The sequence below is a fragment of the Bufo bufo genome, chromosome 3 (assembly GCF_905171765.1).
Source record: "Bufo bufo chromosome 3, aBufBuf1.1, whole genome shotgun sequence".
Taxonomy (NCBI): Eukaryota; Metazoa; Chordata; class Amphibia; order Anura; family Bufonidae; genus Bufo; species Bufo bufo.
The window spans coordinates 618523761-618648502 of NC_053391.1; the positions used below are offsets into that span (position 1 = coordinate 618523761).

The window sequence follows — 124742 nt, forward strand, 5'->3', positions numbered from 1 at the left end:
ACAGTTGGTTTCAATACATTTGATGCAGGCAATATATAGCAAGGTGACTTCAGAGTGTTAAACACAGGACTTGCAGTACAGGCGGCTTGCACTCTATTCCTGACTGATCCTGGAACTTAGAAACTCTTCTCCAAGGGCCGATGCCCTAGCTCTGGCTTATATCCTTGGTTTTGTAATGATCAAGTACCTCCTCTGTTATCTTTAGTACCTCTTGCTTTTCTGGGCTTGCCTCTGTCTCTCTCAGTTTCCTCAGGCTGGTTAACTGTGGTGTTCCTGCTTCTGCATATATGAACTCAGGAGGGGAACCTTCTCCTTGGATCTGGAACCCGATTACAGGGACTGCAATACCCTCTCCTGGTCTGCAAGCTCCAGGCCTGGACTTAACTCAGACATGGTCTAATCTCTCTCCTTCAACGACAACTTCTTCCCTTCCCTGACTGGGCCTTATATAACCTAGGGCTCCCTAGCTCCCTCTAGTGACTCAGAGCTGGAATGACACCCCTAGCAGGCCTGTACATGCACATTTTACAGTAACAGGAAAGTACATAGCATTACATTACATTATATTTTATGAAGATGACTTATACCAACCTCCCCATAAATAAGGGGAAACGACAGCACACAAGTGACCCTTCTGTAGTGACGGGCATTACAGCTCCCATACACTACATACCCCGCTGCTTTAAGCTGAGTACGACCTCGTACTCCATCAGGACCCGCCCAACTGGAATTTTCACCTGAAATAGAAAAAGACACATGCAGGCATACATATACGTAATTCATCTGCATTTACGTTCATATCAGGTCCAATTGGCAAAGGTGAAGGGTAGTGACAAGGGGCGTCGTTCTCTTCTCTCAGGATAGTGAATGGAACTGGGGCGCTGACCTGGCACAGCGTAACATTATGACCAGGATAGTCCATAGGTGCAAATTGTCCTTAATAGAACAGCAGAAAAGATAAAACAGTATAAAAGTTCTTGGAGGCTCAAGGAACAAATATGAGTCCGTACCCAGGTTCCTTTCTTATAAATCACAGAGGCTCGCAGGCAGTGGAGTCCATCTCTGGGCACATTGACTTAAAAACAAAGATCTCAGAGGCTCAGGTACTTTACCTTGGGAGACGTTCACCAGGCACTTGGCAGCTCTCACATAAGGGTAGTTCTCCATCTGGATTGGTTCCACCAGGGCTGGATAATCTCAGCCTTGGACTCCCAGGACAGCACGACACCATAAGAGAGTTTGAGAATTAGGAGGCAAAGTCACAGGCTTAATATCACGAATCTTGGCAGTACAAATTTCTCCTTTCCCATTAGCAAACCTCTGCTGGGCACTTAACACAGTAATAGTTTTCTGAATCACCCTCTTGGTTGCAGAGGAAGCAGTGGGCAAAGTCTGGTGTAATACGGCCAGTATTTCCGAATAACAGTTTTTGAAGACATTGGTGCCTAGAATGACAGGAGGACACCCTGTCATTCTAGGCACCAATGTCTTCAAAAACTGTCGCCGGCCTGTACTACTATCACCCCCTGTTGCGGTAAGGTTACTTCTCCCACCTGCAGGGTGGGTTCCCAGTATCCATGAATCTTTACTGGTTTGCCATTGCTGGCGATAATCTCCACCCAGGATTCAGGCGGCTGGGTTAGTTGGTCGGTGTCCCAGAATCTTTCAAAGGCGGGCAGCTGAATAGTAGTGACCTGAGACCCAGTATCTAATAGGGCTTCAAAGGGGACCCCATTGATCTCTATATTGATTTTAGGATGGGATCCTACATACCGGGGCATCCAATTTGGATCCTTTGGACCTATTGTTCTACCTCCCGAGGGGTGGTCCTCAGCCTCGAGGGTAGCCCGTTTAACTGCCAGCAAGTGGATTCTGTGTGTCCCACCTTTTTACAGTATTTACACACGGGCCGCTTGCGATCTCTATTACGCCTCCCAGGATCCCTGGGGTGAGTCTCTTTGTATGGAGGTGGGAACGGCCTAGGAGGTGACAAGAACTCTTCCTCTGACATTATGGGTTTTTCCCATTCCTCTATTTTTCTGCACACTCTCTCTAGACTTTTAGTGAGGTGATTTACTTGCTCTGTCAGCATGGCGATAGTATCGGTAGCTGAAGCTTGAACAGCTTGACCGGCCTCAGCTTGGTTAGTGATAAGCGGTTTTGGCCTGCAGGCTGATGACTCAGGTGGGGTGCTCAACTCCGTAGATACTGCTGACCCCAGAATTTTTATTGCCAGTTCTTTAAAGTCCAGAAAGGTACTGTTAGGGTGCTGGGCGGACAGCATCTTTAATTGGGTCCTTATTTGCTCACTAGACACCCCGGTGATAAATTGTTCCCTCAGGGTCTGGTCCTGATTATCAGCCTCCTTGGGATCTATCTGGATTACAGCCCCTAAAGCCTCCTGAAGTGATAGGGCATAGTCACGGAGGGACTCACCGGACTTCTGTTTCTTGCCAAAGAAGTGCATCTTTATCTCTGAGGCAGTCCTTGTTTCAAAAGTGGCCCTGAGGCGGGTGAATATCTGCTCTAGAGTACTCCGCTCAGCAGCAGGCCAGGATAATACCTCTCTGCGGGCCGCTCCCTCCAGTTGTGCTAGCAGGATCTCCATTTGCTGGTCGGCATTTATGGGGTACAGTTTGAATAATGCCAGCAACTTTTCTTTAAAGTCTCTTAGGGTATGGGTCTCTCCTTTATAGCGGGGAAACCATGGGGCCCCAAAATAGTAAGGCATGGTAAAGGGCATCATGCTGGGGGCTATAGGATGATTAGGAGCCGCAAGCTCTCCCGGGGCCGGCTGCTCGGGAACTCCCGGTTCTGACATGTTAGCTTATTACGATGTGGCCGCTGGCGACTAAAGGGGCCGGAACAATCCCCTTCCCTCCGGTTACAAGTTCTTACCGGTATCGCCGGGTTTGCGCAGGCCAAATCTCGAGAGACTCCGGACGTCCTGAGTACGCGGTGACGTAGAAGAAGCAGGGCCGCGGCGGTGCGATGATGAAGAGGGGCGGGATCCTCTGTGTCTTTGAAGGGATCCGCCCACGAAGGTCCTCAGCAGCGCGGGAAACTTTACTCCAGGCGGCCGGTGGCCATCTTGGTCACCATTCCCTGACAGCAAGCAGGGTTGTTGATAAGTGAATAAATTGTAATCCACAACACGATTTTCTTTTCCTGGGGGTAGCGCAACACAGCACAGCGCCTCCGATTCCTCCCAGGCACACTTATAATCCACCGACTTGGGAATAAAGGGTACAGTCCTTGCAATACGGCGGTGGAATAGTTAAAGCACACAGTTCACACTTCTCTGCACTCCAGAAGCATGCGGATCCTGTTCGTGACGCCAAAAAGAGACGTGCAGCGTACTCAAGTTAGGGTTAATAGTGTTCCTGGGTGTTGTAGTGCAATTGTGACCACTAACCTGAGACAGCTGACTCTCTGCAAGGCAGGTAATGATAAGTAATGTTCGTGACGCCAGTGCCAATTAAACGGTGGCACGCCGTTTGCTGATAGCAGGAATAACTGAGGAATCACGTGATGTTAAAACAGAACTCAAACTTTAGTAGTCATCATACATGGACACAGATGGAAGCGCAGTTCCTTTGAAGACAGTTGGTTTCAATACATTTGATGCAGGCAATATATAGCAAGGTGACTTCAGAGTGTTAAACACAGGACTTGCAGTACAGGCGGCTTGCACTCTATTCCTGACTGATCCTGGAACTTAGAAACTCTTCTCCAAGGCCCGATGCCCTAGCTCTGGCTTATATCCTTGGTTTTATAATGATCAAGTACCTCCTCTGTTATCTTTAGTACCTCTTGCTTTTCTGGGCTTGCCTCTGTCTCTCTCAGTTTCCTCAGGCTGGTTAACTGTGGTGTTCCTGCTTCTGCATATATGAACTCAGGAGGGGAACCTTCTCCTTGGATCTGGAACCCGATTACAGGGACTGCAATACCCTCTCCTGGTCTGCAAGCTCCAGGCCTGGACTTAACTCAGACATGGTCTAATCTCTCTCCTTCAACGACAACTTCTTCCCTTCCCTGACTGGGCCTTATATAACCTAGGGCTCCCTAGCTCCCTCTAGTGACTCAGAGCTGGAATGACACCCCTAGCAGGCCTGTACATGCACATTTTACAGTAACAGGAAAGTACATAGCATTACATTACATTATATTTTATGAAGATGACTTATACCAACCTCCCCATAAATAAGGGGAAACGACAGCACACAAGTGACCCTTCAGTAGTGACGGGCATTACAGCTCCCGTACACTACAGATAGAGAAGACCATAATAGGATAATCATAAACATTGGCTTATTAACCACCTCCGGACCGCTGTACGCAGATTCGCGTTCCGGAGGTGGCAGCGCTGCGCACAATCATGCATATACGCGTCATCTCGCGAGACGCGAGATTTCGCTCAAAGCCGGCCCGCGCATGCGCATCGCGGGCCGGCAAAATTCAAAGAAGAAGTTCGTCACCAGCCTGCCAGCAACGATCATTGGCTGGCAGGCTGGCGATTTTCAAAAAATCCAATCAAAAGTCATATAACAGATCATATTAGTAAATATGATCTGTTATATGGCTTCTCTGCTTCTCTGCTGGTCCTTTTCGTCGGTTGGATCCAGTAGAGAAGCAGACTGAACTGTGAGTACACCAAACACTTCACTGTAGCCCCTGATCACCCCCCTGCACCCCAATTAACCCTTTGATCACCCCTTTGATCGCCCCTGTCAATCACTAGTGAAAGGAAAAAAAGTGATCAGTGTAAACTGTCACTTTTTTTTCCACTGGTATTGGCTGTTAGGTTTTAGGGATAGTTTAGGCCCCTTGGTTAGGTAGTTAGCGTCAGTTAGCGCCCAGCCCACCGCACCGCAGTCACTTATTCGCTGTTTAGCGTATCGCTAATCAGCATTTGTACTTTTATAGTATCTGTAAGTGATCAAAACAGTAATAGTAATAGTATTAGTGTCACTTTAGTTCGCCCTCCACCCAAAACGCAGTGTTTGCCCGATCAGGCCTGATCGGTCGCCCACACGTGCGTTCACCCACGCCCGCCCCACCGCAGTGACAAAAAAAAAAATTTTTTTGATCACTGCACATTCATTTTACACGCACTGCGGCGATAAAAAAATCAGTTTTGATATTTTTTATCAACCGCAGCGGCCTCCGGTACTTCGCTAGCCTCCTCTTTGTAAGACAGGCTTGCTTTTTTTCTTGGGTAGTCTCAGGGAATACCCCTAAATTTAGTAGTCCAAAATGTCAAACAGGGGGTATTCTTCTGAAGAGGCCTACAGGATTCTGACCCAGTCGGATGAGGAGTGGGAACCCTCATCTGATGAATCTAGCGGGTCAGAATATGAACCTGTGGAAAGCAGTGGCTCTCTGACCCAAAGTTCGGACGAGGAGGTGGAGGTCCCTGGCAGCACCAGGCGTACCCGGCCCCGTGTCGCTAGACCACAGGTTATGCAGGATCCGCTTCAAGAGCAGCAGAGTGGGGCTGTCGCTGCCGGATCACGTGGTGAGGCATACACCAGCAGCGCAGCCCTCCCTGGACCTAGTACCAGCACTGCCGTACAACATGGTGACGTGGCGAGCACCAGAAGGGCAGTTGAAGCTGGTACGGTGGCACGTGCACTAGTTACCCCGTCGCAGCCACCGCACAGACAGGCCCGTAGAGCCCCTAGAATCCCTGAGGTGCTGGCAAATCCTGATTGGCAGTCACCAACTTCAGCCGCACCTGTAGTTCCCCCTTTCACCGCCCAGTCTGGAGTTCGGGTTGAGACGGCTCAAATCGGTTCGGCCCTGGGATTTTTTGAGCTGTTCTTGACTGCGGAGCTCTTGGACTTAGTCGTGGCAGAGACCAACCAGTATGCCACACAATTTATATCCGCCAACCCGGGAAGCTTTTATGCCCAGCCTTTCCGGTGGAAACCAGTCCAAGTTTCCGAACTTAAAATTTTTTTGGGCCTTCTCCTCAACATGGGCCTGACAAAAAAGCATGAATTGCGGTCATATTGGTCAACGCACCCGATTCATCACATGCCCATGTTCTCTGCTGCTATGTCCAGGGCACGATTTGAGGCCATCCTCCGTTTCCTGCATTTTAGCGACAACACCACCTCCCGTCCCAGAGGCCACCCAGCTTTTGACCGGCTCCACAAAATTCGGCCCCTCATAGACCATTTCAACCAGAAATTTGCAGATTTGTATACCCCCGAGCAAAACATCTGCGTAGACGAGTCCCTAATACATTTTACCGGGCGCCTTGGCTTCAAACAGTACATCCCAAGCAAGCGTGCCCGGTATGGGGTCAAATTGTATAAGCTCTGTGAAAGGGCCACAGGCTATACCCACAAATTTCGGATCTATGAGGGAAAAGATCAGACCCTGGAGCCAGTCGGTTGCCCTGACTACCTGGGGAGCAGTGGGAAGACAGTCTGGGACTTGGTGTCACCCTTATTCGGCAAGGGGTACCATCTTTATGTGGACAATTTTTACACAAGTGTGGCCCTCTTTAGGCATTTGTTTCTAGAACTGATTTGCGCCTGTGGCACCGCGCGAACTAGTCGCGTGGGCTTCCCCCAACGGCTTGTAACCACCCGTCTTGCAAGGGGGGAGAGGGCTGCCTTGTGTAACGAAGAACTGCTCGCGGTGAAATGGAGAGACAAGCGTGACGTTTACATGCTCTCCTCCATTCACGCAGACACGACAATCCAAATTGAGCGAGCAACCCGTGTCATTGAAAAGCCCCTCTGTGTCCACGACTATAATGCGCTCATGGGAGGGGTGGACTTCAATGACCAGATGTTGTCTCCGTATTTAGTTTCCCGCAGAACCAGACGCTGGTATAAGAAGGTGTCTGTATATTTAATTCAATTGGCGCTGTACAATAGTTTTGTTCTCTACAGTAAGGCTGGGAGAACACGATCTTTCCTCAAATTCCAGGAAGAGATCATCGAGAACCTCCTTTACCCAGGAGGTTCCGTGGCCCCATCCACCAGTGTAGTTAGCCGTCTACACGAGCGACATTTCCCCAGTGTCGTTCCTGGTACCTCAACCCAACCGTCACCCCGAAAAAGATGTCGTGTCTGTAGCAGGAGTGGAATAAGGCGTGACACCCGCTATTTCTGTCCTGACTGTCCTGACCACCCTGCCCTATGCTTTGGTGAGTGTTTCCGGAAGTACCACACACAGGTACACCTAGCATAGGGATTGCATCTCACAGGACAGGCACACAGGGCTATTAGGGCCCTTTTACTCTCAGCTGCTGCAAACCTCTCCTTTCACCTGGGATAAAGTGCATAACGTACTTTGCCACATCTTTGGGCGATTTGCGCTTTGCACATTGTCCCATGGGGAAGGAGAGGTTTGTTCTATAAAGGTAAAAAAAACGAAACAAAAAAAAAATTACCGGTAAGTAAAAAAGTTAAAAAAGTTTAAAAAAGTTAATATGTTCTGTTCTAAAGTTAATAAAGTTATTGCTTTGCGGCCTGGTTTTTTCTTTTTTGTTTTGTTTTTTTTACCTTCCAGGTGGACCAACCGATCGACCAGCTGCAGCACTGATGTGCATTCGGACAGAAGCATTGCGCTGCTGTCAGATTACACGCAAGTCGGTGTATGCGGCGCTGCAAGACGAGATTTCTCCTCTGCAGTAAAAGATATGTTTGCCGAGGCATATGAGCTGAGGAGGTGGCGGTGTTCATATACTTTGGCAAACACTTTGTATATATATATAAAAAAAAAATATCGGCAATGATTTATTCATCCACATCGATTGATGTGAATGGAGAAATCTGGTTTGCCAGGGCATACGAGCTGAAGTGGGTATGGATGTTGGGCGGAGCTCCTATGTCCTGGCAGACGCCTTTCCCCTCCTTTTTCTTTTTTTGGCAGAGATTTTTTTATCCACATTGATCGATGCGAATGAAGAAATCTGTGCCGTTCATTTTTTTCTTTCAGCCCAGAGGCTGAACGGAAAAAAAAATCTCATTACCCGTATGCTCAATATAAGGAGAATAGCAGAAACTCCTAATGCTGGGCATACATGTAATGATTGCGGAGACCCTCAAATGCCAGGGCAGTACAAACACCCCACAAATAACACCATTTTGGAAAGAAGACACCCCAAGGTATTCGCTGAGGGGCATATTGAGTCCATGAAAGATTGAAATTTTTGTCCCAAGTTAGCGGAAAGGGAGACTTTGTGAGAACAAAATCAAAAAAATCAATTTCCGCTAACTTGTGCCAAAAATTTTTTTTTCCAATGAACTCGCCATGCCCCTCATTGAATACCTTGGGGTGTCTTCTTTCCAAAATGGGGTCACATGTGGGGTATTTATACTGCCCTGGCATTTTAGGGGCCCCAAAGCGTGAGAAGAAGTCTGGTATCCAAATGTCTAAAAATGCCCTCCTAAAAGGAATTTGGGCCTCTTTGCCCACCTAGGCTGCAAAAAAGTGTCACACATCTGGTATCTCTGTATTCAGGAGAAGTTGAGGAATGTGTTTTGGGGTGTCTTTTTACATATACCCATGCTGGGTGAGATAAATATCTTGGTCAAATGCCAACTTTGTATAAAAAAATGGGAAAAGTTGTCTTTTGCCAAGATATTTCTCTCACCCAGCATGGGTATATGTAAAATGACACCACAAAACACATTCCCCACCTTCTCCTGAGTACGGAGATACCAGATGTGTGACACTTTTTTGCAGCCTAGGTGGGCAAAGGGGCCCACATTCCAAAGAGCACCTTTCGGATTTCACAGGTCATTTACCTACTTACCACACATTAGGGCCCCTGGAAAATGCCAGGGCAGTATAACTACCCCACAAGTGACCCCATTTTGGAAAGAAGACACCCCAACGTATTCCGTGAGGGGCATGGCGAGTTCCTAGAATTTTTTATTTTTTGTCACAAGTTAGTGGAAAATGATGATTTTTTTTTTTTTTTTCATACAAAGTCTCATATTCCACTAACTTGTGACAAAAAATAAAAACTTCCATGAACTCACTATGCCCATCAGCGAATACCTTGGGGTCTCTTCTTTCCAAAATGGGGTCACTTGTGGGGTAGTTATACTGCCCTGGCATTCTAGGGGCCCAAATGTGTGGTAAGGAGTTTGAAATCAAATTCTGTAAAAAATGACCTGTGAAATCCGAAAGGTGCTCTTTGGAATATGGGCCCCTTTGCCCACCTAGGCTGCAAAAAAGTGTCACACATCTGGTATCTCCGTACTCAGGAGAAGGTGGGGAATGTGTTTTGGGGTGTCATTTTACATATACCCATGCTGGGTGAGAGAAATATCTTGGCAAAAGACAACTTTTCCCATTTTTTTATACAAAGTTGGCATTTGACCAAGATATTTATCTCACCCAGCATGGGTATATGTAAAAAGACACCCCAAAACACATTCCTCAACTTCTCCGGAATACGGAGATACCAGATGTGTAACACTTTTTTGCAGCCTAGGTGGGCAAAGGGGCCCATATTCCAAAGAGCACCTTTCGGATTTCACAGGTCATTTTTTACTGAATTTGATTTCAAACTCCTTACCACACATTTGGGCCCCTAGAATGCCAGGGCAGTATAACTACCCCACAAGTGACCCCATTTTGGAAAGAAGAGACCCCAAGGTATTCGCTGATGGGCATAGTGAGTTCATGGAAGTTTTTATTTTTTGTCACAAGTTAGTGGAATATGAGACTTTGTATGAAAAAAAAAAAAAAAAAATCATCATTTTCCACTAACTTGTGACAAAAAAATAAAAAATTCTAGGAACTCGCCATGCCCCTCACGGAATACCTTGGGGTGTCTTCTTTCCAAAATGGGGTCACTTGTGGGGTAGTTATACTGCCCTGGCATTCTAGGGGCCCAAATGTGTGGTAAGGAGTTTGAAATCAAATTCTGTAAAAAATGACCTGTGAAATCCGAAAGGTGCTCTTTGGAATATGGGCCCCTTTGCCCACCTAGGCTGCAAAAAAGTGTCACACATCTGGTATCTCTGTATTCAGGAGATGTTGAGGAATGTGTTTTGGGGTGTCTTTTTACATATACCCATGCTGGGTGAGATAAATATCTTGGTCAAATGCCAACTTTGTATAAAAAAATGGGAAAAGTTGTCTTTTGCCAAGATATTTCTCTCACCCAGCATGGGTATATATAAAATGACACCCCAAAACACATTCCCCACCTTCTCCTGAGTACGGAGATACCAGATGTGTGACACTTTTTTGCAGCCTAGGTGGGCAAAGGGGCCCATATTCCAAAGAGCACCTTTCGGATTTCACAGGTCATTTTTTACAGAATTTGATTTCAAACTCCTTACCACACATTTGGGCCCCTAGAATGCCAGGGCAGTATAACTACCCCACAAGTGACCCCATTTTGGAAAGAAGAGACCCCAAGGTATTCGCTGATGGGCATAGTGAGTTCATAGAACTTTTTATTTTTTGTCACAAGTTAGTGGAATATGAGACTTTGTAAGAAAAAAAAAAAAAATCATCATTTTCCGCTAACTTGTGACAAAAAATAAAAAGTTCTATGAACTCACTATGCCCATCAGCGAATACCTTAGGGTGTGTACTTTCCGAAATGGGGTCATTTGTGGGGTGTTTGTACTGTCTGGGCATTGTAGAACCTCAGGAAACATGACAGGTGCTCAGAAAGTCAGAGCTGCTTCAAAAAGCGGAAATTCACATTTTTGTACCATAGTTTGTAAACGCTATAACTTTTACCCAAACCATTTTTTTTTTACCCAAACATTTTTTTTTTATCAAAGACATGTAGAACAATAAATTTAGAGCAAAATTTATATATGGATGTCGTTTTTTTTGCAAAATTTTACAACTGAAAGTGAAAAATGTCCTTTTTTTGCAAAAAAATCGTTAAATTTCGATTAATAACAAAAAAAGTAAAAATGTCAGCAGCAATGAAATACCACCAAATGAAAGCTCTATTAGTGAGAAGAAAAGGAGGTAAAATTCATTTGGGTGGTAAGTTGCATGACCGAGCAATAAACGGTGAAAGTAGTGTAGGTCAGAAGTGTAAAAAGTGGCCTGGTCTTTCAGGGTGTTTAAGCACTGGGGGCTGAGGTGGTTAATATGTGGGTGATAGGTCAATTGGAAAATATATGTAAGGGGAATTTGAGGCTCAGAAGGGATAACTGCTAAAAATATATATACCTAACATACTAAAATTCTCCTCGACCTAATTAAATATATATTAAATGGAAAGTAGATCATAGAGAATCAAATAAATCCATTAGGACCACAAGATAAATATGTTAGTAACACACAAAGGATATATATTGAAACGCCATACCAACGTATAGATAATCACAAGAAGCACGTATACGATATAGATTCATTAAGACCCAAGGGACTCAAAGATTTAAGTCTGAAAATCCATGCAGATTCTTTCTGTAAGGCTCCATTCACACGTCTGCAAAATGGGTCCGCATCCGTTCCGCAATTTTGCGGAACGGGTGCGGACCCATTCATTCTCTATGGGGATGGAATGGATGCGGACAGCACACAGTGTGCTGTCCGCATCCGCATTTGCGGAGCGTGGCCACGATCTTTGAGTCCGCAGCTCCGCAAAAAGATAGAGCATGTCCTATTCTTGTCCGCAGCTGCGGACAAGAATAGGCATTTCTATAGTGGTGCCGGGCAAGTGTGTTGCGGATCCGCAATTTGCGGGTCCGCAACACACCACGGACGTGTGAATGGAGCCTAAAATGATTTTATCTAGGTTGCCCCCTCTTGGTGACGGGCGCACCTTCTTGATCATGCAGAATTTCAGATATACGGGATTGCCATTGTGTACCTCATGTACGTGTCGTGAAATGGGGGTGTCTTTCTTATGTCTGATGTCACTAAGGTGTTCCCCCACTCTCCTTCCTAATTCGCGTGAAGTTTTACCTACATATTGACGTGGACAAGTGCAGGTATACAGATAAACAACACCTGAGGTCTTACAATTGGCAAAGTCCCGGATATCAAAAATCTTCTGCGTGACCACACACATGAAATTCTTGGTCTTCTCAATGTATGGACAAGCGACGCAACCACTACATCTGAACATACCGCAGATCTTAGTGGCCAGCCAAGTACCCTGCTGTTTAGGAGGAGCATAGTGGCTGTGTATAAGGTGATCTCTTACAGATCTACCTTTTCTGTAGGATACTGCTGGATGATCTGGTAGAATATCACTCAGATCTGGATCCAGTTTAATAATGTCCCAGTACCTGTTCAGAATCTCACGTACCTTTCTACTCTTATTATCGAAGGTTCCTATAATTCTCAAAACTGGATCAGGACCTTCATTTTTCTGGGTAGAGCGTGGAACCAGTAGTTCAGACCTGTCCCTATAAGCAGCATGTTTGTAGGCCTCTGATAGGACCTGTTGAGGATATCCCCTTTCTGTAAACCTGTCACATAAGTCTCTAGCTTGATGGTGAAATTCATTCATAGTAGAGCAATTATGCCTTAGGCGAAGATATTGTCCCTTCGGTATGCCCCGTTTTAGGCTATTTGGATGGTGGCTCTCCCACCGAAGGAGACTGTTGGTGGCAGTGGGCTTTCTATAGGTTCGTGTAAGAATGATACCATCTTGGATCCTAATATCAAGATCGAGAAAGGATATATGGTCATCATGTAGTTCAAAAGTAAAATGGTTTATTGAAGCGTAACAGGTGTTTTCTGATAAAGACCTGGACCAGGGTTCTTCACATGCTAATAACCTTAAAACACTCTTCCAGGAACTATATATAGGTTATAAAAATAATTTTAAGTCCTGGTGGGAAATACAGTCACTTGAGAACTACATCAAAGCCAAGATTGCACCCAGGGGTTTGAGAATTCCACTTGTTCCAGCAGCTCGCTCCCAGACTCCAGAGTTACTTGATAGATGGCAACAAATCCTGACTGAAAGCTCGATCAACCTAATGACACTGCTTCTATCTGAAGAAAAAGTGACTTTTTTTTAAAACTTCTAAGTCATTGAATGAGTTGATTGAAACTACCTTGAATCATAAATCTGATCCTGAATTCTTTGGGCGTGAATTGCGCCTACAGATGTCAGTTGAAAGATTTCAGTCATCTATCAAGGAACGCAAACATAAACAATTTAGGATAGATTTTCTGGAGTTTAAAGAGCAAAGGGCTTATCCACGACTCATAGAAAATAAAAAATCAACTTCAGATACTGAGATTTCTTCCTCTGAACCCGATATCTCGGATACTGAATTTCCAGTGTCGAATAAATATCAGAGTAAATGGGGTCGAGGTAGACGCCCGAGAGGTCGAGCTGGAAGATGGAATCCTCCAAATGCACCTGGGTCAAGGGACCACTATTCATCACAATCTTGTCAAGCATCTGGCTCCTCAGGGTTTTTTTTGGAAACAGGGGGGGCGGTCACCTACCATCTAAGGGATCGCTCCCAAGCGAAATAATTCACACTTCACTAGATCATGGGCAGATTATTAATCTCACTGATAGATCTCTTAATATTAATGAAGTTAGCATGCTACGGAAGGGCATCTTCTTTGTTCCCACCACCAGATACAATTCTTTTGTATGGGTCAAAGATTTGAACCTATTTTGCCGAAGACTTAGATGGCAATTTTTTTTTGGCAATAGCAATCTGAAGGAAAGTCTGGAATTGGGATAATCAGTTGAAGATCTTCCAGGAGCCAGAATTCTAGCAGATCTGCTAAAAGAGGGTGAACAAAGACAGGGACTGGGTCCATTTACCAGTCTGAGACCCGTAAGTACCAAGAATCCCCCTCCTTATGACACTAACAACATTGATCTATTTCTTAAATTAGTTAATAGAGAGTTTGAGAAAATTGAGTCTACCCATTACGAAGTGGAACCCAACTTAACTAAATTTGAAATTCAGGCCCTGAGGACCCTTGAATGTGATGATAGTATTATTATTAAGCCATCAGATAAAGGGGGTAACCTTGTTATCCTCAACCACCTACAATACCATGAGATATGTAACAATATACTCAAAGATCTATCTTCTTACACCAAACTTGAACGGGATCCAACCCCAGCTTTCCAACTAAAACTGGAAAGGATCTTGGTCACAGCCCTTGATGCCCAACTTATATCTCATGAAGAAATGAAATTTATGTTCAACACTAAACCTAAGATACCCACCTTTTATATATTACCAAAGATTCATAAGGGGGTTACCCCATTAAAGGGGCACCCTATCGTGGCTGGTATTGACTCCTTGTCTCATAAAGTGGAAATCTATATTGACAATGTGTTAAGAGAATTTGTTGTGGCGCTCCCATCCTACATCAGGGATACAATGGACCTGCTGAATAGGTTGGAAGGTCTGGTGGTTGAAAAGGATGTCCTCTTGGCGTCTATTGACGTCTAAGCTTTATATAGTAATATCCCCCATGACAAAGGGGTGAAAGCGGTGCAACATTTTTTTAAATCACGTGACCTACATTGTATACCGCATAATGCATTTGTGGTAGACCTCCTTAACTTTGTTTTAAGGCACAATTATTTTTTGTTTGGCACCAAGTTCTTCCACCAGCTCAGGGGCACTGCAATGGGTAGTGCCTGTACGCCTACCTATGCAAATTTGTTCCTGGGTGGGTGGGAGGACACCATTATCTTTGAGGACGATCAGTGGTGGTCCCCTTACATCATCTTCTGGGGTCGCTTCAAAGATGACATTTTTGTCCTATTGAGTGGCCCCAGAGAGGCTTTTGTTGAGTTCATGTTGGTCATTAACAATAATGACATCGGTATGCATTTTACTTTTGAACTACATGATGACCATATATCCTTTCTCGATCTGATATTAGGATCCAAGATAGTATCATTCTTACACGAACCTATAGAAAGCCCACTGCCACCAACAGTCTCCTTCGGTGGGAGAGCCACCATCCAAATAGCCTAAAATGGGGCATACCGAAGGGACAATATCTTCGCCTAAGGCATAATTGCTCTACTATGAATGAATTTCACCATCAAGCTAGAGACTTATGTGACAGGTTTACAGAAAGGGGATATTCTCAACAGGTCCTATCAGAGGCCTACAAACATGCTGCTTATAGGGACAGGTCTGAACTACTGGTTCCACGCTCTACCCAGAAAAATGAAGGTCCTGATCCAGTTTTGAGAATTATAGGAACCTTCGATAATAAGAGTAGAAAGGTACGTGAGATTCTGAACAGGTACTGGGACATTATTAAACTGGATCCAGATCTGAGTGATATTCTACCAGATCATCCGGCAGTGTCCTACAGAAAAGGTGGATCTGTAAGAGATCACCTTATACACAGCCACTATGCTCCTCCTAAACAGCAGGGTACTTGGCTGGCCACTAAGATCTGCGGTATGTTCAGATGTAGTGGTTGCGTCTCTTTTCCATACATTGAGAAGACCAAGAATTTCATGAGTGTGGTCAAGCAGAAGATTTTTGATATCCGGGACTTTGCCAATTGTAAGACCTCAGGTGTTGTTTATCTGTGTACCTGCACTTGTCCACGTCAATATGTAGGTAAAACTTCACGCGAATTACGAAGGAGAGTGGGGGAACACCATAGTGACATCAGACATAAGAAAGACACCCCCATTTCACGACACGTACATGAGGTACACAATGGCAATCCCGTATATCTGAAATTCTGCGTGATCGAGAAGGTGCGCCCATCACCAAGAGGGGGCGACCTAGATAAAATCATTTTACAGAAAGAATCTGCATGGATTTTCAGACTTAAATCTTTGAGTCCCTTGGGTCTTAATGAATATATATCGTATACATGCTTCTTGTGATTATCTATACATTGGTATGGCGGTTCAATATATATCCTTTGTGTGTTACTAACATATTTATCTTGTGGTCCTAATGGATTTATTTGATTCTCTACTAATCCTGTTCCAAATTATCCCACCTGAGATATATGGTATCGTGTGTGGTTAGTCCATTTCTTATCAACGGTACCGTGAGTAACCGCATAGCGGTAACTGTGACAACCACCCGCCAATCCCGTCGTCCTATGCCACAGTTGCCATACAGGTCTCCACTAGAGACTTCTGGAGGCGAATCCACTGTGAGCACAGAAGACGTTTAAGATTGGTTGGTGGGCCCATACATGATACAATCACGATTGTATGTACAATCGGTAAAAATTAAATTACTGATTTCACGCTGGAAATAAAATTAATTTGCTGCCACCACTCTTCGTATTGAATCAGGGCGAAGAGACCCCGGCTAGCTAATCCTAAAGGGACGAAACGGTTATTTGCAACCTAGCTAGTAAATTAACAATTTATAAAAATAAAACAATTTGGTAGTATGTCTTCTGAGGACAGAGTTCTTAGCATAGATCAGTTCATCAAGTAACAAGGGCAAAACTGGAATGATGAAATTATTAGTTTTTTATTCTAAAACTATACACAAAAATATATATATTAAAGCTGACAGATAAATATACCGGCCAGTTGAACAGATTGGTTTGGATAGAAATAGGTAAGAGGTGGAAGGGAATAGAATGTCTGTAAGTTCAGAATTACCGTGGTAGTGTCCCGTAAAAGGCAAAGTCTTTGTATAATAATCCAAGATGGTGGGGTGTGCCCGTGTCCAGCGGGCGGTCGTGATGTTAGTCGACGTCAGATGGTAGAAGAAAGACGCAGGGCCTGAGTGTGTCACTGTTTTTACCCACTCTGAAGCGGGGAGTGGTTATGACACGTTCAGGTCCAGCCTTGTGTAATTGGAACAGGGGCAGTCCTTTGCCCCATAGGGAGAAAATCTGGCAGAATCTTTGCTTTGCCCATTTCTCCATATCCCGTAAGTCCAATCAAGAAATATAGTTGATATTGATAATCAGTACAATTTTACGCATCATCTGATAACAAATACGACTAGAAGATAATACAGGGTGCCTTAGAACCTTTATATCTCAGAGCGGGAATCTCTGATTTGCCCGCGGGTTTCCTAGAAGGTGGGTTAGAAGAACCAAAACCATCTCTGAAAAGATGGTTCCTTTCACATTTCCATAACCCATGAAATATTAGGAAAATATGGGAAAAATATGAAGCTTATGGATTGAAGGGGACTTTCAGGTCATCTTCCTTCCTGTACCAACCAGCTGTGTGATAAGGATCTGTCCTTTTCTTCTGAAGCTCGCTGCCCAGGCTAAAGGTGTGAGACCCCTGCTGGTATTGGAGACACTATGGCTGCAGAAAGACCAGGTTTATGAGGTTCTGTCATAAGAGAACTAGATTGATGGCTACTCAACTTGGCCTGGGCAGGAAAGGTTTGTCACAAGGTGGTGATAATGGCACCTCTGCTCTGTGAATTACTCCTTTAGTGAAAAGAGAAGATTTTTAGTAAAGGCTCTGGTGTCTCTGTGATTGCGAAATATGGCGCATTTGCGATTTCCTAGTATCGCTGTGGATCGCAAAGCGTCACACCTCCCCCCTTTGGAAGATTGGGGAAGGAGTGGTCAGCAAGACTGGGACTGAAGCAATCCCAACTCCCTATTTGAGCTCGTTACAGCGGGAAAGTCCGTCAGCATTCTGATGGCGACTTCCCGGTTTGTGCTGAATCGTGAAATCGTACTGTTGGAGCGCTAAGCTCCAGCGGAGAAGTTTTCCGTTGGTACCAGAAGTACGTTTCAGCCAGCTGAGAGGGTTGTGATCTGTGATGACCATGAAGGATCGTCCATATAGGTACGATTGTAGTTTCTGTAGGGCCCATACGATCGCTAGGCACTCTTTCTCAGTGGTGCAGTATGCGGTTTCCCGCGGAAGTAGTTTTCGGCTCAGGTAGAGGACAGGGTGCTCATTCCCGGTTGCGTCCACCTGACTAAGGACGGCTCCCAGACCGTGGTCTGAGGCGTCAGTTTGTACTAGGAACTGACGGGAGAAGTCGGGAGCTTGAAGGACAGGAGCGCTAGCTAGCGCTTCCTTCAGGGCCCGAAATGCCTGTTCTAGTTCCGAGTTCCATGTGACCGTGTTGGGTTGTTTTTTGCCCGTGGCATCGGTCAGTGGTTTAGCCAGAGTACTATAGGATGGAACAAACTTCCTATAGTACCCTGCCGTTCCCAAAAATGCCTGTATTTGTTTTTTGGTGTTAGGCCGTGGCCATGCTACAATGGCATCGACCTTCCCTATCTGAGGTTTCAGGGTCTGGCTGCCTACTCTGTGTCCAAGGTACTGAACCTCTGTCATGGCAATCTGACATTTGTTGGGCTTAACGGTCAGATTGGCAGCGGACAGTCTTCCCAATACCTGTGACAGATGGTCAAGGTGATCTTCCCAGGTTGGACTATATATGGCTATATCGTCCAGATATGCTAGGGCATAACCTTGCATTCCTTCCAACAGTTCATTCATGGCCCGCTGAAATGTGGCGGGCGCATTCTTCATCCCAAAGGGCATACGAGTAAACTCATAGAGGCCAAAAGGGGTGATGAATGCGGATTTCGCTCTCGCCTCTGGCTCAAGCGGAATCTGCCAGTATCCACGACTCAAGTCCATGATTGTTAGATAGCTGGCGGACGCCAGCTGATCCAGCAATTCATCAATTCGAGGCATGGGATACGCATCGGTTATGGTGATGTCATTCAGTCTCCGATAGTCGACACAGAACCGGGTTGTCTTGTCCTTTTTGGGGACTAAAACAACCGGGGCGGCCCATGGACTAGAGGATTTCTGGATGACCATTAACTGTAGCATCTCATCAATCTCTCGTTTGATCTCAGCCTGCACTTCGGGTGAGGTGCGATAGGGGCCCTGCCGTAAGGGCTGGTGGGTCCCTGTGTCAACTCGGTGAGCTGCTAGGTTGGTTTGGCCAGGGATGCCTGAGAATGGGGCGCTGTGCGCACTCAGGAGAGTGGTGAGCTGAAGCTTCTGTGGGTACGAGAGGTGGGGGTTGATGTTCCAATCATCTGCCACGTCTCGTAGCTCTGCTAGCAAGTCTATCAGTGGATCTGGCTCTTCGGGTTCTAGCTGGCTACACACTGCTAATACATACTGCTCTCTTTCCTCGTGTGCTTTTAACATGTTCACGTGGAACAGTTTCTGTCGCTTACCCCCGAGACTCACTAGGTAAGTGACTGGGTTCACCTGTTTCAGAATAGCGTATGGCCTGTCCCAGGCAGCCTGCAATTTGTTCTGCCTGACAGGGAGTAGGACGTATACCTTCTGACCTGCTTGGTATGACCGCTCTCTGGCATGCTGATCATACCAAGCCTTCTGTTTGGCCTGTGCCTTTGCAAGGTTTTCCGTCATTATGGTCATGAGGGACTCCATCTTGTCCCGAAATTTTAGGACATATTCAACCACAGAGACTTCTGAGGGGTCACCTTTTCCCTCCCAGGTCTCCCGAATCAGTTTTAAGGGCCCTCGGACGTCTCGTCCATATAGGAGTTCAAAGGGTGAGAACCCAGTGGACTCCTGTGGCACTTCTCTGTAAGCGAACAGCAAATGAGGCAGGTGCCGCTCCCAGTCCTTCCCCTGCGATTCCACGAACGTGGCCAGCATTTGCTTTAACGTTCCGTTGAAACGTTCGCAAAGGCCGCTGGTTTGCGGGTGATACGCACTGGAAGTGGTGTGCTTGATTTGCATCCTCTCACAGAGGGCTTCCATTAACTCCGACATGAAGCAAGAGCCCTGATCAGAGATCATCTCGGCGGGGAAACCTACACGCGAGAAAATCCCGATCAAGGCGTCCGCCACCGTGGCCGACCTAAGGGAAGACAGTGCTACCGCCTCTGGATAACGGGTGGCATAGTCCACGACCGTTAAGATGTAGCGCTTGCCAGAACTGCTAGGAATGGGAAGGGGACCAATTATATCCACTGCCACTCTCTGGAAGGGCTCTGTGACCACGGGCAGTGGCTGCAAAGGAGCTTTAAGGGGTCCTCCAGCCTTCTTAACCCTCTGGCAAGTGGTACACGATCGGCAGTACTTAGTTATGTCCGTTCCCATCGTGGGCCAGTAAAAATGGTTCTGAACACGTTTGTGGGTCTTTCTGATTCCCAAATGTCCTGCAAGTGGAATGTCGTGGGCTGCTTTGAGCACCTGTGCCCGAAATGCCCTAGGGACTACCAGCTGTCTCGTGTTCTCACCTGCGCCACCTTTTGTAGGCTGCACAGCTTCACAGTACAGTCGGTTGTTCTCCCAATAGATTTTATATGGAGTGCCCTCACCTGGAGGCTGGCCGGCTCGGGCCCTAAGGGCCTCCAGACTAGGGTCACCCTTCAAGGCCTGCACGAATGCAGCGCCACCGGTCTCCTCCAGCTGACCAGTGACATATGAAGTCAGCTGTGGAGAGTTACCTTCAATGCTGGGGTCAGAGGTGGGTGGAGGGACGGCTGGTTCTGTCCCCGCAGCCCCATCTGAGCCCAGGTTACTGGCGACACTGGAAGCGTCTACCAGCGCAGTGACACAATCATCATCATCACATGAAATGGTCATTCTCGCATTGTCATCCGCCTGAGGGTCAGAATCGCCCGAGGGGGTCCCTTCGGTCGGTTCTGAGTTCAGGCGGCTGGCCATGGAACGTGTAATGGCCAGAACAGGTACAGCATCATTTATATCACCATTGCTACCACTAACACACGCATTCGGATCAACAATGACAGGTGCAGAAGTAGGCAAATGACATTCGGTTGCTTGTACATTTAAATCTGATACCTCTCTAGGTGCGTTAGGGACAGTAAAAATAGCAGGCAAAGTGTCCCCGTCTCCCTGTTTCCCCAAAGGGCGGTACAGTACCTGGTTTTGGTCAGGGAGTCCTGCTTGGGCCTCCTGCGCGCTTGCAGGGTATTCGTAATGGGAAACAAGGGTGCCCAAATCAGTGCCAAGCACTGTGGCAACGGGAATATCATCCAGGACCCCAACAACCCGCTTTTTCCGTCCCATTCCCCAATCAATGGTGACTTGGGCTTGGGCCACATGAGTGCGAGTGCCCCCAACTCCGGTCAGAGCGAGGTACTTTCCTGGAAGGATATCCTTCTCCGTAACAAGATGTGAACGGACCAAGGTGACATCTGCACCGGTATCACGGAATCCGATGACAGTCTGGCCGTTCACAGTGACAGGCTGGTGATTCTGGGATCTGCTGTGCACCTCGGGTCCTCCGACCAGCAATACAGCAGACGAGGTAGGTGTGGAAGCGTTGGCCCCTTTAGGGCTTGGCGTCGTCGTGGTGCTAGGAGGTTGGGCCGGCTTCCCTGCGTAACAGGTTTGCTTGGTGTGACCGGGCCTGCGACACAGCTCACACCAGGGCCTGGTTGTCTCACGGTTCACAGGGCCAGCGGGCCTGCCTTCTCTACAGTTCTGGGACATGGCTCTGTCCTGGTTGGGTACTGGAGTTTTGCGGCTGTCAGGTACCAGGGGTTTGCGGATGTCTGATACCACCGGCCTGCGGATGTCCGTCATCACAGGTTTGCGAATGTCCGGTACCCGGGTTGCGACAAACATGTCTGCCAGCTCAGCAGCTTCTTTCACAGACTGGGGCTTGCGCTCCAGCACAAACTGTCTCACATCTGTAGAGCATATCGCAAGGAGTTGGTCATGGATCATCAAATCCTCAAGGTGAGCATAAGTCTTTTCTTTAAGAATTCTAGTCCATTGGCGGAATGTGGTGCATAAGCGGCTAGCCACATCCGCGTAAGAGTCTGTGGATCCTTTCTGGATGGCACGGAACTTTCTCCGGTAAACCTCAGGGGTTAACTGGAACTTAGCAATTATGGCATCCTTGATAGTCTGATAATCGCAATCTTGGTCTGTGGGTAGTTCCGCAAAAGCATCCAGCGCTTTACCAGTCAGCTGAGGCGTCAGGTGTAGAGCCCACTGATCCTCAGGGATGCAGAACTGGCGGCACGCTCTCTCAAACGAGCGTAAATATAAATCAATGTCCCCATTTTTCTCCATAACTGGAAACCTTGCTTTGGGGACCACGGGTAGAGGAATGCCTCCTGCAGCAGGAGTGTTAGGAGAGGAAGACCGCTCGGCCTGTCTCACTTGGGACAGTTCTAGTCCACGCTGGTGTTGCAGCGCTTCCCTCTGAAGCTGGAACTGCTGATGTCGCTCCTCTCTTTCGAGCTGCATCTCCAGGTATAAACGCAAATCCGCGCCAGTCAGGCCCGGTAACAACTGCTGGCTCATAGGGCCCAAGGCAGTGAAGTTTAGTCCAGAGCTGCTTGTTCCTTGCTGAGGGTTAGCAGGAGCTGTGGACATGCTGTTCTCCAGGGTACCTGCATCACCCGGAGCTGAAGTAGCAACCTCAGCACTCCCATAGCTGGTGATGCTGGGTGACGTTGAACGAAGGGGCAGCGAAGCCTCCCGCGTGGGATTGGAATCCTCCATCGCTTGGCCGTCTCTCTCCGTCAAAGCTTTGATCAGCTGTGATCGATTTTTGTGTAGAATGGCAATGCCTTGCGACTCACACACGGCTTGTAAGTCGGCGACAGACCAACTTAGGTCATTTGGAACTGAATCAGACATTCAGAAAAGAACAGAAAAAGAATAGGATATAGCAAAGAAAAGGTGGGGAAATGTAAACCAATCTATTCCTATCAATGTGTACCGTTTTGCGCCCGGAACTCAAGTTCCGCAGGACAGGATACTAAGTAACCGCTGTCCTATTGTTATGATTGCTCAAAAAGCTGCACTTGTCAGTTCTTTGTGCTCTGATCTCCCAAAAGCTGACTTCTGCCTGGTTTTGGGTTCTGCTATCCCACTAGCTGCCAACAATGTGACAACCACCCGCCAATCCCGTCGTCCTATGCCACAGTTGCCATACAGGTCTCCACTAGAGACTTCTGGAGGCGAATCCACTGTGAGCACAGAAGACGTTTAAGATTGGTTGGTGGGCCCATACATGATACAATCACGATTGTATGTACAATCGGTAAAAATGAAATTACTGATTTCACGCTGGAAATAAAATTAATTTGCTGCCACCACTCTTCGTATTGAATCAGGGCGAAGAGACCCCGGCTAGCTAATCCTAAAGGGACGAAACGGTTATTTGCAACCTAGCTAGTAAATTAACAATTTATAAAAATAAAACAATTTGGTAGTATGTCTTCTGAGGACAGAGTTCTTAGCATAGATCAGTTCATCAAGTAACAAGGGCAAAACTGGAATGATGAAATCATTAGTTTTTTATTCTAAAACTGTACACAAAAATATATATATTAAAGCTGACAGATAAATATACCGGCCAGTTGAACAGATTGGTTTGGATAGAAATAGGTAAGAGGTGGAAGGGAATAGAATGTCTGTAAGTTCAGAATTACCGTGGTAGTGTCCCGTAAAAGGCAAAGTCTTTGTATAATAATCCAAGATGGTGGGGTGTGCCCGTGTCCAGCGGGCGGTCGTGATGTTAGTCGACGTCAGATGGTAGAAGGACGCAGGGCCTGAGTGTGTCACTGTTTTTACCCACTCTGAAGCGGGGAGTGGTTATGACACGTTCAGGTCCAGCCTTGTGTAATTGGAACAGGGGCAGTCCTTTGCCCCATAGGGAGAAAATCTGGCAGAATCTTTGCTTTGCCCATTTCTCCATATCCCGTAAGTCCAATCAAGAAATATAGTTGATATTGATAATCAGTACAATTTTACGCATCATCTGATAACAAATACGACTAGAAGATAATACAGGGTGCCTTAGAACCTTTATATCTCAGAGCGGGACTCTCTGATTTGCCCGCGGGTTTCCTAGAAGGTGGGTTAGAAGAACCAAAACCATCTCTAAAAAGATGGTTCCTTTCACATTTCCATAACCCATGAAATATTAGGAAAATATGGGAAAAATATGAAGCTTATGGATTGAAGGGGACTTTCAGGTCATCTTCCTTCCTGTACCAACCAGCTGTGTGATAAGGATCTGTCCTTTTCTTCTGAAGCTCGCTGCCCAGGCTAAAGGTGTGAGACCCCTGCTGGTATTGGAGACACTATGGCTGCAGAAAGACCAGGTTTATGAGGTTCTGTCATAAGAGAACTAGATTGATGGCTACTCAACTTGGCCTGGGCAGGAAAGGTTTGTCACAAGGTGGTGATAATGGCACCTCTGCTCTGTGAATTACTCCTTTAGTGAAAAGAGAAGATTTTTAGTAAAGGCTCTGGTGTCTCTGTGATTGCGAAATATGGCGCATTTGCGATTTCCTAGTATCGCTGTGGATCGCAAAGCGTCACAGTAACCCTTCCTGTATCTGCCTCAAACTATTGTGTTTAGTCCTATTGGGCCATTTGTCCCAGTGATCTTATCATCTATTATTATTTAAACGAAGAATACAAATGTGATCGCACTCTATATCCAGCATTCTGCCCTGCCTCCATGCTGGATGAGACATTGGTGTACATGCTTGGCGTGCACGCTGACCTGCATTCCCTGGATTTTGTGTGGCTGTCATGGCCCATGAACAGGTAGGAACTAGTGATAGGGACCACTCAAATGGAGGCAACCTTGACGCGGTGAGTGGCTTATTACGCTTTGGCCAAAATGTACACGAATGTCTCATCCAGCATGGAGGCAGGGCAGAATGCTGGATATAGAGTGCGATCACATTTGTATTCTTCGTTTGTATATGTATTTCGCCATAGTGATCTGCACCTATATACAGGTTGTGCTGACTCAATTCCCAAAATTTTATCTATTATTATTTGTTTGTCTACATTTTTGTGGGTTCTATTTTATCTATATTTAATTAAAAGTGACGTTTTAAAGGGTACATTTACTAGCTTCAGTGATATTATATTTATATTTATTTGTGGCAGGACACGCAATGTTACTGTCACGGCGGACGGGGAACTCAGACACACAGATAAACCAACAACCGGGCTCTAGGCGAGAAGCAGGGGAAGGGTCACCTCCTAGCTAAACCCTGACCTCTCTCCCTGCACTGCACAGCCCACATTCAGACCTTGAATGTAGGAATGATGTGTCCTTGTGCCTGGGCTAAAACACCCTAGATTCCCTGAGATGGTGAAAAGGGGAAAAGGAGCAGCTTGCTCGCACAGAACCTGGATGGGAAAGATGACACAAACACAACCTAGACAGCAATCAACAAAAACTGAAACCACACTTATCTTTTCTGAGCTGGAACAGACAACCTTCCTTCCTTGCTTCCAAGGCCAGACTGATTTCTATAACCCGCTCAGAACACTGGACTAGAGTGATATTTAAACCAATGACCCCACCCAGTGCACCTGGGAGGCGGATCCAGCACGACTCCAAAACAAAACAAAAACTAAACACGTGCTGCTATTCTGGCCGACCTCCGCACATAGTCAGAGCAGGGCATGACAGTACCCCCCCTTCTACGGGTGACCTCCGGACTCCCAGGACCAACCTTATCCAGATGGGATCTATGAAAAGCCCTTACTAGTCGGCTGGCACTGACATCCAGCGCCGGAACCCACGTCCTCTCCTCAGGGCCGTATCCCCTCCAGTGTACCAGGTACTGAAGGGAACCCCAAAGAACTCTAGAGTCAAGAAAATGTCACGGATGGTGTACAGGAAACAAGACAATACCATATAAACAATGTCTCTCTGGATCCACAACTAAGGAACAAAGGGAGACCCCTGCAAAAGAGCTGCCGCTCTCCCTCACTGCTCAGCCTATGCGAACCCCCCAAAGGTGGATGGCCGCATATCCACGTTCCTCGGCTATCTATTACCTGAAGACCCTACAATAGTGAAGGGACATGACCACCGGCTCCCTACACTGACACGGAGGGAGTCAGGGTCACCTGGATCCAGAAAAGACAAAAACATAAATACATAAACAGCACTTATCTGCAGACGACTGACGACTGAGGACTGAGGACTGGGAACTGGGAACTGTCTGTCTGGCTGTGACAGTACCCCTCCCTCTAGGAGTGGACTCCGGACACTCAGGGCCCACCTTCTCAGGATGGGACCTATGGAAAGCCCTGATGAGACGAGAGGCCTTAATGTCCATCACTGGGACCCACATCCTCTCCTCAGGACCATAACCCTCCCAATGAACGAGGTACTGGAGGGAACCGCGGACAAGACGAGAATCCACAATCCTAGAGACCTGAAATTCAAGATTTCCATCAACCATAATGGGAGGAGGAGGCAAAGGCGAGGGTACAATAGGTTGAACATAAGGTTTCAATAAGGACTTATGAAAAACATTATGGATCTTCCAAGTCTGAGTAAGATCAAGACGGTAGGCAACAGGATTGATGACAGACAGGATCTTGTAAGGCCCAATAAACCTAGGACCCAACTTCCAGGAGGGAACCTTCAATTTGATATTCTTGGTAGACAACCACACCAGATCACCAACATTCAGGTCCGGACCAGGCACACGTCTCTTATCCGCCACACGCTTATATCTCTCACTCATGCTCTTTAGATTATCCTGAATCTTTTGCCAAATAGATGACAAAGACGAGGAGAATCTGTCCTCATCAGGCAAACCAGAAGAGCCCTCTCCCGAGAAAGTCCCAAACTGCGGATGGAACCCATATGCACCAAAAAATGGTGACTTATCAGAGGACTCCTGACGACGGTTATTTAAAGCAAACTCAGCAAGGGACAAAAAAGAACACCAATCCTCCTGATTCTCCGCCACAAAACAGCGCAGATATGTCTCCAGATTCTGATTGACGCGCTCTGTCTGGCCATTCGACTGCGGATGGAAAGCAGAAGAGAATGACAACCGAACCCCCAAGCGAGAACAGAAAGCCTTCCAGAATCTGGAAACAAACTGCATGCCCCTATCAGAGACTATGTCTGAAGGAATCCCATGCAATTTGACAATGTGGTCAATAAATGCCTGCGCCAGCGTCTTAGCATTGGGCAAACCAGGGAAAGGGATAAAATGCACCATTTTGCTAAAACGGTCCACCACCACCAGAATCACAGACTTCCCCGAGGAACGAGGCAAGTCCGTTATGAAGTCCATGGACAGATGTGTCCAAGGACGGGAAGGAATGGGCAAAGGAAAAGGAGAGGACCTGATGGCCGTGAATGAGGGACCTTGGCACGAGCGCAAGTCTCGCAAGCTGCCACAAAACCCTCAACCGACTTACGAAGCGCAGGCCACCAGAATCTCCGAGCGATGAGATCCAGTGTGGCTCTTGCCCCCGGGTGCCCAGCAAGGACCGTGTCGTGGTGTTCTTCAAAAATCTTGTGTCTCAAAGCGAGAGGCACAAACAACCTCCCAGGAGGACAAAGATCAGGAGCTTCTGACTGGGCTGCCTGCACCTCTGCCTCCAATTCAGGAAAAAGAGCAGAGACCACCACACCTTCAGCCAAAATGGGACCCGGGTCTTCAAAATTCCCACCTCCTGGAAAACAACGTGACAGGGCATCTGCCTTCACATTCTTAACCCCAGGGTGGAACGTAACAACAAAATTAAACCTTGAAAAGAACAAAGACCATCTGGCCTGTTTCGGGTTTAGACGCTTGGCTGACTCCAAATAGGCCAGATTTTTATGGTCAGTAAACACGGTAATAGGGTGTCTGGCTCCCTCTAGCCAATGGCGCCATTCCTCAAAAGCCAACTTGATGGCCAACAATTCCCTATCTCCCACATCATAATTTCTCTCTGCGGAGGAGAGTTTCTTTGAGAAAAAGGCACACGGTTGCCATTTGGCAGGAGAGGAACCCTGAGACAAGACCGCACCCACCCCTACCTCAGAAGCATCAACCTCAACTATGAAGGGTAACGAAATATCAGGTTGTACTAGGATGGGAGCGGAAGCAAAACTCTCCTTGATATTAGAAAAGGCCTTACGCGCCTCTACCGACCAGGAAGAAAAATCTACCCCCTTTCTGGTCATATCAGTGAGTGGTTTAACAACAGAGGAATAATTCAAAATAAATTTCCTGTAATAATTGGCAAAGCCCAAAAAACGCATCAGCGCCTTCTGGTTCTCAGGAAGCTCCCACTCAAGCACAGCGCGGACCTTCTCGGGGTCCATGCGAAAACCAGAAGCGGAGACAAGAAACCCCAGAAATTGGATTTCTGGAACCGCAAACACACATTTTTCCAGTTTCGCATATAATTTATTCTCCCGCAGAATGAGCAAGACCTGACGTAAGTGTTCCTTATGAGTCTTGAAATCAGGAGAAAAAATCAAAATGTCATCCAAATACACTAATACAAATTTTCCCATTAAATGATAAAGGGGTATTGAAAGCCGTCTTCCATTCGTCTCCTTCTCTGACCCAGGTTGTATGCCCCTCTTAGGTCTAATTTGGAAAAGACTTTAGCCCCAACAACCTGGTTAAACAGGTCCGGGATCAGAGGAAGCGGATAAGGATCACGAATAGTGATACTGTTCAGCTCCCTGAAATCCAGACAAGGTCTTAAAGAACCATCTTTTTTCTTAACAAAGAAAAAACCAGCGGCAACAGGTGACTTCGAGGGTCGTATGTGTCCTTTTCTCAAACTCTCAGAGATATAAGCCCGCATAGCGACCCTCTCAGGTTGGGAGAGATTGTATAAACGAGATTTAGGCAGCTTGGCGCCTGGGATGAGATTAATAGGGCAATCATACTCCCTGTGCGGAGGCAAACCCTGAACTCCACTCTCAGAGAAGACATCCAAAAATTCAGAGAGGAAAGGTGGTACAGTCTTAGTAGAAACCTCAGAAACAGATGTTATGAGGCAATTCTCTCTGCAAAAGTTACTCCAACCATTTATTTGCCTCGCTTGCCAATCAATGGTAGGGTTATGTTTAGTGAGCCAGGGTAGCCCCAACACTAGAGGAGTAGGCAAACCGCTAAGGACGAAACATGACACATCCTCAACATGAGCATCACTCACAATTAAACGGATATTGTGAACTATGCCCTTTAATGATTTCTGAGAAAGTGGAGCTGAATCAATAGCAAAAACAGGAATATCCCTTCCCAAAGTGCATACCTGGAAACCATGAGTTATTGCAAATTGATTATCAATGAGGTTGACAGCTGCTCCACTATCCACAAAAATCTCACAAAAAATGCTCTTGCTCTCTAGCGCCACCCTAGTATGCAGGACAAAATGGGAACTACAAGCAAACGGAAAACCTTCAATTTCCGTCTCAACCCTGCCAATAGTAACAGACGGAACATTTTTAAAAGATTTTTTCCTTTTTGTCTCTTTATTACTCCCAGAAAACTGCCTGAATCTCCTTGAGGGACAAACATTTGCCAAATGATTTATACCTCCACAACAAAAACAAACCCTCCCATGCGGGCTGAATCTTCTATTGTCAGAGGCAATCAACCCCAGCTGCATGGGCTCCTGCTCAGAAGGGGCTGACAGCGACTGAGACTCCTGCGCACAGAATGAGACCGCTGCACTGTTCCGAGACTGATTAGGACAGGAAGGAGAGATCTCTCGTCTCTCTCTAAGACGCCTGTCAATACGAACGGCCTGAGACATAGCAGAGTCCAAGGAGATAGGCCTCTCATGAAAGGAAAATGCATCTTTCAATCCCTCTGAAAGACCATGGCAAAATTGACTTCGGAGTGCAGCATCATTCCAACCAGTATCAGCTGCCCATCTCCGAAATTCGGAGCAGTATATCTCTGCGGATTGTTTACCCTGGCATAACAGACGTAGTCTAGACTCAGCCAGAGCAATACGATCCGGATCATCATATATCTGACCCAGGGCTAAAAAGAATTCATCCACTGAGCGGAGGGGCCGTGCCCCCTCCGGTAGCGAAAAGGCCCAAGACTGAGCGTTACCCCTGAGCAGCGATACAATGATCCCCACCCTCCGTTCTTCATCACCAGAAGAATGGGGAAGAAGGCGAAAATGGAGTTTGCAAGCCTCTTTAAAACGCACAAAATTCTCACTACCCCCAGAGAACGTATCCGGGAGCGAGATCTTGGGCTCAGCACAAACTCCATGAACGCAAGCTGAACCGGTCACTTGAAACTGAGAAAAAATCCTACGGAGATCAGCTACCTCCAATGAAAGACCCTGGAGGCGTTCAGCCAAAAGTGAAACCGGATCAATGCTTGAGACGGTTTTGGCGGCTGATAATGTCACGGATGATGTACAGGAAACAAGACAATACCATATAAACAATGTCTCTCTGGATCCACAACTAAGGAACAAAGGGAGACCCCTGCAATAGAGCTGCCGCTCTCCCTCACTGCTCAGCCTATGCGAACACCCCAAAGGTGGATGGCCGCATATCCACGTTCCTCGGCTATCTATTACCTGAAGACCCTACAATAGTGAAGGGACACGACCACCGGCTCCCTACACTGACACGGAGGGAGTCAGGGTCACCTGGATCCAGAAAAGACAAAAACATAAATACATAAACAGCACTTATCTGCAGACGACTGACGACTGAGGACTGGGAACTGGGAACTGGGAACTGGGAACAGCATGCACACACACTCCAGGAAGTTGTATCAGCCGCACACTGCTGCATTATGGGGAGGAACTTAAAGGGTAGCGATCAGTCTGACTGCATGACAGCTGAGATAGACTAACGAGATGAGAAATTAAACCAAAACAAAGAAATTCAAGGAGGAGGATCTGAGAAGCTCCTGTGAGCGCTTCTCAGCTGTCTGGCTGTGACAGAACCCTGGAGATCTCGAACTCCAAATTTCCATCGACCAGTACGGGAGGAGGAGGCAATGGCGATGGTTCCAACGATTTCACGTATTTTTTTAGTACAGACCTGTGGAACACATCATGGATCCTCCAAGTCTGCGGAAGATCCAGCCAAAACGCTACTGGATTGATCACCGCAGATATTTTATACGGACCGATAAATCTTGGACCCAGTTTCCAAGATGGCACTCTCAATTTAATATTTTTAGTGGACAACCACACCAGATCACCCATACACAGGTCCGGACCAGTCACACGTCTCTTGTCAGCCATTCACTTATACCTCTCACCCATCTTCTCCAAATTCCCTTGGATCCTCCACCAGATAGAGGACAAGGCAGAAGAAAATCTCTCCTCCTCTGGCATCCCAGAGGAACCAGTTCCAGAAAAGGTACCAAACTGAGGATGAAAACCGTATGCACCAAAAAATGGCGACTTACCCGTGGACTCCTGCCTACGGTTATTCAAAGCAAATTCTGCTAGGGACAAGAATGAGGACCAGTCCTCCTGATTCTCAGACACAAAGCACCTAAAGTAGGTCTCCAGGTTTTGATTAGTACGCTCTGTCTGTCCATTCGACTGCGGATGAAAAGCCGAAGAGAACGAAAGTTGAATGCCCAGTCGAGAACAGAATGCCCTCCAAAACCTGGAGACAAACTGCGTGCCCCTATCAGAGACCACATCCGAAGGAATACCATGCAATTTCACAATATTATCCACAAAAATCTGCGCAAGAGTCTTGGCGTTAGGCAGACTAGTTAATGATATAAAGTGAGCCATTTTACTCAAATGGTCAACTACCGCCAAAATTACTGTTCTCCCGGAGGAACTCGGCAGATCCGTAATAAAGTCTATAGACAAGTGCGTCCAAGGACGAGACGGAATTGACAATGGAAGAAGTGAACCAGCCTGTCGAGTATGAGCAACCTTTGACCGAGCACTGGTCTCACAAGCTGCCACGTAATCTTCAATGCTCTTACGTAACCCTGGCCACCAGAACCTCCGAGACACCAGATCACAGGTGGACTTACCACCAGGATGTCCAGCAAGGACAGTATCGTGATGTTCCTTGAATACCTTGTATCGCAGGCCTTCAGGAACAAACAACCTCCCTGGGGGACAAGAACCAGGAGCCCCCTCCTGAGCTCCCAACACCTCCATCTCCAATTCGGGGTACAGAGCGGAGACCACCACCCCATCAGCCAAAATCGGAGCAGGATCCTCTGAATCACCTCCCCCAGGAAAGCTGCGAGACAAGGCATCCGCCTTGATGATGTTCTTAACCCCTGGGCGAAAGGTAATCACAAAATTGAACCTGGTAAAAAACAGTGACCATCTGGCCTGTCTAGGGTTCAGACGCTTGGCAGATTGCAAGTAAGCCAAATTCTTATGGTCTGTATATACCGTAACGGGGTGAGACGCCCCCTCCAACCAGTGACGCCATTCCTCAAAGGCCAACTTGATAGCCAGCAACTCTATCTCCAACATCATAATTCCTCTAGGCGACCAAGAGCTTCTTGGAGAAAAAAGCACACGGGACCCATTTGCCAGGAGATGGACCCTGCGACAGCACCGCTCCAACCCCCACTTCAGATGCATCAACCTCCACTACTACGAATGGCTGAGACACATCGGGCTGCACCAGAATGGGAGCAGACGCAAAACGTTCCTTAATAGCCGAAAATGCCTGCAATGCCTCATCCGACCAGTCAGAGACGTCGGCGCCCTTCTTAGTCATATCAGTGAGAGGTCTTACAATGGTAGAATAGTTTGAAATAAATTTTCTATAATAATTAGTAAACCCCAGGAACCTCATCAAAGCTTTCTGATTCTTTGGTCGGTCCCACTCCAGAACCGCCCGGACCTTTTCGGGGTCCATACGAAAACCAGATTCAGAAAGCAGATTTCCCAAGAACGGAAGCTCCTGCACCGAAAACAAACATTTCTCCAATTTAGCATATAATTTATTCTCCCGAAGGATCGTCAAGACCTGTCTCACATGATCCTGATGGGTCTTCAGATCAGGAGAGTAAATTAAAATGTCATCCAAATAAACCACCACGAATCTCCCCACCAAATGATGAAAAATGTCATTGACGAATCGCTGAAATACCGCTGGCGCGTTCGTCAACCCAAAAGGCATAACCAGATTCTCAAAATGACCCTCGTGCGTATTGAAGGCCGTTTTCCACTCATCCCCCTCCTTGATTCTGATAAGATTGTAGGCCCCTCTCAAATCCAACTTGGAGAACACCTTGGCTCCAACAATCTGATCAAAAAGGTCAGAGATCAAAGGCAGGGGATATGGATCCCGGACTGTAATACGGTTCAATTCCCGGAAATCCAAACACGATCTCAGCGATCCATCCTTTTTTTTTTTACAAAGAACAAGCCTACTGCCACCGGAGACTTAGATGGCCTAATATTACCTTTTGCCAAACTCTCGGCGATATACCTTCGCATGACCTCTCTTTCGGGTTGAGAAAGGTTGTAAAGCCGAGACTTTGGCAACTTAGCCCCTGGGATAAGGTTAACTGGACAATCATATTCACTATGAGGGGGCAATTCCTGAGCCCCACCCTCAGAAAAGACATCCGCAAAATCTGAGAGATACTGAGGTAAAGCCGTAGTGGACACACCAGCGAGTGCCAAGACAATTATCCGAACAAAACTCACTCCAACCAATGATTTGTCTCGCTTGCCAATCTATAATTGGGTTATGTTTAGTCAACCATGGTAACCCCAAAACTATAGGAGCTGGCAAATCCTTCATGACAAAACAAGACATAATCTCAACATGTGAATCACCCAACCTTAAGTGAATACCATGAACAATGTGAGTAAGACTCCTTTGAGAAAGAGGGGAAGAATCAATTGCAAAAACCCAAATCTCTTTTTCTAAAGTGCAAGTACTTAGACCCAGATTTTGAAGAAAAAGAGAGTCAATTAGGTTTACCCCAGCACCACAGTCAAGGAATACTTCAACAAAAATCTTTCTTGACTCTAGCGCCACCACAGCTGGAAGGAGAAAACGGGAACTGCAGGGAGCTTGCATACCTGCCTGCTCCACCACACCATTCACGCCACCAAGAGTCAGGAAAGTTTTTTTTTTATTTTTCTCTTCCACCTGCGGTTTAACAAAAGGACAAGCAAAAATAAAATTACCACTTTTCCCACAGTAGTAACACAGTTTGTGCAATTTCCTAAAGTCTCTACTATCAGAACGGCAAGAAACCTGACCCAGCTGCATGGGTTCCTCCGCTACCCCAGAGCTACCTGTAACATCACCCTGGGAAGCAGTAGAGACGAAACCACTCACAGAAGGGATCCCTTGCGCGGAGGGAGCCCTACACCTTTCTCTTATACGTCTATCTAACCGTACTGCTAAAGACATTGCATTCTCCAAAGAATCTGGGTACTCATGAAAAGCAAGGGCATCTTTCAATCTCTCAGATAACCCCTGACAAAACTGACTACATAACGCGGGATCATTCCACTCTGATTCGGTAGCCCATCTCCTAAACTCAACACAGTAAGCCTCTGCAGTATGTTCACCCTGAAATAAATTACGTAATCTCGATTCCGCCATCGAGACCCAATCTGGGTAATCGTAGATTAATCCCTGGGCCTTAAAAAATTCTTCCACCGACCGGAGGGCCCGAGAACCGGGCGGCAGAGAAAAGGCCCAGGATTGCGCGTCCCCTTTAAGCAGAGAAATGATTATACCTATCCTCTGACTCTCATCACCTGACGACGATGGACGCAGCCGAAAATACAATTTGCAAGACTCTCTAAAACGGATAAAGTCATCCGTACCCCCTGCAAATCTATCAGGAAGAGCCACTTTTGGCTCCACACAAATTTGACCTGCACCTGATGCCAGAGCATTCTGACACCGTGTGACCGAACTACGCAGATCCGTAACCTCTATGGATAATCCCTGCATGCGGTCAACCAGTGCATCAATTGACGCCATCACAAAACCGCTGAGTAATGGCAGTCACAGTATGGCGGGTTATAATGTCACAGCGGTCGGGGAACTCAGACACACAGATAAACCAACAACCAGGCTCTAGGCGAGAAGCAGGGGAAGGGTCACCTCCTAGCTAAACCCTGACCTCTCTCCCTGCACTGCTCAGCCCACATTCAGACCTTGAAGGTAGGAATGATGTGTCCTCGTGCCTGGGCTAAAACACCCTAGATTCCCTGAGATGGTGAAAAGGGGAAAAGGAGCAGCCTGCTCACACAGAACCTGGATGGGAAAGATGACACAAACACAACCTAGACAGCAATCAACAAAAACTGAAACCACACTTATCTTTTCTGAGCTGGAACAGACAACCTTCCTTCCTTCCTTGCTTCCAAGGCCAGACTGATTTCTATAACCCGCTCAGAACACTGGACTAGAGTGACATTTAAACCAATGACCCCACCCATTGCACCTGATGGGAGGCGGATCCAGCACGACTCCAAAACAAAACAAAAGCTAAACACGTGCTGCTATTCTGGCCGACCACCCCACATAGTCAGAGCAGGGCATGACAGTTACGTGATCAGACAAAGCAATACATTAAATAGTTAAGTCCGAACAGAGCAAACAGCAGACCTCAGATAAAGTTCTTACTTATCAGTTAGTCTACTTTCACACTAGCGTTTTGGCTTTCCATTTGTGAGATCCGTCAGGGCTCTCACAAGCGGTCCAAAACGGATCAGTTTTGCCCTAATGCATTTTGAATGGAAAAAGATCTGCTCAGAATGCATCAGTTTGCCTCCGTTCAGTCACCATTCCACTCTGGAGGCGGACACCAATACTTTGCCTGCCGCATTTTTCTGTACGCCTGACAAAGCGGAGCCAAGTGGTCCTGTCACACAATGTAAGTCAATGGGGACAGATCAGTTTTCTCCGACACAATCTGGCACAATAGAAAACAGATCATTCCCCCATTGACTTTCAATGGTGTCCAAGACGGATCCGTCATGGCTATAGAAGACATAATACAACCGGATCCGTTAATGACGGATGCATGCGTTTGTATTATTGTAACGGAAGCGTTTTTGCAGATCCATGACGGATCAGCAAAAAACGCTAGTGTGACAGTAGCCTAACACATCACCAGTAGTTATGAGCGGCAGGGGTCATATTCGAATTCGCGATATTTCGCGAATATTTTGTAGAATATTCTGTGAATATTCGCAAATTCGAATATTCGTTATATTCTACGATACGTAATATGCGAATTTTCGTAATGCAAATTTTCATCGCAAATTTTTCAATTGCCATGCAAAAACATGCTTGTGGGCCAATGAGTCATAGCACTATATTGAATATTTTAGTTTTTTCAAATATTCGTAATATTCTAAAACAAGAATATATTGCGAATATAAAAAAAAACTAAAACTAATATAGAGCAATTTAGCTAATAAAGTGCTATTTTTTCAATAGTTAAATTTTTTTTCTAATCTGAGCTTCAGATGAGAAAAAAATTCCAACTATTAGACAAAGAAGATTGTAGCACTATATTAGCTAAATTGCTCTATATTGTTTTTTTCTGAATATTCGCTATATTGCTATATATGATTGTTTTAGAATATTATGAATATTCGAGAAAACTAATATAATAGTTTTTTTGAATATTCGTAATATTCTAAAACAAGAATATATAGCAATATAGCGAATATTCGGAAAAAAAACTAATATAGAGCAATTTAGCTATTTTAGTGCTATAATCTTTTTTTTCAATAGTTGAAATGGCTAAATTGCTCTATATTATTATTTTTTTGAATATTCGCTATATTGCTATATATTCTTGTTTTAGAATATTACGAATATTCGAAAAACTAATATATTCGATATAGTGCTATATATTCGTTTTTTAGAATATTCATCATTTTTCCCATTTAAAGTCATGATTCCTTCCTGCTTCTTGCTTTTGGGCCAATGAGTCATTGGCCCACAAGCATGAAGCAGGGAGGAATCATGTTTTTACTCGGCAATTGAAAAATTTGCGATAAAAATTTGCAATAAAAAAAATCGCGAATATTCAAAATTACGAATATATATCACTATATTCTAAATATTCACGAATTTTCGAAGTACCTATATTCGCAATAACAATTCGCAATTCGAATATTCGTGATCAACACTAATCACCAGGAGCTGCCTAATCTAATTCTGTATTGGTAAACTTCTTCATGCCATGGAGTCCTGTGAAAACTATCTTAACCGTATCTACCCTGGGCCAGTTTTTGCCCTTCTGCACAGGTCATTTTTTGCAAATCTGACATGTGTCACTTTATGTGGTAATAGCTTTAGAACACTTTTATTTATCCAAGCCATTCTGAGATTTTCTCATGACACATGATAGACTTCATGATAGTCATTAATTTGAGTCAATATACTTCACCTTTATTTATGAAAAAATCCCAAATTTACCCAAAATTTAAAAAATTTGCAATTTTCAAAATTTTAATTTCTCTGCTTTTAAAACAGAGAGTGATAACTCATAAAATATTTATTACTTAACATTCCCCATATGTCTACTTTATGTTGGCATCATTTTGTAAATGTAATTTTATTTTTTTAGGACGTTAGAAGGCTTAGAATTTTAGAAGCAATTCTTAAAATTTTTAAGAAAATTTCCAAAACCCACTTTTTAAGGACCAGTTCAGTTCGGAAGTCACTTTGTGGGGCTCACATAGTGTAGAAACTACACCGCTTAAGTTACTCAAAACTGATTTTACAAACTTTGTTAACCCTTTAGGTGTTCCACAATAATTAAAGGAAAATGGAGATGAAATTTAAAAATTTCACTTTTTTGGCAGATTTTCCATTTAAATCCATTTTCTTTCTTTAACACATCAAGGGTTAACAGCCAAACAAAACTCAATATTTATTACCCTGATTCTGCGGTTTACAGAAACACCCCACAAGTGGTCGTAAACTGATGTAAGGGTACACGGCAGGGCACAGAAGAAAATGAGTGCCATATGGTTTTTGGAAGGCAGATTCTGCTGGACTGGTTTTTAGATGCCTTGTCCCATTTGAAGCCACCCAGATGCACCTTACAGTAGAAACTCCCAAAAAGTGACCCCATTTTGGAAACTAGGGGATAAGGTGCCAGTTTTATTGGTACTATTTTGGGGTACATATGATTTTTAATTGCCGTATATATTAAGTTTTTTGTGAGGCAAGGTAACACAAAAATGGCTGTTTTGACACTGTTTTTATTTTTTACAACATTCATCTGACAGGGTAGATCATGTGCTATTTTTATAAAGCAGTTTGTTGCGGACGCAATGATATCAAATATGTCTACTTTCTTTGTTTGTTTATTTCAGTTTTACATAATAAAGCATTTTTAACCACCTCAGCCCCCAGTGCTTAAACACCCTGAAAGACCAGGCCACTTTTTACACTTCTGACCTACACTACTTTCACCGTTTATTGCTCGGTCATGCAACTTACCACCCAAATGAATTTTACCTCCTTTTCTTCTCACTAATAGAGCTTTCATTTGGTGGTATTTCATTGCTGCTGACATTTTTACTTTTTTTGTTATTAATCGAAATTTAACGATTTTTTTGCAAAAAAATGACATTTTTCACTTTCAGTTGTAAAATTTTGCAAAAAAAACGAGATCCATATAGAAATTTTGCTCTAAATTTATAGTTCTACATGTCTTTGATAAAAAAAAAATGTTTGGGTAAAAAAAAAATGGTTTGGGTAAAAGTTATAGCGTTTACAAACTATGGTACAAAAATGTGAATTTCCGCTTTTTGAAGCAGCTCTGACTTTCTGAGCACCTGTCATGTTTCCTGAGGTTCTACAATGGCCAGACAGTACAAACACCCCACAAATGACCCCATTTCGGAAAGTACACACCCTAAGGTATTCGCTGATGGGCATAGTGAGTTCATAGAAGTTTTTATTTTTTGTCACAAGTTAGCGGAAAATGATGATTTTTTTTTTCTTTTTTTTTTTCTTACAAAGTCTCATATTCCACTAACTTGTGACAAAAAATAAAAACTTCTATGAACTCACTATGCCCATCACGAAATACCTTGGGGTCTCTTCTTTCCAAAATGGGGTCACTTGTGGGGTAGTTATACTGCCCTGGCATTTTAGGGGCCCAAATGTGTGGTAAGGAGTTTGAAATCAAATTCTGTAAAAAATGACCTGTGAAATCCGAAAGGTGCTCTTTGGAATATGGGCCCCTTTGCCCACCTAGGCTGCAAAAAAGTGTCACACATCTGGTATCTCCGTACTCAGGAGAAGGTGGGGAATGTGTTTTGGGGTGTCTTTTTACATATACCCATGCTGGGTGAGATAAATATCTTGGTCAAATGCCAACTTTGTATAAAAAAATGGGAAAAGTTGCCTTTTGCCAAGATATTTCTCTCACCCAGCATGGGTATATGTAAAATGACACCCCAAAACACATTCCCCACCTTCTCCTGAGTACGGCAATACCAGATGTGTGACACTTTTTTGCAGCCTAGGTGGGCAAAGGGGCCCATATCCCAATGCATTGTGGCAAGTTTACACATACTCAGTTAAGAAACCGCTCTAAAAAGTACCCGAGATGTGAAATAAGCCAAGAGATGGCTACATTTAAAGAGAGTGTCGCTAATGACATACGCAAAATAAAAGACACCAATAAATATAGGCGGAAAAATTTAACGAAAAAAGAAATTGAAGTTTTAAAACAATTACAAAAAGATAACAATATTATCATTCGCCCTGCGGACAAAGGGGGATCCATAGTTGTACAAGATATAGATAAATACAATTCAGAATGTTACAGACAACTAACAGATACCGACACATATCAGAAATTAAATAAAGACCCCACAGGTGAATTTTTCACAGAATTAACTAATCTAGTGGAAGAGGGCAGAGACAAAGGGATCTTAACAAACGAAGAATATAACTTTATATTGAATAGATACCCAAGATTGCCGGTATTCTATTGTATACCTAAAATACATAAAAATATTAATAATCCACCCGGTCGCCCCATTGTGTCTGGCATCCAGTCGCTAACATGTAATCTGTCGAAATACATTGATGTCTTATTACAACCGACTGTCAAAAAAACTCCATCATATACCAAAGACTCGACACAAATTATTAATATTATTGAAAATCTGAAATTTGAGGAGGAATGGTGGATGGGCACGCTGGACGTGCAATCATTATATACTATTATAAGACATGAACAAGGTAAACAGGCAGTGGATACACAACTGAGGAAGGAAGGAAGATTACAAGAAGGGCAAATAGAGTTTTTAATACAGAGTGTAGATTTTATATTAACTCACAACTATTTTAATTTTGAATCTGATTTTTATTTACAGACACGAGGTACGGCGATGGGTACCAGGTTCGCCCCTAGTTATGCCAACTTGTTTATGGCAGAGTGGGAGGAACGCAATATTGCCCCCCGACTGGGGGTGGACTTGGTACTATGGCAAAGGTACATCGACGACGTGTTTTTTATTTGGAAGTCAGGTAGGGATGCATTGGATAAATTTTTATTGGAGATTAATCTTAACAATTTTAACTTAAATTTTACCCAAAATATTAATAAAGAAATAGTTGAATTTTTAGATTTAAAGATTTTTGTAAAAGATCAAGTTCTACAAAGTTGTACTTACATAAAACCCACAACTAGGAACAGTTATATTTTATATAGTAGCTGTCATTTACCAAACTGGCTAATAAATATACCGCAGGGCCAATTCCGGAGAATAAAGCGTAATTGCACAACAGAAGTTCATTTTGAGGAAGAAGCTAAAGGAATGAAAAAGGCATTTTTAGAGAAGGATTATCCTGAGGAACTAATTAATAGGTCCTTGAACAAAGTTAGGAACATGAAAAGAGAAGAATTTTTCTCAGAAAATAAAAAGGATAAAGAAGGAGAAAAAGAAGAGTTGAGGATTATTTTGCCCTTTAATGAGGAATATAGAAGGATACAAAAAATAATAGGCAAATATTGGCATTTACTCCAAAAAGATAAAATTATAGGTACTTTAATTCCAAGAAAACCACAAATCTCCTTCACTAAAGCGCCTAGTTTAGGCACTTTGGTAGCACCGACGATAAAAAGAAAGGATATAAATAATGCAAATATGCAAAAATGGTTAAAAATGGAAGGTTTCCATAGATGCGGTAAATGTGGAAATTGCAGGGAAACTTCATTTCCCCGCAAAACTAAAGAAATCACATCTAGGACAAACAACCATAAACACGTAATAAAAGAATTTCTTACTTGTAACTCGGAGAATGTTATATATATTATTGAATGCCCGTGCGGTCGCCAGTATGTAGGAAGAACCAAAAGAACTTTAAAAAAACGCATTTCAGAACACATTGCGAACATTAAGAAAGGCCTGGACACACATACCCTGTCTAAACATTTTAAATTGAAGCACGATAAGAACCCAAAAGGATTGACATTCGCAGCCATAGATAAAGTGGAGAAAGAATGGAGGGGAGGGGACCATATATGCAAGATGTCAAGACTAGAAACACAAAGAATTTATGAACTTAACACATTAATGCCGGGTGGACTGAATGCAGAGTTCGAGTTGTTCGGGTTTCTGTAAATTGTGGAGGATGTCCCCCGCGGACGGCAGAACCCTTCCCAGTGTATATAATCTGGGGGGTTGGGCCCTTCGCGAGGCACATCCTCCTTCACTCCACACCGTCTAAGCTCAAGACTAATGAGTCCCCTAACATTTTTGTCGGCAAGAAGGTATAGAAACTATTTGAGTTGAGTTATTAATAACCATTATAAATTATTAAAAATTATTAAAAATTATTATTATCATAAATATTGGAAATGATCAAAATTATTAAATAGTTTTAGAACAATTGATTATATATGACGAAAAGAAATGAAAGGACCATAATTTTAAAGGTAATTTTGTGAGTTTTTATCCATATTCAAAAAGTCCGTTACCTATATTTATATTGATATTTATATATTGTTTTTATATAACATGAAGTATTATTATGGTTGATGGGAACAAATCTTGTTCCAAATTTTTTCAAAATTTTTTCAACATTTATTTTTAATATTATATATTTTTCTGGTTTTCTCTGTGCCTTTTTTATCTTTTTTATCTTTTCTATCTTATTATAAAAAATTATATTTTTTAATATAGTCATATCCCATAACATTATTAGGAAGAAAAGGGTTTCATCCATATGACCAGTAATAACTCATTTTAGAGACACTTATCTAGCACTGGACAAATTATCGTTATACCATAATTGACTAGTTCATATAGAAATGGAAGACGCAAAGTTTTATTCATATTTATTTGTTTATTCTAAATTATATGTTTATATCCAATGTACATTCGTATAGAGACAGTGACTAGTATTATTTGTGGTTGTCGATATGTTGATATGTCCTTTGTCTGTGTATTTACACACTCCTTGACATAAATAGAATAGCGACTTATATAAAGTCGGAATGGGAAATTTAACAAGTTGATCAAAGAGAGAAAAAAAGAGGTGTTTCTCTATAGAATGACAAAGACTTCGAAATCTGCATTACACTGATTGGTATCAGAATGTGAATAATAGGAGGAGTAACACCTAATTGGATAATTGGAATCAGCATAACTTTTTAGATAAAAAGGTCTTTTGTAAGGGGGATTGTTTATCACTGAGGAAGGGGCAATGTGAAGCCCCGAAACGCGTTTGATCCAAGACCCCCAGCCTATCTCCAATCGAACCCGTGTCATACCAAGTGTGGAATTTCATCCAGGCTGACGCCACAGAACCGGAAAACTGTCTAAGAGAACCTGGCACGCTAAGTCATCAGGAGCTCGAATCTCTTAAACAAACTGAGAACGAGCACACTCCTTTTTTACGACTGCCAACTTAATCCAGCGTGGAAGCAGGCAGACACAGGCTTGAAAGTCATCGGCTCTTGAATTGTACGGAGCGGTGCCCGGAGCCGTACTAAACCGGAGGCGGAAGACAACCTGGGAAACAGCTACTGGATGACACAGAGAACCGGAGCTTCAGTAGTGTTTATTACACACTAATAATTATCGAACAGTGAGTACTAGCGGGACGCCGCATATTACACCCACTGCAACATTAACATTGCTCTTTTACCGTTCTATTGAATTGGATCATCCATACAATTTGCTCCAACAGTAGTATCATTTCTTTGGGCCAGGAACCCGATTGTCCTACAAATTATCTGATACCAGTCGTGCTTTATTATTCGTTATTTTATTCTTATTTATTGTTTAATAATCACTATTTCTAATTTCTTTTAGGTTCTAATGCATTATTATATTCTATTGTTATTTTATTGACTTCCAGACAGTCGAGTTTATTACAGTGTATTTTATTGTATTTTAGTGATCCATTAAGCCATCAGCTATATTAATAAATACTAATAAATTTTGAATTTAGTAATCAGTATCGATTTTATTCGTGGTTCTACCTACAGTGTGAGTGCCCAGTATACCTTTTTATATTGTTTTACTTGTAAAGGAGGGGCGAATCCTTTTTTACTGTGAGCACCTCCACCTGTGGCCTCACCCACTCATGTGCGTCTCATAAACTTCTATCCCATATTCCAAAGAGCACCTTTCGGATTTCACAGGTCATTTTTTACAGAATTTGATTTCAAACTCCTTACCACACATTTGGGCCCCTAGAATGCCAGGGCAGTATAACTACCCCACAAGTGACCCCATTTTGGAAAGAAGACACCCCAAGGTATTCCGTGAGGGGCATGGCAAGTTCCTAGAATTTTTTATTTTTTGTCACAAGTTAGTGGAAAATGATGATTTTTTATTTTTATTTTTTTTCATACAAAGTCTCATATTCCACTAACTTGTGACAAAAAATAAAAACTTCCATGAACTCACTATGCCCATCAGCGAATACCTTGGGGTCTCTTCTTTCCAAAATGGGGTCACTTGTGGGGTAGTTATACTGCCCTGGCATTCTAGGGGCCCAAATGTGTGGTAAGGAGTTTGAAATCAAATTCTGTAAAAAATGACCTGTGAAATCCGAAAGGTGCTCTTTGGAATATGGGCCCCTTTGCCCACCTAGGCTGCAAAAAAGTGTCACACATCTGGTATCTCCGTACTCAGGAGAAGGTGGGGAATGTGTTTTGGGGTGTCATTTTACATATACCCATGCTGGGTGAGATAAATATCTTGGTCAAATGCCAACTTTGTATAAAAAAATGGGAAAAGTTGTCTTTTGCCAAGATATTTCTCTCACCCAGCATGGGTATATGTAAAATGACACCCCAAAACACATTCCCCACCTTCTCCTGAGTACGGAGATACCAGATGTGTGACACTTTTTTGCAGCCTAGGTGGGCAAAGGGGCCCATATTCCAAAGAGCACCTTTCGGATTTCACAGGTCATTTTTTACAGAATTTGATTTCAAACTCCTTACCACACATTTGGGCCCCTAGAATGCCAGGGCAGTATAACTACCCCACAAGTGACCCCATTTTGGAAAGAAGAGACCCCAAGGTATTCGCTGATGGGCATAGTGAGTTCATGGAAGTTTTTATTTTTTGTCACAAGTTAGTGGAATATGAGACTTTGTATGAAAAAAATAAAAAATAAAAAATCAGCATTTTCCACTAACTTGTGACAAAAAATAAAAAATTCTAGGAACTCGCCATGCCCCTCACGGAATACCTTGGGGTGTCTTATTTCCAAAATGGGGTCACTTGTGGGGTAGTTATACTGCCCTGGCATTTTCCAGGGGCCCTAATGTGTGGTAAGTAGGTAAATGACCTGTGAAATCCTAAAGGTGCTCTTTGGAATGTGGGCCCCTTTGCCCACCTAGGCTGCAAAAAAGTGTCACACATGTGGTATCGCCGTATTCAGGAGAAGTTGGGGAATGTGTTTTGGGGTGTCATTTTACATATACCCTTGCTGGGTGAGAGAAATATCTTGGCAAAAGACAACTTTTCCCATTTTTTTTATACAAAGTTGGCATTTGACCAAGATATTTCTCTCACCCAGCATGGGTATATGTAAAATGACACCCAAAAACACATTCCCCACCTTCTCCTGAGTACGGCGATACCAGATGTGTGACACTTTTTTGCAGCCTAGATGCGCAAAGGGGCCCAAATTCCTTTTAGGAGGGCATTTTTAGACATTTGGAGACCAGACTTCTTCTCACGCTTTGGGGCCCCTAGAATGCCAGGGCAGTATAAATACCCCACATGTGACCCCATTTTGGAAAGAAGACACCCCAAGGTATTCAATGAGGGGCATAGCGAGTTCATAGAAATTTATTTTTTTTGGCACAAGTTAGCGGAAATTGATATTTTTAATTTTTTTCTCACAAAGTCTCCCGTTCCGCTAACTTGGGACAAAAATTTCAATCTTTCATGGACTCAATATGCCCCTCACGGAATACCTGGGGGTGTCTTCTTTCCGAAATGGGGTCACATGTGGGGTATTTATACTGCCCTGGCATTCTAGGGGCCCTAAAGCGTGAGAAGAAGTCTGGAATATAAATGTCTAAAAAATTTTACGCATTTGGTTTCCGTGAGGGGTATGGTGAGTTCATGTGAGATTTTATTTTTTGACACAAGTTAGTGGAATATGAGACTTTGTAAGAAAAAAATAAAAAAATTCCGCTAACTTGGGCCAAAAAAATGTCTGAATGGAGCCTTACAGAGGGGTGATCAATGACAGGGGGGTGATCAATGACAGGGGGGTGATCAGGGAGTCTATATGGGGTGATAACCACAGTCATTGATCACACCCGTGTAAGGCTTCATTCAGACGTCCGTATGCGTTTTGCGGATCCGATCCATCTATCAGTGGATCCGTAAAAATCATGCGGACGTCTGAATGGAGCTTTACAGGGAGGTAATCAATGACAGGGGGGTAATCAATGACAGGGGGGTGATCAGGGAGTCTATATGGGGTGATCACCACAGTCATTGATCACGCCCCTGTAAGGCTTCATTCAGACGTCCGTATGCGTTTTGCGGATCCGATCCATCTATCAGTGCATCCGTAAAAATCATGCGGACATCTGAATGGAGCTTTACAGGGGGGTAATCAATGACAGGGGGGTGATCAGGGAGTCTATATGGGGTGATCACCACAGTCATTGATCACGCCCCTGTAAGGCTTCATTCAGACGTCCGTATGCGTTTTGCGGATCCGATCCATCTATCAGTGGATCCGTAAAAATCATGCGGACGTCTGAATGGAGCTTTACAGGGGGGTAATCAATGACAGGGGGGTAATCAATGACAGGGGGGTGATCAGGGAGTCTATATGGGGTGATCACCACAGTCATTGATCACGCCCCTGTAAGGCTTCATTCAGACGTCCGGATGCGTTTTGCGGATCCGATCCATCTATCAGTGCATCCGTAAAAATCATGCGGACATCTGAATGGAGCTTTACAGGGGGTTGATCAATGACAGGGGGGTGATCACCACAGTCATTGATCATGCCCCTGTAAGGCTTCATTCAGACGTCCGGATGCGTTTTGCGGATTGGATCCATCTATCAGTGCATCCGTAAAAATCATGCGGACATCTGAATGGCGCTTTACAGGGGGGTGATCAGGGAGTCTATATGGGGTGATCACCACAGTCATTGATCATGCCCCTGTAAGGCTTCATTCAGACGTCCGGATGCGTTTTGCGGATCCGATCCATCTATCAGTGCATCCGTAAAAATCATGCGGACATCTGAATGGAGCTTTACAGGGGGGTAATCAATGACAGGGGGGTGATCACCACAGTCATTGATCATGCCCCTGTAAGGCTTCATTCAGACGTCCGGATGCGTTTTGCGGATCGGATCCATCTATCAGTGCATCCGTAAAAATCATGCGGACATCTGAATGGAGCTTTACAGGGGGGTGATCAATGACAGGGGGGTAATCAATGACAGGGGGGTGATCAGGGAGTCTATATGGGGTGATCACCACAGTCATTGATCATGCCCCTGTAAGGCTTCATTCAGACGTCCGGATGCGTTTTGCGGATCGGATCCATCTATCAGTGCATCCGTAAAAATCATGCGGACGTCTGAATGGAGCTTTACAGGGGGGTGATCAGGGAGTCTATATGGGGTGATCACCACAGTCATTGATCATGCCCCTGTAAGGCTTCATTCAGACGTCCGGATGCGTTTTGCGGATCCGATCCATCTATCAGTGGATCCGTAAAAATCATGCGGACGTCTGAATGGAGCTTTACAGGGGGGTAATCAATGACAGGGGGGTAATCAATGACAGGGGGTGATCAGGGAGTCTATATGGGGTGATCACCACAGTCATTGATCATGCCCCTGTAAGGCTTCATTCAGACGTCCGGATGCGTTTTGCGGATCCGATCCATCTATCAGTGGATCCGTAAAAATCATGCGGACATCTGAATGGAGCTTTACAGGGGGGTGATCAATGACAGGGGGGTAATCAATGACAGGGGGGGTGATCAGGGAGTCTATATGGGGTGATCAGGGGTGATCAGGGGCTAATAAGGGGTTAATAAGTGACGGGGGGGGGGTGTAGTGTAGTGTAGTGGTGCTTGGTGCTACTTTACTGAGCTACCTGTGTCCTCTGGTGGTCGATCCAAACAAAGGGGACCACCAGAGGACCAGGTAGCAGGTATATTAGACGCTGTTATCAAAACAGCGTCTAATATACCTGTTAGGGGTTAAAAAAAACACATCTCCAGCCTGCCAGCGAACGATCGCCGCTGGCAGGCTGGAGATCAACTCTCTTACCTTCCGTTCCTGTGAGCGCGCGCGCCTGTGTGCGCGCGTTCACAGGAAATCTCGGCCATCGCGAGATGACGCGTATATGCGTGACTGTGCGCAGCGCTGCCACCTCCGGAACGCGATCCTGCGTTAGGCGGTCCGGAGGTGGTTAAAAAAATATTATGTTTTTGTGTCTCCATATTCTGAACGCCTTATTAATTTTTTTTTTCTGCCGATCGTCTTATGCACGAGCTCGTTTTTAGCAGGAAGAGTTGACATTTTTATTGGTACCATTTTTGGGTACATATTTTTTGATCATTCAATATTACCCTTTATGGGGCGAGGTGACAAAAAAAATTTGGTAATTTTGGCACAGTTTTTATTTATTTATTTTTACAGCGTTCACCTGAGGGGTTAGATCATGTGACACTTTTATAGAGCAGATTGTTACAGACGTGGCAATACCTAATATGTATACTTTTTCTTATTTACTTAAGTTTTACACAATAATATCATTTTTGAAACCCAAAAATTTAGTTTTAGTGTCTCCAAGTTATTTCTTGACCAATTGTCGTAGGTAGGGTCTAATTTGTTGCAGGATGAGGTGACAGTTTGATTGGTACTATTTTGGGGGGCATACGCCTTTTTGATCGCTTGGTGTTGCAATTTTTGTGATGTAAGGTGACAAAAAAATGGCTTTAAGGTGTTCACCTGAGGGATTAGTTCATGTGATATTTTTATAAAGCAGGTTGTTATGGATGCGGCAATACCTAATATGTATACTTTTTTATTTTTATTTTACCTTAACACAATAATAGCATATTTAAAACAAAAAATTACGTTTTAGTGTCTCCATGTTCTGAGAGCTATATTTTTAAATTTTTTATTTTCTTATATAGGGTCTCATTTTTTGCGGGATGAGGTGATGGTTTTATTGGTACTATTTTGTGGGACATACGCTTTTTTGATTGCTTGGTGTTGCACTGTTTGTGATGTAAGGTGACAAAAATTGATTTTTTTTTTACACAGTATTTATTTTTTATGGTGTTTATCGGACGGGGTGGATCATGTGATATATTTATAGAGCTGGTCATTACGGACACGGCGATACCTAATATGTGTTTTTTTTATTTAGTTTTCTATTTTTTATTATAAAATTTTTACTTGAAACTTAATTTTTTTAAATTAAAAACACCCTTTCTACTTTTAAAAAAAAAACTATTTCTGTCCCACTCTGGGACTTCAACTTTTGGGTTTCTGATCCCCTCTGCAATTCATTACAATACATCTGAGTAATACACTAACAGGTTGCCTAGGAGACCGGGCCTGGGGCTGGATCTCCTCGGCCCCCATAGAAGGCAGGTCCCGATGCCATGCAAAGCATTGGGCAGCCTCTGCACAGCATCGGGCTGCCTTGTCAACCATCGGGTTCCCACCACAGCAGCGCGGGGACCCGATGGGCTCCCTCACCCGCAGCAAACCCCTTCTATGTCGCGGTTAGCGCTGACCACGGCATAGAAGGGGTTAATCCACCGGCATCAGATTTTATAGCGATGCCAGCAGATAGAGCAGGGGCCTGGCTATCAGGGACTGCCGGACCCTTGTAGTGATTGGGCATGCACCGCTCCGGTGCCCGGCCGATCACCATGACATACTATTACGTCAAAATGCGGGAAGTCACTGACTTCCATGAAGTAATAGTCCGTCATATGTCAGGAAGGTGTTAAAGGAAATGTGTCACCAAAAATCTTATCTGCCAGTTAAAACCAGATAGCAACATGTATCCTTTTTTTCTAATCTGTTTTTATTTTCTGATTGCAGATTTATTTATTTTATTTTCTGAACATGATTATGGGGGTGGCCATCTTGCCGGAGCTGTTCTTAACAGCATTTAGAAAGCACTGGGGTTGGCCCATCTTGTACATTGGGGACATATCACTAGAATGCCCCGAATGTCTAATAGGTGCAGGACCCACCTCTTGGATTGACTCCTATTTTTAGAATTAAACCTGCACAGTCAAGGAGGGTGCACCACGCATGTGCATCCACTCTCCATTCATTTCTATTGGAGTGCTATTTTTGGCACTCCCATAGAAATGAATAGAGGGTGGCTACACATGCATGGTGCACCCTCCTTGACTTTGTGGGCTCTGTTCTAAAGATAGGTTTGAGTCCTAACAATATGCTCCAAATGTACAAGTTGGGCCAACCCCTTTAAGAAAAATAGTTTTACGGCAGCCACATAAGCCATAGACACAATGGTCAGAAGGGGACCTCATTCACTTCTATGGGGGAGTCTTCTAGGCATCCTCTGTGACCTGTGCAGAGGTCATTGTACAAGGAAAGAATAGATAAGCTCTGACAATCACCTATTGTGAATGGTGGATCCTGTACACATAGGTGATATCAATACAGGCAGGATTAGAATGACAGAAAAGCAGGTAACTGCAGTAAAGTAATCTGTACAGACCGAAAAGTGGTGCCTATTATTAGGCTTAATGGCCAGTGTGAAAACTGCAGGATTTTGTGATTTGAACAATATGTCATTTTCTGATGACACATTCCCATTTGGGTGCTCATACACCTTCAATGTCTGTTGACTTCCACATACACGCTTTGTTTGGCCAAGCAAAGGAGCTGAGTGACTCAATTAGAGCGTCACTGTCACGGTAGGGAGAGGGGGGAAACTCTACACCAAACACCGTGGGTAAACGGTGCAGCTACTAGGCCTGGAAGCTGGGATAAGGGAGCAGATCACCTCCTAAGGCCACCCTAATCCTGGCCCTGACTCCTAACCGTATGAGCGGACCCAGATGGTGGGTGGCTCATACACAGGAACCTCAGACCCTGAGTCATCCTGATGATCCCTGTAATAAAGGTCAGGAACTAGAGACCTGTTCCTCCACAACACGAATGAACAGGTGTCTCCAGAGGCCTAGTAGCAAGGAAAAGGGAAGACAGTGAACAGCAACTGAATCGGCAGGTGAGAACCCAGTGATACAACAACACACCGGAACAACAAGCACTTACCTGCCGGAGCCACAGGATGAAACACCAGCACCAAAAACTACCTGGACCCGCATGCGGATAGGATGCATGGTGGCCCCAGGCAGAGCTGCTCACTGACTTGTTGTTCCCCCTCTGGGAAACCCTAGAGCCCTTTTCCGAAGGCGCAAACAGACAGGGAAAATGTCTAGCAACCATGCTGGACTACAAACACCAAACGGACCAGACATTGAACACAAGACTAGACATAACAACACTCCATTGGAAAGACATTGAGATGACATTGATGTCTCACTAGGTGACCCTCAAGGACTGGGCAGATGGAACACCTAGGACAGGAGCATAGTTCCAGCACTAACAGAGGCTCGATGACAACTGACCTCAAGCTCTCAGCACCAGAATAAGTAGATCCATGAGACCACACCTAGATCCACACCTTAACCCCACACACACCAGACAAGGAAGGTACCAGGAAATAAGGGGCAGAGTACACCGGCAACCAGCATGCATGTCTAACATGTCACTGCGAACAACACAGAGGCCGTGACAGTCACACATTACGCTTATAAGTGCAACGCACTTCTGTGGGCATCTTTATCTAGGTCTTTCAAAAGAACAATGCAACTGCCATACTGTTATCCAAATTCCACTGATGTACTATTATACTAACAGATCTTCCCATCACAGTAGCAATAAAATAACAGTGGGATCCTTATCTTCATTGGAGTGCTAGCTCTCTGTTCTGCCTGCTACAAAAAGGACAATATGATAGTATTTGTAAAATAAAAAAAAACAGCCAAAGAATCTCTAAAATATAGTTTTCTATGAATATTGAGTTTAAAAAAAAATCCTTTTCTAATGAAAGTGTCCCTTTAATACAAGGTACTATGATCACTCAGACACAGCATTTTTTGACAGCTATCACTGTTGATGGCCAGAGAAACCTCTGATCTCAGCCATTTCATATTTGAGGTGCCACAATCACTGCTGCCGATTTTATGCCTCATGCACGTTGTTCGGAAGCGGACCCATTCACTTCAATTGGGCTACAAAAGATGTAGACATCTATCCGTGTGCTGTCCGCATCCGTTTCTCCGTTCCGTGGCTCCAAAAAAAAAAAAAGAGCATGTCCTATTCTTGTCCGTTTTGCGGACAAGAATATACATATCTATTTTGGATGACCCGTTCGGTTGTGCAAATTGCACACGGGTGGCATCCGTGTTTTGCGAAACCACAATTTGGGGTCCGCAAAACACGTCACGGTCGTGTGCATGAGGCCTTATAGTGACAAGCCTTACATGGACCCACAGGGCTGCTTCTGTGGCAGAGGTCCCCAACCGTCTTGTAGGTAACAGGCATCCTTTGTCCTAGTGTTAACTGTCAGTGAATGAGCTGAGCTGCATTACATCCACCCTCCCAATATCAGCCACATACCATAACAAGTTGTCTGTATGGTGAAATGAGAAACCTGCATTTCTAGTTTCTGCTCCCGGCTGCATGTGTGGCCTTTAACCCCTTCGTCACTACCAATACGCCTTTTTACTGACGTAAACAAAGGGGGTTTAAGACAGATAGCTGATAATCAATGATTATATGTACCTAAAATGGTGCATTAAAAACTATAACTTGTCCTGCAAAAAATAAGGCCTCATAAAGGTATATTAATGAAAAACAAAAAAGTTATAGCTCTTGGAATGTAATTTTGAAAAAATGTGCGTGGTCACTGCCATTGATCTCATTGTTGTCACTGTGATTCTGTAACACCTGACACTATTCCTGTGAGGTTAGTGTATGAGTCTATGTTGACTGCGGTCTCTATAGAAATGAATTCCCCTTTCTCAGTGGCGCTCTAAAACAAAATGAATTATATCTGTGTTGGTGAAAACACACTCCTGTGTAAGAGGCGTGTACACATCATGGAAAAGAGGTTGAAGCAAGCAAAGGGCAGTCACACCTTCACAGCCCGAGGACTTCAAGCAGCTGCTGCCTGTGAGTACATACAACTCAAAGTATAGCAAAGTCTGACATATTTGCTTTTGTATATTTCGAGCTAGCGTTAAAAGTTTTGCATGAAAGTTACCGGGGATAAGCTGACGTATTGGCCAGAGATGAGCCAATCGCTCCAAGTCTACCCGAATCAAAAGTGCTCCAATTGGCCTGAAAATTGGTGTATGATGCTCTGAGGTCTCCGAGGAGTCATAGTTTTTTTTCTCTAGTTGCTCACTTTTAAAAATGTTATTATACATTTTTTCCCCTCTCTCTACTCAAAATGTGTCTAAATCAAATTCCCCAAAATTCGTATATTCAAAAATTTTACTTGAGCTTAATTTGTTTAGAATTGATTCATCTCTAGTCCTGGCACAATCACTTTAAGCCTCGTAGTGACAGTGTACTGCAGCTCCGTACAAGCTCCAAGTTGTACTCCTAGAAGGATTTACAGTAACCATATTTGCAGTCTGAGTGTTTCAGTTATCTTTTGTCCTTTTTTTTTTTATATCACTGACCAGGTGAGCATTTCTACTGTGTGGAATTAAAGATTTAGCAGTCATTGTAGAAACAGTTGTTACCATAGTGTGATCTATGTGTGAGGTTTGGTTGCAATTTTTGTCCTTTTGACTTCAATCATTGAAAAAAATTCGAACCCCTGCAAAAAACAAGTTCATAATAGAACTCTTGAAGAATGTTTCCTTTCCTGAGGAACCCCTACTCTCATTGCAACTTTAGTGTAGATGGGGTTGGGTGTTATAGAAAATGGACCGGGTCTGTGCATCTCCAAAACTGCAGGTCTTATGGTGTGTTCCAGGTATACAGAGATACAGTGGTCAGTACTTACCAAAAATGGCCCAATTAAGGCCTCTTTCACACTTGCGTTGTCCGGATCCGGCGTGTACTCCACTTGCCGGAATTACACTCCGGATCCGGAAAAACGCAAGTGTACTGAAAGCATTTGAAGACGGAACCGTCTTCCAAATGCTTTCAGTGTTACTATGGCACCCAGGACGCTATTAAAGTCCTGGTTGCCATAGTAGGAGCGGGGAGCGGGGGAGCGGTATACTTACAGTCCGTGCGGCTCCCCGGGCGCTCCAGAATGACGTCAGAGCGCCCCATGCGCATGGATGACGTGATCCATGCGATCACGTGATCCATGCGCTTGGGGCGCCCTGACGTCACTCTGGAGCGCCCGGGGAGCCGCACGGACGGTAAGTACACTGCTCCCCCGCTCCCCGCTACACTTACCATGGCTGTCAGGACTTTAGCGTCCCGGCAGCCATGGTAACCACTCTGAAAAAGCTAAATGTCGGCTCCGGCAATGCGCCGAAACGACGTTTAGCTTAAGGCCGGATCCGGATCAATGCCTTCCAATGGGCATTAATTCCGGATCCGGCCTTGCGGCAAGTGTTCCGGATTTTTGGCCGGAGCAAAAAGCGCAGCATGCTGCGGTATTTTCTCCGGCCAACAAACGTTCCGTACCGGAACTGAAGACATCCTGATGCATCCTGAACGGATTACTCTCCATTCAGAATGCATTAGGATAATCCTGATCAGGATTCTTCCGGCATAGAGCCCCGACGACGGAACTCTATGCCGGAAGACAATAACGCAGGTGTGAAAGAGCCCTTAGGGCAACCAGTGCACCGGAGACAGGATGATGGCTCCAAAATCTCACTAGTGTGTGCGGGGAGCGAAGGCTAGCCTGTGTGGTCTGATGCTTAGGAAGATCTTCTGGAGCACAAATTGCTGAAACATACTTGGACTTATTGGACTCCCTAGGAGGATAGAATGAGAAATGTTTCCCCGAGGTGTAGAGAGGTTTTGGGTATCACTGGGTGTAGGAAGTCTATGCCTGTCTGGGATAATGTCTGCTTATGGGAGTTTAGTGGACTGGTGGGCTTTCATCGTTGGATTTCAGTGGTTGTTAAATGTGTATATCAGCTGTATGACAATGAGACATGTAAGGCTGGGTCCATATCACGTTTTTTCCCATCCGTTTAACGTATACAAAAAAGGTATATGTTAAAAGGCGGCCTCCGACTGATGCCATACAGTGCCATCTGTTCACCACAGAGTTCCAAAACATATACATTTTTTTATCGTACTCTGCAGGATACAAGAACGAGGTGTGCTGTGTTTTTGTATCCTTTTTTTTCTAACATAAATGTCAAACGGAGGCATAAAACGTGGTGTGAACCCAGCCTAAGACATTCCAGGTACAGTAAGAATTTAAAGGGAGTCTTTCTCCTATACTGACCATTATAGAACACTAACAGCATTATCAGCATTATAGTCCCCATATGTGAATGCTACTTACTGTTTAGCTGGCCGTCGCTTATTTTTTTCAAAAAACACTTTTATTCAATATGCAAATTAGGTCTGAAGGTTAGCTTATCGGAAATTATTGGAGGGGTGTTTGAAGAAGCCTCTGTGTGGTATAAAGGAGAAATGGGAGGCAGATGTGGGGCCAATTTCTGGTGACACATGGGCGGCCATATTGTAGGTCTCTTAGCGTACTATGTAGGGTTTATGGAATGCCATTACTTTTATGTAAAATGGGTATTAGAACAGATGGTGAGTGCAGATATTGAGCATATGTCATACGCATGCTCGACACTTACAGATTTCTGGGAAAAAGTATATGATTTCACGCACAGCAAACCTCACGTTTACAACTTTTTTAACCTCAATGTGCCTAAATCTAGGCAGAGGTGGCATTTCTACACGGCCCTCACCATTTTTCCAAAAAGAGGGTATGGTGAGGGAGGGGTGGGGCCAGTCTTCTGGTGTAAAGGAAGACAAATCTATGGCAGCTCAGAGCTGCTGTACATTTCAGTTTAGGCGCCCGGACTGTCAGAGGATGCACCTAATTTGTGACGAGTTGTGCGCCTCGTCATAAATGAAGCACATCCTCTGGCAGTGCAGGGAATATCATAGATTAGCATTTTATGCTGGTCTATAATCAATTCCCTCTCATGGTGTTTGATCTTAGGATTCCTAATACACCCCTGCGTGGGCTGTTGGGTTATATAGATGATTTCCTAATAGACAGTGGTGAAATTAGCTGTTGCTAAGGTTCTGTATCAAGCACAGAAAGTCCTGGCTAAACACTGGCTACATCCTATACGCCCTGTGGGAAAGTGCAAGGGGCCTTCATTGACGGTAGATATGTGTCACCGAGGTTCCTGGCCGCAGTGAGGTAAAAGCCGGTAATTTTAAGTGTCAGCGGCAGCTAGTGCTGACTGACACTATTGGTTATTTAGTGTGGCTGTAAAGCCGATCCGGGCCGGCTCTTACTGGGAGCAGCCAAAGTGCAGGGTGGGTGGCTGTTCCCCACGTTCCAGGCTGAGTTTTGGTTAGGGATATAAAACCCAGCCAGCAGTCTCAGGTGGTGTGGATTATCCTCCATCTGACAGTGGAGCTTTGCCAGTCTCTGTGTTGGAGCCTGAAAGTTTGGGCCGGGATTAAAGCCTGCTATCTTGTTTTGGATGAAAGCACGTGGACTTCTGTTTCACCCAAGGACTTATGTGTAGCTGCCTAGTGTGAACAAACAGCAGACTCAAGGTGACAGTTTTTTCCTTGAAACTGACTTTTTGTTATCACTTTACTTATGTGTGAATAAAACACTGAACTGTTTAAGTTAAAGACGTTGTCGTTGCCTCTATACTGCGTCCACAAGCCTGTCTACCAGAGCAAATTCCCCCAGCCCCCAGATTGATGAGGTGACAGGGGTGCTGAACGAGGAGTGTACCTGAAGAGATGCACTCTCTAGATTTGAGAAGCAATAGGTTAGTTCGATAGATTCGGCAGGGTAAACATCTCCTGTGTTAATGAGATCTAGAATCCTCCTGACATAATGAACCACTGCTAATTTATTTCGATAATGTTGATTTGTAATTTTCAGTGGATATATATATAATGTGGTGTACATGAGTAGATATTGTAAATGGGGGCTGGAGGTTGCAAAGACCTTAGGATGGAGGGGGGTGCGTGTTTTTTATGGGTGTATTATTTATTTTGTCTTTTGTAGGGTTCAAAAAAACTTAGTTTCTGTAATAAAAAAAAAACCAAATAGCTGAAAAAGCTAAAGGGGGTCCGTCACCAGCAAAAAATACTTTAAATCTATATGCAAATTAGCTAAGTGCACCAAGGGCGGGCCCAAAGCACAATGTGCTCCCATCTAATAGCTCAGTAGTCTCAATAATTGTTATGTCGTGAACTGAGTGTACCTTGTGAGATATAATAATACGTAACCTTTATTAATCTCTTTAAAATAAGTGAGACATTGTTACTAAAATTCTTGCACACGCACTTTGGTGCGTATGGCTCTTTGCCAGAAGAAGGGTATTTATATGGTCTTTTGCCCTAGTGAAGGCTTGGCGGTTTGTGGTGGGGGTTGCTTCTAGGCGAGATCTGCAGATGATGCTCATTAAGCTAAGCCTACTTATCTCTGACCCTAACTCTGGTCTTGAGTGGGGAGATAGGAACTGGCTGTAGCCAAGTCAATCCCACAAAAAAATTTAGGAGTTCACACACGGGAGTCGAGTACGACATCCGGGATTTTATAAACTGTGTGACAGTGGGAGTACTTTACTTGGCACAGTGCACCTACCCTCTAGATTATGTGGGTAAGACTAAGAGGGAGTTTAGACGCCGCATGAGTCCATTGCAACGACACTGCCAAGGAAAAGGACACCTCAGTGGCGAGGCACATAAACCAAATACATAGAGGGGATGCATCATGCCTCAAATTTGTAGGCATCCAACATATCCCCCAACCAAGAAGAGAAGGGGGGGGGGGGGATTGGGATAACAAAATCTTGAAGGCAGAATCCAAGTGGATTTTCAAATTAAAAACGGTTACGCCAAACGGCCTGAATGAATATATTTCATTCAAGCCATTCCTTCAGTGATAGAGCCAAGTGCAGCGTACTCAAGTTAGGGTTAATAGTGTTCCTGGGTGTTGTAGTGCAATTGTGACCACTAACCTGAGACAGCTGACTCTCTGCAAGGACAGGTAATGGTAAGTAATGTTCGTGACGCCAGTGCCAATTAAACGGTGGCACGCCGTTTGTTGATAGCAGGAATAACTGAGGAACCACGTGATGTTAAAACAGAACTCAAACTTTAGTAGTCATCATACATAGACATAGATGGAAGCGCAGTTCCTTTGAAGACAGTTGATTTCAATACATTTGATGCAGGCAATATATAGCAAGGTGACTTCAGAGTGTTAAACACAGGACTTGCAGTACAGGCGGCTTGCACTCTATTCCTGACTGATCCTGGAACATAGAAAAACTTCTCCAAGGCCCGATGCCCTAGCTCTGGCGTATATCCTTGGTTTTATAATTATCAAGTACCTCCTCTGTTGTCTTTAGTACCTCTTGCTTTTCTGGACTTGCCTCTGTCTCTCTCAGTTTCCTCAAGCTGGTTAACGGTGGGGTTCCGGATTCTGCATATATATACTCAGGAGGGGAACCTTCTCCTTGAATCTGGAACCCGGTTACAGGGGCTGTAATACCCTCTCCTGGTCTGCAGGCTTCAGGCCTGGACTTGACTCTGACATTGTCTAATCTCCCACTCCAACACAACTTCAACTCCAACTAAACTTCAACTCCAACCCCCTTTCCTTTCCCTGACTGGGCCTTATATAGTCTAGGGCTCCCTAGCTCCCTCTAATGACTAAGAGCTGGAATGACACCCCTAACAGGCCTGTACATGCAAGTCTCACAGTAACAGGGAAGTACATAGCACTACATTACATTTTAGGAAGACGACTTATACCAACCTCCCCATAATTAAGGGGAAACGACAGCACACAAGTGACCCTTCTGTAGTGACGGGCATTACGGCCCCCGTACACTACATACCCCGCTGCTTTAAGCTGAGTACGACCTCGTACTCCATCAGGGCCCACCCAACTGGAATTTTCACCTGAAATAGAAAAAGACACATGCAGGCATACATATACGTAATTCATCTGCATATACGTTCATATTAGGTCCAATTGGCAAAGGTGAAGTGTGGTGACAAGGGGCGTCGTTCTCTTCTCTCAGGATAATGAATGGAACTGGGGCGCTGACCTGGCACAGCGTAACATTCTTACCAGGATAGTCCATATGTGCAAACTGTCTTTATTAGAACAGCAAGAAAAGATAAAACAGTATAAAAGTTCTTGGAGGCTCAAAGAACAAATATGAGTCCGTACCCAGGTCTCTTTCTTATAAATCACAGAGGCTCTCGTGCGGTGGAGTCCATCTCTGGGCACATTTCCTTTAAAAGAGTAACAATCTCAGAGGCTCAGGTACTTTTGAGTCTATCACTGGGCACGGTTCCTTAGTATCAACTTGCACAATCAAATGGCATAATATAAAACAAGTGCTGTAATACCCCTGATCAACCTGAAAAGGGGGTTAAGGGTAAAAGGTGCAACAACGGAACAGGCACAACTTGGTGTAGATAGTAGGAGCAGGCAGGAGGTCCTGGAAACAAACTTGGCTTTGCTGACTTTATTATTTCAGTGGGTGACACCTACCACCGAGCCGTGGATGAACTGGCAGCAGCAACAAAGGACCAGAAACATAGGACTCCTGTCCTGAAAGGGTTAAATTTTCAAAAATCATCCCTCGGCAAATAAATCAAAGGCCTAGCAGGCTAATTCACAAGGGTGTATCATAGTTACCCAGCTCTGTTGGCAAATAAGGGCTGCAGTAGTTCTCCACAGGTGGATGTGCCCACATTACAGTGTCAGGGGGCAGCTGCAAAGTGAAGGGACCCCTAATAGGTATTGGCCCCATAGGCCTAGGGGTAAAGACTCTTGTGGACCGTACCGGTCCAGGCATAATGATTGTAGGCTGTGGTGGACCTGATACTGCCGCCGCAAGCGGTCCGGTGGGCTCTGTGCAGCAAGTCCCAGGATTAGCGGGACTTCTGTGGGACCTTGACGGAGCAATGTTAGCAGAAGGTGGTTTACGGGTGGTGACAGGCACCCTTACCTCGTCCCTCTTAGGCGGCGTCTGGATCCTGGCGGTGGCAATCTTGCGCAGCTCCCGCAATTTTTCCTCCAGCCGGACGATCTGGTCGCCTATACTTTCAGTGTCAGAATCGCTGTCTTCTGCTGGCGCCGCCGGCGCAGGTACAGTGTAGGATGCATCGGACGCGGCCGCTGCAGGCTCCGGTGGCGCATCGGGTCTCCTACCCTTCCGGATATTCTCCAGGGTAAAGCGGAGTCCTTTGAGATTCTCTAAGTCCTGGATTGTTTTCTCCCGGCGAGGCAGCTCAGGGGACGGATAGGGACTCACCCATTTCTCCAACACGGTTGGCTGCCAGAATACATTAGGACCAATGAAAGAGCCCCGCTCCTGGAACGCGTGATGGGCTGGTTCTGGAGAGCGTTCAGGTTCTCGCTCGCAGCCAGAATAGTCCTCTTCTGCCTCCCAGTCCTCCGGTTCTCTCTTGGGACGGGACACGGCAGTTGCATATGGGCCTCGCAGGCTCTCGGCAGGGGTGAACTCTACCTCCTCTCCCTCGCGGAGATTATGCAGATGAGCAGGGAGGTAATCTCTCTTGACAGATCTCCGGTTGACGTATAAGTCTCTGCCAGTAACATAGTCCTGTATGAACCCGTAGCCACGGGTTTTGTCAAAAGACAGCACCAACCCCTTTCTCCTTTCCAGGCGGGGTTGGGTATTAGGATGACGGTCATAAATGGACTTGGTCAGTTCTTCATAATATATCTTGGTTTTAGTATTCCTCTTTATAGCGGCCTCCCGGATCTCTGCCATAAGTGTTGACCACTTGAATGAGGGCTGAAAGAAGTCTCTCCAGGAGCCGTAGCAGTGCTCCGGTTCTTTCCCCAGTGGCGAGCAGGCGGGTCTCTCCGGTCCCGGAGAGTAGGGCGGTGGAGCCTCCTCTGGCTCTACACCAACATCAGTCATATCCAATAAATCAGGCGCGGACATCTCAGCAGAGCAGTCTTCACTCTCCAACATGCTCGATCCTTCTCCCCAGAGCGACAGGGTGGCGCCAATAAGTTCAGCCAGATCCTCCCATTGCACTGGGAGGCCGCCCCCCAGGTATTCCAGTATGTGGAAGGCGGAGTCCATGCTGGCAGACATGCAAATGTCCAGACAGTCGGTGGCGCCTGACCTTGAACCTTTTCCCGCTTTTTCAGTGAAAAGGCGCCAACTATTCCCGCTTTTTCGGGATGAAGATGACGCAGCAGTAAATTCAGCAAGCTCAGCGGCCATCTTTTAGCAAGAAACGCTGTCTATTCACTGACAGCAAGCAGGATGGTAAAAAGTCCATAAAACCACACTCCGATGTGGCGATTTCCTTCCTCTTGATAGCGCAACACTGCACAGTGCTCCCTGGAGGTTTTAGGGACACTTTTGGTATGATTTTCAGTCCACAAAGTCCACTTTAAATAAGCAGGCAATTTGTCACTTTGGTCACAGGGCAACTGTATAAGGCACAAAGTTCACGCTTCTTGCACTAGAAAGCGTGCGTATCCTGTTCGTGACGCCAAAAGAGACGTGCAGCGTACTCAAGTTAGGGTTAATAGTGTTCCTGGGTGTTGTAGTGCAATTGTGACCACTAACCTGAGACAGCTGACTCTCTGCAAGGACAGGTAATGGTAAGTAATGTTCGTGACGCCAGTGCCAATTAAACGGTGGCACGCCGTTTGTTGATAGCAGGAATAACTGAGGAACCACGTGATGTTAAAACAGAACTCAAACTTTAGTAGTCATCATACATGGACATAGATGGAAGCGCAGTTCCTTTGAAGACAGTTGATTTCAATACATTTGATGCAGGCAATATATAGCAAGGTGACTTCAGAGTGTTAAACACAGGACTTGCAGTACAGGCGGCTTGCACTCTATTCCTGACTGATCCTGGAACATAGAAAAACTTCTCCAAGGCCCGATGCCCTAGCTCTGGCGTATATCCTTGGTTTTATAATTATCAAGTACCTCCTCTGTTGTCTTTAGTACCTCTTGCTTTTCTGGACTTGCCTCTGTCTCTCTCAGTTTCCTCAAGCTGGTTAACGGTGGGGTTCCGGATTCTGCATATATATACTCAGGAGGGGAACCTTCTCCTTGAATCTGGAACCCGGTTACAGGGGCTGTAATACCCTCTCCTGGTCTGCAGGCTTCAGGCCTGGACTTGACTCTGACATTGTCTAATCTCCCACTCCAACACAACTTCAACTCCAACTAAACTTCAACTCCAACCCCCTTTCCTTTCCCTGACTGGGCCTTATATAGTCTAGGGCTCCCTAGCTCCCTCTAATGACTAAGAGCTGGAATGACACCCCTAACAGGCCTGTACATGCAAGTCTCACAGTAACAGGGAAGTACATAGCATTACATTACATTTTAGGAAGACGACTTATACCAACCTCCCCATAATTAAGGGGAAACGACAGCACACAAGTGACCCTTCTGTAGTGACGGGCATTACGGCCCCCGTACACTACACAAGCAATAGTGGAGAGGTCAATGACTCTGACCCGTAATCCCATTAATACCTCTGGGAGAGATTAAGTTTGTTTTGGGTGCATCAATAAAGGTTACGTATTATTATATCTCACAAGGTACACTCAGTTCACGACATAGCGACATGTAAACCCAGTCTCACTCTTACCTTAGTATATCCCACCACTGACACAGGAGTTCTGTGTCAAAGACCACTAAACTATCTTTCTTGATCCGGATCTATTGAAATCGAGTGAGGCGCAGCAGGTACAAACAAGTCTCCGTGCACGGAGTAAAACCTTCCAGGACCTGCAAAGACTTCCAGGACCTGTTCCACATGGTCGCCTCTTGCGATCACATGACCGCTCCATGTGATTGACACACATGACTACTCACACGGCATACAGCGAGGAAGAAGCTCCTCCATACTTCTAGGTGCAGACTCCAAACCGCAAGAAAACCTATGGTCGGCGGTAAGAGCCTCAGCAAGGCACTGTATTCCTAATAACTGATTTGCAAGTTACGCTAAATCTGCAAGTTATACCAAGTCTGCCAATACAGAGATTGAGGCTGGGTTCACACCTGAGCGTTTTACAGCGCGTTCCTACGCGCTGTAAAACGCTCAACAGGCAAAAACTAATGTTTCCCTATGGGCATGGTTCTCACCTGAGCATTTTACAGCGCGTACGAACACGCTGTAAAACGCCCTACGCCCCAAGAAGTACAGGATCTTCTTTGGGGCGTATTGTCGCACGTATTGTGGCCGTTTTTAATTGAATTAATCACATAAACGCGCGTACTACGCGCGTTTCCAAAATACACAAACGCCCCAAAATACGCCTCAAAAACGTCCGATAAAAACGCCTGTAAAAAGCGCTTATCGAATACGCTCAGGTGTGAACCCAGCCTTACTGGCCAATGATACTAAGTCTGCTAATACGGAGATTCGTACCATCTATGTGCATACCACACAGGCCACGTTATATGCTGTTGTGAAGATTGTTAAACTTCCATCTAACAGTTATGGCTATGCAGCATCCCTGACAATTGGGTTTTATGCAACATTACTGACTACCTTGCTCTATGAATCTGCAAGTGTGTCTGACCTTTTAACACACTCATAAAAAGTATTACTCCTTTTGGAAGACTCTATTGAACCTCACTTCATGAAGGAGAAAGATATCAAATTTTTGGTGGACCTCCATTCCTATATACCTTTTTCTCTATAGGTTTTCCTGTTTAGACTGCAACGTAGATTCATTGTATAATCCAGTGATGGTGAACCTTTTTGAGACCGAGTGCCCAAACTGAAACCCAAAGCCCACTTATTTATCGCCAAGTGCCAAGCCAGCAATTTAACCTGAATAGCAATATAGTATATCTTCCATGTATCATTTAGCTATAATCGCCTGCCTACATTTAATGCACTGCCTGTGCCATTCATAGTACGCACTGCGCTGATGAAGGACAGGAAAAATCAAAGTTATATTAGTACACCAAAGACTTTTTGAAGGGTGCGGGTGCCCACAGAGGGGGCTCCAAGTGCCGTCTCTGGCACCCGTGCCATAGGTTCGCCAACACTGGTATAATCTAATCGGCAACATATTGGATTGGCAAAAGTTTGTCCCATTTCCTACAGATCACTCATTTTGCATTTCTTACAGATCATCCATATACACAACCCAGTTTTTGGGTGGGGGGATTTCTTTAACCATGTTTTTATAAATATTTTCCATTTTAATACTTATGTATTTGATATGTATATGACCTAATAAATGCTTTTATATTTTATATGGAATCTATCTCTTCCATACTAGAAGGAGGTGTGCCTGCCCTACTTTTTGTTGTTGCACTCTTTTATTACTGGACTAAAGCCTCGTTCACACGTCAGTGTTTCACGTACAAGTGCTGTATGTGTTCTCCGCGGACAGCACACGTCGCCATTCATTTTAATGTGTGCATTCAGACATCAGTGTTTTAGCACGGACCGTGGGTCCGTGTTTCAGCACGGATGCATTGCTCTATTTTGTCCGTGTTCACAGATCCATCACGTCCATTATAGTCTGTGCCATCTGTGTTGCCATCCGTGTTGCATCCGAGAGGCTTTGAAAATTATTTTTCAGCTGTTTAGTGTCAGTGAAACATGGATGCAACACGGACAGCAAAAAACGGACATACGCATCCTACAGGGACAGCTTCACGGATGCATCACTGACCACCAGCTCACGGATTTGAATGAAGCTTAAGGGTGATCCAGTGAGCAGTGATCCCTCCTTTATCCAGTCTTTGGTAGTGTGAGCCCTTCCACACCCAGCACGTAATTAAATTCCAAATAGCATAAATGATAACTTACTAAATATATTAAATTTTCAGTCTTCGATCCTTTTTATAGCTATTTGGACTTTGATCTTTGTTGTGTTTACACTTGGTAGCCTATAGTTACGGCGACCACAGGGATACAGCAGTGGTGGCCGCAATTGCGTAGTTTCTTGTAGCTGTGCACCTTGGGAGCGCGCACGTCAGAGCTTTCTGCCTGGCCACCTCTACTCAGCTGCATACATGTCTATAGAAAGGCTTCCGGGCATGCGCTGAAGCCCTGAAACTGTTCCATCGAAAGAGTTAGGCCTCTTGCAAACTACCGTATGGCTTTTTCAGTATTTTGCGATCCACAAAAAATATGGACAACGTTCGTGTGCGTTCCGTTTTTTTGCGTAATGGAACAGCTGGCCCCTGATAGAATAGTACTATCCTTGTCCGTTATGCGGACAAAAATAGCGAATGTTCTATCTTTGAATGGAAAAACAGAAATACAGAAACGGAAGGCATACGGAGTACCTTCCATTTTTTTTTGCAGATCCATTGAAATGAATGGTTCCGTATACGGTCCGTATACGGAACGCAAAAAACCCGGAACGTAAACAGAAAAAAAAACGTTTGTGTGCAAGAGGCCTTATAGATCTGCCTGCAGCACCATCCTCCACTGATCAAAGAGCACGTAGTTGTAGATAAGATCACGCAGTGAGTCTGGAAGAGCAGGTAAAACCGTCAGATGGGAAAACCCATTTAAGTAGAAGAAATGTTTACTTTTAAAAGTCTCCTCTGCCTCAGCCATTCTATCCGGCTTCTATCGGATAAAACTTGAACAGGTGCTTGATAAATATGGCGCTGAACACCATGGGGGAGGTTTATGAAGACTGGTGTTCCCATAAGGGTCCATTTACACATCTGCATCCGGTGCGGACCCATTAATTTTCAATGGGGCCGGAATGTGCTGTCCGCATCCGCATTTGCGGATTCGCAATTCCGGATCCGCACTTCTGTTCCGCAAAAAAATAGAACATATCCTATTCTTGTCCGCAATTACGGACAAGAAAAGGCATTTTCTATGAGAGTGCCGGTGATGTGCGGTCCGCAAAATGCGGAACGCACATTGCCGGTGTCCGTGTTTTGCGGATCCGCAAAACACATACAGACGTGTGAATGGACCCTAAGCCAGTCTTGATCTCCTGTGTGTTGGAGTGAGATGCACCTAATTTATTATTGCTAGTTAAAGGGGAATTCCAGTTTTTATTTTTTAATTTTCATTTATTTGCTTATAGGATAGGAAAAATAACATTTTCTAATATACATGTATTTAAAATTCTGCATGCATACTTTACTTAGGCTACTTTCACACTAGCGTTGTTAGAATCCGGCAGGCAGTTCCGTTGCCGGAACTGCCTGCCAGATCCGGCAAACATTATGCAAACTGATATCCTTTTTTTCCGGTCTCATCCGGAATAACAGATCCGATATTAAAAAAATTTCAAGGATCAAAACTGAAATCAGCTCCTCCTATATCCCGGCGCATGCGGAGACCGGAAAACCGGATCCAGCGACGCAGCAGTTTCCGGAACACTTGTTACCGGATCCGGCATTAATACATCTCGATGGAAATTAATGCCGCATCTGGCATGCTGCGGTATTTTGTCCGGTCAAATACCGTAAAAGGGACGGAACAGAAGACATCCTGATGCGTACTGAACGGATTGCTTTCCATTCAGAATGCATTGGGACGAAACTGAAGCATTTTTTTCCGGTATTGAGACCCTTTACCGGATTTCAATACCGGAAAAAAATAACGCTAGTGTGAAAGTACCCTAATATTAGGCTACTTTCACACTAGTGTTTATGTTTTCCGATAATGAGATCCGTCATAGGGGCTCAATACCGTAAAAAAAACGCTTCAGTTTTGAACCCATTCATTGTCAACTGAACTCAACAGAACTGAATGCTCCAAAATGCATTCCGTTCCGTTTAGTTGCGCTCTCATACCGGAGAGCAATCCGCAACATGTTGTCATTTGCTTTCTGTCCTGGGATGCGGAGCAAGACGCCCAATGCAAGTCAATGGGGACGGATCCGTTTTCTCTGCCACAATCTGCCACAATAGAAAATGGATACGTCCTCCATTGACTTTCAGTGAAGTTCATGATGGATCCGTCTTGGGTATGGTAAAGATAATACAACCGGATCCGTTCATAACGGATGCAGGCGGTTGTATTATCAGTAGGGATGACCGAATCCAAGGTACCACTTGGAACCGAACCCGAGTTTGGGAAATGTTTTTTTTTACAGTATAAATCAATTTTTTAAGTTATTATGCAAAGTATCGCGAGACTTCGTGAAGTAATAACTTCGGCTCATAGGTGCCAGGCGCTCACTCCGTACAGTATTGAAACGAAGTTTTATGCGAATCGCTCATCCCTAATTATCAGTAACAGAAGCGGTTTTGCTGAACCCTGCCGGATCCAGTAAAAACTCTAGTTTGTAAGTAGCCTTAAATATTAGCTTATAAATCATCGGATTATAGATACGGTTTTTTAAAGTCCAAATTGCATCGGAGATGCGCTGCCAGAGATATTATCAAAGAGCAGAGGATCTTTATTGATGTCCTTTGAAGTGGCCGAAACTGGACATAATTGTCCAGTTGTCGGCCTCTCCCTCCTGCAGGCGCAGTCCAGAGGGGGGCGCCTGAGATGGGGGTATTATTGGGCCACATTTAGATATAAGTATATACATGTATATAGATAATTGGGGTATATCCATATACATATATACATAAAACACAACTGGGCCTACAATTACTAGTATACAGGGGGCATATTATATAAGTACATATACACACCAATATATATACAGTGGGGCAAAAAAATATTTAGTCAGCCACCAATTGTGCACGTTCTCCCACTGAGAGAGGTCCTAATTTTCATCATAGGTACACTTCAACTATGAGAGACCGAATGGGGGGAAAGAATACAGGAAATCCCATTTCTAATGAATTAATTGGTAAATTCCTCGGTAAAATAAGTATTTGGGCACCTACAAAGAAGCAAGATTTCTGGCTCTCACAGACCTGTAACTTCTTCTTTAAGAGGCTCATCTGTCCTCTACTGGCTACCTGTATTAAAGGATAACTGTCGTATTTATTTATTTTTTTTGTATTGGATTGTGGTGATTAATATCACCTTGGTGGCCCTATTTCAACTTTTCACTGTGTATTCAATTACCCCTTAATTCCACACTTTTGTTCCCTGTACTGCCTACTTTTACCTGTGCTTAAAATAGGGTTGCTAGGCATGGTCCGTCTATCTGTTGAAGGACTGAGCACGCAGCATACAGGCTGCGTGCAAGGTCACATTACAGACAGCCAGGGACTGTAAGTAAATGATTAAAGCCAGGTCCTCCCCAGCAGCTGATAACAGTGCCTGGGCTGTGTGCACTTCTCCCTGTCCCTGCGCTTGGCAGACGCTCCCTCACTCAGCAGAGCTGGAGAATGCAGAGTTGAAGCAGCGCAGACCAGGGAAGGGAGATCTGCCCTCTGCTCAGTGTATAAATGAAAGCAACATGTGGTAAGAGGACCCCTTTGTGCTGCAGGAGATTAACCCTTTAGGGGGAGGGCTCTGGTTACTGACACTTTTGGGGGGCTATTGTTACTGGCTAGTGCATGTGAGGAGCTCAATGCATTGTGGGTAGTGAGGGCAGGCGGGATTAGCCTCAGGGTGAGGGCAGTGGCGGCCATCTTAACTGAATAGTGAAATTGCAGTTTTATGCAGACTGGTTGCTAAGGGCTGAATCTTATTAAATATGGGGTAAGTCAGTCTAATAGTAACTGATTCTGGAATATCATGTTATTAGCAACTACATATATGAAAATTGAAATTAGGGCCTAAATGTGAGTTATCCTTTAATGGCACCTGTTTGAACTTATCATTATAAAAGACACCTGTCCACAACCTCAAACAGTCACACTCCAAACTCCACAATGGCCAAGACCAAAGAGCTGTTGAAGGACACCAGAAACAAAATTGTAGACCTGCACCAGGCTGGGAAGACTGAATCTGCAATAGGCAAGCAGCTTGGTGTGAAGAAATCAACTGTGGGAGCAATTATTAGAAAATGGAAGACATACGAGACCACTGATAATCTCCCTAGATCTGGGGCTCCACGCAAGATCTCACCCGTGGAGTCAAAATGATGACAAGAACGGTGAGCAAAAATCCCAGAACCACACGGGGGGCCTAGTGAATGACCTGCAGAGAGCAGGGACCGAAGTAACAAAGGTTACCATCAGTAACACACTATGCCGCCAGGGACTCAAATCCTGCGGTGTCAGACGTGCCCCCCTGCTTAAGCCAGTACATGCCCAGGCCCGTCTGAAGTTTGCTAGAGAGCATTTGGATGATCCAGAAGAGGATTGGTAGAATGTCATATGGTCAGATGAAACCAAAATAGAACTTTTTGGTAAAAACTGAACTCGTTGTGTTTGGAGGAGAAAGAATGCTGAGTTGCATCCAAAGAACACCATACCTACTGTGCAGCATGGGGGTGGAAACATCATGCTTTGGGGCTGTTTTTCTGCAAAGGGACCAGGACGACTGATCCGTGTAAAGGAAAGAATGAATGGGGCCATGTATCGTGAGATTTTGAGTGAAAACCTCCTTCCATCAGCAAGGGCATTGAAGATGAAACGTGGCTGGGTCTGTCAGCATGACATTGAGCCCAAACACACCGCCCGGGCAGCGAAGGAGTGGCTTCGTAAGAAGCATTTCAAGGTCCTGGAGTGGTCTAGCCAGTCTCCAGAACTTAAACCCATAGAAAACCTTTGGAGGGAGTTGAAAGTCTGTGTTGCCCAGCGACAGCCCCAAAACATCACTGCTCTAGAGGAGATCTGCATGGAGGAATGGGCCAAAATACCAGCAACAGTGTGTGAAAACCTTGTGAAGACTTACAGAAAACTTTTGACCTTTGTCATTGCCAACAAAGGGTATACTGTATAACAAAGTATTGAGATGAACTTTTGTTATTGACCAAATACTTATTTTCCACCATAATTTGCAAATACATTCTTTAAAAATCAGACAATGTGATTTTCTGGATTATTTTTATTTTTCTCATTATGTCTTTCATAGTTGAGGTATACATATGATAAAAATGACAGGCCTCTCTCATCTTTTTAAGTGGGAGAACTTAAATTGGCACAATTGGTGGCTGACTAAATACTTTTTTGCCTGACTGTATATATATATGTATATATATATACATACACATACAGATTTGTGCAATACACGGGGCATACACACATCTCTATATATATCCACAGACCTGGGCCCATTCTGGCCAAACAGGGCCAATATATATATGTATATATTAGAAATACATACATATATATATTCAAATCTCACCCTTCCCTCTACAGTATGCATACACAGGAGACATTCATGTGATAAGCAAATAGGAGAAACTACATCACTGTTTACATGGCTGCCAGTGACTAGGTGATGTCATGTTGTTAATAAAGTTGGGTGTTAAAAAAAACAAACACACACACAAAGATCTGTTTATACACAGACACTGACAGACATGATGGGATACTGCTGCAGGTGGTAATACTGTATATACTGTGCATGTTCTGCTCCCCAATACTTTACTATTATTCACCTGTTAGATACCTGGAAAGTTAACTGAAAGCTGGTCACATGATACTTGTGAGGGTCACATGACGGCTCATATGACTAACACCATGTTTAGTCCTATCCAGCTCTCCTATGGATGCATTTTACAGGCTGTACCATTTTTTTTTCTCTAGGGACAGGCTACTGTATGATTATAATATTGGTCTGCGAGCAAAATATTACATAGATGTATATTAGAAAATTAGCAGCATCTCTGGCCCTCCATGCGCCAAAAACTCGAATCTACGCCACCAGTTTCTGATTCAACTTAAAGGAGAAACGGTATTCAACAATATCCTTTTAAAATATGGGTAATTTTATTAAATGACAAAAAAACACATGTACATAAAACACATAAAACAAACATAAAAGCAGAGACCATACAGAGTGCCATACAGCCTATCCTCATATGCATCAATATGTACTGCTATTAGCTGTGTGAGAGCTATGTGGAAGCATGCAGGTCAGCATATAATTATAGCAGCTGCCTCTGGATGCACTCTCAGCTATCTAGCTAGAACATATATCAAACATATGGTGCAATTCTACATAGTATGAAGATGGTAATGCGGTGATTCACACCATCATATCAATCTCACGGGTCAATAATAGTTTTTTCAAAGTTCTTACCCTGTATGGAGCGATAAGTGGATGTGGATAGGTGCTGTGTGGCGTGCTCCTCGACGCACGTTTCGCTTAATTGCTTCTTCAGGAGGGGCTGATTTCCTAATGAATGGGGAGGTCTTTAAATACGACTAATGGCCAATGGCTACATCTGTAGGTATCACGTGACTCCACTACCTTCGACTTCCGATGTAGCGCGTCATGTAGTGGCAAGATGAAAGCTCCAATGGGACTTCCGCCCTCCCGTCTGCGTGATCCCAGTGAGGGCAGAATGCGTCTGACGTCACCAAGATCCTAGCCTGACGGGACGGCGCAAGTCCTTCCACCCGCAACCCATGACGCGCTCCGAAATCTCAGTATGTTCACTCTGATACATAAGAGGGTGAGTTGTTAAGGGTCATAAAGGCTGGATATAGATGTTAAATACCTTGTTGATCTGTTTATATGGCGTGTTTATGGGGTAATAATTCTGCCTCCTAGATATTGTATGTGAGAGATTTTTTTTATATCTATTATTATGTGGTCGGCTATCATATATATGAAGGGGCCTAAGTGACATCACCACATTACCATAGACCACCAGTCCCATATACATTATATATTCACCTGTGTTAACATGAGATTAGTGTCCATAAAGATGCATAATCTCATTATAATTTATCTTATTTAGTGCAAGTGACAACAATTACACGTTATATACTACAGAAACTACACAATACACATACATTAATTAAATCACTATATGTTATCAAAAATATATACTATAAATGCATAGTTAATACATATTAGTTTACAATCTTCTAATTTACTATTTTTTATTATCATTATTTTATTATACATGTATATTTCACATTATAATTACATATCTTTTTTTATATATATAATTATTTTTATTTTTCTATGTGACACTGATTTTTTTTTTTTTTATATTTTATTTAAAAGGTGCATGTATTATGGCACATGAAAGTGTCTTGTGCATTCGTGCTAAATCTATTACATAAAAGTGTCATGTGCAAAAAACTATAATATGCTAATTATTATAATGTGAAATATATGCCAATAAATATGTCGTAGGCATATTTGTGCTAAATATATATGGTAAAAGTACCATGTGCATATGTGGACTATGTCCAACATCCATATATAAAGTGTCTACGTGCTATATTACTTCTCCAAAATTATTTAGTGATATTACAAGAATATATGAAGCGCCCTTCTAAAGTGGCCAAATACATAATATATATGCTGTCGTGGAAATACATAAATATATTATTGTCATTATACCGGTACATACATATATTATTTTATTATTATGGAATATACGGTGTCACGCATACACATGTTAATCATTTATGATCCACTTTATTCAGTTTTACTAGATCCGTCTTATATTATTTTCAAGATCAAAGTTATTATTTATCATCTACCCTCATGGTCAATTATTACATGGAGCCAGTTATATACAAACCATTAACTCCATATATATTATTTAATTTTTCTTTTTCCAAACATGTATATATATGACACCATCTCTTCCATTTATCTCCCTTTATCTACGCATGTACATATCAAACCACAAATCCATCACATCCAGTTTCTGGCATTAGTTATAGTGAAGGAAGCCCCGTCACCTCTCCTTAAACCCCACCCCTTTACTTGCCACTTTTCTAAAGCTCAAAAAATCACAAATTATGGTGCAAATATGCCATGCATCATAGTTTGCAACTTTTTTAAGCCACAACATATTTCTCAATGCATTTACACCAGGCAATTGACATAAATTAATTGATACATCTCCTCTAGAGCTCCAAATAGGCAGCTTCCTTCACACAGTGTATTATAAAACTGTCTGCCTGAAGCCACCACTAGGTGGAGCTCAGTGCATAGGAATTTATACAGTTCTCATTGATATCAGTGGAAGCTGTATATAATTTATTTGCATTGAGCTCCCCCTACTGATGGGTGCCAGAAAATACAGTGAATATTTGTTGGGAACAGGAGACGCCGTTTATCCCTGTCCCCTCTCTCCATAGGGCCCATAGCAATTATGTGGTGTGCCTCCATGGTAGGTACATTACTGGTTCCTTAAAGATCATGTACACCTTTTGGGGGCAATTTTTTAATGCTTGTATTTTACACATTTTGGGCTAAAAGTAATTTTTATTAAAAAATAAAGTTCTGTTCTGTCACAAAGGGTTAACTGTTTTTCCAGCTTTGTGAATAATACTTTTTGCTTTCACTTTGTGCCGGTCATCTAATAAACCTTATCTCTAAATTACTAAAAGGTCATAAACACTTATTTAAGCCACATTTTTATCAGTAAAATAAGAATTGAGCAATAAAGTCATGGATTAGTGACAAGGAGCCATCAGCTGAGCTTCCTGACAAAACAGTGAAAATTCAGATCCTGCTACTAAAGAAACTCAAGCCTGCATAAAGACAGGGGTTCAAAATTTGTAATAAAGACCAATTGAAAAAATTATTTTTAGCTCAAAATGAGTATAATGCAATAATAATAATTAAAACAAAATTGCCCCCAAAGGTGAACATAGCCTTTAAAAGCATCTGTCACCAGTCTTCACAAAACAAACTGCATACATTATTAAATAAATCACGGATGAGGCTGGTGGACTCACCTTGAAAATCCATATCAAAATGAGAGATGGTTATGTCCTCCAGCCTCATCAGGTCTAAGATCTATTTAATAATGTTACATATTATTGTAATCTTGTGATATCTAATTCTGAATAATGTCAATCATTCATCAAAATATAATCTTTGTCATCTGAACAGGTCACCATGGAAATGAACACAGAGTCTTACGTTCCTGAGCACAAGACGCAGTCAAAAGTTGAGTTGGTTGGTAAGTGCCTTCTTCTGCTCATGTGTGACTTTGATGACATCTACTATAGGGTTGCCTATAACTTTTTCTCTCATTGAAGGATCGATGAGGTGAGTGTGAGAGGTTTTTTAGAGGCTACTTGAACAAGAGGAGAATCACTTGTAATTTTTCAGAGTGGATTTTCAACCCGCAAAGTGTGAGAGATTAGACAAATTTCATGTACACTCTGTCTTTTGAAGTAGGTGCAGAAATTGACCTGCTGTGCGAATTTTGAAATATGCAGATTTCACCCTTTTCAATGGAAAAAGCTCTCTCTGCAACTCTCCGCATTGATTATCATGACGGGCAGTGTAAACGTGATCACGCCTGGGTCTGTCAATCAAAGTGCAGGGGGAGTGGCAGTTGCAGAGAGAGCTGAGCCTCTTGTAACGGTAACGCCCCCGTTGCTCCTAGAGGCTCATTTGCATATACAGTACAGACCAAAAGTTTGGACACACCTTCTCATTCAAAGAGTTTTCTTTATTTTCATGACTATGAAGGCATCAAAACTATGAATTAACACATGTGAAATTATATACATAACAAACAAGTGTGAAACAGCTGAAAATATGTCATATTCTAGGTTCTTCAAAGTAGCCACCTTTTGCTTTGATTACTGCTTTGCACACTCTTGGCATTCTCTTGATGAGCTTCAAGAGGTAGTCCCCTGAAATGGTCTTCCAACAGTCTTGAAGGAGTTCCCAGAGATGCTTAGCACTTGTTGGCCCTTTTGCCTTCACTCTGCGGTCCAGCTCACCCCAAACCATCTCGATTGGGTTCAGGTCCGGTGACTGTGGAGGCCAGGTCATCTGGCGCAGCACCCCACCACTCTCCTTCATGGTCAAATAGCCCTTACTTTCAAAGTTTTCCCAATTTTTTGGCTGACTGACTGGCCTTCATTTCTTAAAGTAATGATGGCCACTCATTTTTCTTTACTTAGCTGCTTTTTTCTTGCCATAATACAAATTCTAACAGTCTATTCAGTAGGACTATCAGCTGTGTATCCACCTGACTTCTCCTCACTGCAACTGATGGTCCCAACCCCATTTATAAGGCAAGAAATCCCACTTATTAAACCTGACAGGGCACACCTGCGAAGTGAAAACCATTTCAGGTGACAACCTCTTGAAGCTCATCAAGAGAATGCCAAGAGTGTGCAAAGCAGTAATCAAAGCAAAAGGTGGCTACTTTGAAGAACCTAGAATATGACATATTTTCAGTTGTTTCACACTTGTTTGCTATGTATATAATTCCACATGTGTTAATTCATAGTTTTGATGCCTTCAGTGTGAATCTACAATTTTCATAGTCATGAAAATAAAGAAAACTCTTTGAATGAGAAGGTGTGTCCAAACTTTTGGTCTGTACTGTATTAAAACTTTATTTTTCTTAGAAATGCCGGCACATATGAACAACACAGATTCCTTCAGCTGCCAAGCGCACATGCAATAGGTCAGTCAGTTTCACACGTGCAAATCTGCTGACAGATGCCCTTTAAAGAAGCACCCCAGCAGGGGCGTAGCTATAGGGGATACAGAGGTAGCAGTCTTTACCGGGCCCAGGAGCCTAAGGGGGCCCAAAGACCCTTATGCCACATAAGAAGACACCTGTATTATAGAAAGTGCATGATGGTCAAGTTACACCTCTGGCTGGAGGGAAGGGGTTAGGTCAAGAATTTGTCATGGGGGGGAGGGGGTTGCCGTTTCAATTTTTTTCTCAGGCAGCAGGAAGGCTATGTGCTTCCCTGCCCCTGGCCACAAAGCACTGAGGGAAGGGGGGCCCAACCAAGTTTGGACACACCTTCTCATTCAAAGAGTTTTATTTATTTTATGACTATGAAGGCATCAAAACTATGAATTAACACATGTGGAATTATATACATAAAAAACAAGTGTGAAACAACTGAAAATATGTCATATTCTAGGTTCTTCAAAGTAGCCACCTTTCGCTTTGATTACTGCTTTGCACACTCTTGGCATTCTCTTGATGAGCTTCAAGAGTTAGTCCCCTGAAATGGTCTTCCAACAGTCTTGAAGGAGTTCCCAGAGATGCTTAGCACTTGTTGGCCCTTTTGCCTTCACTCTGCGGTCCAGCTCGTTTTTCTTTACTTAGCTGCTTTTTTCTTGCCATAATGCAAATTCTAACAGTCTATTCAGTAGGACTATCAGCTGTGTATCCACCTGACTTCTCCTCAACGCAACTGATGGTCCCAACCCCATTTATAAGGCAAGAAATCCCACTTATTAAACCTGACAGGGCACACCTGTGAAGTGAAAACCATTTCAGGGGACTACCTCTTGAAGCTCATCAAGAGAATGCCAAGAGTGTGCAAAGCAGTAATCAAAGCAAAAGGTGGCTACTTTGAAGAACCTAGAATATGACATATTTTCAGTTGTTTCACACTTGTTTGTTATGTATATAATTCCATATGTTAATTCATAGTTTTGATGCCTTCAGTGTGAATCTACAATTTTCATAGTCATGAAAATAAAGAAAACTCTTTGAATGAGAAGGTGTGTCCAAACTTTTGGTCTGTACTGTATGTAAAATCTGATGCAGATAAGCTGGGCCAGGCATATTTCCTTGATACTATTCATTGTTCTTGTTAATCAGCTGAGATGAACATGTTGTTTTATGTTTCGTATTTAGAATTATTTTTGCTTAGGTATAAAACCATTAGAGGGACAAAAATTAAAAAGGCTGCGGCTAAGAGAACAAGTTCTAGGCTCACTGCTTGTAATTATGTGCAAGCAGAAGTTAAAAAGATAATTTTTTAGCCAGGGTTAAACAGAGATGTTAACAGTACAGCATATCATGAAACATAGCAGCCAGTCACAGGAAGAAGGGAGGGGCTTAATACAGAGCCTGACTACAGGGAGACAGCAGGGACAAACTTCAAACAGCAAACACATTGAAATATCAGCAATAAAACCACAAACACATGGGACATAACAAGAGCATGCATGTCTTTCCCTTGCTAGTGGTTCCATACCCTCCCAAAAAGTAAGTTTGATATGTTATATGCAAATTAAGTGTAAAAGTGCCCAGTGGGCGGTCCATGGTTCAGCAATGTTTTTGGTCAACAACCAGCCATGCTGTTGTACTCAGGACTACATGTTATCTGATATTTTTTCTAACCTTTGATATTACCCTTGCAGTATTTATGTTACTGTATTCCCTTTATATTTTTTATGACATATATGCAAATGGAGAATGTTAACTATTTCTAATAAGTCAAGAGCTAACATTCACCTGCAGCAGGAAATACCTGTATGTTCACTTTCTGGAAATTCCCATTTTTTTAAAATATGTAAAGAATTTTCAGCAATCAAATAATAATGACATCTAGAAAGTGTATAGACAAAGATATCATAGTTAAAGGGGTTGTCCGGGTTCACCCAGGCAGCCCCTCTGAGTGGAGGATCTGAGCATTTCATGCTCCGAGGCTTTTTTGCTTACGTTTTTGTTTATATTTTTACACTGCTAGGTGGAGGCTTCTGCCTAGTAGTGTTGTCGGTGAAATCGCCGGTACTGATGGGCGGGCTTTAGCGCTGCTCTTGCTGTTTTACAGGCTAGGCCAGCGCTAAAGCCCGCCCATTAGTGCCAGTGACGTCACAGAGCTCACTGCTAGGCGGAAGCCTCCACCTAGCATTCCCATAGTGAGACCTGGTACGTCACTGGATCTACTGAAAAAGCCCTTGCCATGCGCGATACGTGCAGGGCAAAGGATAGCATCGGAGCATGAATTTGAGTGAAGAAGGGGTTACATCCGCATTCAGCTCTGAACCCAGACAACCCCTTTAAGTTTTACATATTGTATATTCCTCTCTTCATGTATGTCCTAAATACAGTGGTGTGCACAGAAGAGAAGGAACCCCACAGCAAATATCAAAGTAGGCCCTCTGTTCTGTTTCATGAAACCACTGAGGCCAGTGATAGGCTGCAGAGGTCACATGTGTATATGGGAACGTCACAGCTGTATCCAGATATTCAAACATCGGAGGGAGAGGAGCCATGGTGCTGAAAGTGGCATGGGTCCAATGAGTGAGTATAGGTTTTTTTGTTTTATCATTACACTCACTTTGTTGTACCACATTTTTTCAATAATGTCGACAACCCCTTTAAGTTATTTCTAGTCCACAGAGCGGGAGTTCCAGATAATATAATTTTGGGGCTCATGCACACGAACGTATTTTCTTTCCTCTTTCATTCCTTTTTTTTTGCGGACCGTATGCGGAACAATTCACTTCAATGGGTCCACAAAAACAACGGAAGGTACTCCGTGTGCATTCAATTTCCGTATTTCCGTTCCGCAAAAAAGTAAAGATTGTTAAAATGACAGCTCCATGTTTACATTTTTAAAACTCATTGGTGTTTAACCCATTCAGGACCCTGCCATTTTTCACTTTAAGGACCAGGCCATTTTTAGCAAATCTGACCAGTGTCACTTTATGTGGTGATGACTTTAAAACGCTTTTACTTATCCAGGCCATTCTGAGATTGTTTTCTCGTCACATATTGTACTTCATGACAGTGGTAAAATTGAGTCCAAATAATTTTTATTTATTAAAAAAAATACCAAATTTCCAAAAATTACTTCTTTTTTTTTTGGGACCTTAGAAGGCTTAGAAGTTTAGAAGCAAATCTTAAAGGGGTTGTCCGGGATCAAGATTTTTAAAAAAAAAACCCAGTTAAATCACTGGTTAATAACATTTTGAAGGTCCCCCCAGATGCTTTTTGGTATTTTTACACTTCAGCAGCAACTATTCCTCCGCCTTAGTCACGCCCCTAAACGCCTCCTTCCTTGCTAAGAATGCGCCCTGCCCGGTGACGTCACCGGACCAGAGGGGCGTGGCTTAGCGCGGTCTGTTGTCGCTTAATTACTGCCCCTCCATGCGCTTGGAATAATTAGAGGCTGACTGTGACGTCACCGGGCTCCTTGCGAAGCGGAAGAAGAGGCTTCGCTATGCAGAAAGGGACCCGGTATGTCACTGACGGTGATAGAAACTGCACTTCCGGCTGAAAATTTGTGAAGAGAAAAAGGGCCATCAGAAATGTCTGGTAATGGAAGGACAGGCATGAATGTAATATTTAGGGGACCATCGTACATGTACACCCATTTCCCCAATCCCGGACAACCCCTTTAACATTAAGAACATTTACAAAACCCAATTTTTTAAGGACCAGTTCAGATATGAAGTCACTTTGTGGGGCTTACATATTAGAAACCACCCATAAATCACCCAATTTTAGAAACTACACCCCTCAAGCTATTCAAAACTGATTTTACAAACTTTGTTAACCCTTTAGGTGTCCCACGAGAATTAAAGTAAAATGGGAATTACATTTTCAAATTATTTTTAGCAGATTTTCCATTTTAATCAATTTTTTTCTTTAACACATCAAGGGTTAATGTCGCATATTAAGACACCCTGAGGTGACCTGAATTGGCAGACATTGTTTTTAGGTGCCATGTCGCATTTAAAACAGGGATGCACAACCCGCGGCCCGCGGGACTCATGCAGGCTCCAGAGCCAAAGTTTGCGGCCCCCATCCTCCTGGACAGAAACACAACAGATCGTGAGATCAGCTGTGTTTCTGCCCACAGCGCCGTACGATGGAGCATTACAGCTCCTGCTCCTGCACTGTAGCAAGAGCACGACGGTTGCCCGGCTGTCAGTGACAGCACGAGACTGGAGGAGAAGGCAGAAGCAGTATATCAACGCTTCTGCCTTCTCCTCAGATAGGTGAGTGCTATGCAGGGTGGACCCAGCTTGGGGGCAGAAGAGCGCAGAGCTGCAGGGTTAGAAGACCCTGATCAGCGCTGCCTGTGTACAAAGCCCCCGCAGCAGGATGGTTTCCCCTGTAACTCCTTTGGATGCCCCAGTTACAGTGAAAATAATGCAAAAAAAAGTCTGTGCCTCCAAAGGTCTTTCAGTGACCTCTTGGGCACAAATTATGTGGAAAAAATATATATAAAAATAAGTTCAAAAAATTTGTTAAAAAATATAATAAATCACAAATAAAAGAAAAAAGAAATAAAATTGTGGCCAAAAATTGAAAATTATAATAAAAAATACAAATAAAAGGAAAAATTCCAAAATAAAAGAGTGTTCACTGCCCCCTAAGGCCCCTTTCACACAAGCGAGATTTCCGCGCGGGTGCAATGCGTGAGGTGAACGCATTGCACCCGCACTGAATCCGGACCCATTCATTTCTATGGGGCTGTGCACATGAGCGGTGATTTTCACACATCACTTGTGCGTTGCGTGAAAATCACAGCATGCTCCTCTTTGTGCGTTTTTCACGTAACGCAGGCCCCATAGAAATGAATGGGGTTGCGTGAAAATGAAGTGCGGATGCGGTGCGATTTTCACGCACGGTTGCTAGGATACGATCGGGATGGGGACCCGATCATTATTATTTTCCCTTATAACATGGTTATAAGGGAAAATAATAGCATTCTGAATACAGAATGCATAGTACAATAGCGCTGGAGGGGTTAAAAAAATATAAAATATAATTTAACTCACTTTAATCCACTTGTTAGCGCAGCCGGCATCTCTTCTGTCTTGTTCTGTGAGGAATAGGACCTTTGATGACGTCACTAGGTTCATCACATGGTCCGTCACATGATCCATCACCATGGTGATGGATCATGTGACTGACCATGTGATGAGTGTAGTGACGTCATCAAAGGTCCTTTTCCTCACAAATGAAGACAGAAGAGATGCCGGCTGCGTGAACAAGTCGATTAAGGTGAGTTAAATTATTATTATTTTTTTTTAACCCCTCCAGCCCTATTTTACTATGCATTCTGTATTCAGAATGCTATCATTTTCCATTTTAACCATGTTATAAGGGAAAATAATACAATCTACACAACCTTGAACCCAAACCTGAACTTCTGTGAAGAAGTTTGGGTCTGGGTACCACAGTCAGTTTTTTATCAGGCGCGTGCAAAACACATTGCACCCGCGCGATAAAAACTGAACAATGGAACGCAATCGCAGTCAAAACTGACTGCAATTACGTACCTACTCGCGCGGGTTTTCCGCAATGCACTGGGACGCATCTGGACCTAATCCGGACACGCTCGTCTGCAAGGGGCCTAACAGTCTTTTTATGATCCCTTGGTGGACACATTATGTGGCAAAAAAATATTTTAAAAAAATATATAAAAAAATAACTAAAATATGTGGCAATGTGGATATTATGTGGCAAAAATATATTTAAATAATAAGTAATAATCCAATTATAAAAAAATACAATAAAATATTATTAAACAAATAAAAGTAATAAATAAAAAGGAAAGAGTGAAAAGTTTACAAAAAGTGTCAGTGTTCCCCAAAGGTCTTTTTATGACCTCTTGGGGGATATTAATTGTAGCAGAAACATATAAATTAAGTTAAAAAAGATTTAAAAAAAATACATAAAAGAAAAAACACCCACACCAACCAAAACCGTTGTCATTATCGCCCCATTCACGTGAAACTATACATATTATATAACAAAACGAGCGACACAAAATAGTTAACTAATTATAATAATTTATTTTGGTGTCAGTTTGCATATTTGAAGAATAAGTAACTATAGTTTGAAAAAAATACTTTTTAAAAATGTTTTGTACAGTTTCCCCCAAATAAATCGAAAAAATTAATTATAAGGCCCTATGTGTCAAGTGAAAAATTGTTGCAAAAATTATTTTGGTAGTCCCAACACATCAAAAAGTTACAACCGTTCGAACCACCACGTGCGCTAAATCACAAAAAGAAGTGTCTTTTCAGGCCTGGTTATTAAATTGTTAACCAATAAGCGCTTTCCCCACTAGTAAGGGAAAATGCTTACTGGTTATTGCATGGCGCCTGTAACTGGCAGGAAGTGGTAATAACCAGGGAGCATGGCCTCTGTAGTGAAGGAAATCACTGATTTATGAACAAGTACCTGCAGCATGGTGCCTAAAAACGAAGATTCGGCTGGGCAGTGAAGGTTTTTGGGGGGTGTATTTTGTGCTCATGGGGGCAGCATTTTGTGATGGACTGTGGTATTTGGCTTTGTTAGGAAGGTATAATGTGTCACAATATGGTATTGCCGGCCCTGACTTCCATCAATTTGTACGATTACAAAAACAAGTATACACGAAACAATTCTGGGAAGCTCACCAGAATAGAGCACGGCCTGCTACCATCCAATAGCTAAACAGAAATGAAAAAATGAACAGAAAATGGCCAGCTCACAAGAAGTTAAATAGATCTCATTTATTCCTATACTTCAAAAATTCTAAAATCATGCCTAGAATTGACCAGTCATGTTATATGCTAACATAAATATGCCATATAACAATGTAAGAACAATGCAAATAAAATCAATCAAAAACAATTATAAACTCAAATAGCAATGTGGTTATAATAGTCCCGGTCCCTCCTTTGTATTAAGCTGCTCTCGCAGCTTAATACAGATTATTGCAGGGGTGCAGTCAGTCTTCTAGCCAGACGCGTTTCAAAACCACATGGGGTTCTTCCTCAGTGACAAAATATTGTATGAAGAAAGGGGGACATACTGCTCCTTATAAGGAGCCTAAGTTGCAATCAAAACCTGGACCGGACCGTGACTAGTACGACTATATACTAAACAATGCTACATCAAATTCACATTTCTTTATAAAATGCGCATTATTCTTCTTATGTATGCTAATATTAAACATTGCATGCTATCAACACCATGTATGGTAGTACTATTGCGTTATGCAGGTCTCGGTGACCAGTCATTCCATCAGTCAAGCCAAGCCCTGCTTGATTAATGTGTATTGATTTTACTTACGATGCCTGCATAACGTATTGAGGGGGAGGGGCGAGGGGTTGGGTCTGACCCCAAGCACCCCTACCGATCAACTGTTTGAAGAGGAGGAGGAGCTCATATGAGCGCTAATTCTTCTTCAAAATGACACTGCGCAACATCTGGGAAGTCTTGGCGGTGCAGAGTAATCACAAGTGACTGTTCCGCCATTGCAGTGTAGTCTAGAAGAGAAGTAGTGGTCGTATGAGCGCCGCCTCCTCTTCAAACAGATGATTGGTGGTGGTGGTGCCGGGTGTCAGACCCCCACCAATCATTGATGACCTATGCTGAGGATAGGTCAACAATATGTACTGGCTACACAACCCCTTTCATTTGAAGAATTATTACTGCCGGGGTCTAAATGAAGTTTGCACAGCGGGCCCATGGGAATTTTACCACTACTACCCTGGGTAGTTGTTATAGGCAGTGGGTGTGGACCCAGTGTGCCAACTAACCATTTTGACTTTGGGATAGTCCTAAGGGCGTTATCCTGACCATCCTAGGGTTTTCACTCTTTAACACCTACAGCAGGCATGCTCAACCTGCAGCCCTCCAGCTGTTGCAAAACTACAATTATTAAAATGTCTATTTCAGTAACTACTTGCATTCCCCATGTAATAACAATTCTGGAACATCTATTCTTATGGCTCTATGTTGTGCCATTCCGTTATTTCTACTAGAAGTTAAGAATGAATTGTCAGCAGCTTGCAGTAATGGTACAGATGGGTGTTACTATTTGGGGGGGGGGGGGGGTGTCCCTGTACAGTCTGACACCAGCAGCACTGATTGATACACCAGCTACTAGTAATACACTGCAGACTGCTGGTAATTTATGTGTAAACTTCTAGCAGGAATAATAGAGGAATGGCACAACACAGAGCCATACGAATTGTTATTAAATGGGGAATACAAGTAGTTACTGAAACTGGCATGTCAGGAGAGGTGAAAGCTCCTCTTTAACAGCTGATTGGGGTGAGTTAATTTAAATGGCGTGTCTGCAATGATGATGCCACTGCTGACAAAGGTACTTTATTTATATATTTATTCAATTATATCAAATGTCGTATGCTTCCATGTATTAACACTGCCCTGTACTTTTTGCTAATGCCGACCAGTGGTGCTGTCATTTTCCTGCCTTCCTTCTTAATGTTTTTAACTATTTTTGATATGTTGTAATAAAATGTAAAATGTAATAGTACAACATGTCTCTATTTTTTATAGGTTTAGGGTATTTTTAGGGACCACATACCTGTTACGTATGGCCCTCTGGGTACATTTTATTATGGATTACTTATAAGGGATAGGTTAAAACTTATGTACAGTTAACTGTGTGGTGCTCATGTAGGTCAAGGCAGGTAGAGTTTGTGCGATTCCATGAAACTAATCTGAGGTCCGAGCAGGCAGGAATGGGTCAGGACAGTACAGGGGCGTTGCTAGGGTCTCAAAATATCCGGGGCCCAAGCCCCAAAGAATATGACCCAACTCTCTAAGTCAACCAACCGACCCCCATCCCCCCGGAAACACTAGCACTGAAGACATTTTGCTGTACTTACCTGTCACATCCAGGGCCTCCAGGTGATGTCTCCCCTGATTCAGATCTTCTCTGTCATCGTCTTCTCCACTCGGTCCAGACAACTTCTCTTAGTCGCACCTCGTCTCTGCAGAATGTGAAACACAGACGTCTTAGCTTCCTCCCTTTTTTGTACCCCCAAATACTATCCTGAAGAAAAATAAGTGCCCCCATAGTAATAGTACTCCTCATAGTCCCACCAATAGTAATTCCCTTCTAGAATGCCCTCATTAGTAATACTGCCCCCTACAGTGATAGTGCTCCCCAAGAGAGCCTCCATTAGTAGAAGAGCCCTCCAGTATTAATAATGCCCTCACAGTGCCCCCATGTAAATACCATCACACCATCTCTCCAGCCCGCTCCAGTATACAGTCCCATGTAAATAACATCCCTCTCTATCTACAGCCCCCTCCAAAATACAGTCCCATGTAAATAACATCACACCATCTCAACTGCCCCCTCCAATATACAGTCCTACGTAAATAACATCACCCCCTCCCCAGCCGCCTTCAACATACAGTCCCATGTAAAGCAGGGAGGAATCATGACTTTAAATGGGAGAAATGATGAATATTCTAAAAAAACTAATATATAGCACTATATCGAATATGTTAGTTTTTTCGAATATTCGTAATATTCTAAAACAAGAATATATAGCAATATAGCGAATATTCAGAAAAAAAAAACAATAAACGAATATAGAGCAATTTAGCTAATATATTGCTATAATATTTTTTCCAATAGTTAAAATTTTTTTCCAATCTGAACTTCAGATTGGCGACCTGGGCTTAGCAGTCTTTAGGCATTTAGGGTAAGTTATTCTGCCCTGCCCTTTTGGACTAGACCTATATCCCTCCGCCTGAACCTGAGTGTCTATCCCGTCACCATGAATGTTTTTCTTTCTGGGGGCCACTACTCCCCTATTTAGAAATCTTGGTAATTGTAGTACACTATTGTTGGTATATACATACCTATACCCGCTTGATTATAAATAAAGGTATTTTTAAAAGTCACATTTTTTTCATATATGTAACTTACTTCTGTGTACCTTGCTTTACAGCTCTTGTCTCTTCCCCCCTTTATACGGACTGCCTATCTGGACGCTTAATAGTAATGGCCTACACCCGGTTTTATATATCCTAGCCTAGGTACCCAGAGTAGGACCAAGTGGTAAGTCCTGGTAGGTCCAGTAACTACACGGGTAACCCCGCTGCTTCGGGAATGGTTAGAGGAGTTTTTGACCCCTCCTTCCCGTTTGTTATTTGTTCATGATTGCTCCCATCCTGAGGTGTCTTCCAGGAGTTCCATGGGATTACTATACCCTCCTCCTGTAACATTGCCAGAAGCGCATGGAGAAGCTAATACCTCCCCTTCTGTGCCTTTGCCTAAGGTGTAGGCCTCAACCTTAGAGTTATTTTAGCTACCCATAGTCACCATAGTGATCGTGCTATAAGCCTTATATTTTGACTTTGGTGCACGGAAGGGAATACAGGATAAAGCCACCCTTCCATTTGCGGGCATTTCATTACATAATGGTGGGACTACAGAGTAAAGACACCCCCATGCTTTCTTTGGTTTTCGGATCCAAAATACTTCAAAGTCAGTCAGTAGTGATTGCTTAGTGCAGACCTTTGGTTCACTGGGTTTACTGAGAGGGAAACTGTTACTTAGGACACCCTACTCATGCGGGCAGGAACCTCAGGGTAGCCGTTTCTGTGTACTACATGCAGCACTTTGTACTTATTTGGGTACCCCAGAGCTGGTTCCTCCCCTCCTAAGCATAAGTCGAGGGCGGCTTAACTCAAAGTAAGGGGGAATGTAACACTATACATCTTGAGCTTGCAGTATAAGACGTCTGCTTAGTAGCTCTGAAACTGTGGCAGGAATTTATCATCTGCACTTCTCTTTATACTGCCGCTGCTTTGTGGGAACTGACTAGCTGAGGAGGAATATGGCTTCTCCTGGGTCTCTGGACTTTACTCACAGATAAGCTCTCAGGGAATGCTTTCGTCCTGGAACTCTAGAGGTTGGCTGCTTTCTTGTCATCCAGCTGAGGCTGCAGGGCTCAGACTGGGAATATGATCAATGCCTCAGCCAAGACAAGATCCTGGCTTTCCTCCCTATGCAGGGGGACTCCTGAACTCTATCACACAGCCTTCCTCAACAGGGGTGGCTGGCACACTGTCCTAACTTCCTTCTCCACCCATGGTGCAGGATGTGGGAACAGCCCACACCTTCACAGAGGGGGAGCTAAGCTGGAATGAAACATTCCAGCTTAGATATACTAAACTGAAACTAATTCCTTATCAATATATTGCTGCCACCTGCTGGTGAACATGGAAAATTACAAGGAAATTTACATTTAACAAAGTTTTAAATGCACAGTTGTGAAGACATAAGCAAAATCATATCAGGTGACAAGGTAAAGGCTCTTAGGAGACAGTAGCAGGGTAGAGGCGTGTCGTAACACAACTCTGGGGTGTTACAACTCCAGCAACGGGGCCAACTGTGGGTGAGGAAGAGGAGGTACAGCAGGTCCAGGCCGCTGGACAGAGCGAGAAAGGTGAGTAAGTGAGTATGTCAGCTCTGTACACAAAAAAGGATTACATATTTTTAATAAAGACCAAATACATTTTTTTTTTTAGCTCAAAATAAGTACAATGCAATGATAAACATAAAAAGGCCCTCAAAGGTGTACATAGCCTTTAATGGGATATTCCAGTTATTTAACGTTATCTCCTATTCACAGGGGACAACTATTAGACTGTTCAGGTCCGACCTCTGGGATCCCCACGGATCACGAGAACATGTCCCCCCTCCTCGAAATAATGAAGCAGCAGGTCCAGCATACACACTGTTACTCCATTCATCTCTAAGGGACTGCCGGAGATAGCTGAGTAGAGCGCTCCATTCATTCACAAGGGCCGCAAGGTTCAGGCCTCAGTTATCATGATCGGTGGGTGTCCCAGCAGTCGGACCCCCACTGATCTATTAGTTATCCCCTATTGTTATCTCTTATCCTGTGGATATAACTGGAATACCCCTTTAATCTTTGTATATATGAATTAGGATGGGGCTACATGGCGATATGCGCCACGTGACAATGGTGTCGCAATGCGATACACGACGTACTGCAACGCAAGAATTGAAAACATAGAGACCTGATGGATTTTGTGTTGCAGAGCATGACATACAGCGAATTGCTGCCCCAGCCTAAGTCTCCAACGTTATAATCAACTGCCCCGGTATCTTCACACGGCTAAAATCCGCTGCAGATTCTATTGTGGAAAATTCCTGTTTTGTGTGGCGTAATCCGCCATCAAGACAACACAAACAGCTTCCTATTGACTGCAGTGGTGAAAAGCACATGGAGGCTTTTCCTTCTGCTACTGATTTCAAATCCGCTTATGAAGTTCCATGTCATTTCTTTGAAGTCATTTCTATGGGTCCACATCCGTGTGTCTTTTCCGCAGGTCATAGAACATGTCCTATTCTTGTCCGTTTTACAAGAAGAATCGTTTTTTCTACTGATGGGAGTGATATCATTGTGGAATGCATATGGCCGGTATCCATGTTTTGTAGATTTACACTACAAAATGGATACGGTTTTGTGCATGAGGCCTTATTATAGAAAAAGCTAAGACTGATGTCAAAATGTGGAGCGGAAGTCACGATCCAACTACAGTGTATAAACCGGAAAGTAGGATGATAACAATATAATGAATATACAGCAAGCGCTAGGGCTGAGAATGGGGAGCACAGAAATGCATCTTGAGCTGATCTGCATTTTCGGTTAAAGGATGTCCGATATTACGTTTTATTATGTTTTTAGTTCATCCATTTCTACCAGTTATAACGATATCGCTTCTGTTTTTCAGATGCAATAAAAGGAGATATTGGTTTTTGCGGCTGGATCATTCTGATAGTATCTGCTCTGTTTGCTGCCATCACCTTCCCTTTTTCCATCTGGTTCTGTGTTAAGGTAACTGTAATCAGCAGATTCGTATCAAGAGCTATAACCTTCTGCGGAGCCGTAATGCTTACTTTATCATGTGTATTCCCTAGATAATTAAGGAATATGAACGTGCTGTGGTGTTTAGACTGGGACGTATAATCTCTGGAAAAGCCAGAGGGCCAGGTAAGGTCTACTACTGTCATAAGGGATATACAGTACAGACCAAAAGTTTGGACACACCTTCTCATTCAAAGAGTTTTCTTTATTTTCATGACTATGAAAATTGTAGATTCACACTGAAGGCATCAAAACTATGAATTAACACATGTGGAATTATATACATAACAAACAAGTGTGAAACAACTGAAAATATGTCATATTCTAGGTTCTTCAAAGTAGCCACCTTTTGCTTTGATTACTGCTTTGCACACTCTTGGCATTCTCTTGATGAGCTTCAAGAGGTAGTCCCCTGAAATGGTTTTCACTGTCAGGTTTAATAAGCGGGATTTCTTGCCTTATAAATGGGGTTGGGACCATCAGTGGCGTTGAGGAGAAGTTAGGTGGATACACAGCTGATAGTCCTACTGAATAGACTGTTAGAATTTGTATTATGGCAAGAAAAAAGCAGCTAAGTAAAGAAAAACAAGTGGCCATCATTACTTTAAGAAATTAAGGTCAGTCAGTCAGACGAAAAATTGGGAAAACTTTGAAAGTAAGGGCTATTTGACTATGAAGGAGAGTGATGGGGTGCTGCGCCAGATGACCTGGCCTCCACAGTTACCGGACCTGAACCCAATCGAGATGGTTTGGGGTGAGCTGGACCGCAGAGTGAAGGCAAAAGGGTCAACAAGTGCTAAGCATCTCTGGGAACTCCTTCAAGACTGTTGGAAGACCATTTCAGGGGACTACCTCTTGAAGCTCATCAAGAGAATGCCAAGAGTGTGCAAAGCAGTAATCCAAGCAAAAGGTGGCTACTTTGAAGAACCTAGAATATGACATATTTTCAGTTGTTTCACACTTGTTTGTTATGTATATAATTCCACATGTGTTAATTCATAGTTTTGATGCCTTCATAGTCATGAAAATAAAGAAAACTCTTTGAATGAGAAAGTGTGTCCAAACTTTTGGTCTGTACTGTATGTACATATATATGTATTGTACATTAGTAATAACAACCAATATACTGTATTTTACAATTTTCACAGTTTGTGGCTTTAGCAGTGTTCTGGATAGTATAGTATTTTATACTGTGAAACTTGACTTAAATCAAATGTGCCAATCTCAGCACAGTTATCATCATTTACTCTGGTTTTCTGGTGTAAATGATGACTGAAATCGGCGAAGATTTCATTCTAGGCGTACGGACTGCTGGAGGATGTGGTAGATTTATGGCAAGATGTGCATCTTGTCATAAATTAAGCTCATCCTCTGGTGTCGCAGGGAATAACCGGCCTAGAAAACCCCTGTCTTGATAAATTTCCCCCATGTGCAGAGGCAGACCGGCCATAGAGCCACCCTACAGGGAATTTTCCTGGTGGGCCCATGCCCCTAGGGCCACTCCTCTCTGCTGCTGGCTGAAGGTAGTGCTGGTTTAGTATTGTTGCCCACATCTCACCTCATCCCCCTGCTCCATATCTTAAATAGAGACAATGGGAGGAGGACAGAACGTGGCAGCTATTGATGGCCACCACAGAGGGACAACTTCTGAGGAGGTATTCTGTGCTGGTCTATGGTATTACTTACCCTGCAAACTTGTATTGGCCTCATCAACTTGTGCTGTCCGGTCTTCTGACAGTTTAGACCCAGCTATAACATTGAGGCCATTTTTTTTTTTTTTCCGGGGCCACTTTAAGCCCCTGCCCATACGGTATTTGATGCAGATGCAGCGATGTGACTGCCACATACAGCCAAAAACCCACCCACCTGTGCTGGTCAATGGCTGCGCAAATGTGGTGTTACGTACGTTTAAAATCTTGGTGACCATTGGCCAGGGTTCTGCTAGCTGCATCATGGCTGCCTGGTGGAAGCCCGGCCCCATGGCTGCATTTTCTGGTTGCATAACTTGAAGGGGCTGAATAGATGCATGATATAATGGCCATTGCATTTATACAAAATTTTGCAACTTTACATTGCAAATGATGTCATAAAATGAAATGGTGTTATATCATATTAACATATTGTTTTGTCATGAGAGGGAGAGATGCCATGTGGCTGTAACATAATGGGGTAATCTTGTCCTTCTGTAGTGTACGGGAACTGTAATACCCGTCACTACCAAAGTGTCACTTGGTGTGCTGTCGTCCCTCCTTAATTATGGAGAAGTTGTTATATGTCAGTTTTATAAAATGTCATGTAATTTAATGTTAGGTATTTCCCTGTTACTGTGAAACTTGCATGTACAGGCCTGCAGGGGTGTCATTCCAGCTTCTAGTCGCTAGAGGGAGCTAGAGAGCCCTAGTTTATATAAGGCCCAGTCAGGGAAGTGCAAGGCAGACGGAGTCTAGTGTCTGTAATCTACAGTTGGAGATTAGACAATGTCTGAGACAAGTCCAGGCCTGAAGCCTGCTGTCCAGGAGAAGATTCCCTCCTGAATTCCCATATGCAGAAACAGGAATATGTTAGATCAAGAACCTGAGGAAGTTTCCAGCAGCTGAGAGAGACAGAGGCAAAGATCAGGAAAGCCAGAGGTACTCAGAAAGACAGAGGAGGTACTTATAGAAGCCATAGCCAAGGATATAAAGCCAGAATTAGGTTAATGGGCCTTGGTGAAGAATTGCTGTATTCCAGGATCAGACAGAATTAGAGTGCAAGCTCCTGTGCTGCAGGTCCTGTGTTCAACACTCTGTAATTACCTTGCTGTAACTGAATTGCCTGCATCGACCGAATTGCAGAATCGACTGTATGCCAAGGAACTGCGATTCCACTATTGTCTCTGCTGGAAAACTACTAAAGTTGGAGTTCTGTTTTAATACTACGTTTCCTCAATTTATTCCTGCATCCGCAAACGGCGTGCCACCGTTTACTTGGCACTGGCGTCACGAACTATTTCTACCTATACCTGCCCTTGCAGAGAGTCAGCTGTACCAGGTTAGTGTATATTGCACTACATCACCCAGAAACACCTACTGCACACAACTTGAGTACGCTGCACTTCAGTGCCCCATGGTATTGGACATATGACAATCTTTGGCAACAAGCAGGCTAACCCAAGTTATTATGGCTGCAGGTGACACGTGTTTTCCTCTAGACCTACTGTGAAGAATATGCGCCCACAATGTGCTTTACTTACACTCCTCTCTTTCTACTCAGGGCTGATGTTCATTCTCCCCTGCACGGATAACTTTATTAAAGTGGATCTCAGGGTCGTATCATTTGCAATCCCTCCACAAGAGGTAGGTTTGTAGAGATATGCTCTTTATCTCCTGGGATGATCCTACAACTACTCAGCCCCACCGGGTAAAGATAATTTGCTCCCTTGCTTCAGGGGTGAACAAAGACAGCAGGGAAACAATGCGCAGAATGGCCCCTAATAGGTCATAATAAAGGTCATTTCACATCCTACCATTCATTGTGAGCCATGAAAGTTAGTACCTCACATGCTATCTAATTGTCACCTTAAAAGAAGGGGATGTATGTCTACCATTGAGTTGGGTTTTATATCTTCTTAGGACTTGTTGCACAAACCCCGGCCAACACTACTGCTCTTGATTTTAAGTTTCTCTTGAGTTTTGGACCCTAGGTTTGATAGACATCTTTTGGCCTTTTCTCCTCTGCCTGGCCAGTATAAGTTTTGGTGATTTTTAATAGAGTGCTCCTTTAAAAACAGCAGAGGGCTGTATGTGACCAGGTCAGGTTGTATATCCTCTGAGGCCTCTTCTTGTGACATGAGTCTGTGGTGATTTATTTTAGCTCCTTACTAAGGATTCAGTGACAACTACAGTTGATGGGGTCGTGTACTACAAGATTGAGAATGCGATCAGATCTGTGGCAAACGTCAACAACGTTCACTTAGCCACTGCACAGCTGGCGCAGACAACGCTGAGGAACATCTTAGGAACACAAACTCTTTCCAGCATCCTGTCAAACCGTGAGGAGATTGCCCACAACATTCAGGTAAGTCCCAATTTAGAATGCCTGCTTTGTTCAATTGTGGGCAGACTTTACACTATGCAAATCAAGCAAGTAAGGGGGGGGGGGGGGGTCATATTAACTGTGCAGCCAGTTCAGCTGCACAGTATTCTATGACATCACAGTATTTATTATCCCTCTACTGTGACATCACGTTGTTTATGATGCCTGTACTGTGCTGTCACATTCTGGTGTTTATTATCCGTGTACTGTGACATCACTGTGTTTATTATCTCTTAACTGTGACATCACTGTGCTTATTATCCCTTTACTGTGACATCACTGTGTTTATTATCCCTTTACTGTGACATCACTGTGTTTATTATACTTGTACTGTGACATCGCTGTGTTTATTATCATGAACTGTGACATCACTGTTTATTATCCATGTACTGTAACACTGTGTTTATTCCTGTGGAGTGATGTCACAGTATTTATTACCCCAGTAGTATGACATCATTGTGTTCTTTATGATTGAAGTGTGACATCACTCAGTTTTTTCTTTTATCCCTGTACTGTGACACAACTGTTTATTATGCCTGTAGTGTGACACTGTAGCTTTAGTGCTCTTCTATGGTATTTACTTACAGTAAATGACTCTTATCTGATCTGGTCCTGGTTATGTAAGTGTTCATGGCTATTAGGGCCAGCCTAATCTCATGAAAATTTGTTAAGAGTAATAGAGGAATTTTTGTCCGGCCGCCTCATGGCATATTTGCCGTGCTACAGCAGGATCTCCGCTGGTCCCCAATACAGCGAATTGGGCCGTGCAGACTTCAGGCAGCACACGGCTGTACATGGTAATTACGGATCCAGCAGGCAGTTCCTTACTAGACTAAATACAGACTAAACATGTTTAAGTGATAGGTGTGCATGTTTATTTTTGGCTTAGAAGTTTAGAAGCAAATCTTGAAATTTTTCCGAAATTTTCAAAAACCCAATTTTTAGGGACCAGTTCAGGTCTGATGTCACTTTGTGAGGCTTACATAATAGAAACCACCCAAAAATGACCCCATTCTAGAGACTACACCCCTCAAGGTATTCAAAACTGATTTTACAAACGTCGTTAACCCTTTAGGTGTTCCGCCGTATGGTTTTTGGAAGGCAGATTTTGCTGGACTAGTTTATTTTACACCATGTCCCATTTAAAGCCTCCCTGATGCACCGCTAGAGTTGAAACTCCATAAAAAAGACCCCATCTAAGAAACTACTGATTTTATAAACTTTGTTAACCCTTTAGGTGTTGCACAAGAGTTATTGGCAAATGGAGATGACATTTGAGAATTTCAATTTTTTGGCAAATTTTCCATTTTATTAAATTTTTTCCAGTAACAAAGCAAGGGTTAACAGCCAAACAAAATGCTACATTTATTGCCCCGATTCGGTAGTTTGCAGAAACACCCCATATGTGGCCGTAAACTACTGTACGGGCACACAGTAGGGCATAGAGGGAAAGGTGCGCCGTATGGTTTTTGGAAGGCAGATTTTGCTGGACTAGTTTATTTACACTATGTCCCATTTGAAGCCCCCCTGATGCACCCCTACAGTAGAAACTCCATAAAAGTGACCCCATCTAAGAAACTACACACCTCAAGGTATTATCTTTTTATAAACCCCAAAAAAAAATTTTGTATCTCCATAGTCTGAGTCATTTTTTTTTTAGTCGATTATCTTAGGTAGGGGCTAATTTTTTGCGAGATACGAGGACGGTTTTATTGGCACTATTTTGGGGGGCATATAACATTTTGATCGCTTGCTATTACATTTTTTGTGATGTAAGGTGACAAAAAAATAAAACAATTTTCACCGTTTTTATTTAATTTTTTTGACCGTGTTCATCTGAGGGATTAGGTCATGGGGTATTTTTATAGAGCAGATTCTTATGGATGCGGCGATACCTAATATGTCTACTTTTTATTTATTTATTTATTTATGTTTTACACTATATTATCTTTTTATAAACAAAAAAAAAAACATTTTAGTATCTCCATAGTCTAAGAGTCACAATTTTTTTGTTTTTAGCCGATTATCTTAGGTAGCGGCTCATTTTTTGCGGGATGAGAGAATGGTTTTATTGGCACTATTTTGGGGGGCATATGACGTTTTGATCGCTTGCTATTACAATTTTTGTGATGCAAGGTGACAAAAAAAACTGTTTATCTGAGGGGTTGGGGGGGTATTTTTATAGAGAAGATTCTTACGGACGCGGCGATACCTAATATGTCTACTTTTTTTATTTATTTTAGTTTTACTAAATAATATTTTTGAAAATTTATATTTTTTCGTTTTAGTGTCTCAAGTCTGAGAACCATAGTTTTTTTTATCCGATTGTCTGTGGCTAAATTGGGATATAAATTTAGTACTCCATGGAAGTGTGGTACTCCCTGAAGCAACCAATAATGCAGAAGCCCGGATGATCCGGGCACGTGTCACACTGAGTAGTGGTGTCCTTCCGTATCCCTCTCCTGTGACACACACTGAACCTTTTTGGGGTCCGTCCCTTCTTTCCAGTATGGGGGACCACACCTGAAAAGTGTTGGCCAGGGATGATCCGGGCGCCTCCAGTTCCCGAGGTACTCCGGCCTGCTCTTTCCCGGTCAGAAAAGATCAGGTCCTTGAGGACTGCCTCATAGAACTGAAGGAATGTCCCTGTGTTGCCAGCGCTCCGGGACAGCACAAAAGAGTTGTACAAGGCAACCTGTACCAAGTAGACCGCAACTTTTTTGTACCATGCCTGGGTTTTGCACATGGCATTATATGGCTTGAGGACTTGATCAGAGAGATCAACTCATCCCATATACCGATTGTAGTCGACGATACAATCGGGCTTGAGGACCGTTGCCGCGGTACCTCGCACAGGGACAGGGGTGATGCCGTTACCATGAATTGTGAACAGTACAAGGACATCCCTCTTGTCCTTATATCTGACCAGCAGCAGGTTTCCACTGATAAGGGCACGGGTCTCACCCCTGGGCATAGGTACCTGGAGGGGGTGGGTAGGGAGGCCGCGTTGATTTTTCCGCACGGTCTCATAAGCGGACGTGAACCTGGCAGCGAGGGACTGGAACAAGGGGATACTAGTATAAAAGTTATGAACGTACAGGTGGTAACCCTTATCTAGCAGTGGGTGCATAAGGTCCCACACAAGTTTCCCGCAAACACCCAGAGTGGGGGGACATTCTGGGGGTTCAATACGGGAATCTCGCCCCTCGTACACACAAAACTTGTAAGTGCACCCTGAGGTACTCTGACAAAGTTTGTACAGCTTCACGCCATACCTCGCCCGCTTAGAGGGAACATACTGGCGGTAAAGGAGTCTACCCTTAATAGCACTGAGAGACTCATCAACCGCGACCTCCCTTCCAGGTACATAGGCCTGTACAAATTTGGCCCCAAAGTGATCGATGACCGGCCTGATTTTGTACAGGCGGTCATAGGCAGGATCACCTTGGGGGGGACATGCTGCATTATCTGAATAATGCAGGCATTTCCGGATGGCCTCAAACCGGGAGCGTGTCATGGCCGTACTGTAAAGTGGGGTCTGGTAGAGGACGTCCCCACTCCAGTAATGCCTGACACTAGGTTTCTTGACTAGGCCCATGTTCAGCACGAGGCCCCAAAATGTCCTCATCTCGGCTGCACTGGAGTCCAGCCACCGGGCCTAGCCAAAAAGGAGCCCGGGTGTTGAGCAACAAACGGTTGGGCGTACAGGTTTGTTTGCTCCACCATTAGATTTACAAAGTGGTCACTGAAAAAAAGACTCAAGTAGTCGTATTCAGTGAAGCCAACTGTGGAAATCTGGATTCCTGGTTGGCCTACAAAATCAGGAATCACGGGCTCAAAACGCTCTGGGGTATACCAGAAAAGTTCACCAGCAGGGGGCTCCGGTGGATTTAACTGGTGGGCCGGAAAACTAGTACTAGCCCCAGAGCAGCTCGTACTAGTGTGGGCCACAGGGTCCCTAGCATGGCGGTCCCCTTGCTCTACCTGGCAGCGTCTCCGCCGCCTTGGGGGCTCATCTTCATAGCTAGATGATGAGGAGGACGCGGATGACAAAACTAAAGTGGGGTCATACTCATCCTCACTGGGGTTCTCGGACTCGGAGGCAAGCTGGCCGAGAACATCCGGCAGGCCATAGGGGAGTGTGTGTGTGCATGTGTGATAAAATTTATTTGGTGTGCGTGTGTGTGGGGGCACGGGTGTTCGCGAACTTACCCTAAAACTTAACAGACCAAAAATAAATAAAAAAATAACAAAAAAAAAGCGCAAGAAAATGTGAAAAAAAAACCAAAAAAACGCTGATCAACCGTCCGAAGTTGATCAGCGGTGGGGTGTGCGATGAGCTAACAGTGGCTGGACGCTAAGAGTGCCGGCCACAGTCAGCTTCACACATGTCACAAAAAAGTTGTCATTTACAGAGATATTTCTCTCACCCAGCATGAGTATATGTAAAAATCCACCCCAAAACACATTGCCCTACTTCTCCTGAGTACGGCGATACCACATGTGTGACACTTTTTTGCAGCCAAGATGCGCAAAGGGGCCCAAATTCCAATGAGTACCTTTAGGATTTCACTGGGCATTTTTACGCATTTGGATTCCGTGAGGGGTATGGTGAGTTCATGTAAGATTTTATTTTTTGTCACAAGTTAGTGGAATATGAGACTTTGTAAGAAAAAAACATAATAATTTCCGCTAACTTGTGCCCAAAAAAAAAAATCTTCTATGAACTCGCCATGTCCCTCAAAAGTGATCTTTATAGCGCCGCAGCGATTTTACGGTGTTTTTGCAGTGATCAGAAAAAAATAATATTCTGTCACTGCGGTGGGGCAGACTGAAAGCAAGTGTGCGCACAAGATCAGGCCTGATCGGGCGAACACTGCGTTTTTTGTAGAGCCTATAGAACATGTCCTATTCTTGTCCGCAATTGCGGACAAGAAAAGGCATTTTCTATATAGTTCTGGCAAGCTGGTGTCCGTGTTTTGCGGATGCGCAAAACACATACGGACGTCTGAATGGAGCCTTACAGGGGGTGATCAATGACAGGGGGGTGATCAGGGAGTCTATATGGGGTTATCAGGGGTTGATAAGGGGTTAAGAAGTGACGGGGGGGTGGTGTAGTGTAGTGTGGTGATTGGTGCTACTAAGGCTACTTTCACACTAGCGTTCGGGGCTCCGCTTGTGAGATCAGTTTGAAGGGGCTCACAAGCGGCCCCAAACGCATCTGTACTGCCCTAATGCATTCTGAGTGGATCCGCTCAGAATGCATTAGTCTGGCAGCGTTCAGCCTCCGCTCCGCTCAGCAAGCGGACACCTGAGCGTGCGGAGGCAAACGGATCCGTCCAGACTTACAATGTAAGTCAATGGGGACGGATCCGTTTGAAGATGACACGATATGGCTCAATTTTCAAACGGATCCGTCCCCATTGACTTTCAATGTAAAGTCTGGACGGATCCGTCTGAGCTACTTTCACACTTAGAATTTTTTCGAAGCTATAATGCAGACGGATCCGTTCTGAACGGATCCAAACGTCTGCATTATAGGAGCGGATCCGTCTGTGCAGACAGCAGATGGATCCGCTCTGAACGCAAGCGTGAAAGTAGCCTTACAGAGCTGCCTGTGTCCTCTGGTGGTCGATCCAAGCAAAAGGGACCACCAGAGGACCAGGTAGCAGGTATATCAGACGCTGTTAACAAAACAGCATCTAATTTACCTTTCTGGGGTTAAAAAAAATCGCATCTATAGCCTGCCAGCGAATGATCGCTGCTGGCAGGCTGTAGATCAACTCGTTTACCTTGCGATCCTGTGAACGCGCGTTCACAGGAAATCTCGGCTCACGCGAGATGACGCATCGATGCGTCCAGGATGAATAACACGGCCGCCCGCAGGACGCATCCCTGCGTTAGGCGGTCGGGAGGTGGTTAAAGCCTGGTAAAATGGCTATTGTCCTTTGTAACTTTATCCACTCCTTCTCACTTAAACTAACTTCCACTAACACAGCTAGCTACTGCACTCTCGCTCCTACAACTCCTACTCCTTCTCAACCACAACTAGGCCTGAACTGTAGTATATATACTGTGGTGCTATATCCATCTAGTGGTGGAATCTGTGTAGTGCACCTAACAGCCTGTTAACAGGGTTATTTATACAAAAGTGCAATACATGATACAACATACATCATAACAAGTTTTGAGGTGGCCACGTATATGAGTGGGACGCTGCATACCCCCCTTGTTTAACATGTGTCGGCCTCGACACATTCTTGACATGACGAAGTCTCCTGAAAAATATAAAGAAAGAAGAAGCATGCATGCATAAAGAACAGTACCGTAACCCCATTCTTGTAGTCTCTTCTTTTAGCTGCCAAAGAAATAGGTTAGGCACAGATATATATATATATTCAGTAATATTGAAATACATCAAAGTATAATATGGGTGACAAGGGGCCATTATTTTCTTTTAAGACAGGTGATCTGCGGCACTGACCTGGCACGGCGAACAGTAAAAACCAGGATAGTCCATAGTGAAATCAAACAATACTTCCTACAGGAGGCTTACAGGGCATGAGTCCGTTTCCTAAGCAAAATGTCAATAGTGGAACATCACGGATGCTCAGGTACGTTAAAGTCTATCTCCGTGCACAGGTCTTAACAAAAACAGGTAAAATAAGGTTTTTAGAGAGTCCTTAGGGTAAGGCGAAACAATTAAAGTAATAAGTCTCTCACCCGAGCTCTGTAGCTTTAAATTGTAATTAAATGGAATTACTGTTGAGCAGGCAGGGCTGGAAGCCGCCTTCTCGGCTGCGGCTGCAGAAATTCTCTGTAATGGGCAGGCGGCTGTCCCTTAGTAGTCCGGTCGGATCTCCAAAGTTGTAGTTACTCCATAGATGTTTGTTCAAGAGAACTGAGTACATCTGGGGTCTCTGAGGATCCTCCATGCGGTAGTTCTTCTGGCTGAAGTGGAACTGTATTTACCTTTGCAGGTATAGGAATGTTAAGCCACGGCATAAGGAACCACTGTAGAGGATCTGATTCCAGTAACAGTTTCCCAATTGTCCGCATTGGTTCTTCTGGATCAGCTGATTCTTCAGGCACTTGCGCTGTGGATGGAATTTATTCTTGAACAGCTTTTTTTAAACACAACTTAAGACGGTTGCGATGCACTATTTGTGGTGCTCTGTTTTTTGTGATTTCATAGACATCAGTCTCACTATTAGGAATAGCTGTGATGAGGTAGGGTTCTCTTTCCCATTTCTTATCCAGCTTGCTAGTGCGATGATTATTTTTCAGCCACACCTGGTTACCAATTTCTAAAGGTTCTACTTTAGCAGACTGATTATAGTCGTTCTGTTGATTATGGCGTGCATTTGTCATATGGACTTGGACAATCTCTTGGGCATCAGCTAGGCATTTTTGATGTTCACTCACCTAATCAGTTTGTGGTAGGGGATTAATTGAATCTGGAACTTGCACATCCAGGGTGTGATCTGCAGATAACTTTCCTTGACGGCAAAACATCAGGTAATATGGGGTATATCCCGTAGAACAATGGATGGTATTGTTGTAAGTACATCAATTGAGGTAGTAGTGTTGGCCACTCGCTTCTTTTAGTAGGTGGTACAGCCCTCAACATTTCAATCAAGGTTTGATTCATTTTTTCACAAAGTCCGTTACCTTGAAGATGGTAAGCTGTTGTTCTAATCTTCTGACAATTGTGAAGTGAACACAGTTCATGGAATAGTTGGGATTCAAAGGCAGATCCTTGATCTGTAAGAATCTTTTCAGGGCATCCATAGGGCAACAGGAAATTTTTCCAGAAAACATTTGTGGTGGTTTTGGCTGTCAAGTCTTTAACAGGTACAGCTACTACAAATTTAGTGTAGTGATCAATTATTGTCATGGCGTAGGTATTTCCTGAGCGACTTGGTTCTAGCTTTACATGATCAATGGCCACTATTTCTAGAGGGGTTTTGCTTACAATGGGATGCAATGGTGCTCTTTGGTCATGTCTTTCGCTTCTTCCAATGGCATAAGTAGAGCATTCTCAACACCAATTTTCTATATCTCCTCTCATTCCAATCCAATAAAATCTTCTTCGGATAGTAGCTTCAGTTTTTTGTACACCAAAGTGTCCTGATCTATCATGGTACATTTCAAGGATGATTTTGGCATCTCGGCGTGGTATTAAAATCTGATACAGCTGATCATTGGTGATTGGATCTAGGGTTCTTCTTAACATTAGTCCTTTTTGCATGAAGAGCTGCTTTCGGTGTCTCCATAGCTTGTGTAACTCTGGGTCTGCATTTCTCCTGCAGATTCTTTCCGGTGTTCTTCCACTAGTGAAGAAATCCTGTAGTTCACCTAAGACTCTGCTTTCTGATTGCAACTTGATCCAACTTTCTTTCTCAACTTGGGATTTTGGATCTGTCTGTTGTTGGAAGTAGAAGACTTCTTTACCTTTGACGGTGATGACATCTTGTTGGGCAAAATGTCGGTAAAAGGCGGGCATCTCTACTTCCCATACGTCTATCTGTTCAGTGGGATCTTCTCTGTTAGGCAGGCGAGATAAAGCATCTGCATTTTCATTGCACTTGCCTGTCATGTACTTCACAGTGAAATTGTAGTTGGCAAGACATAAGGCCCATCTTTGCTCTAAGGCACCTAACTTGGCTGTATTGAGATGTGCCAGTGGGTTATCAGTATAGGCCACAAATGGGGTTTCTGCGAGGTAGTCTTAAAATTTTTCAGTGACGGCCCACACAAGTGCGAGAAATTCCAAATTAAAGGAACTGTAGTTCTGGTCATTTCTCTCGGCACCTTTAAGAGATCTGCTAGCATAAGCAATTGCCCTCTCTTTACCTTCTTGCACTTGAGACAGGACACCTCCCAGGCCTTTCTTACTGGCATCAGTGTAGAGATGGAAGGGCTGTTGATAATCTGGATAGCCTAAGATAGGTGGTTCTGTCAACTTCTTCTTCAGGAGTTGGAAAGCAATATCTCTTTCTTCATTCTTTTCAATCAGTATCTGGGATTTCTGGTACTTCTTAGGATGTCTTCTCAGGAGTTCTTGTATTGGTTCAGAAATCTGGGTAAAGTGAGGGATGAAACGTCTGTAGTATCCTGCAAAACTAAGAAAACTTCTCACCTCTTTTATAGTGGTAGGAGTAGGCCAATTCTGGACTGCAGCTATCTTTTCTGGGTCTGGCTTGACACCTTCAGAACCGACATGTCCCAGGTACTTAACTTCTGATTGTAGCACTTAGATGGTTTGATTTTGAGTCCATGCTTGATGAGAACTTGTAAAACTTCTGCAAGATGTTTTAAGTGGTCTTCATAGAATTTTGAATAGATGATTACATCATCCAGGTATAGCAGGACAGTTTCAAAGTCTTTGTGGCCTAAACATCATTCCATTAGTCTTTGGAAAGTTCCAGGGGCATTGCAAAGTCCAAATGGCATGTAGTTAAATTCAAATAGGCCCATAGGGGTAGTAAATGCTGTCTTTTCACGATCTTCAGGAGACTAAGGTACCTGCCAGTACCCACTGGTTAAATCCAGGGTAGAAAAGTAAGCTGAGGATCCTAATGCTGTTAAGGACTCCTCGATTCTTAGTAAAGGATAGGCATCCTTGTGGGTGATTTGGTTAATCTTTCTGTAGTCCACGCAGAATCGAATGTTGCCATCTTTCTTTCGGACAAGGACTAGAGGTGCAGCCCATAGACTATGGCTGTCTTTGATGATGTTTGAATCTTTTATCTCTTGAATCATCTGTTTCACAGATTGGTACATTGTCGGTGGTATAGGCTGGCACCTTTCCTTGATTGGGGGGGGGGGGGGGGTGAACCGGTAGAGATGGTGTGTTTTAATCTACTGACTTCACCATAATCTGTAGGATGTTTACTGAAGGCATGATGATGCTCTTGCACAACTTTTAAAACTCCTTCAATTTGTTCCTCAGGTGTGGAGGTATCTCCCACATTGAGTTCTTTCCACCATAATGTATCTGAAGTATGGTTTTGTGGATTTAGCTTCTGATCAGACTGTTCAGTGATAGCTGCAGGTACACTGATAACATCTTAGAAAGTGACTTGTAGCAACTCAGCCACAGGGAAGTGCTTGTTCAAAGTTAAACTGTTATCACTTAAATTCAGAAAATGAATAGGCACTTTACCTTCAGATACATTCACTAGGCTTCTTGCAGCTCAGACTAAAGGATGGTCTTCTAGGGCAGTGGTGGGCAACCTTTTTTTTCAACTGAGCCAAATCTCGCCAAAACCACGATTGAAATTTATTTTGAGAGCCACATTTTTAAAACCGAAAATACATAGGATGGTACACTGTTTTTAGTTTCAATAAGTTTTTATTGAGAATATTGGATGATGCACTGTTATTTATCTGTGGAAGACGCACTGGTATTTATCTGTGGATGACGCACTGTTATGGGGGATCTGTGGATGACGCACTGGTATTTATCTGTGGATGATGCATATATGGCATCTTATGTGTGTGTAAATAGTATTATAAAATTAGTGGGGCTCATCATGGATATTTTAAGCAGGGTTCTCCACCTTGATGGATACACCCAAACAGTAGGCAAGAAGTAAAAGTAATAAAACAGGCATGCACACATTGCACTGGCTCTGCAGTCAAGTTGAATAAAAGTAAAAAATGACAACATAAAATGAAATAAAAATCAAGATACAACTAAAAAAGTACATATAAAAGTATGTGAAAACACACTCAAATAGTCATCACTGGTACTGTTATATATTGACCTCAGAACCTGGCCACTAACTTATTTTGCTGGCTCCTAGATTACGATATTCTGCAATTTTATGTCCACACCCCCCTTTTCACATCAACCCTTTTTATGTCAATCCCACAATGTCACTTTCTCCCCTCATGTCACATTTCTGCCCCTCCATGTCACATTTCTGCCCCTCCATGTCACATTTCTGCCCCTCCATGTCACATTTCTCCCCCTCATGTCACATTTCTCCCCCCTCATGTCACATTCCCCCCCCCCCTCCATGATGGCCATCACGCCTTTCTTTTTACCCTGCCCTGTTCACATCTCTCATTTCCATAGTTAGGCACACTTAATTCATAATCATCACCCCCCCTCCCATGATGGCCATCAGTCACCCCTTTCTTTTTGCCCTGTTTACAGTTCACATCTCTCATATGAGTACATAATTCATAATCATCCCCCCCCTCCATGATGGCCATCAGTCACCCCTTTCATTTGTCTCTCCCTGGCCCTGCCCACATCTCTCATTTCCAAGTTCCAGAGGCATATAGTTCATATTCATCCCCTCCCCCCCTCCATTCCCCCCCAACCCTTCCTTTTTCTGTCACAGAAATTGAGTCCCCAGAGGCAGGCAGGCCAGGCCATTGCTACACCTACCGGATGACACGCTGCTGATTTGGGAGGCACAGTCGTCTTCTGAGGGCGGCAGACAGAGAGAGGATGCTGCCTCGCCGCCGCGGCACTACACAGAAAGTCACGCCCCCCCTATACCACATGACCCGACTGGAGCTGTGTGGAGCCGGCCGCCGGGGCTGCACACAGGGCGCGCACTGACAGAGGCTAGCTGCAGAGTCCTGACTTTTGGGGCGGCCGCCTGAGAGGAGGAAGGGGAGCGGGCGCCCGGCACACAGAAGAGCCGCATTAAAGTGTGTAAAGAGCCACATGTGGCTCGCGAGCCGCGGCTTGCCGACCACTGTTCTAGGGTGATGGGTTCTACCAGGGCCTGGTAGTCTCGACCTTGGATCCCAAGAGCAGCTCGGCACCACAGGAGTGTTTCAGTATTTGGTTTAAGGATTACTGGGTGGTTACCTCTGATGTGGGCACAGCAAATCTCTCCTTTCTCATTGGCAAATTTCTGTTGTGCACTTAACACACGGATAGTCTGTTGTATCACCTTTTTGCAGGCAGGTGTGGCGGTAGGCATAGATTCGTGCAAAGCTTTAAGCATTTCAGTATAACAATTCCTAAGGACGTTCATCCCTAGGACTACCGGAGGGTTGTTGTCTTCCCTGACCTGCACAATGATACCTTGTTGGGGTAGTGTAGTTCCTCCCACTAGGAGAGTCGGCTCCCAGTAACCATGCACTGGCACAGGTTTGCCGTTGCTGGCTATAAGACTCAGCCAGGATTCTGGTGGTTGTGTTAACTAGTTCTGGTCCCAGTATTTCTCAAATGCTGTTGAATAGTTGTGACTTGAGACCCGGTGTCCAATAAGGCAACAAAGGGAACCCCATTTATTCTGAGAACCACTTCTGGACGGGATCCTACATATCTGGGCATCCAGCGGGGATCTTCTGGACCTACTGGTTTACCAACCGAGGGCCGATCCTTGGCCTCGAGGGTTGCCCTTTTAACTGCCAGCAAATCATTTCTGTATGGCCTGGCTTGTGACAGTATGTGCAAGTAAGCCGTCTCCGAGCATTGAAGCGGTCATTTCTCAGGTTTGCGGGTGAGTTGAAGCACAGTTATATATAGATTCCGTGGAGGATGGCTGGTATTCGCCTTCCCTTTCCTTCCGCCAAGTCTCAAATTTTTTGGGCATGCAAATGCACGTCATGCTTCCCTCTTGCGCGTGGCTCATCCCTCCAGTGCTTCTGACTGACAGGAGAGGCGGAGCGGTGTTTTTCATACAGGGTCGGCCTTCCCGGATCACTACAATGGAGGTATAAGGGGCCGTCCAAGTTATTTTGCATATAGGGGTGGCACTCAATTTTCCCGCCAAGCAGGGCGTTTGCAGAGTGATGGTGCAGCAGTAATTAGAAATACTGTATAAAAGTCAATTCAGTCACAACAAGCAGTTTTAGTGACACAAACATCTGCGATTTCACCAGTTTTAACAGTGCGATTTTAAAGTAGACAATTGGCACAACACGTTTATGCACTTTTCAAGAAGTTTGAACAGTTCTTTAGCCCAATAAAACGGTCAAACAAATGGGGCTCATTCACATACGACACAGAGGATTTGTATCCTGTTCGTGACGCCAATTTTAAATTGCAGCGTGCTGGACCGCAGGGGAGGATGGGTGAGGTTCACGGAGGGCCGACGGTCGCAACAGTTCATCGGTGCTCACGGTTAGCAGATGCCTCCCTGGACCAGCAGTGAAGGGGAGAACAGCACCAAATTCTCCGGGGCACACTCTTTATAGGGGACACCGGCCAGGTGGTGATCGAGGTGCCCTTGATGGTGATTGGCTTTCTCTGGGTGCCTGTGCACCTGGGGCCCTGAATTGGGTAATGTCGTGACGCCAGCACCTTGGTGGTGCAAATTGTTGAGAGTGATAGTAGTATGGAGATGGAAGAATGAGGCAAGGTTTGAATTCAACTAAGAACTTTACTGTAAACAGGGTCTTGATAGCAGTTTACATCCAAATATAAACAGTCTCTTATGAACATAGAGGTTGAATACTGTAAATCCAGGTAACAGGCTGTATATGTGGCTATATGTCAGGCTATGGTAGGAGGTTGCATACTCACAGGTATTAAGTCCTGGATCTGGTCCTTGTTCCCCAGCTTATTTATGGTGAGGCTGCCGGAAGCTAATAAATCCTTCACCTTGAATCCAAAGGTCCTTAAAGCCTGGTAAAATAGCTATTGTCCTTTGTGACTTTATCCACTCCTTCTCACTTGAACTGACTTCCACTGATACAGCTAGCTACTGCACTCTCGCTCCTACAACTCCTACTCCTTCTCAAACACAACTAGGCCTTAACTGTAGTATATATACTGTGGTGCTATCCCCATCTTTTTTGGGCTTGTTAAAATCCTTTTATAATGACTATTACCTACATAGGGCTCTTACCTTTGGCTGTGGCTTCTTTTCCTTAAAAAACGGTGATGTCATCGGCGCAGGCGCACTGAGGGAGTGCTGAGGAGGCGAGCCTCCTTCTCTCAGAGCGCCTGCGCCGAATGAAGACAGGCGCGGGATTTGAAATGCTGACAGGGCCAGCCGGAGGAGGAGAGCACTCGCTGGCCCTGTCAATCAAGAGGACGAGGGGGCGGTTTTTTGCGGCGGCTACCAGCAAGTAGACGCCCTACTTGCTGGTAGTGAAGTGATTTGCATATTTTAAAAGATCGTTTTTTAAGGAAAAGAAGCCACAGCCAAAGGTGAGAGCCCTATGTAGGGAATAGTCGTTATAAAAGGATTTTAACCACTTCAGCCCCCAGTGCTTAAACACCCTGAAAGACCAGGCCACTTTTTACACTTCTGACCTACACTACTTTCACCATTTATTGCTCGGTCATGCAACTTACCACCCAAATGAATTTTACCTCCTTTTCTTCTCACTAATAGAGCTTTCATTTGGTGGTATTTCTTTGCTGCTGACATTTTTACTTTTTTTGTTATTAATCGAAATTTAACGATTTTTTTGCAAAAAAATGACATTTTTCACTTTCAGTTGTCAAATTTTGCAAAAAAAACTACATCCATATATAAATTTTGCTCTAAATTTATTGTTCTACATGTCTTTGATAAAAAAAAAATGTTTGGGTAAAAAAAAAAAATGGTTTGGGTAAAAGTTATAGCGTTTACAAACTATGGTACAAAAATGTGAATTTCCGCTTTTTGAAGCAGCTCTGACTTTCTGAGCACCTGTCATGTTTCCTGAGGTTCTACAATGCCCAGACAGTACAAACACCCCACAAATGACCCCATTTCGGAAAGTACACACCCTAAGGTATTCGCTGATGGGCATAGTGAGTTCATAGAACTTTTTATTTTTTGTCACAAGTTAGTGGAAAATGATGATTTTTTTTTTTTTTTTTTCTTACAAAGTCTCATATTCCACTAACTTGTGACAAAAAATAAAAACTTCCATGAACTCACTATGCCCATCAGCGAATACCTTGGGGTCTCTTCGTTCCAAAATGGGGTCACTTGTGGGGTAGTTATACTGCCCTGGCATTCTAGGGGCCCAAATGTGTGGTAAGGAGTTTGAAATCAAATTCAGTAAAAAATGACCTGTGAAATCCGAAAGGTGCTCTTTGGAATGTGGGCCCCTTTGCCCACCTAGGCTGCAAAAAAAGTGTCACACATCTGGTATCCCCGTACTCAGGAGAAGTTGAGGAATGTGTTTTGGGGTGTCTTTTTACATATACCCATGCTGGGTGAGAGAAATATCTTGGTCAAATGCCAACTTTGTATAAAAAAAATGGGAAAAGTTGTCTTTTGCCAAGATATTTCTCTCACCCAGTATGGGTATATATAAAATGACACCCCAAAACACATTCCCCACCTTCTCCTGAGTACGGAGATACCAGATGTGTGACACTTTTTTGCAGCCTAGGTGGGCAAAGGGGCCCATATTCCAAAGAGCACCTTTCGGATTTCACAGGTCATTTTTTACAGAATTTGATTTCAAACTCCTTACCACACATTTGGGCCCCTAGAATGCCAGGGCAGTATAACTACCCCACAAGTGACCCCATTTTGGAAAGAAGACACCCCAAGGTATTCCGAGAGGGGCATGGCGAGTTCCTAGAATTTTTTATTTTTTGTCACAAGTTAGTGGAAAATTATGATTTTTTTTTTTTTTTTTTCATACAAAGTCTCATCTTCCACTAACTTGTGACAAAAAATAAAAACTTCCATGAACTCACTATGCCCATCAGCGAATACCTTGGGGTCTCTTCTTTCCAAAATGGGGTCACTTGTGGGGTAGTTATACTGCCCTGGCATTCTAGGGGCCCAAATGTGTGGTAAGGAGTTTGAAATCAAATTCAGTAAAAAATGACCTGTGAAATCCGAAAGGTGCTCTTTGGAATGTGGGCCCCTTTGCCCACCTAGGCTGCAAAAAAGTGTCACACATCTGGTATCCCCGTACTCAGGAGAAGTTGAGGAATGTGTTTTGGGGTGTCTTTTTACATATACCCATGCTGGGTGAGAGAAATATCTTGGTCAAATGCCAACTTTGTATAAAAAAATGGGAAAAGTTGTCTTTTGCCAAGATATTTCTCTCACCCAGTATGGGTATATATAAAATGACACCCCAAAACACATTCCCCACCTTCTCCTGAGTACGGAGATACCAGATGTGTGACACTTTTTTGCAGCCTAGGTGGGCAAAGGGGCCCATATTCCAAAGAGCACCTTTCGGATTTCACAGGTCATTTTTTACAGAATTTGATTTCAAACTCCTTACCACACATTTGGGCCCCTAGAATGCCAGGGCAGTATAACTACCCCACAAGTGACCCCATTTTGGAAAGAAGACACCCCAAGGTATTCCGTGAGGGGCATGGCGAGTTCCTAGAATTTTTTATTTTTTGTCACAAGTTAGTGGAAAATGATGTTTTTTTTTTTGTTTTTTTTTTCATACAAAGTCTCATATTCCACTAACTTGTGACAAAAAATAAAAACTTCCATGAACTCACTATGCCCATCAGCGAATACCTTGGGGTCTCTTCTTTCCAAAATGGGGTCACTTGTGGGGTAGTTATACTGCCCTGGCATTCTAGGGGCCCAAATGTGTGGTAAGGAGTTTGAAATCAAATTCAGTAAAAAATGACCTGTGAAATCCGAAAGGTGCTCTTTGGAATGTGGGCCCCTTTGCCCACCTAGGCTGCAAAAAAGTGTCACACATCTGGTATCCCCGTACTCAGGAGAAGTTGAGGAATGTGTTTTGGGGTGTCTTTTTACATATACCCATGCTGGGTGAGAGAAATATCTTGGTCAAATGCCAACTTTGTATAAAGAAATTGGAAAAGTTGTCTTTTGCCAAGATATTTCTCTCACCCAGCATGGGTATATGTAAAATGACACCCCAAAACACATTCCCCACCTTCTCCTGAGTACGGAGATACCAGATGTGTGACACTTTTTTGCAGCCTAGGTGGGCAAAGGGGCCCATATTCCAAAGAGCACCTTTCGGATTTCACAGGTCATTTTTTACAGAATTTGATTTCAAACTCCTTACCACACATTTGGGCCCCTAGAATGCCAGGGCAGTATAACTACCCCACAAGTGACCCCATTTTGGAAAGAAGAGACCCCAAGGTATTCGCTGATGGGCATAGTGAGTTCATGGAAATTTTTATTTTTTGTCACAAGTTAGTGGAATATGAGACTTTGTATGAAAAAAAATAAAAATAAAAAAATCATCATTTTCCACTAACTTGTGACAAAAAATAAAAAATTTGAGGAACTCGCCATGCCCCTCACGGAATACCTTGGGGTGTCTTCTTTCCAAAATGGGGTCACTTGTGGGGTAGTTATACTGCCCTGGCATTTTCCAGGGGCCCTAATATCTGGTAAGTAGGTAAATGACCTGTGAAATCCGAAAGGTGCTCTTTGGAATGTGGGCCCCTTTGCCCACCTAGGCTGCAAAAAAGTGTCACACATCTGGTATCTCCGTACTCAGGAGAAGGTGGGGAATGTGTTTTGGGGTGTCATTTTACATATACCCATGCTGGGTGAGAGAAATATCTTGGCAAAAGACAACTTTTCCCATTTTTTTTATACTAAGTTGGCATTTGACCAAGATATTTATCTCACCCAGCATGTGTATATGTAAAATGACACCCCAAAACATATTCCCCAACTTCTGCTGAATACGGAGATACCACATGTGTGACACTTTTTTGCAGCCTAGGTGGGCAAAGGTGCCCAAATTCCTTTTAGGAGGGCATTTTTAGACATTTGGATACCAGACTTCTTCTCACGCTTTGGGGCCCCTAAAATGCCAGGGCAGTATAAATACCCCACATGTGACCCCATTTTGGAAAGAAGACACCCCAAGGTATTCAATGAGGGGCATGGCGAGTTCATTGAAAAAAATTTTTTTTGGCACAAGTTAGCGGAAATTGATTTTTTTGATTTTGTTCTCACAAAGTCTCCCTTTCCGCTAACTTGGGACAAAAATTTCAATCTTTCATGAACTCAATAAGCCCCTCAGCGAATACCTTGGGGTGTCTTCTTTCCAAAATGGTGTTATTTGTGGGGTGTTTGTACTGCCCTGGCATTTGAGGGTCTCCGCAATCATTACATGTATGCCCAGCATTAGCCGTTTCTGCTATTCTCCTTATATTGAGCATACGGGTAATGAGATTTTTTTTTTCCGTTCAGCCTCTGGGCTGAAAGAAAAAAATGAACGGCACAGATTTCTTCATTCGCATCGATCAATGTGGATGAAAAAATCTCTGCCAAAAAAAGAAAAAGGAGGGGAAAGGCGTCTGCCAGGACATAGGAGCTCCGCCCAACATCCATACCCACTTCAGCTCGTATGCCCTGGCAAACCAGATTTCTCCATTCACATCAATCGATGTGGATGAATAAATCATTGCCGGGATTTTTTTTTTTATATATACAAAGTGTTTGCCAAAGTATATGAACACCGCCACCTCCTCAGCTCATATGCCTCGGCAAACGTATCTTTTACTGCAGAGGAGAAATCTCGTCTTGCAGCGCCGCATACACCGACTTGCGTGTAATCTGACAGCAGCGCAATGCTTCTGTCTGAATGCACATCAGTGCTGCAGCTGGTCGATCGGTTGGTCCACCTGAAAGGTAAAAAAAACAAAACAAAAAAGAAAAAACCAGGCCGCAAAGCAATAACTTTATTAACTGTTGAACAGAACATAGAAACTTTTTTTAAACTTTTTTAACTGAACGTTTAACTTTTTTACTTACCGGTATTTTTTTTTTTGTTTAGTTTTTTTTACCTTTATAGAACAAACCTCTCCTTCCCCATGGGACAATGTGCAAAGCGCAAATCGCCCAAAGATGTGGCAAAGTACGTTATGCACTTTATCCCAGGTGAAAGGAGAGGTTTGCAGCAGCTGAGAGTAAAAGGGCCCTAATAGCCCTGTGTGCCTGTCCTGTGAGATGCAATCCCTATGCTAGGTGTACCTGTGTGTGGTACTTCCGGAAACACTCTCCATAGCATAGGGCAGGGTGGTCAGCACAGTCAGGACAGAAATAGCGGGTGTCACGCCTTATTCCACTCCTGCTACAGACACGATATCTTTTTCGGGGTGACGGTTGGGTTGAGGTACCAGGAACGACACTGGGGAAATGTCGCTCGTGTAGACGGCTAACTACACTGGTGGATGGGGCCACGGAACCTCCTGGGTAAAGGAGGTTCTCGATGATCTCTTCCTGGAATTTGAGGAAGGATCCTGTTCTCCCAGCCTTACTGTAGAGAACAAAACTATTGTAGAGCGCCAATTGAATTAAATATACAGACACCTTCTTATACCAGCGTCTGGTTCTGCGGGAAACTAAATACGGAGACAACATCTGGTCATTGAAGTCCACCCCTCCCATGAGCGCATTATAGTCGTGGACACAGAGGGGCTTTTCAATGACACGGGTTGCTCGCTCAATTTGGATTGTCGTGTCTGCGTGAATGGAGGAGAGCATGTAAACGTCACGCTTGTCTCTCCATTTCACCGCGAGCAGTTCTTCGTTACACAAGGCAGCCCTCTGCCCCCTTGCAAGACGGGTGGTTACAAGCCGTTGGGGGAAGCCCACGCGACTAGTTCGCGCGGTGCCACAGGCGCAAATCCGTTCTAGAAACAAATGCCTAAAGAGGGCCACACTTGTGTAGAAATTGTCCACATAAAGATGGTACCCCTTGCCGAATAAGGGTGACACCAAGTCCCAGACTGTCTTCCCACTGCTCCCCAGGTAGTCAGGGCAACCGACCGGCTCCAGGGTCTGATCTTTTCCCTCATAGATCCGAAATTTGTGGGTATAGCCTGTGGCCCTTTCACAGAGCTTATACAATTTGACCCCATACCGGGCACGCTTGCTTGGGATGTATTGTTTGAAGCCAAGGCGCCCGGTAAAATGTATTAGGGACTCGTCTACGCAGATGTTTTGCTCAGGGGTATACAAATCTGCAAATTTCAGGTTGAAATGGTCTATGAGGGGCCGAATTTTGTGGAGCCGGTCAAAAGCAGGGTGGCCTCTGGGACGGGAGGTGGTGTTGTCGCTAAAGTGCAGGAAACGCAGGATGGTCTCAAATCGTGTCCTGGACATAGCAGCAGAGAACATGGGCATGTGATGAATTGGGTGCGTTGACCAATATGACCGCAATTCATGCTTTTTTGTCAGGCCCATGTTGAGGAGAAGGCCCAAAAAAATTTTAAGTTCGGAAACTTGGACTGGTTTCCACCGGAAAGGCTGGGCATAATAGCTTCCCGGGTTAGCGGTTATAAATTGTGTGGCATACTGGTTGGTCTCTGCCACGACTAAGTCCAAGAGCTCCGCAGTCAAGAACAGCTCAAAAAATCCCAGGGCCGAACCGATTTGAGCCGTCTCAACCCGAACTCCAGACTGGGCGGTGAAAGGGGGAACTACTGGTGCGGCTGAAGTTGGTGACTGCCAATCAGGATTTGCCAGCACCTCAGGGACTCTAGGGGCTCTACGGGCCTGTCTGTGCGGTGGCTGCGACGGGGTAACTATTGCACGTGCCACCGTACCAGCTTCAACTGCCCTTCTGGTGCTCGCTACTTCACCAGGTTGTACGGCAGTGCTGGTACTAGGTCCAAGAAGGGCTGCGCTGCTGGTGTATGCCTCACCACGTGATCCGGCAGCGACAGCCCCACTCTGCTGCTCTTGAAGCGGATCCTGCGTAACCTGTGGTCTAGCGACATGGGGCCGGGTACGCCTGGTGCTGCCAGGGACCTCCACCTCCTCGTCCGAACTTTGGGTCAGAGAGCCACTGCTTTCCACAGGTTCATATTCTGACCCGCTAGATTCGTCAGATGAGGGTTCCCACTCCTCATCCGACTGGGTCAGAATCCTGTAGGCCTCTTCAGAAGAATACCCCCTGTTTGACATTTTGGACTACTAAATTTAGGGGTATTCCCTGAGACTACCCAAGAAAAAAAGCAAACCTGTCTTACAAAGGGGAGGCTAGCGAAGTACCGGAGGCCGCTGCGGTTGATAAAAAATATCAAAACTGATTTTTTTATCGCCGCAGTGCGTGTAAAATGAATGTGCAGTGATCAAAAAAAATATATTTTTTGTCACTGCGGTGGGGCGGGCGTGGGTGAACGCACGTGTGGGCGACCGATCAGGCCTGATCGGGCAAACACTGCGTTTTGGGTGGAGGGCGAACTAAAGTGACACTAATACTATTATAGATCTGACCGTGATCAGTTTTGATCACTTACAGATACTATAAAAGTACAAATGCTGATTAGCGATACGCTAAACAGCGAATAAAAGTGACTGCGGTGCGGTGGGGTGGGCGCTAACTGACGCTAACTACCTAACCAAGGGGCCTAAACTATCCCTAAAACCTAACAGCCAATACCAGTGAAAAAAAAAAAAGTGACAGTTTACACTGATCACTTTTTTTCCTTTCACTAGTGATTGACAGGGGCGATCAAAGGGGTGATCAAAGGGTTAATTGGGGTGCAGGTGGGTGATCTGGGGCTAAGGTGTAGTGTTGGTGCTACTCACAGTTCAGTCTGCTCCTGTGCTGGATCCAACCGACGAAAAGGACCAGCACAGGAGCAGACAAGCCATATAACAGATCATATTTACTAATATGATCTGTTATATGACTTTGGATTGGATTTTTTGAAAATCGCCAGCCTGCCAGCCAATGATCGTTGCTGGCAGGCTGGTGACGAAATACTTATTTTAATTTTGCCGGCCCGCGATGCGCATGCGCGGGCCGGCTTTGAGCGAAATCTCGCGTCTCGCGAGATGACGCGTATATGCGTGACTCTGCGCAGCGCTACCACCTCCGGAACGCAATCCTGCGTTAGGCGGTCCGGAGGTGGTTAACAAGCCCAAAAAAAAAAAAGGGTTTTGGGGGTGACAGAAGCCCTTTAACAGGGATCTTTATACAGTGCAATACAACATGATACAACATACATCAAACAAGATTTGGAATGCCCACGTATATGAGTGGGACGCTGCACATCTGGTTCCCATCCTATCGACATAAAGTATACTAGATAAAACTGACGTCAGTTTGTAATCTTAGGGTATTGTGGTTTACTTCTCTTCTCCTTGACCATTGTAGTCTTTCCTGATTCCATGCTTTGTTTTCTAGTCAATACTTTATACCGCTACACATCAATGGGGAGTGAACGTGGAACGTGTAGAGATGAGGGACGTGCGCCTTCCTGTGCAGATGCAGAGAGCCATGGCTGCCGAGGCAGAAGCTGTGCGAGAGGCCAGAGCCAAGGTAACTGTCTTACTATAAAAGCTGCAAATGTCACCTCACATCCACTGGAGCTTCATCTACTTAACACTGATTCCATGTTTCCCATATACATGTTGTTCCACTACCTAGATATCCTAGGTCTAAGCAAAAAGAGTTAAAGGGGTTGGTAAAGGTGTTTTCAAAGGTGGCTATGACCGGGATGACTTATAAAATAATTGAATAAGCCTTTTAATAGTCCAGTCACTCCACTGCTGCTCTATCGTCTTCATTTTCAGTCCCAGCTGTTCGGAAGTGATGATGTCCAAGTGTCTTCATGTGACTACTGCAGCCAGTCATTTTCCATGACTTCTGAGGCCAGTGACTGGCTGCAGAGGTGACATAAAAACAAATGAGACGTCATCACTTCTGGATAGCAAGACTTGTAAAAGGTGTGTATAGTTTATTTCATTATTTTATAGGGTTTCCTAATCATATCTTATTGGACAACCACTTTAAAGGGTTTCTATCACTTCGTATCACATATTTAGGTGTCAGACACTAGCGATCCGCTAGTGTCTGCTCTAACAAACCATCCTAATATGATAGGTTTTGGGGCAGCCGTTTTTCTAAAATAACAACTTATATCTATATGCTAATGAGCCTCTAGGTGCTATGGGGGCGTCATTAGCACCTAGAGGCTCCGTCTACCTTCATAAACTGTCGCCGCCCAGCGCGTCCCTCCAGCCCGCCCATCTCCTGCTGAATGCGATCCTCTCCGTGCGCGTCTCTGTTCTGCGCATGCGCAGTGAATGTCTGACCGCTTCCCTGCTCAGACATCTTCACTGCGCCTGCGCCGATGACATCATAGTGCTCCGAGGAACAGGCGCAGTGGAGATGTCTGAGCAGGGAAGCGGTCAGACATTCACTGCGCATGCGCAGAACAGAGACGCGCACGGAGAGGATCGCATTCAGCAGGAGATGGGCGGGCTGGAGGGACGCGCTGGGCGGCGACAGTTTATGAAGGTAGACGGAGCCTCTAGGTGCTAATGACGCCCCCATAGCACCTAGAGGCTCATTAGCATATAGATATAAGTTGTTATTTTAGCAAAACAGCTGCCCCAAAACCTATTATATTAGGATGGTTTGTTAGAGCAGACACTAGCGGATCGCTAGTGTCTGACACCTAAATATGTGATACCAAGTGATAGAAACCCTTTAAGGTGGATTATATAGGGTCCAGTGTATTGTATGACCAGGTGCAATGACATCATTATGAAGCATGATGTTGCACCCTGTATAGTGGTATTCCATAATGTCGTTTGGAAGGTATGTGTCACGACCGCTAGCCCAGCAGCAGTCGTGTCGCACCAGACGGAGGGGAAGGGGGACCCTTATCTACGGATGGGAAATAGAATGGCCACCCCTGACTAACCCTAAGCTGGCACCTGTCTGCCCTGATACCGTAGACGGGGTGTGAACCCGTGCGGCGAGCAGGATGCCTAAACCCTCAGTCGCCCTAACAAGACTGGACTGTGGAAAGGCCGATGGGAGCGCTAGTCACCATCACTCACGTCTAGGAAAACAACAGGGGAAGACAGCAACAAACAAACAACAGCAGAGATAGACTTATCCAGTCACGAGCAGAGAAGGCGATCCCAAACACGACAGTCCACGCCGGACAAGAGCTCCACAGCAACACCATCAAACGATCTCCTTCCAAGGTCAGAGTAGCACTGGAAGTAAGGACTATATCTGGCAATGACTGCAAGTGAAACTGAAACTAATATAGTAGCTGGGAGTGGCAGACAGGACTCACCTGAGAAGGATGCCTACAAACTCCCAGTCAGGACAAAAAGGTTCACAAGGCAAAACCCAGATGACATACCCTGAACCACGGAGCAAACTCACAAGCTATCGCGAGTAGCAAGTCGCTGCGACCTTCTCCTCCCAGACCTGTCTGGATCAGTCAGACAGTACCCCCCTTTCTACGAGGGGCCCCTGGACCCTCAAGACCAGGCCTCTCCGGATGGGAGCTATGAAAAGCCCGAATGTGTCTGTCCACTTTTATCTCTGATGCTGGAACCCACATTCTCTCTTCGGAACCATAACCTTTCCAGTGCACCAGGTACTGAAGAGAGCGGCGAACATATCGTGAATCAACAATCTTTTCTACCTGAAACTCAAGACTGCCATCAACAACCACCAGTGGAGGCGGTAGTGGCAATGGTTCAGGAGGTTCTACATATCTCTTAAGCAGAGATCTGTGGAAGACATTATGGATCCTTAGAGTCTGAGGTAGCTCCAGACGAAAAGCCACCGGGTTAATGATCTTAATTACCCTATAAGGACCAATAAATCTCGGACCTAATTTCCATGAGGGAACCTTCAACTTGATATTTCTGGTAGACAACCACACCAAGTCATTCACCCCAAGGTCCGGACCTTCAGAGCGCTTCCTATCAGCCGCATGTTTGTATCTACCACCAATTCTCTTCAAACTTTCTTGCACACTCTGCCACACTGAAGAAAGTGAAGACGCAAATCGTTCCTCCTTGGGATTCCCAGACGGCCCCCCCTCACTAAACGTACAAAACTGAGGATGGAAACCATACGCACCAAAAAATGGTGACTTATCGGTGGATTCTTGACGACGATTATTAATGGCAAACTTGGCTAACGGTAAATAAGATGACCATTCCTCCTGATTTTCGGAAACAAAGCATCTCAAATATGTCTCTAGGTTTTGATTGGTACGTTCAGTCTGACTGTTGGACTGTGGATGGAAAGATGAAGAAAACGACAGATGAACCCCTAAACGAGAACAAAAAGCTTTCCAAAATTTAGAAACGAATTGGGTACCACGATCCGAAACAATATCGGAAGGGACCCCGTGAAGCTTCACGATGTGGTCAATAAAAACCTGAGCCAGTGTGTTAGCATTAGGCAATGCGGTAAGAGCAATAAAGTGCACCATTTTACTGAATCTGTCAACAACTACAAGAATAACAGTCTTCCCCGCTGATACTGGTAGATCCGTAATGAAATCCATTGACAGGTGCGTCCAAGGCCTGTTGGGGATGGCCAGGTAAAAGACGCCCTGCCGGACGAGTATGATCTACCTTAGAACGAGCACAGGTAGCACATGCAGACACAAAATTCAACACCTCCTGGCGCCATTTAGGCCACCAGAAACGACGAGACACTAACTCAGAGGTTTCCCTACTACCTAGGTGTCCTGCCAGTGTGGAGTTATGGTGTTTTTTTAGTATCTCCAGTCGTAAATTTTCTGGCACAAACAGTTTACCCGAGGGGCAGGAGGCCGGGGCGTCCCCCTGAGCTTCCAACACCCTCCCCTCCAAACCTGAGTGTAATGCAGAGACCACCACCCCCTTTTGCAAAATGGGCTCTGGTACCTCAACATCACCCCCTCCAGGAAAACTTCGAGACAATGCATCCGCCTTAGTATTTTTTGCCCCCGGGCGATAGGTTATTACAAAATTAAACCTAGTAAAAAATAACGACCACCGAGCCTGTCTAGGGGTGAGACGTTTAGCAGACTCCAGATATAATAAGTTTTTGTGATCAGTAATCACCGTGACGGGATGAACCGCCCCCTCCAAAAAATGACACCACTCCTCAAAAGCCAACTTAATAGCCAAAAGTTCCCTGTTGCCAATATCATAGTTCCTTTCTGCAGTAGACAATTTCTTCGAAAAGAAAGCACACGGACGCCATTCACCAGGGGACGGGCCCTGAGATAGTACCGCTCCCACCCCCACCTCTGATGCGTCAACCTCTACAATAAAAGGAAGCGAGACATCTGGCTGTACGAGAATAGGGGCCGAGGTGAATCTCTCCTTCAGAGATGCAAAGGCAGTTTTGGCTGCATGTGACCATTTGGAAAAATCGGATCCCTTTCGGGTCATGTCCGTCAGTGGTTTGACCACCAAGGAATAGTTCTTTATAAACTTTCTATAAAAATTAGCAAACCCCAGGAAGCGTTGCAATGCCTTCAGGTTCTCAGGCAGATCCCAGTCTATAATCGCCCGGACTTTCTCTGGATCCATGCGGAAACCTGAATCAGACAACACATACCCCAGAAATGGCAGTTCTTTTACGGCGAACACACATTTTTCTAACTTAGCAAACAATTTGTTGGCCCTTAATATCTGCAGCACTTATCTCACATGGATCTTATGTGTATCCAGATCCGGGGAATAGACCAGGATGTCATCAAGATATATCACAACAAATCTCCCGATAAGGTGACTAAAAATATCGTTGACAAAATGTTGGAATACCGCAGGCGCATTAGTAAGACCAAATGGCATGACCAGATTTTCATAATGCCCTTCCGGAGTATTAAAAGCCATCTTCCACTCATCCCCCACTTTGATGCGAACCAGGTTATAGGCTCCTCTGAGATCTATTTTGGAGAACCATTTAGCACCAGCAACCTGATTAAAGAGGTCGGGAATGAGAGGAAGAGGATAGGGATCTCGGATAGTTATCCGGTTTAATTCCCGGAAATCTAGGCAAGGACGTAGGCCCCCATCTTTTTTTTTAACGAAAAAGAACCCTGCAGCCACAGGTGAAGAAGAGGGTCTGATGTGTCCCTTAGCCAAACTCTCCGAAATATAATCTTTCATAGCCTTCCTCTCCGGGCCGGAAAGATTGTATAACCGGGTTTTAGGTAGTTTTGCCCCAGGTAATAGATTAATCGGGCAATCATATGGACGATGAGGTGGTAACCCCTGACAACCCTTCTCAGAGAACACATCCATAAAATCTGACAGAAAGGCAGGTAAAGATGTTACAGAGAGTGTAGAGCACCTACTACTCAAGCAGTTGTCCTTACAATGTTCACTCCACTCCACAATCTCCCCGGCCTGCCAATCCACCACTGGATTGTGAGTCACCAGCCAGGGAAGCCCCAATACCATAGGAGCCGGAAGACCGTCCAGGACATAACAAGAGATATGCTCTTTATAGAGGTCCCCTACCTGCAGATGGATATTATGGATAATCTGAGTTAACTCTCTCTGAGTAAGAGGGGAGGAGTCGATGGCAAAAACAGGAATAGTTCTGCATACCGGTTCCGGAGTAAAACCCAGAGCCTGAGCAAACCGTGAATCCACCAAGTTGACCCCCGCCCCACTGTCCAAAAAGACGGAACAGATCTCAGTTTTATTGCCCGCCTCAACGGTAGCGGACAACAAAAACTGAGACATGCGTATGGAGGAAACGAATACGCCCAGACTGTTCTCCTCCGCACAATCTGGGGACTCTAGTTTTCCGGCGGCTCCTTTGTTTGTGGTCTCTTGGGTTCTGAGGGACAAACCTTTACAAAATGACCCCTCCCCCCACAACGAAAACAAACCTCTGACCTACGGCGGAACTTAGGAGGATTCACCCGTCTAGTGGCGCCCCCTATTTGCATTGGTTCGACTGGACCATAACAGACCGATCCCTGCCCTATAGAGGCCTCCGTAAAATTTAATAGTCTCTCCCTGAGCCGTCTGTCGATTCTTATGGACAGAGACATAGCAGCCTCAAGAGACCCAGGGACCTCGTATACCGCCAGCGCGTCTTTTAATTTTTCAGACAACCCCTGGCAGAACTGACTCCTAAGGGCCGAGTCGTTCCATAACGTATCAGTAGCCCACCTACGGAATTCGGAACAATATAGTTCAGCAGACCGGTTCTCTTGCCGAAGTCTACGTAGCTTAGACTCAGCCAGTGAGACCCTGGCCGGGTCATCATATACGAGACCCAGGGCTTCAAATACAATGCCCACCCGTTGTTCCTCACCGCCGGAGGATCTAGGGCGTAACCTGAAGAACAATTTGCAAGCTACTCTGAAGGTTACAAATTGGTCTCTTCCTCCTGAGAACCTATCAGGTAAAGCCACTTTTGGCTCAGGAGTACCTTGGTTTCCCGTAGCAACGGTGGAATCCAAGGATTGCTGCTGCAGCACTGTTGCTTTTAATCCTGACACTTCAAGGGATAACCCCTGTAATTGTTTCGCCAAAACCGAAACCGGATCCATAGTGGAACAGACAAAATACAAAGCAAAACAGCAAGCAAAAAAGAAAAAAAAAAAAGAAATGTCACTTTTCTTTTTTTTTTTTTAAAAGGCCAGATATACTGTCACGACCGCTAGCCCAGCAGCAGTCGTGTCGCACCAGACGGAGGGGAAGGGGGACCCTTATCTACGGATGGGAAATAGAATGGCCACCCCTGACTAACCCTAAGCTGGCACCTGTCTGCCCTGATACCCTAGATGGGGTGTGAACCCGTGCGGCGAGCAGGATGCCTAAACCCTCAGTCGCCCTAACAAGACTGGACTGGGGAAAGGCCGATGGGAGCGCTAGTCACCATCACTCATGTCTAGGAGAACAGCAGGGGAAGGCAGCAACAAACAAACAACAGCAGAGATAGACTTATCCAGTCACGAGCAGAGAAGGCGATCCCAAACACGACAGTCCACGTCGGACAAGAGCTCCACAGCAACACCATCAAACGATCTCCTTCCAAGGTCAGAGTAGCACTGGAAGTAAGGACTATATCTGGCAATGACTGCAAGTGAAACTGAAACTAATATAGTAGCTGGGAGTGGCAGACAGGACTCACCTGAGAAGGATGCCTACAAACTCCCAGTCAGGACAAAAAGGTTCACAAGGCAAAACCCAGATGACATACCCTGAACCACGGAGCAAACTCACAAGCTATCGCGAGTAGCAAGTCGCTGCGACCTTCTCCTCCCAGACCTGTCTGGATCAGTCACAGTCGTGACAGTATGCATGCAGGCTAAAAATATTTCCCTCCTTATCTGTCCTCTTGGCTTTACATATCCAGAGTTGTGTGTGCAAGATGATCAGCTTTGAAAAAAAAAAGACATGCTTTTGTGCTACTCTTTCAGAATTTGTTTATGCTACATGTGGCCACCTAATGGTTGTGATGTGGATTGCAGCCCGTCAAGGGGTTTGTTAAGAGCATAGAATTCGAATTGTGAGAAATTTAAGTCCTTATTGAAATTTGTAGAACAGTAAGGGTGGACACATCATTCTGTGCCTCCTAAACATGCTGTCGTTCACTAGAACATCCCTTGACACAGAACTCAAACTGAAGTGGTCCTATGCCAATATGCCCAGAAGTAGGCATTTCTTGGAGGTTTTATGGGCGCTCCTGGAAGGATTATAAGCCGAGATTAACGTTGTCACACAAACCAGTAATAAAGAAAATATCTGAGATTAAGATGAACACTATAAAGTAACACCCATGTTTTCCATTACAGGTTGTGTCTGCGGAAGGCGAGATGAATGCCTCTCGAGCCCTGAAAGAAGCCTCCATGGTGTTATGTGAATCCCCTGCAGCTCTACAACTGCGCTACCTGCAGACTCTGAACACAATTGCAGCAGAGAACAATTCCACAATTATATTCCCCATCCCCATTGACCTATTGCAAGGCATTATTAAAAAATGATCGGCCACAGGGCTCTAGAGCCACTTCAGAGGAGGGTATTGTGTAATATTTTATGGAATGGATCTCTGAAGGGTTGGGTAGGCATATTCGTGCAGGGCTGCAGATTATGTGAATAATGCTAAATGTAAAAATGTAAAGAGTCTTGTATGATAACTAGCGCACAGAAAAAGTGGTGGATAGGATTAGTTGTTGCAGAACTCCTCCACTTCTGTACTAGCTTTGATGCATTAAAGTCAAAGTGGTTCCACTCAGTTCTTTGGGGAGTTGCTTAAAAACTAAAAATCTTATAAAACAGTTACCTTTTAAGCTCAACTTTAAGCATGTCCAACTTTGCAACCAGTTTATTTTATTACTCCACTGCATGCAAAATAAGAAATGAAGCAACTTTACAAAAACTTGATTAAAAATATCCCATTGTCTTTTCTCTACAGCTCCTATGTAGACCCTATGTATCTTCATGGTGTCTCCTACAGTCACACACCTTAACATCCGTCCTCTACTTGTTAACCTACCAAATGCTAGTTAACACAAGTAGGAGGCAGCTTGGTGAGATTGTGACTAATGGTGCCCATTGGAGACCTTCAGTAGTTGTCAGCCAGAAAGTAATCTCTCTGGACTCCCCCATACAGAAACGTGAATGGCTGTGTATGTGTTTTCAATGGGAAAGAGGCGAATGCTTCTGTCAGGCGACTTTGGAGGTGGCTTATCTCCTGAGAGAACTGAATTCAATGTGTCTGATCCTACTCATCCCTGACATCATCTGTCAGAGAGTTGGGAGATCCCCATACAAAAGGACAGGTTTGGTCGACAATACTCTAATCTAATGTGCATGTCCTTAAAGGAGCTGTCCAGGATCTAGACATTGATGACCTATCCTCACGATAGGTCATCAAGATCAGGTTAGTAGAGGTCTGACACCCAGCAACTCCACCTATAAGCTGTTCTAAGCAGCCACTGCTATCAGAAATAGCACAATGGACTGCGATGGAAGCAGAAAGCTCCATCCACTGTCATACAAACTGACAGAACCTTTAAAAGTCAGACAACAGGTCAAAAATACAGTATCACAGATGTGACCAACCATATGGGCAGTGTAGCTCATAACCTGCTTGTACCTGATGACCCGTCAGGTAAACAATAAGACAATTTTGGAGGTGAATAAAGGAACAGGTGCGTGATATCCAAGGACTGCTCATCAAGGTGACGTGAAGAACATCGGAAGACCCAAGGAGGGGCGATTGGAATGAAATGACTGCCTACTTAGAAAAGAATCCTAATGGATTTGAAGTTTAAGATCTGTGAAACCAGAGAGGTTAAAATATTTTATAGCCTATGGCTGCTTTAATTTTAATAGTCCTCAAGAATGTTAACGGCGCTGATATCCCCTAATTATGACACAATCATACCTACACTGTACTAGTCCGTGGCTATATCACAAACGCATACAAAGACCCCATAGAGCCCTATTAATAGGGTAAACAGTGTATACGAGTAAGAAGTCACACCTAGATGGGGTTTTGTATAGGGATATACTATATCATAACTTTGTTCCCGATTGTTTTTCCCTCCACTAATTCAATCACCATAAAATTAGCATTATTGCTAAACTTTAGTAACCATGACCCCATATTATTCACATTTACACCTCTGTACACATGGGAAACACAGCACTCAGGGTAGGTAACGGACACAGAGTTGAGGGCTCATGCATACGAGCATGTGTGCTCCGTGCTGAGGACCACCAATAGCGATCCACAATGCATGGGCACCGGCCGTGTGCACGCTGTTTGCAGATGCGGACTCTTTGACTTGAATTGGTCCGCGATCCACAAGAGACAAACAAATAGGACTTTTTTTGTTCTTTTTTGTGGTGCGGAGGCACGGCCCGAAATCCCACTGAAGCGCTTCGTAGTGCTTCCATGGGCTTCCGATCTGTGCCTTGCACTGCTCCATATCCTGGTGATTGCGGACCCATGCAAGTCAATCGGTCCGCATCTGTGATACAGAGTGCACATGGCCGGTGCCCGTATATTGCGGAGCGCAATACATGAACCCTGAGACATCTATTCCAGTGTCTCTCCTGACTTGAGTAATTTGTCTCTTCAACGTTTTGGATATGAAAGGTGGCCAAGAGTGAGAAAGATTCGAGGGCGCTGCCAATCTGATCAATTAATGCTTTATTGTGGAGCTATAACTCAGTAATGGACAACCACATGGCGAGGCTATTGGAGGATCTGCGGCTGTGTATCGCAGCTGGCTCTTGTTAGGGTACTTTCACACTAGCGTTAAAATTTTCTGGTATTGAGTTTCGTCCTAGGGGATCAATACTGGAAGAAAACGCTTCAGTTTGGTCCCCATTCATTGTCAATGGGGACAAAACTGAACAGAACAGAACGGAATTCACCAAAATGCATTCCATTCCGTTTAGTTTCCAGACCGGAGAGAAAACCGCAGCATGCTGCTTTTTTCTTTCCGTCCCTGGGATGCGGAGCAAAACAGATCCGTCATGACCCCCAATGCAAGTCAATGGGGACTGACACAATAGAAAACGGATCCGTCCTCCATTGACTTTTTAAATGGAGTTCAAAACTGATCCGTTTTGGCAATGTTGAAAAAAAAGTTAAAGATAATACAACCGGATCTGTTCCAACCGATGCAGAGGGTTGTATTATCAGTAACTGAAGCGTTTTTGCTGGACCCTGCCGGATCCAGGAATAACGCTCGTGTGAAAGTATCCTTAACAAAAGAAGACGACAGGGGCATAGCTATAGGGGAAGCGGCTGCTTTAGGGCCCTGACCCAGAAGGGGCCCATCCAGGAGGAGGAGTACTAAAGGATTTGGTCAGGGCCCCCTTAACAGTATTACACAATTAAATCTATACAGTGACAGTATAGTATAGACAGTGTAGAAAACGGATGGAACAGCTGCCGGACCTGGTCTGAGAGAGCGATCTTTACTAGCCACAGAAATGGGGGCGGCATGAAAGGAAGGGGTTGTGAAAAAATTACTGGGGGAGGGGGCCCTATTCAAAAATTTGCTGTGGGGCCCAGTCATTTCTAGCTACGCCACTGGAAGACAGCACTGATTGGTCGGTCTGCATTGTTAATGACCACACTGTATTGAAGATGTCGTGCCCTAATAAAGCAATTCTTATTGCAGATGTGCGCCATAAAAAAGCTGTGAATTTGGACTCTTTTACTCTTTGGGTGGGTCTCGTTTTTGAGATTCTGGACTATTTTGCAGGTCTGCACATAAAATGTTACTATTTCTGCCTCCTTGAATTTTCTCTACCATTTTAAGTTCTTCCCTTGGCCATCCATGAA

General features: G+C 44.2%; 1 protein-coding gene across 1 annotated transcript; it reads left to right on the plus strand.

Annotated features, from left to right (window-relative positions):
• The first annotated feature begins 52309 nt into the window (after nt 1–52309).
• On the plus strand, nt 52310–121606 carry LOC120993931 (stomatin-like). Its single transcript, XM_040422392.1, has 8 exons — nt 52310–52328; nt 73224–73293; nt 87595–87698; nt 87782–87854; nt 90981–91063; nt 91581–91784; nt 113841–113975; nt 121231–121606. Exons 2-8 carry the CDS (start codon nt 73230–73232, stop codon nt 121417–121419), a joined length of 852 nt encoding a protein of 283 aa, XP_040278326.1. The 5' UTR covers nt 52310–52328; nt 73224–73229; the 3' UTR covers nt 121420–121606.
• The last annotated feature ends 3136 nt before the right edge of the window (nt 121607–124742 follow it).

Excerpts from the sequence above, each read along its gene's own strand:
- LOC120993931 (XM_040422392.1), top strand. The coding sequence starts at position 73,230 with ATGGAAATGAACACAGAGTCTTACGTTCCTGAGCACAAGACGCAGTCA. Across the intron at positions 91,785-113,840 it reads AGATTGCCCACAACATTCAG|TCAATACTTTATACCGCTAC; the intron begins GTAAGTCCCAAT and ends TTTGTTTTCTAG. Across the intron at positions 113,976-121,230 it reads TGCGAGAGGCCAGAGCCAAG|GTTGTGTCTGCGGAAGGCGA; the intron begins GTAACTGTCTTA and ends TTTCCATTACAG.